The following is a 144,179-nucleotide window of genomic DNA, read 5'->3' on the forward strand; positions in this document are numbered from 1 at the left end:
AGGGTTAATGTATCAGACCAGTGTTATTAAAATCTTTCAATGTTACTCTCTAATTCATAATTTGTAACTCTAACACTAATTGTTTCATTAATGATGAATATATATAAACATTACTATATATGATGAGTCATATCAATAATAATAAAAGTGGGGTTGCCAGGTTGTTTAGTTGGTGTTTTTGTAGATATTGGTTATAGTTATAGATGTCGGTATTGTATTACCAAATGGTCACAAGTTTCTTAAATTCTATTAATCTTTTAAATCTGCAGTTGAATTAACTCAATATTCTCACAGCTGTGAGGCTTAAAGCATTAGAACCCCAAAATATCATTAGTTGGGTAGATTTTCTGGAAAAATCTAAAAAGAATTTGGCACAATATTATTTTTTCTGAAAATATACTGAAATGAAAAATGTGGAAATGAGAATAAAGCAGCAGAATAGAGCTCTCCTGGGTGCCAGCTGGTGCCGGGTAAACCACAGCAAACCAAAATCAAAATTGCATCACACTCCAGGATTCTACGATTGACACTATTTTATTAAGAGATTACATTGAAAAACAAAAAGGAATGGACTACACATTTCCATGTTTTTTTTTTCATCAGATTTCCTCTGCCATCACATTATGCCTGCCTTAAAATCTTTAATCTGGCTGCCTGTTGGTTTTCGCATTTATTTCCAATTTATTAGTTCATAAAGCAGAACATGGCCTTGCACCGCACTACATCTCAGAGATGCTTGTGGCTCCTCAGATCCTCCGATTCTTCTCTTTTAGCTGTTCCACTGAGCAGAACTAGAACATTTGGTGATTCAGCCTTCAGACACTTTGCTCCAAAACGCTGGAACAGCCTGCTGGAGGATGTGAGAAGTGCTGGAAATATTAATACTTTTTAACGTAAACTAAAAACCTATCTTTTTCTTTGTCTTATTATTAGTGTCTTATTATCTTATTTTCATAATTGTATGAGTTGTATTGTTCCATTTATTATGGAGTAATATGTGCATGATCTAACCATTCGTATTTGTAATGTTAAACATTTGTATGTCAATAAAATAGTAAATAAACAATTTCTCAGACTCATGTATATGAAAGCAGAATTTGTGTACAACTATTTTATTGACATGCAAATGTTTAACATTACGAATATGAATGGTTGGAATCATGCACACATCTATATGACAGCTATCTTACTCCATAATTTATAGTTTTTTTTATCTGTTTTACATATATTATATTGTTTATTTTAAATGTTTATTTTTAATTGTATCCTACTGATTTGAGTATACGTGTGTGTGTGTGTGTGTGTGTGTGTGTATATATATATATGTATGTATGTATATCTTTTATAATTTTACCTTATATTCTATTACTCAGTGTGCATTGGTCTCTATAGGGCTATTCTATGTTTTTGTCTTCTTATTTCAGTCTATAAAGCACTTTGAACTACATTTGATTTGTTAGAAAGGTGCAATATAAATTGAATTGGATTGATTGATTAATCCCATATTACCCAATGCAAATATTCTAAAATAACAGGCAATAGCCTACCATACATACAAAATGAGGGAAAAATAATAATTTTCCCCATAGGATAATGAGATCCAATTAATGTCAGAGGACAGCAGAGGATGAGGAGATCCAGAATGCATACATTTCCATACAAGATACCATATATACCATACCATAATACATTAATGGATCTGATCCAAGTAAGTAAGAAACCACTACAGAGGACTGTTTCCACAACCTTGCAGCCGTACAGTTCTTAGCTTATAACTCATCTAGGAGTAAATGATTTATTAAAAACATATAAACCATTTGTCTCATTAGGTCTTTTCAGAGACATTGAGACATTTTGGTCTGCGCTCATTGATTATGCCTCTTAGAAATAAAATAGGTTTCAGACCAATATGCATAATATGCAGACGATAAACCCTTAAAAAATAAAGTTATATTTTTTATATAAACATTTCTCACAGAGCTTGGAGCTGTAGTTTTTAGCAAGTGTTGGGGACTATTTTCAGGTGCGGATTAATCTACAATTGATGCTCTATTTACAGCAGCTACAGTCCAATCACCAGCACTGTACATTTAAAGGGGGTCATCCCTATGTTCTCGGAGAACATAGGACCCTTTTTTAGAAAAAAGGTCCTATGTTCCCCGTTTTTCCCAAAAAGGGTCCTATGTTCCCCTCTAGTAATATATACCAGGGGGCAAAGGACCTTTTTTGCTGAAAAAGGGTCCTATGTTTCCTGCAATCTATCAATCTTTACAGTAGACGGTAGGCCAGCAGGCCTACCGTCACATGGCCCACCTTAGCTCAAGCAGAACAAAACTTAAATTTGCACAGCAGCTACTTTCTGCTTACTTTCAATCCATTTTTTGGCTTTTTAAATCTAGGATTACTCATGTTTGTATATTCCCACCCCTAATCATATTCTTCAGTCTTGCATCGAGGCTTAGCTTTTTCCTGTTAGGGTTAGCCAATTTGCATATGCGTGTCAAACAGCCCATAGGCCTACATAGGCCTATTTGCCATTGAATTTGACAGTTATGGTGGAAACATAGGACCCTTTTTGGGAAAAGCAGGGGGGAAAGGGTACTATGTTCCCCAGTCTCATACAAAGAGGGGGACATAGGACCCGGGGAACATAGACAAGCTCCCCATTTAAGAAACCAAACATACATTGACTTGCAACATCATCTGCTAACATAGCAATATGATGTTAAAAAAAGTCCCAAAGGTCTGCTGTCGGGCAGGCCGGAGGGGGGCTTAAACCTGGTGGCTAGTGTTTATGTCACTGAAGAAACTTTTATGCTGAAATAGTGTTTTTGTGTCCCGTTGCTCGTGATTTTTATTCCTAACTCTGTTATTTTTACCTAACCCTAACCAGGTGGTTTTTGGTGCCTAACCTTAACCAAAGTGTAAAGTATTGCTAAAAGCAGTATATATTAAACGTATTTGTGGTTCCAAAATGGAGAGATTCAACATTATCTATAGTTTATAGAAAGGGGGCCAAACTTTCTAACTCTACCCACTGAGTTAAAATTAGAGACCAATAGTAAAGCTTTTAACAAAGAACTCAAACAGTGGCTAAAATCTAATCAACAGTGCACACATGAATAGTTCTTAACTGGTTTACTGCTTGCTCATATTGCCTTTGCTCTGTTGCCTTATTATGTTCCTTATTGAAAATTGCTTACTTCTTTGACTTCTTTTTCGCATTGTTCTGTTGTTGTTTCCCCCCCCCCCTATCTTTGTCTGGTCCTTCCTTTTTCCATTCTTGTTATTTTAATTGCCCTATCTCTTCAAAAACTGCCTATGGACAAGTGTTGCGAATTAGCACTTGTGCTAAAACATTTAAAAAATGCATCTGATCTGTCCAATGTAATTGCTATGTCCAAATCAAATAAACACTAAATAAATAAATGAATTTAAAATCTATGGTTTATAGAGACATACAATACAACAACAACCTGGAACAAGTGTTGCAACTGTTGCAAATGTGTATCGCTGCTGGTATGAATACTTTTTATGCAAAATATTAGTTGGCAATTTTCTATTTTCACGTTTTCACACCCTCTGTGCCTTCAGTTTGGATTGATGCGATTTGGTGACAACCAGAAAATATACAGTATCACCAGCCTGAGCATTTAAGAGAACCATTTAAGTAAAGTGTTGAGCTTCTGTGTTTTTAAAATGGTTGTGCCTGCAGCTCTGGTGTGATTGCATGTGTAATGTGGCAGGTATGTTAGAGTCAATGACTCTGTGTTGTAGAAGTAGTGAACATAGCAGGGGAGGGTTGGGGAGTGTGTATTGTGTTACACAGGAACACATTAGCAGTCAGCCACTCTGAAAGTGGCGCACTCATTTCCTACTAGGATGCTCCCAGCAGCCACACTGATCGAAGCCGACATCAACAGCTTTCCCCCCAGCTCCCCTGCCCTCAACACACACACATGCAAACACACAAACACACACACAACAGCAGCAGCAACAAGACATTTTCCATGACAAAAACGGCGACAGTAGCAGAATCAATTGGAATCTTCCTTCTCCGATGACGCCAGTGAAACAGAGCCAAGCACCAGAAATTATTGCAGTGCTTGGCCATCATGTTTCACTATGTATTCCCATTCGCAGGCTGAAAATATAGACCCCCCACCCTGGATGTATCACCCTACGTCTAGACCCCTGTCTCTGACTCTCCCTCGCTGTATGTGGCCAAACAGAAAGGGAGGGCGACTTTCCCTCTGCCGGGAAAAAGGTTAAAAGGGGCTGTCTTTCATCAGCTCATCATCCTCAACTCCTGCATAATTTATGGGCTTGTTACTGTAATCAAAAATTCTTCTTTATTTTTATTTTGGAGGGGGGTGGTAGATGCATAGTGGAGGCAGTGCTCTCCGCACAAACTGTTTCCCGCGAGCCCGGGCCTTTTCATGTGAAATGAGATACTGCTGTGATGTCCCTCGGGTAAGAAGGCACACACAACACATACACAAAGTTGTGGAGGAAAACTCTGTGTACACATGCAGCACAATATCTGAAAGTTCCCTCTACTCTGCTCATGAATGTTAATGGGGACATAATGTACAGACAGATTCACACACTGTAAACCAGCCTGTGATGCTGTTGTTTACAGGCTATTGTTGGACAAGCTGTGTGATCAGGAGGTCATAGCTCGAGTATTTGCCTACTTTTGTCATTAACAGCCATACACTTGCATCACTTATCTCCTAGCAACCAGTTTTTGCATCATTAAAGGGGATGGCTGTGAGAATTAAAAAAATAAAAAAAAATCCACCAAAACCAAACATATATGCAAGCAACCATTTCCAGTTATATCTGTGATATTAAGTTCGATCACTGAAAGACTGAAAAACAGGCCACAAAACGTAGATTTTCCAAAGCTACTGAACACCATTGTAACGAATGTAATAATGCCCACAAACGTAATAAACAACAAACGTAATAAAAAATCTGCAGCTTTAAATGCAATAATCCCACAAACATAATACATTTTCCACAAACGTAATAACCGATGCCTACTACAAACCTAACACGCAATTTCCCACAAATGTAATAACTATTACATTTGCAGGGACTTATTACGTTTGAGGGGAAGTGGAAATCTTCAACTTTCAATATTGTAATAACTTCCCACAAATGTAATAACACAATTAATAACAACAGCCATTAAATGCCGATTCCTTATTTCACATCTTCACATTTAACAAGTAGAAACATCAACAAACACAACCGCGAGCTTGCTAAGCTAACTACTTAGCCAAGAAGTTAGCTAAGTAGTAAGCTTAACAAGCTACTTAGCTAAGTAGTTAGCTAAGAAATTTGTTATGTCTTACAGATATAATTTGGAGGCAAAGATTATAGAATCTTAATCAGTTTAAGCAAATGGAATATATGTATTTAAAGTAATCACAGCTTCTAAACCAACATTAACACACAAACATAATCATTGTATCAAAATCATATTGCATGATTAATATATTATGCATAGAGAGTGATAGTACAACCAAGATTAGTGGATTACGCATACATAGTAACTTTCACCACACAGAGAAAGACAACAGAGACAGAAAGAGAGACATAAAAAAGAAACAGAATAATTCAAATTATTTTAACAAGACAGAATGATCAAATTATTCCAACACTACTTAGCCAAGAAGTTAGCTAAGTAGTTAGCTAAGCAAGCTACTTAGCTAAAAAATGGATATGGGTCATTTTGACCCATGTTGTGCATTAGAAGATTAGTGACACAAAAAGGGATTTTATTAAAAAATTAATAAAGGAAAACATAAAATTAGGATGTATGATGAACAAAAACAAACTAATTGAGGAAATCCTGGAATACTGAATGATGTAAATAATTTATTGCAAAGATATAACATAAAAACTCTGTCGGGTCACTTTAGGCCCATGTTGTGCATCAAAGGGTTAAAATAGAAATGAAATTAATCCACAGGTGCATCCGCAAAAATAAATCCACCAATAGCCAACACTTCATGTTTAAAGGCAGTGTTTATGTAAGTTGGCAGTTTCACACTCTCCATGCTGCTGCTCATGCTGCTTATTTCTTCCTGCCTCATGCTGCTGATATTGGTTCTGATGATTTTCTCATGTCTTCTGTTATTCTGCTTTCTTTAATCGTACATACAATGGCATCCTACCTCGCGGAATACACCATAGCTTAGGGGTATTTGTTTGCTGGTGTGTTCCTTGTACGAGGAAAACAAAGCAAGCATAATTGTTCTGTTCTTCAAAGCTGTCTTAATATTTATTAGATTTTGTCAGAACAAGTCCTTAAACATCGACCGACAATAATGCAGGTGTTTTCATAGTCATGACCAAGAGTTTTTAGGTTTAACCTTTATCTTTAAACTCATTTTCAGGTATGAACAGTTCTCTCTTTAGCTGCATGTATGACTAAGATGCAGTAGAAAGCTTGAAAAAAATGCTTTTTTGGGGTCAAATATGAAGTGCTAACAACAGCATGGCTTATTTTAAAGAAAAGTAACGCTGGAAATTCTCTGTTAATCTGGCAGAAGTGCTGCTGTGTTTTGTCCCTGAAGCTATATATCGATTGATCTATTTTTAAATGTGATATGGAATTAGACCATGTCGCATATATCGATATAGTTCAAATTTTCACTTTGATCTTTGCTCCAGGCAATCTGCAGCTTTTATTTAAAATATTTTTTTTACTGAAATGTGCACTTTATGGAGCTTTGATTTAAAAACAAAAAAAAGGTTCTCCTGTTGTTATACAGTATACATGTTCACTTAAATGAACACTTTCAATAAAACTACTTGTGCCATGTCATATTTGGCTTTTACTTTGACTAAACATTTGCTCTCACTTTGCTATAAAAATATCGGGATATATCCAGCCTAAATATATTGGGATATGACTTTTGGTCCATATCACCCAGCTCTAATATATATATCCAAATGCAGGGTTTTGTTTCATAGTTACAAGATGAACACATGATTTTAATCCAAAATCAAAGGCAGCTTTCAATGAATTCCAAACCAACCATTTCCAGAACTCTCTGCTGCATCCCACCGTTGAGTGAGATTACAGTTTAAAATATTTCACTCTGTTATGATTTACTTCAAGATTAACTAATAAATCCCACTAAAGGTATCCAAAGAACCAAATAAGCAGAGGAAGATCATTAGCAGGTTTTCAGGGTGACTGCCATTGTTCTGATGTGCCAGGGAAGTGATCTGTCCCTAACCCTTTCCAAACCTTTAATAACAGAGCCCAGATTAGAGGAACATCGCACTGCCATTCTTGTTGGAAGACAGATTAGATCAGATCAGTGTGGTTTGCTGCATGTTTTTTTTTTTATTGCTGCTAAGCAACGACTGAACCCCTCAGCTGTCTTTAGCTTAATTTGTTAAGCAAAACAGCTAAACATCGCAGACCTGTAGCCTACCCTGTCATTTATGGCATTAAACATGGACACGTGGAGGGAACTTACTCTGGCTCTGTTTGGAAATCACAGCCAGTACCACCAGCTGGTCTCAAGATTGGTCTGGATAATAATCAGTTCAAAGCTTTTAGAATGAGTTGGGACAGTTTCGTCTCTCACTTCATCCTTCTATACTTAGTTATACTTATACTGAGAAAAAATGCAAAATGTAATGCACTATTGTGCTCTGAGTTAAAGACTTTCAACTGAAAAGCTGAAAGTCCTCTACGGACGTGAACCCTCGGTCCAACGGCTGAAATCCAGGAGAAGCTTTCTCAGCAATGTCCACCCCTAATAGCATCACAGAAGGAACCAGACTCCAACTATGTACAAAAAGGCCTGAGGATGACCCCCCCCTTATTCAGATTCAAAATTCAGGCTGTAGGAGCAAAGGATCTTTTGTATCTCTCCGTCCTGCAACGGAGAGGGAGGAGCCGTTCACTGCTGTTTTCTGGTCCATAAAGGTTTTGTGTAGCTGATGATCCGGGTATTTCAAGATGGCCTGGAACATCTTGACAGTGCATGTCTCCACCACCTCCTCCAGTGTGTCCAACCTGGCTCCAACAGGGCGATGGCGAAAGCTGCCATGGCTTGATGGGGCCATGAAAGTGGCCAAACCACCTGTGAATACGGAGAAGAGGACCATAGAATGCAGCACTGCCTTGTCTGCCCCCTACTACCCAACGAGTGCAGCCTAAAGGATCTTGCAGTGTTCAATAAAAATGCAAAGGACTGTGTAAAGTAATGGGAAACTGTCATTTGACCAACCAGCTCCAAAGACACGAAAAGAAGAAGAACCGAAAAGCATCCAGGGTTCTCCTAGAAAACCAAAGGCAGTGAGCAAAAAACTTCACTCTGATTGGAAACAATTACAAAAAGCTTCCCCAACCTGCTCTGTGTGATTGTGGCCTAACCATTCCTTAACCACAGCACTGTATCACCATAAAACAGTTTTATGAGGCATACCAGACCAATGGGATGTTGGAACAATGAGCAGTTCCCCAGTTCATCGGTGTATGTTGATGATTATGGTTGGTTTACAGAAAAACAAACGAGTCGGAGCATGTTTGCCCGTATTCTAGAAGATAATGGGTGCATCGAGCCTTTGCTCAAGATCTGTTACTGCTGTGATGACAGGTCTGGCTATGCAAGACTAAAAGCAGAACCTTCTGAGAATGAGCTGAGATGGGACTGATAGGCACTGGACAAAGGCGGGTCTCAGGCTTACACACTCAAACTTCCACATATACAGATATGCACACATCCCTGCCCTCCACCCAACCCCCAAACCCACGCCTTCGATGCTTCGCACCCCCAGTGAGACAGGCGGGTCTGCGTCCAGCGCCTTAAATGGCTGCAGGACCAGATGGCTGCCTGACTCACGTTTTGCTGTATTTCTTTCTCTTCGTCCCTGTTTTCCTGTCCTGTTCACATCTGTCATATTGTTTTTGTGTGTTTTTTATAAGTTTTGGACAGGTTGATGGCAAATTCCGTTGTACTACCCTGTGCAATGACAATAAAGACTTTCTGATTCTGATTCTTCGTCCAATACAACTGTTGCCCTTAACTTCAATGAGTAGACAGAAGGTGCTTTATCATGTCATGTATGTTGTCCAAAACTCACAGTGTCACTGCAGCTCTGTGATTCTCCTCCAGAGGACTGAGTTCTTCACATCTGTCCCACTGACATCCCCTGCAGTGGCAGAGAAGGGCGGAAACTCTCCATCATTACAGCTGGAATGGTGTGTGCTGCATGGGAATGGGCTGCATGAAAAAACGCATGTGGGTAGGAATGTTGGTACGCTGTGTTTATTGTGTGTGTGTGTGTGTGTGTGTGTGTGTGTGTGTGTGTAGAGGGACAAAGCTGCCTAACGAGTGATGAACACACATCTCACACTGTTGGAATCTTTAACCGCAGCCTTAAAATACTGTCCTTACAGTCACCGCTGAGGGAAAGGGGAAGTTCTTGCCCACAGAAACCTGCCATTTTCTGTGATTCAACCACTGGTCATCCACCTCATCAAACTCCAGCCATACCAAGGCTCTTGATAATGCAGGGTCCTTTCATAATGGCTCCCGGTAAGCTGACCTGAGACGTTGGGCGATGAGGTTCGAGTCTGGCCAAACACATTCCTACTCAGCCACTAAACTCTCCACCCTGTGGGCTGAAGGCCTGGAGCCCATTCCTGGGCTCTTCCTCTGTAGTTCTGGTGGTTCTGACTGTGCACATGCTCAGACAATGACATGCAACATTTTTAATCTCAAGATAACACAAACCTACACTGATAAGATGTATAAAACATTAGGTTGTTGGAGGTGCGAATAGTTGTCATATACAGCACGAGAGAAATATGATGTTCTTGATGTTTAAAGGAATCAAAATTCCAAAAGAAACGTCAAATTGTGTGAAAAAAGTGAGATGGACGAATACACTGATATGAGGGCCCCCTCTTGTCTCTCTTGTAGTTTCCTTTGGCACATGCACAAATGAGCTCTGTACTAAGATCTTGGACTGTTGTTCTTATTTTTGGTTCTCCAATCCTCCGAGAACTGTTAGCTTACATCCTGATCCACATGACTTTGGATCTAAACTCAACACCCTTTCATGCCCGTCTGCAGTGCACGTTACCCTTTTCCACCAAATTAGCTCTACTCACTTGTGCACCCAGCTGCACCTGATCGCCAATCAAGCCAGAATAGACTCCTGCCTCGCACAGGTGGTGTTTTATTTTGTCTTCTGGTCTTCTTATTTCCTGTTTTATTTTGAAATAGTAACTCTCCTCTCGTTTCAGGTCACTTGCCCTTCCCCGTGTGTCATCTGTCTGATTGTCTCCCCTAATTACCGATTGTGTTCACCTGGTGCTCCCTTCCCTCCATGTGTTCCAATAGTCTGTGTTTTCCCTTGTCTTGTGCCAGTGTGTTTGACCCCGTCACCATACCAGCCAGTTATCTCGTTCTTATCACAGCCACAGCTTGTCTTGTTTTCACCTTTTTGGATTCCTTGTATGACTGATTTTTCTTTGTAGTTTTTTAGTGTAGCGCAGTTCTTAGTTTCATAGCTTTTTGAGTTCGCCGTTTTGTTTTCTCCCTTTGGAGTGGATTTTGTTTTCTTTATTATTTTCCCCCTTGATAGTTATGTTAGTTTTCCCCTTATCTTAGATTATCTATTTAGTTTGTTAGTGTAGTAAGGTTCTGTGTTTTTCTCCTTTAGAGTGACTTTTCTTTGTTAGGTTCTATTCAGAGTCAGGAGTTCCATAGCCCTTTTCTTTCAATCTGAGAGGATTTACTCTGATGCATTTCTTGAATAAAGAAACTTTAAGTTCACCTGCTCTGCATCTGAGTCCTGACTTGAGCCCATTTCACACACACACACACACACACACACACACACACACACACACACACACTCACTGCCAGATTGTTCTATGCCCTCCTTGTTTGCCTGTGTCTGCGGCTGTTTTCCTGCCTCAACCATGCTAAGTGAGTTTACCTGTACCTTGGTCCTTTGCTTGGTTCCCTTCTACTCACCTGCAACATTGGCTGTTGTGTGTGTATGTTTGCATACCCACCTCCCTGTTGGACACGTCAGCTTGCCTGGGTCTCCGAGCCCCCCTCAGACCCATGTGACTTTGATCTGTTTTGTTGGATTGAACTGTACTCCCACTTACCTGTCTGCTGATCATCTCCTGCTGTTGACAATAACTTATTACAAACTGTTCCTATTGTCAGATAAGCTGAAATTGGGTCCAAACCATACCTGTCCAACTAGCAACCCAGATTGATTAACTGCAAACTTACTCTGGAAATACAGATATATGATAAAGAAACATGTATACAAGATGATAAATCATTTCCCTCCTGACCATTTTCACAAGTACAGATGTGGTCAAATGTGCAGATCACACATGTAGCTAATTGCAGACTGATTAGCCAAGACAAAAGGTCTGATGAGAAATCAGAGGCTTAAACAAGAAAAGCCAGGGTACATAATGCAGAATGGCACCAAGAAGCACCAGGTATGGCAAAGCTATAGTATTCCCAAAAGTATTCCCAAAATATCTTCCCTCTCACAGAGAGGGAAGATGAAGATTTCCCTCTCCTTCTGCTCAAAGAAGCCCAGAAAATAACTTATCTCCTTGTTTAAGATGTGACATGCTGATACTAATACTAACAATAAGGCTAATGCAATCAATGCTGGGGTGGAGAATTTCCTGTAAAAGGCAAAGAGACAAACACAGCCCTGCTTGCCTGGGTCCAAAGCTTTAAAGCTGGAAATGGACAACCCGTTCTCATTCCCAAAGCGTAATATACCGATGATTTGTCACACCCCTAGACGTATCATACTGACGCAAAGGGTACCCTTCCACATCTGTGTGAAACGCTCTGGGTTCTCAATTGACTCCAATATAAACCTGCTCGCGGTGCTGAGAAACGCTTAGAGGAGAGGCTACAGCCATCTATTCACTCCAATGATATCCCGACCACGGCCCTACATGAAGCTGCGAGCGACAATCTGATTGGAGAACCGAGGACCATGTGCACGGAAGTATTTTTCTCCCTATTTTAAGGATTTCTTTTAATGACATCGTCAACATTTCTCAACACAAACACATCAAAGTCTCACTGATAATTCAACAATAAAATAGCTTCATGTTGTGGCTCTCAGTATCATTTTTTTCTCCTTCGATTCTGAGAAATAAACTTTTATTTGTTTATTTTGGATAGCGGAAAGGCCTGGACAGGCAGGCTGGCTTGTTAGCTATAGTTTGCTCTGTAGCAGTACAGTGTGTATGTGCTGCTGCTACAGGAGGTGTTCACTTAGCAATCTGTTTGTTTATAACAAGCACCGGACACTCTGTGTACAGTTAGCGATGTTGTTAATTCACAATCACTATGTTTATGAACAGCTGAGACTCTGTGCATAATTAGCCATGCTGCTTTCAGCTGCTGACGTTGTGCACAGTTAGCGACGGTGAATACCATACGTCACCTCCAGAGTCTCTAAATCCCTCTGGGGGCTAACTTGTAATGGAGACACGCAGAGTGAGCGGACTTTTGAGAGGGTGTGGCCTGAGATTTCCCGGTGGCCACTTTCCCCCCTAGTCCAAACACGGCTTTACATATTCATCTGCATCTGTAGAACAGCCAATAGGAATGCTTTCTCTCTGAAATGACCTGTGATTGGCCGAAGTTTCCTGTCACTGGCTAGACTTAAAACTGGCTAGACTGAAACAGAGCCAAAAGGACTTGCAGAAGTCTAGATTTATCTCAGATCACTGAATTACAACGTGGTTAAATTATGCTTAAGTTATTATTAGTTATTGAAAAAAACTGCCTACTCCAACTTAACTTACATAACTACATGCTGTATAACTAATCAAAATATCATGAAAAATGGCTGTAGAAATCCTTATGGAAAAGTAAAGGAGCAAAGAGAAAACATAAGAAGAAGAAAATATTCATATTCAACAATGTTTTTCTTCTGACAGCACAACCCTTTAGACCCATCCAGCTCGGACGTATTAATGATTTAGCTGGAGTTTATGGATAAAATACCCTATGAGGAGTATTTCTGTCACTGTGATGCTAACTTTTTTGCTTGTCCTCCTGAAAACAGGTGCCATCAGCAACGAATGGTAGAAACTTCAGAGGGAAGAGAGACTGAGAGGAGATAAAGAGAGTGAAGAGGCCTTTGAGTAACAGCTCATCTTTTATTTGGCAACACTTCAAATGTAGCCCGTTTACCACGTCTAGACGAGACAGCTTTCAAAGCCAGGGTAGGGTACTGTTTTCTTTTTTTTTTACTCAAGTATATAAAAGCTATTTACTGTAACAGCAGAAGACAGACATCTCTTTTACTTTTCCTACCACAGAGGCTCTACTACTCCTCTACGTTGCAGATGAGTTTGTCAGATGCCTCCGTCCACCTCTCTTTCTCTCAGTCTAACCCTCCTCCTCTCTCTTCTCACAGCGTGTTTGAAGCTGTGAAAGAAGTGAGACAATCTGATCCTGTTTGATGGATAATTTGAAAAACTCAGCGTGCGAGATCAGGGCTGAGACGATGTTCGTTTCTGGTGGCTCGGCTTCAGAAAGCAGGTCGTACAAAGGGACTTGTTCTTCTTCTGCGGCCCTTTAAATTCGACAGTCAGCGTGTTGAGACCGCTTATGTACTCTAACTACCGCCACAAGCTTTTCATGTGGCTCTTCATGCTGTTTTGCAGTTGAGAAATCCCATATTAAACGATACGGTGAGCAGAGAAGACTTCAAATATTTGTGGTTTTACATCAGGTGTGTCTAAACGTAAACGGAGACGATCCAAGCATCTCTCTGTCTCCTGCTTGTTACTGCAAGGGGAACACAATTTCAACAAACGCTCTCAAATAATTCATAACAAGAATTAATTATTTGTTATTGACATGATGGGGTTTTGCATATACTTCACCATATTCACTCATAATTTAAGCAGAACTGATTCCACTGAGGCTTTTGATCAAATTCAATAAATGCATGCATCAAGAAATATTATCATTTGAGAGATGCAGCGTCCCATGATGGTGAAAATTATTTTTAAGGCTAGAATTTTAGCATTTCTTCTGCAATAAAAAAGAAAAAAAACTTTGGGAGGAATATTGTCAAATTTGACTGTGGAAAGGGAATATATTGGAGCTAGTAGTTTCATTCCAAAATAATGACACAGGTGTCCATATTAACAACTTTAAAAATAGTACACTACTATGACATTATAGTGAAATACTATAATATTCTATAATACTACTTGATTGTGATTGAGATTAAAAATGGATTAAAATCAATTAAAGAAACTAAAAAAAGAACACTATATGACAATTAAATAATTTGTATTGAATCAGAACAAGAAGTGTGCTTATATTTCCATAGACCTATATATATTTATATATGATATATTTTTAAATGTGATATGGAATTATTTCTTTATATATAAATGCTGTCTTTACTTTGGTTTGTCATATTTAGTTATTTTGTAATGTTTGTTATTCTTTTCTCATATAAATATATTTATTTCAGAAAAAGATTGGCCTATTTTATTTCATAGGCTATTTCATTTAGGTTTTTCGAATTTAAATGTGCACTTTATGGAGCTTTGATTTAAAAAAAAAAAAAAAAAAAAGTAGTCCTGTTATACAGTATTCATGTTCACTTAAATAAATGGGTTCAATAAAACTTCCTTCGTAAACTGAGATCTATAGTTTCAATGGCTGGACTTGAGATGCTTGTAAATGCATTTATCTCATTTTGAATCGACTACTGTAACTCCCTTTTCTTCCACGTAGTATGTCTGATCGTGATCGCCTTTAATCAATCCAGAACGCTGCCACAAGACTACTCACTAGTTCAAATAGACGGTCTCACCAGGCAGCAATCCAGGTCTGACCAGTGAGGCAAACCAGAAAGTGCCTTAAGCCACATTCTACCGAAAATTCCAACAGGGGGCGCTGACGGCAGCTGCAGAAGCATTTTTGTCCATTCATTTCAATACAAAATGAGAAAACTTATAAGTAAAGTCCCCTACTTTATGGAAGTACAATACTAAATTTGTAACATGTGAGACATATTAACAACGGACAAAATATGTGTTTAGGTTAACCCTTTATAGGGCACTCCTGGAAATTAAGTTGAAGTATTATTGGAGGATATTACAAGACTTTTTGCTAATTTTTTCATTTTTATATTGCAAATCAAGGTCAATTGAGTCATTATTATTATTTTATTTATTAAAGTCTCTTTCCCACAGCAACCCTAAATAGACAATAACACATCATTTGCATCCATCACCACTTTATGTTTTACCTTTAAACTATTTATTATCTTTTTAGACAACTTATTTCAAATGCGTAATGTCTGAGAGTCATTTTAAAGCACCTTATATATGAGAAGCACTCGTAAATTTAGTTGTATATATTTTTAATACAATGACAATAAAGGAAAGCTTCAATCTTGTATGGTTTACTGGTTGGTCAGATGCCACAGTGTCACTATCTGTGATGTAGAAATCCATGTGGTTCTATGAGCTCACGGAGAGCGAGGAGACCTGTTACAGATGTCCACTCAAGTTACCAAATATGGTTCTTTGCCTGATAAAGGGTTAAACAATTTTAGTCTCCAAAGCTTAGCTGAGATAACCCTGATGACATGCCAATGACATCATCATACTTTAGCAGCACGGTGATCAGACAGCAGCAGTGTACAGCAGGTACAACCACCACCAGCTCACTCAACTATGTATTTCTGAGGATTAGAGCATGAGCTACAATGCTTCAAGGCTAAATTGCGAATAGTTAAATATCGCCGCACTGAGTGGTGGAGTGGAGCTATGCTTCCAAGCCGCAGGGTGTCCTTCTCCGCCTTGCTGGTGGGATCCTGGGCTCTCTGATGACGGGGTGCGACTGTGGCTTCTGGGGAGTGTCTGGAATGGGTGCCATCTCCCTGCGGTGCTCCACAGAGGCCTGATGACGGGAAGCGAGGGGACATGTCATCGTCTCCAGCCGGCCATTGGTTGACATGGTAGGAGAAGGAGGAGGAAGATGGGTGGAAAGCGGAGGGTGCATGGGAATGGCTTATTCTCTCCTCCACCGCCCAGCAGCTCTGGCATATCACCAACGTTATGGCGGTAATTGATTCTCTCTGTGCCATTAGTCTCTGAGACAAAGATGCGCCAACGAGAGGGGGTGCTGTCACTTAGAGGCTGGCATGGCGCCCAGCCACACACTCTCACCAACACACAAATAGATACATGCAAAGATATACAGGCACACACACATTGAGTTTTTCGCACAGATGCAAAGTAGCATTGGTATAATGTCAGCTGTCAAGGTCTGTAGAAGCAAAAGCATTGCTCATTTGCAAATAAGCCAAACATCAACAGCTCAAACATGGTTAATGCACAACTGTACACAGGAAATCAAAGGGAATACAAATGACTGGTGATCAGATTTGACATTCTCCTCTTATACATGACATTATTCTGTTTGTGTTATGTTTGTGAGGTTACTGTGGTCGTGGCAGCACAGCATTCCTCCAAGAGACACACATTTCCGCACACACACACACACACACACACACACACACTTGAATATAAAAAGAGAACTCCCCAGACAAAGAGCAGGGCATGTCTTTATCTCATTAAAGTTAACGAGAGGCTGCTGTCTTCTGCCTGCAGACCGGCCGTAATCTGATACACAAGCCCTCGCCGTGGGCATCGGGCCTCGGTGCCGTCACAACCGGCACCGTGATGCTCATCACTGCCATGACGCTCATCACCAAACCTGCCGCTGCCGCCACCTTAACTCTCACTCTCACTACGTTAATCGTTATCACCTTCGTATCGGTCGTTACAGAAATATACACCCGCCGTCTCATCACCGTGTCATCTTTCACGTCCACACATGAATGCCAAACATTGTACACCGTCACCATGGCAATTGTCTTTTGTCACCCCCCCCTCTCCCCCGCCCCCCGATGCTGTTTCTCATCACCATGGCCACGGCAGCAGCACCTGCTTTACACTGAGGAGAAGAGGTGGAACAAAAGCAGGTAAAGCCTCATACACACGCATAAACACACAAGCACAAAAAGCAGTGCATGCACTGAATGCCAATTAACCAAATGAAGGATAAGCTAGCGGAGACAATCGCCCCTCACAGTCAGTTAGGAGCTAATTAAAGAACATATAGCATACAATCCAAGATCACTCAGATCAGTTTGCCCTCCGGCGCTTAGAGCTGCTTGATAAGCGTTCTTCCACATCTCTAAAGTGAGCTCTGCATGTAGGGACTGATGTAAAAGAAGGGGTTTAAACTGGTGGCAGCACTCCATCACTCCAGTAGAGTTTAAGCAGCCCTGCCTGACTTTATTCCTCTCGCCTCTCAAGGCCTGCTACTACTTGGATGCTCATTTGGAGTCTGTAATTAATTGGAGCCTCTATTTTTTTTCATCTATTTTTGTTTGGCTGTTGACCGACGTGTGGTCCTCTCACGCGCTCGTCTTCAGGTCGACGTGGCTCCCTAATTAAGACTCCAGAGGACGGCTAATTGCTGTTGCGTGCCTCTCGGCGGAGCAAGGGAGCCTTCTCCCGGCGCTGCCCGGAAAGAGAGCCCGAGCGCTTGAATTAAAGGGGCTTATGTAAGCTTGCGGTGAAACTATTAAACACCAACCAACTTTTCCTTGTGAGGAACTGCCACTTGATTTAATGGGCCTCATTAAAAGTGCACATCACAGAGATCCAAACCGCTCTCTCCAGCTTCACACGACAATGGGATAATGGTTCCTCCTCCATGCTGTCAAAGCCTAATCCTAAATATTGAACAGTGCTATTGCTCCCGCAGAACGATCCAAAATGGGCTGCAGCGTTCTTAAAAGGAAGGATTCACATCATTTGTCTTTTTTGACAAGGGGCAGAGAGGAGCAAGTGAAGGAATAGATGGCGCCAAGCCGCTCGGTGTTGTTTATTGGGAGAGGAGAAATCTGGAGCTGAATGAAAATAGATCCTGTATCAAGCTGAAATATTGTTTTCATTGCACCGTTTAAAATTTTAAATAAGCCTCGTCTGAAGGGGGCGAGATCAAATACATGTTGGCATTGTTTATTAGGAGACTGGCATGGTTGAGATGTGATTAAATGTCACACAGTAAATCCTCACATCTATCAATACATGCACATTGGTCCATTTTAATACCCCTACACTATACACTGAAACTCTTTAGAAAAGGAGCAGAAATTTGAAGACATAAAGACAAAGTGAAGTTTTTTAACTCGAGTTCCTTGTAATGTATAGCTCTGTATCTCTACGGATAGAGATACTGTACACTGCAATACCTCCCCAGCACCAAACATTTGACGACAAAGTTAGCAACTTGCTGGTGAAAACAGTGGAGTATTTAGTAGCTGTTTTACAAGTGTATATGTGAAAATATGTCAGGATTGTGTAACAGCCTTTACTGCTGCCCACTAGTGGCCACAAAAGAAAGGAAAGCTAAACTGTGTGAAACAGTGACCTCTGTGGCCACAACTGGTATTTACGGGATAATGATAGAGGCTATGATATTCAGTATATGTATATATATATATATATATATATATATATATATATATATATATATATATATATATATCATCCAGTGAGAAATGTTCCGCGGTGCAAAAATAAGTGTGATTAAATGCATACATTTTTTTAACACATTAATTTTTGTGTAATTAATTAATCTTAATTAACGCATTAAAGTCCTGGCCCTAATATATATATGTATACACACACACTACAGGCCAAATGTTTGGAAGCATCTGAAATTCTCTGTTCACAATGACTTTCTTAAAAACCAGTATGGATTATTTGGACTTTTGGATGTGTTTACTGCATGATCAGACCTTTATTGAATTGAACCATTTTCCTCAATTGACCTTTAGGTATACATTGATGTTACCAGACCATTGAGGGTTAAATGTTAAAAAAATACAGTAAAAATGTGTTCTAATAAGTGACTCTTTAAAAAATAATCATGTTTATTTTGTTGCAAAGTATAGCAATGATGATCTTTTTTTGTACAAATTCGATCTTGCTTCCAAACTTTTGACCTGTACTGTGTGTGTGTGTGTGTGTGTGTGTGTGTGTGTGTCTATATATATATATGTATATATATATATAGATTTGCCTCAAAGGGCTTCACAGACTGTACATGGTACGACACCCTCTGTCCTTAGACCTTCACATCGGCCAGGGAAAAACTCCTCAAAAAACCCTTTTAACAGGGGAAAAAGAAGAAGAAACCTCAGGGAGAGACAGAGGAGGGATCCATCTCCCAGGACGTCTAAAGATAATGAGATAAAAGATGTTTTCTCTTGTAACTTAGCATGGTATTCCTGATTTCTGATAAAAAAAAGTTATGTCACTTGTATGTCTGTGGTCAAATGAGCCAACTGTAAATGCATTCAAATAGCTCAGATGGAGCTGACAGTGACACAGTTGGTTAGTGTAAGGATACATGTTTGACTTCATCACATTTGTGACTACATACAGATACAAGATCAAGTATTTTTACTGTATCAATTTATTTTAAGCGTCCTTTTTATGGTGATGAATATTCCCAAAGTCCATGTTTTTATATGGGACATGGGTAACATGTTTTATACCATTTCATAACATTATCCCTTTAATTTAATTTACATATACGTATTTTGTAAATACCCTTGTTAACACGTTATTTTGAAAAACATAGTCAGATGTGTCTTTTTTCCCAGTCTGTCACTGTCGGCTTAAATGTATTTACCATCAGCTGATTCAACGACGAAGATGGGAGTGACAGCATGGTGCTCCGGGTGTCTCATTAACTCAGAGAGAATGAAGAAATACGGAAAAAAAGTTAATTATGACATTATCATGAGATAACATGGCTCTTAGCGAGATAACATAGCTTGTTTTCTTGAGATAGGGGTAGGATAAAAATAACCGCCATTCTCTATATCCCTAGTAACTTCACTTCTACAGCAGTTTCTGTCTAATGTTTGCTAAAATTAGCCACTTGGAGCTACTGGTCATACCAGACCAAGTAAGCACCAAAACTCCTGAGGGTGTTGGATTGGATAAGGGGTTATTTTATTTCATAAAAAGTTGAATAGATTCAACTTGTGGGATGGGGAGAGAGGTATTGCCTCAAGCAAAGGAGTTCAAGTATCTCGGGGTCTTGTTCACGAGTGAGGGTAGAACGGAGTGTGAGATGGACAGGCGGTTTGGTGAGGTGTCAGCAGTGATGCGGGCGTTGTACCCAACCGTCGTGGTGAAGAAGGAGCTGACCCAGATTTACCGGTCCATCTATGTTCCAGTTTCCTCCGTAGGGTGGCTGGGCTCAGTCTTAGAGATAGGGTGAGGAGCTCAGACATCCAGAGGGAGCTCGGAGTAGAGCCGCTGCTCCTTTGCGTCGAAAGGAGCCAGTTGAGGTGGTCTGGGCATCTGGTAAGGATCCTCCCGGGAGCCTCCCGTTAGAGGTGTTCCGGGCACGTCCAACTGGTAGGAGGCCCCGGGGAAGACCCAGAACACGGTGGAGGGATTATATTTCTCGCCTGGCCTGGGAACGCCTCGGGGTCCCCCAGGAGGAGCTGGACGTTGTGGCTGGGGAGAGAGGCGCCTGGAATGCCCTGCTTATCCTGCTGCCCCTGTGACCCGGCCCTAGATAAGCGGAGAAAAATGCTCAGCCTTAGAGATAGGGTGAGAGATAGGGTTAGGAGCTCAGGCATCCGGAGGGAGCTTGGAGTAGAGCCGCTGCTCCTTCGCATCAAAAGAAGCCAGCTGAGGTGGTTTGGGCATCTGGTAAGGATCCTCCCGGGCACCTCCCGTTAGAGGTGTTCCTGGCATGTCCAACTGGTAGGAGGCCCCGGGAAAGACCCAGAACACGGTGGAGGGATTATATCTCTCTCCTGGCCTGGGAACGCCTCGGGGTCCCCCAGGAGGAGCTGGACGTTGTGGCTGGGGAGAGGGACGTCTGGAATGCCCTGCTTAGCCTGCTGCCCCCGCAACCCGGCCCTGGATAAGCGGAGGAAAATGGATGGATGGATGAATAGATGAATAGATTCACTTTAAGTGACAAATATCCACTTGGTATGGTTGAAAGTCAGTTCTTTCGATTATATAAGTGATTTTTTACATTGCCCCCTTTTGTTGACCTAAACTCAAAAGAACTCCCACAAGTTCTTTTTATACATTCTTATTTAAAAAGAAAGAGAGCGGGTATAGATTCTGTAAGAAAAAGGAGATGAGGAAGATAGGGGTAGGATAAAAATAACCACCATTCTCCATATTAACTTCAGTTCTACAGCAGTTTCTATCTAATGTTTGCTAACATTAGTCACTTGGAGCTACTGGTCATACCAGACCAAGTAAGCACCACAAACTCCTGAGGGTCTGGAAAGCCCTCCTTAGCCTGCTGCCCCTACGACCCGGCCCCGGATAAGCGGAGGAAAATGGATGGATGAATGGATTCACTTTAAGTGACAGATATCCACTTGGTATGGTTGAAAGTCAATTCTTTCGATTATATAAGTGATTTTTTACATTGCCCCCCCTTTTGTTGACCTTAACTCAAAAGAATCTAGCTCCCACAAGTTCTTTTTATACATTCTAATTTAAAAAGAAAGAGAGCCGATATAGATTCTGTAAGAAAAAGGACATGAGGAAGCAGCAACAATTACTTAAGAGACACAATTAAGGCATGAGCACAGCAAAGACCACTACCACAATGGGCGCTTCAGCAGATACCCTTGAAACATTCTTTCACATCAAACACATAACTTGTGCCTCTCATAGAAAAAACGCTCTATGAGAAGAAAGAGATGGTAAAAAAAAACACAAAAACAAATCAGGAAGAAGCTGGAAATGAGTCCAACTCATGCATAACTTCAAACACTCCATCTTCAAAGTTGCATAACATTAAAAACCAAGCCCACTCTGAGTCCTCAACATCAAAAACCAGCCAGCATCGAGGGGACACTGTCGAGCCTGCTGAGCCATGCCCTCGCTCTGAGGCACAACATGCACCCACCCTCCTCTTCATCTTCATCCTTTGTCATCCCTTGCTATTGTCCTTGGGGTATTTGTTATCGTAGAGGAGCGCAGCATTATGGGTAAGAGGAGGGCCAGGTGGTAATACACATAATGACTTCCTGCCCCAAGAGCAAGCAGACAGAGATCTTCTGAAAACTTTCCATCAAAACGCCTTTTAGATCAGATGCATACATTTTGCAGTTTATGTGTGAAAACCTATATGACAGTGACAGAGAATTTAAAGCAGTAATTCAAAATCTTTTTCTGTCTGACATACACCCACAGCCCTCTAAGATGAACTCAGGTGGAACTGTTTTTTGACTGGATCTTATTTAACACGATGGGTGACATGAAAGTGGATATTGTCACAATATATTTTATTTTAAGCTAACTTTCTCAACAATTTTTAGCTGTCTCTACTATTAATCCAATACTTTTGGCTAGATATTTCAGCCATTTATCCTTCGCTTCCAGGTAACTATTTCAACTGTTTATCTATTACTTTTAGTGCACCATTGCATAAACAGCCTCCTGGAGACAAATACATACAAATACATTTTTCAGCTAGTTTGCTTAAAATTATGGATAAATGGTGGGGATAGTTAGTGGATATTTAGGGGGCGATAGCAGATCAACAATAAACCACACAGAAGTGGTGGACATCATGTGAAAGCTGGGGATCTGAAGATTAATTTGAGATACAGCTCAGCACTATGTGTCAAGTTGTTCTGGTCAACAATTTCTGTATTACATCAATATGTAAAGACCTTTGGAACAAGATAAAATAATCCATGCTGTGATGTGGGTTCAAAAACTTTGGTCATTTTGGAGATTTCTGTATTTTCAGCGATTGGATGATGAGCACTTCTGTTTTACAAACCCTTATTGCCAATATACTAAGGCAAGCTGCACATCCTCTGAATGCTCTAGGTCTCTAGTTTATGGTTGTAAAGTTTCATGAGGCTGTGATTATCTTAGAGGTCACAGCAGCTCTTTTTATACAGTGAGGTCCAGACTCAAGAAATGCCCTCACTGCAATACACTGGCTACTACTGATGACTAACATCATCCCACATGAAGAAAACTGGGCTCACTGAATTCACAAGAGTCTCAGCTTTCCACTGATACCCAGTTAATATAATTCAAAATCTGTTTAGGGACCTCAGTATGCACAAATATTCAAATACAGTAGGTGGAAATATATGTGTTTTTTTTGCCTTAAATTGCATGTCATCAGCATAGAGTAGTGTATGTATGTAAAGTGTATGTAATGTACATAAAGAGGAGACTTGTGGGAACACAGAGTACCCATTTACATTCAGATAGCATGACGTCAGAGGTCACATCTTTTGCGTCCAGCTAAGCACTTCAACTGTTTCTCTGCAGGCCGTCTATATTTTTGCCATTTTTTATTTTCTTCCTGAGGCTGTAGCATGCTCTTTTTTTTTTTTTTTAGGAATATACTGGAGACACTGGTATCTATGAAACTAGATCTAAGGAATCTATAGGCACCCTGTGCGTAAGGATATAATCTCGGGAAGTTGCTGAAATACATCAAAATTAGGTTATTTTTTGATTTGGCATTGTGATTTTCAAAGTGGTCATGTGACCTCTGACGTCATGCTATCTGAATGAAAATGGGCTCTCTGTGTTCCCACAAGTCTCCTCTTCATGTACATTACATACTCTTTATGGCTACTTCATGCTGGTGACATGCAATCTAAGGCAAAAAAAAAACATATATTTATATATTCTGTATTTGAATATTTGTGCATAATGAGATCCCTAAACAGATTTTGAATTACATGAACTGGATATCAGTGGAAAGCTGAGACTCTTGTGGATTCAATGAACCCACTTTTCTTCATGTAGGATGATGTTAGTGATTAGTAGTAGCCAGTCCATTGCAGTGAGGGCCTTTCTTCACTCTCAAAATCACTGTATAAAACGAGCTGATGTGACCTCTAAGATAATCACAGCCTCATGAAACTTTACAACCATAAACAAGAGACCTAGAGCATTCAGAGGATGTGCAGCTTTCCTAGGTTTATTGACAATAAGGGTTTGTAAAACAGAAGTGCTCATCATCCAATCGCTGAAAATACAGGAATCTCCAAAATGACCAACATTTTTGAACCCACATCACAACATGGATTCTTCTATCTTGTTCCAAAGGTCTTTATATATTGATGTAATACAGAGATTTATGACCAGAACAACACATAGTGCTGAGCTTTATCTCAGATTATTCTTAAGATCCCCAGCTTTCAGGTGATGCCCATCATGTCTATATGGTTTATAGCTAAAAAAATGTAACCAATAATTGTATTACCAGCTATGTAACGATTCAACTATTTGTCTCCAGGAGGCTGTTTATCTTATATTTAATACTTACAACACTATCTCAACCATTGATCCGTTAGCCTTCTATTAGCCACATCATTTGAATTATTTGTCTATTACTTTTAGCTTACTATCTCAGACATTCATGACCAGTGGGCAGGTTTTAGGTGTATCTATTGGCCAAAATTGAATACATGTCTTATAACTATGTTTTAATAAGGTTAAAATCAGCTGAAAGTAAGAATCATTGTGTTGTCATTGAATATGCCCGACATATAGGGAACGTGTCCTCTTCCAAGGAGCCCATCCTGTTGCACAGCCATGTTTCTACAGTAGCCCAGAACAAAGAAATCAAACACTGGCTCTACAGAGGGCCTGGAGGGGTTTTATGTTACCTAAATGCCATTTCAAATCTGCAACTTCATAAATTGTACACACTGCTTCTGTGCTATTAGACATGTTTCCTTTAGGGGGAAGAGTGGCCACCAGGAAAGTCTCAGGCCACGCCCTCTCAAAAGTCCACTCACTCTGCATGTCTGCATTACAAAAAGGCCCCCAGAGGGATTTCGAGACTCTGGAGGTGTCGTATGGTTTTCGATTGTAGCCACGTATTAAACACGGGAGACGCAACTGTGGCCATGGTCGCGAACTGTGCACAAAGTCAGCAGCTGATCATAGACAAAGCAGCATGGCTTATTATGCACAGCGTCTCCGCTGATCATAAACATATCGATCGTGAATAAAGCGGCATCGCTAACTGTGCACAGAGTGTCCGGTGCTTGTTGTAAACAAACAGAGATCACTAAGTGAACACCTCCTGCAGCAGCAGCACATACACACTGTACTGCTACAGAGCTAACTGTTAGCCAGCTCTCTCACTGCAGCTGGGAGAGACTGCTGCAGGAGGAATGTGCCGCTTCGACTTGCTCTTACTCTTCTTAACGAGCCGCCAGCCCCCGCAGCTCGTTAAGAAGGGCCGAAAAGTTGCTAATTATAGCAACAAAGCCGCTAAGTTGGCAACATTGCTTCGCTGGCTTTTACAAATGGTGTGTGTTGTTGTGGCGTTGGGTACTACGTCACATCCTGCTTAGCGTTCTATCCAATCAGTATCCAGACTTTTTTCAGGGGAGAAAAAAGACCCTGCTCTTTGAAAAAGTCCCAACAAAAGCCCGCTCTGGACTGCAAGTATTCAAATTAGGGGCGTTTCGGCGAGTGAGAGAGCCTCATTCCGGGTATTACCTGGTAGTGGAAACAGCCCTATCAACTGCCTTTCACAACCATTTAAACATTACTTTTAACGATTTAAATTCTTTCATATCCATTACCTGTAGATAACTACGTTAACCATTAGTCCTTTAGCTATACATTTCAACCATTATCTAATACTATCAGCCATCTATTTCCATCATTTATCCATCACCTGTAGCCTACTATTAAGTTCTGTTCATCCATGACTTTAGAAAATTATTTATCTTCCCTTTCTAATACTTTTTCCATGATTTGAACAGAAACTCTTTGAACAGTTTCTGACACAAAAACAGTTTCTTTCTACATTCGGATGAACAGTTAATTATTCATGCCAACTATAAATCTATGCATGCTGAATATAGCGTATACAGACATGCATACTGTACATAACACCCACTGCCTGTATATAAAGCAACTTAATACATAACTTATTCATTATTTATTCCATTGCACTATTGTATTCTTGTTTTCATTTACATATCAGTTTGGCTTCTATATGGACACTGTATGTATGTGTTTCTGCTTGTTATATGTGATATAGTTTCATGGCCGCTGTGTTGTAGAAATACTTTGAAAGCAAATTAAAACCAGGTCAAATTCAGTTTCCAGGTCAAATTCCTGTGTCCACATACTTTGCAAATACCAATACTGATTTACTTTCAGCTATCTATTTCAACCATGTTTCATTTTATCAACATTTTGCTCAAAAGGTTGATTTTTTAATCAAATCCTTGTTTTCTTAATTTGTTTATTTACTCTTATATCTGTCCAACTCCCCCCTTGCTGTGTGGAAACCCTCGAGTATAAAATTGCACTTGAACAACAAAGTTCCTTTGTACAACAGAAAGAAGGAAAAAGCAGTTTCCAGCAGTGGGAAGGTATAGGATCAGGTACGAGGTGACAACAACCAGATTGCAATCAGCAGGTACAAACTTGCGATTAGGTTGTCATCGAGAAAAGACAAATGTATAGGAGACAACGCAAATAGAAAACACAACTGAGGCGTAAAAAAAAAAAAAACTCACTTGCGTCTTTAAGTCTTCACTTGGCTTTTCCCCTTCTTTGTCACTTTCAAATGCTCCTGACAAATTCTCCAATATACTGATAAACACATACAAAATCCCGCCCACACATTTAAACAGAAAAAGCTCTTCAGAAGCGCACCTTTCCACCCACATATGTTGACATACGCTCATGAACAAACTGGTAATGTTCCATCAAAGCTTATAGCGCCCATTAAAACACGGAGAGAAACATGGAACCACGCACGTGGTTAACACCCACACACTCTTGAATGGCGTGGCTTTCCATCACTGCAATTGCCAGTGACAATCATGTACCCCACTCAATTACACCTGGCTAATTGTTGAGAAGCCACATTACCACAGAGACCCACAAAGACAAGTTGCACCCTTTAAATAAAGTATGTGTATGTATTTATATTCATACATTATATATATATATATATATATATATATATATGTGTGTGTGTGTGTGTGTGTGTGTGTGTGTGTGTGTGTATGTATATATATATATATATATATATATATATGTGTGTGTGTATAAATGATATAGTATTGCACTTTTGCATAAGCATGCAACATCACATGTAATCAGATAATGGATTATTTAAGCATCTGCTCTCAGCGTTCCGTAAAAACTGATGGAGATACAGTAGATTTTCTCTTTTTTTCACTCTCAAACAAACACACACACACACACACACACACAATTATTCTGTGCACAGTACACGGCACACACTTTGCCTGAAGGATTTTAATTTGAGATGCAGACTCCAGTGTCATAGTGAATGATATTAAAAGTCGTATCATGAATAAATCAGGAGACAGAGGACTCACCTCAGCAATGTGACAGATAAGCAAAGAGAAACAGCACACAGGAGGAGACAGAGAGAGGGAGAGAGAGGACGAGGTTCAGGACTGACGGAGGAAAGGCCGATAAATAAAGCCGCTTGCATTTTAACAATACAGACTGCAGCATTGTTTGATGTAGGCCATTAGTTTATGGCACTTCTTAACAAGGCTGTAATTACTTTACTGTTAAATCCACAACATACCTTCATCTGTCATCTGATCACTCAACAATGTTTTTTTTTATTCCTGTTTCTGAACGGGAGACATGCTCATAATGAAAGCCTTCATTTGTAACAAATCACTCAGCCGTTACATCAATGGAAATTGACAATTTGTCAATTTGCCATGTAGTTTCTGAACAAGACGGGATGTCACAGCAGGGGTGTGGTGCATCCAAAATTTCTGATGGGGCAACAATTCATTCCAACCTGTCAACAATTCAAATCAAGAAGGAAGACAGATGATGAAGTGATGTGTTGGTTTAGGTGTAGTAAACACGTGAGACCTTGAAGGCTCTAACTCAAACCAGCATGTAGTTAGTGCGTGATTTGCTTTTTAATTTTTTTTACCTTGAAGCACAACTAGAAAATTTCCTCTGGGGAATTTCTGAAAGGGTCACGAGGGCTACTGCCGGTGTGTGTACACTATGATGAGATTCTTCAGAGATTTCAAACAATTAATACTAGTAATGTTATGATACTATATTATATACAAGGAGCACACCTACAACAAGCATTCCTTTTCAAGTATTTATTTATACAGCAACCTATGTGTGTGAAACGTGTGTACCTGGAGGAGTGTGTGCGCATAAGCGCGCATGTGTGTGTTTGTGTAACTTAAATCACATAAAGTTACCTGTGTGTGTGTGTGTGTGTGTGTGTGTGTGTGTGTGTATGTGTGTGTGTGAAGCATATGTGTGTGTGTGTGTGTGTGTGTGTGAAGCATGTGTATCTGGAGGAGTGTGCGTGTGTGTGTAGCATACATCTTGAGGAGTAACTGTAATCACATTAAGTTACCTGTGTGTGTGTGTGTGTGTGTGTGTGTGTGTGTGTGTGTGTGTGTGTGTCTGTCTGTCTGTCTGTCTGTCTGTCTGTCTATCAGTGTGTGTGTGTGTGTGGTCCCAGCTATTGCATAGCTGTAGGGGCCAGTGCTCGGTCTGATTGCCCCATGGCCCTAACTATAAAATTTCTAAAGAAATATTTAATCATCACTTATAAACCGTATATAGGCCATTTCGAATGGTAAATACATAATTTATTAATGTTTAACTAACTAAATCATTTATAAATGAAAAATAGATGCTGTATTGATGTAATTTTATAGTTACTTTACCATTAACAAACAATTAAATTATAATTCATAGTTTTAGTTGCACTCATAATAACATTTGTAACACCATATTAAGTATGTTCATGATTTTGAAATGATTCATATACCTTTAAGAAATTGGTTGAAAACATTTAACAGTTAAATATGTATAGCACTTTGTAAATGGTTAATAATTTGTTTATAAACCAGCTATAAGCATTACCTGGTTAGGTGTTATAAAAGACAGTTTAAACAGTAAACAAATGTATGTAAATGCCGGAAGTGAAGTAGTTACGATAGTGACTAGAGCCACTTAAGTTATGTAAAAAAAACTTAAGTTATGGTGATTCACAAACCGTGAGTCAGAGAAGTTAGGTAAAAAAATGTAAGCTTGAAATCCAGCACAAAAATGTTATAGGAACAACCAAGAAAACACCTTTACCCCAAAACGCCTACAGGGTTCCAGAAGTCTGAAGTTACAGCCCTGTCTATGTATGTACTGTACAGCTGTGTAGCTAATGGTAGCCATGGTTAGCTACATACAGTACTCTGTTGTGGTGACATGCCGCTGGGTAAGAGTACCTGGTATGGTTCCAGGTCTTTTGCAGTGCCACTTTTTTATAATTCCACCTGTATCAGGGCACAGGGTATTGCACAGTCTAACCCCGTGCTCAGTGGTTTCTAAGCCTATTTCCAACTCTGTATTTATCTCTGATAGAATTTTGTGATTTCCCATGGGCCGCCAACTGACTGGTTCTTGGTCCACCCTGTGCCACCTCATTTGAAAAAAAATATCCTACAATCACCCCTGCATCGGACGTAAAAATAATTGCAGAATTATCCAGTATCAATATTCTTGTCTGGCAAAACAGTTGGTCTGAAATCTTTTCTTGAAGGAGTCAAACAAGGACACAGCGTCATAGATATGAAGCACCACTCATACATGGAACTCCTGAGGTCAGATGTGCTGTATAAATGATGCATGCACCATTTTCCACACAGACACAGTATTTATGAAGCAGTGCTGTGAACCTGCTGTGAACACAGGCAGAAAGAGGAGACCGAGACCCAGGAGGAAATTATTATAACAATTTAATATCATGATATGATTTTGTCATACGATATTGTCTTCCAGATTGCACATAACGTTGGAATAACACATACTGAATCATCAAGTTAAATACAATATCCAGTATAATCAATATGGTGTTAGTGCTCACAGTGTGTTGTATCTATACCAGGGGTCTGCAACCTTTACGAACAAAAGAGCCATTGTTGGCCAAAACAAGAGAAAAAATGTCGAAATGGAGCCGCATTCCTTATTTTGAGCCTCACAATGAAGATAAAACAACCTATTCAGACTAAATTAGCCTACCAACAATACTAATAGGCCATAATGAGCATTTATTAATTGATTTCGTAAGAAATATCTCAGGAGATTTGGAATCATAATCTCACTTAGCTAGAAAAACTCAAAACTAGACTTGAAGTTGAGAAAATTTAGAGGTTGAGGCACCGGGCCGTAGACTTTCATAAGTTTTGTGAAGGAAATTTGGTGTTTCCTGTCATGGTGGGGCATAAAGTAGGCGGTGACCTACAGTACTTGATATTCAAGACGCGAGGCCTTGTGGGAATCAAACTGTGAACTTAACTCTGATAACATCATGTGAGAGGGGAAAGTGTAAAGAAGTGAGGTCTGTCCTGATGTGATGTATAGGGCAGAAGGGCATGGCCACATTGCCTCTTGCTGAAGAGTCAATGCTGGAAAGTGCAACAACCACATGGTGAGAGGTGTATGGGACTGTGTTGCTTTGTAAAATAACCATCCGGGACTGAGCGGATACGGATGTTAATAAAACCTGGGGAACTGTGTATTGTGTGCTTCTTGTTTGGCCAGCTCACCCATTAACTTAACGTGTGTCTGGTTCCCTCTTTCTGTGAGAAATACATCAAAGGATCAAAGGCTTTTGGGTCAACCAATCAGAGCAGAGCAATCAACAGAATTAACTGCCGCTGTAGAATGGTCCAGCACAGTGACAGCAGCCAGAGGTGGACAGACTGGAATTTTTGGCCTCGAACAGAAAGCATTTTTGGCAAAACCATAATACCTATCATTGATCCGACTTCACTTTGAGCATCCTGAGTTCTTCCGGAAGGTCTACATATGTTTGTTTTTTTTAAGAAAAATGAACAAATAGCTTTGTTAGAGCGATCTAAAGAAACTGTTACATCTACTTTTCTACATAAATCAAAACTGCCATGACAGTTTCAAACGCTCTGGTGCACATTTTGATTGACTTTTTAATGCCATATATTAGCTGCACATTTTTACAATTGAATACAAATTCCAATGGGCTGACGCCAATGATGAATGAAAATAAAAAATGTAACGAAAACAGTGGCTGTGGCTCTGGAGCCTCAGTTTGTCTACCCCTAAACTATACAGTACCTAACAACAAAAAGGCTGCTTTGATGGTATTAGGTATTATTCACTTTGTCATATGGACATATAACAGGGCACCGCAAGTTTAATGTGAAAGATCTGCCTACCAAAGTGATCCTAAGACAGCCGAATATAAAATACACTCACCTGCCACTTTATTATGCACACCTGTTCAATTTTCTGCAACGAACATCCGTGGAGTTTAGGCAGAGCAATTGAGGGCTGAAAACAGAGGTGCTGATTGGCTGAAGAGGCGCTCTGTGTGTCTGTGATTGATTGCTCTGCCTCAACTACCTGGATGTTCATTGCAGAAAATTTAAATAGAATTTTGCGAACTGAATTTGAATTGTGAGAACGGAATGTTCAGTTCCAAACTAATAAATTCACTTTCAAATTAGAATTCAGATTCAGTTTTTCAATGCAATGATTCAAATTGAACATTCCAATTTCAAATTATGTGATTCAAATTCAGTTTTTTAATGCAATTATTCAAGTTAAGCAATTCAAATTCAAATATAAATAATTCAAATTCAGTTTCTGGTGACAGATGACAAATGACATGATTCAAATGACAGATTTCTTTGGGTTGAAAACACATGGAAAAATGTAAATACACAACTCAACAAAATATGTTACACAGGTCTAGTCGTTTTTAGATATTTTATGATAGAAGTGTCTTATATTATACCTGTATTGTACAATTTGGGTGAGAATTACACTTGTGCAACAATGTTTGTAACCACAACCAGTTTCTTGGAGGTTCCTTCCTGACCACAGCTTCATAAAAAAGTCTATAAACCTGTAAGCAAATGTTTGTTGCTGAATGTCTTTATTTTACGATCCCTCTATGATGTTTTATTTCAAAAAATAAATTATCCATTTCTTTCCCCTGAATACGTGAGCTGGCTCACACTGCCTTAACTCTATGGAGTCTGGGACTATTTTGTCCATTTTTGAATCCTTTCCATCCTGCCTGTATGCACCACTTAAAAAATGTTTAAATGTCATGTTGGTATATTTTTTTCACCTATATGAACTGATAATAATTGATTTTTCATTCTGACTTAATGGATCAACATTTTGAACCAAAAAGAAACAAGGAAAAACCAACATAAATGTGATCTTGTTATTGTGTGTGATCCTGTCATCCAACTCTGGTTTTTATTCTAGTGGGACTCTATTTTATTTGTCTCTTGTGTGTTTAGCATAACAATTTTGGTCATTTTGTGTCTTTTTCAGTCATTTTGTGTCTTTTTTAATCCTTTTGTGTCTTTCTTGGTCATATTGTGTCTTTTTCTAGTCATTCTGTGTCTATTTTGTGTCTTTCTTAGTTATTTTGTGTCCTTTTTTTTTGTTATTTTGTGTTGTTTTTGTCATTTTTGTCTTTTTTTAGTCCTTTAGTCCAACCTTTTTTTTTACTTAAAAAAAACCCACTATCATGCTCAATAAAGATTTTTAAATGTGAACAAAGGTTGCAAATATAACATATGAGGGTTACATCCAGTTCTATCATTTTATACTAAATATATTTGACCTTTACAGTAGGGCTCCACGCTGGTTTGTTTTCTAGTCTGGATGTGATGAAGAAGTCATGCTTTCGCGCTTTTGGAGACTCCAGTTGCAACCTCAGGAAGAATTGTATTCATATGGAGAGTTCTTGACTCCCATGATGCTCTGAATCACCCCCACCCATGGGACCCACCCACCCAGAGCCATTCATGGGGGTCAGGAGGACAAATGAACAGAGAGAACAGCAGCCTGCTTGTATCTGTGGGTGGGATGCTGCACTTAATCTGCAGCTCTGGCGAGAGGAGGGTCCACCACCTCAACTGGTGGGTCTGCTGTGTGAATGTGCACATACGTGTACATGAATATGCATGTGTATTTGTGTGTCTGTGCTGTGGTTACCTCTGAGGGGAGACGGCGGTGCTGTCGGCAGGTTAATCCAGCCCTCAGGCTAAGCATCAAACTTTCAGATCAGAGAATCAATAATTCAGACAGCAGCTTGTCAGGATCTATCACAGAACACAGACTGAGAGGCAGGCAGCGGCACAACAAAGGCACAGAGGTGATTTACAGCCTCATACAACTCACACACATACAAATAAAGGTGGATGCAGGCCCAATGCGTAATTGCGCGCCGTTACTCTTGCTCAAATCAGAGCCGCGGACACACACACACACGAATGCTCGAAACCAAGGAAACATGCACATACATATATTCAATCACACACAAAGAGCTGCACCTTGACTTCAATCCTGAGAGATATTACAATATGTGTTGGGAAAACACTGATTGATGGTCAGAATCTCTTTTTGATTCCCAAACCGCAGAATCTAAACTCATCGCAGACTACGGCACGTCACAGATCTACTGCTGAGCTTAAGATCCACCAGCTAGCCCTTGAAGCATATACCACCCTATTAATATGGTTGTGGCACTGTTGTAAATCCCCTGCAAATCAGAGAAACACAGCAACAAACCATGTCTGTTTAGTGTGCGTTGTGGGGGAGTGAGCTGGTAGGGGGTAAGAGAAATTGAGGGATATTTTAGCGCGTGGGTGTATAATGGCTATCAGAGGTGACTTTCAGTGGGATCAACTCAAAACACTCGCACACAAACACACAAACAAGCTTTTTTTTCTTTCCTCGCACAGTCACAGACACAGAACATTAGCTTATACAGATAACCATATCAAATGATCATGCAGCAGCAACTAGCAGGCTCTGTGGGTGTATGTGTGTGTCAAAGAGTGTGTGTGTGTGTGTGTGTGTGTGTGTGTGTGTGTCTGCATGAGGCAGTCATGAAGTGAAAGTGCTGACGCTCAGAGACATTTTCTTGGAGCTGAGGGAGCCCCTGCAGGCCCGGTAACCTTGAGTTCCATGCCGTGTGTGAACCAGAGACATTCAGTCAACATGGTGTATGTGTGTGTGTGTGTGTGTGTGTGTTTGTGGGTGTTTATCAAGTCCAGCCAATCACAGCTTCCCTTACACCCACAGGTTGCTGCTAGATTGTAACCATAGGCTGTATAATATGGGGTGGCTGTGGCTCAGTTGGTAGAGCTGGTCGTCTTCTGATCGGAGGGTTGGTGGTTGGATCCCTGACCATGGCAGCCTACATGTCGAAGTATCCTTGAGCAAGATACTGAACCCCAAATTGCTCCCGATGCTGCGTTCATCGGTGTGAGAATGAATTCCCAATGGTGGCAGGTGGCACCGTTGAGGGTAGCCTCTGCCACCAATATGAATGTGTTTGTGAATGGGTGAATGAGCGCAGTCTGTAGTCTAAAGCGATTTGAGCGGTCGCAAAAGTGACTTTATAAGTGCAGGTCCATTTTCCATAATAGAAGTGGACGTAGATGTCACCAACTAGTTTGTGGACTAGCATTTAAAAGCATTTTGGCCTTTTTGGGAGCCAGTAGTGCTGCCTTACCTTGCTTTATCTTCTATTTTACTCTGAAACAAGTGATTGAGACCATAAACTCATTATGAGAATGTAATAAATCAAGTGAGAAGTATGCTCTTCTGTGCGTGTGTGTGGTCCCAGCTATTGCATAGCTGTAGGGGCCAGTGCTCGGTGTGATTACCCCGTGGCCTTAATAACTTTAGAAAGATGATAGAAGCAGTGATCATGTTTTATCTATATACAGCTTGAAATCTGGCAGAAATTGATTCAGCACAAAAAATACTATAGGACCAACCAAGAAAACACCTATACCCCAAAACGCCTACACAGTTCCAGAATTCTGAAGTTACAGCCCTGTCTATGTATGTACTGTACAGCTGTGTAGCTAATGGTAGCCATGGTTAGCTACATACAGTACTCTGTTGTGGTGACATGCGCTGGGTAAGAGTACCTGGTCTGGTTCCAGGTCTTGTGCAGTGCCACTTTTATTTTCATTTTAAAAAAACATCCTACAATCACGTCAGTTAAAGTTTCTAAATGTTGAAATTGGTTGCAATTATAATATAAAATAAAGTAAAATGAGGATAACATCTATTTTTTTTGTACTTTTATTACTTTTAAAATAAGGTAAAATGAGGATAACATCTATTTTTTTTGTACTTTTATTATACTAAATATATTAAATCTCTTCTTTTTACTGATACCATCAATCAAAAACAAAATGGTAGTTTAACCGCCTGGAGTCTCCAAAAGTGCCAAAGCATGGCTTCTTCATCACATCCAGACTAGAAATTGAAGCAGACCAAAAAAAGACATAAAATGACCAAAAAGACACAAAATGACCAGAAAAGACACAAAATTACCAGAAAAGACACAAAATGACCAAAAAAGACAAAATAAGAAGACAGAATAAAAAAGACATAACAACAGACATAACAAAAAAGACACAAAATAACTAAAAAAAGACACAACAGACACAAAATTACCAAAAAGACACCAAAAGGACACAAAAAAGACACAAAAAGACACAAGTGACCAAAAAAGACACAAAATGACTTACAAAGACACGAAAAGACATGAAAAGGATTCAAAAATGGACAAAATAGCCCAAGACTCCATAGAGTTAATCCTTAATAGGGCACTCATTGAAATAGTTGCAAATTCCAAATTTCAACCCTAGAGAACATTGGAGGATATTACATACAGCCAGAATGTGTAAAAAAAACATACGTAATATTTTGAGAAATCTTTACAAGATCAAAGTGGCAAATCTACGAGGAAAAAATGCGCAGATTTATGCGATTTAAAGTGGTGAATCTGCGAGAAAAAACTTTATTTCTTGTACATTTGCCACTTTAATCAAGTAAATTTGCAACTTTTTTCTCAAAATATTTTTATTTTTTATATCCGCTGAAGTTACCAAATACGGTTCTTCGCCCGATAAAGGGTTAAGCCAATCCTCGACATTGCTTCGTTTTTATATCGTGATGTCATGAAGAAATAATGTGCTGATGCTTCAGTGGACTTCAGAGTATTAACTTCTATAACCTCATACAACTCCACGTTCAAGCTCTTACTCCAGTGCAAAACCATCTTTAGTGCAATAAATTGTTATAAGAAACATAACAAAGGTCACTGTCTGAAATAAAGTAGAGCAAAGTGTGTGGGAGTAAGAACATCCTCTCCTTGCAGGGAAACCCATCGTTATCCACAATACTGTGTGGACGCAGATCTTCTCAAATGAAACTGGCTGGAGAGTTTCTGCATGTAATCAGAGCTGGCTGAAGCGGGGCAGTTTATGTTGTATTTTTTGGAGTTTGGCGCCTCACTTCACTAACGTTAGTCTTTCTGGTTGAGTTTCACAGCCTTTATTAAGCCATTAAATCCAAAATGAGTCCAAATACTTGCTTTTATTAATGAAATCTGGATAACTGTGTGTGCATGCAAAACACAGTCCTGGTGCTGCACTGTGCCTGAGTGCTTACGCCTTTTCAGTTTGGCCAACAGCAATGTGAAACCACAGAATTATTAACCCTTTGATGCACAACATGGGTCTAAAGTGACCCGGCTAAGTTTTTATATTCTATATCATTGCAATAAATTAATTTCATCATTCAGTATTGCAGGTTTTCCTCAAATAACTTGTTGTTGATCATCATACATCCACATTTTTTGTTTATATTTCTTACTTTTTGAATAAAAACCCTTTTTGTATCACTACGCTTCTAATGCACAAGGTCATTACAAAAATATTAATTATCCTATTTTGTTAAATTGGTGTTTTTCCAATGGAAATTATTATTTGGTGGCTCTCATAAGTCTCAAATGTTAAAATATGTGATTTTCCAATATAATCTGGTGGTTCCAACAACTCTTTTAAAGTTAAAACCTTAAATATAAGACAAACAGTTACACATATAGTCAAATTGTTAATTTAATGTTAATTTATCACTTTTTGTATCACTACGCTTCTAATGCAAAAGGTCATTTTTGATCCATGCGTGTAAACTCGATGTAATGATACGAGAACTATTTTTCTTCATAAAGTGTAAAAGGAAAAAGGGATATAATGATCTGTTGTAATAAAAAAAAAAGATAAAAGAAAATATTTAAAAAATATTAAAATTAAAATAAAATAGTCAAACACACAGCAGCATTAAATAACATGGGAAATTAATGTGGGTCATTTTTGACTCATGTTGTGCATTAGAAGGTGTTTATATGTTCATATACATCAAAGGGTTAAGAAAATATTATAGTAGATTTTTGGAATTGTGAGTCAGTTTTTCCGACTCCTACAAGACAGACCCCTTAGTTAACATTAGGAAAAAATATTAACGCTACAATGATATTTTATATATTGTGCTTCCAACTTTGTGGGAACAATTTCTGTTTGTCCTTTTCCTGTTATTCCATGACAGTGCAGTTTGGTGTGGATGAACTTGACTAGCTTGCACTGAGCTCTGATATCAGCCCCATCCAACACCTTTGGGATGAACTGGAACAGTGACTGCACACCAGGCCTCATCACCCAACATCAGTGTTGGACCTCACTAATGCTGCTGTGGCTGAATAGGAACAAATCCCTGCAGCCAGGTTCCAACATCTGGTGGAAAGCCTGAAGCTCCAGCTGTTATAGAAGCAGTTTAGATTTCCAAATACCAGTAGTTTCAGGTCCAAATACCTTTGGCTATACTGAGTAATTGAGACATTGAATTAATTGAAAACTGTACATAGACAATATTTTAGTACTAGTTCAAGTACCTGCACCTTTTTCCTTCAGAGCCATGCTGTTGTAACAAGCACTGGGAAAATGCTTAGTTTTAATTTATTTTTTATGAGTTTTAGTGTTAGTTTTATATATATATATATATATATATATATATATATATATATATATATTTGTTGGGTGCCAGATTCAATAAGGTCACAATTAATGTTGCCTTTATTTCCTTTTATTTATTATCATTATATTATTTTTTTACCATCTCAGCTCCAATAAGTTTATTAAGTCATAAAACCAGATAGATGAAATAGGTTTCATATCAACCAAATAGGTTTATGTTTCTGTCTTTTAGGTTGAAGAACTTGGTATAGACTTGCAAAACGTCTATACCAGACGGCAACCTCTGGGTCTGAGCATGGAGGCAAACCAGGAAGTGCCTTTAGCTGCATTCTGCAAAAAATTCCAGCACGGGGCGTTAAGTTTGGCTGCAAAAAAAATCTGTCCATTCATTTCAGTGCAAAATGAGAAAACTTCTCACTTGGTTTATTACCTCAGATTTTTTTTAGGACAACACTATGGTCTCAATCGCTAGTAAAAAAATCTTCTTCAAGACAATTTGATGTGAATAGTTCTAATAATGGCCCCATTTAGAAGAAAATAGAAGATAAAGAATCATATGATTTGGGGGCGTGGCTACCTTTGATTGACAGGTCACTAATAAGGCGAGCCGTCATCAGGAGAGAAGCAGAACAATGCGTATCCACGACAACGTGTTAATAATGTTATATATAACGTTAAAAAGATATAAAAAAGGAAGTTTTAAGTGGTTTGGTCTCACAACTTTTTCATTAAGTGAAAATACAGTGGAAGGGTCAGTTTATTTGAACGTTTTGTTCAGTAAAAATGTCTTATTGTTTGGTTGGCCTAACAAACACTCCAAGGAGTCACTGTTCAGTTTTCTGAGGTAAGTAACATACATTTTGTTTTTGTTTTTTGCTAGCCAAAACTAACATTCCAGTTAATGCTCCAGTTAATGCTAACATGAATTAGCAGCAGCTTCTCTCAGTCAGGTTGAGGTGTAGAGAGGCTGTAGTCAGTGATCAGATCCCTCTCGCTCCTCCACAGTCCAGATATGGTCTGCTCCCCGTATCGGAAACAAGATGGCGGCACAAGATGGTGACAAGTGTAGCGCTGAACTCGATGCTTCCAACAGGCCACAAACCAATGGGTGACGTCACGGTGACTACGTCCATTATTTATATACAGTCTATGGTCGGAACCCAAGATTGTCATCACTTACTTGTCTTGGCAGAATATTATATGATATTTTATTATCTAATATGATGTAGAATTTTTGTTATAATTAGTGTATAGATTCTAAAAATGTATTTTGTGAGGTCACAGTGAGCTTGACCTCTGACCTGAGTCTTGTTGGATGTTTGTGTCAAGTTTATAACGATGTAGCTAGTGAGTATACTCCAGTTAAAGGAGTAGGAAACAGGGTTCATTGGTAACTCAAAAAATGTACAACATGAAGGGCAGTCCCTGTAGTTAAAGCTGAGTAGCAGAGCATAAGGCTGGTGGTGTTCAGAGGCGCTGTCAAAAGCAGAGGGGAAAAAAGACACAAGACACAAGGTAATTTCACTGGCAAAAACACTGGTAATACGAGAAGGCTAGAAAGATACTTAGGGGAGCCGATATACCGCTGGTGAAGCGAAGACAATCTGGGAGCTTGCAGAGGGATGAGGAGAAAGATATAAGCTGCAGTTGAATGCGGGTGAATGATCCTTAGCTGTAAAGATTCCCTCGTGCTCTTGAACCAATCAAAATCTCTAGAGCAGTGGTTCTCAAATGGGGGTACGTGAAGGCCCTCCAGGGGGTACGTGAGATTTTAAAATATACATTTAAAAAGTAGCACCCTTGCAAAAATCCTTCAAAAATAATTATTTAATAACTATTTTACGGTACTGCGTACGGGTGAGTATCGGCCCACTTCGAGAATTGGCGTTAACTAGCATTTGTGGCGGCTGTGGTCCAGTTGGTAGAGTGGCCACCCACTGATTGGAATGTTGAGCAAGATACTGAACCCCAAATTGCTCCCAATGCTGCGTTCATCGGTGTGTGAATGAATTCCCAATGGTGGCAGGTGGCACCGTTCAGGGTAGCCTCTGCCACCAGTATGAATGTGTGTGTGAATGGGTGAATGAGCGCAGTCTGTAGTGTAAAGCGCTTTGAGTGGTCGCAAAGAGACTAGAAAAGCGCTATATAAGTGCAGGTCCATTTACCATTACCATTTGTAGAAGCAGCAATGGTATGTGTTCATTAACGAAGTGTCCCTGAGTCCTTTATGCAATCATGTCAGCTAGTTAATGCAGTTCCTCCTGAGGCATTAGAGGTCAGGGACACCCACTGCTGGTTTTCAGCCCTGTCTCTTACATGCACAAACTACTACGGTTTCTCTGAACCTTTTAATGATGTTATATATATATATTGTAGATGGTGAAACACATTAAAAATGTTCTTTAACTGTTGGATTATTTGCACATGCAGTGTTTCACAGAGTGGTGAACCTTACCCTGTCCTTGCTTGTAATCAACTGAGTCTTTAGAAGATGCTCCTTTTCATTCCAAATCATAATAATATCCTCTGTTACCAATTAACCCGTTTACCTGTAGAATGTTCCACTACTCTTCCAGGCTGTTGTTGGCCTTGTTTTTTTCAACATGTTGCTGGCATCAAATACAGAATAAGGGTATAATTGATTCGACAAGTTAAAACATGCAACTTATTGTCTTGCACAGTTTTCAATTGAATATAAGTCAAAAATGAATTTGTATTGTTTTTTTTTTTTATGTTTCAGACAGCATCCAAACTTTTTTGGAACGGGGGTTGTACTTTATTATTTTTATTTGTTTGAAGACTTTTGATTTCATTTCGTCCCCTATATTTTGATACAGTAGCTGCATGGACTTGTGATGGAGTGAGTTAGAGAGGGAGAGAGATACAAAGTGAGCGGAGGAGAGAGAGAGAGAGCTCTGACCTCAAGAGGAGAGGCAGATAAAGAGATAAAAGGATAAAGAGGGATGAGAGACGTGATGGAGGATGCAAGAGAGGAAAGGGAAGGAACAGCCTGCTTGCTTCCTGTGTTCATCTATATTTCACAGCACTTTCAATTAGTACCAGTGTGGCTGCAGAGCAGCGAGAGAGATAAAGAGAAAGATGGAAAGAGAGAGAGAGGTTTGCTCCAGGTCACTGTGGCCTGGTAATGGCCTCTCTCTCTCTTTTAAGGTGTTTGCAAATACAAAGTCTGTTTGCTTTGGCCTGGAGCAGGGCATGAGCTCTTGGTTTGTTACATCTACATATTTCACAGGTTATTATTACAAAAACTTCAAGCACGCTGTAATTTATCAAGAGAAGCCACATGGAAGAAGTCTTTTCATTCACTGGTTGGGGAAATTGGAAGAAGGATCTTTTATCTGGGGGGGGGGACTCAATCTACAACTTTTTCACTCAAGCTGGTGCAAGAGGAGGTCAAGTTCAAAGTACAAACAAACACAAATCTCCAAATGTGATATTGAGACATGGTAGAAATTCATTTTGAATAACTTAGCTGATAGGAGAAGTACTTTATGCCCGAAGTTTGCCTCATACAGGTAAAAGTTTTTGATAAGTGTTGACATCAACTTTCCTTTCAGTACATAAGTTTTTTTTAAAGTATATATGTTGACATTAACACATTTAGGCCTAAAACGCCTGGAAAAAATGCCTGTAAAATTTTAAAATAACCCTCTAAAACCTGAAGCTGTTCTGGAAATTCAACAGAAGTGTCAACGCTTCCTACTAAATAATAGATTTTTCAGCCTCTGTAGCAGATAGAAATGAAATTCAAAAAGTATTTGAGAGCTGATAGCTGTTATATGTGAGCTCCCTCCGCTATAGTCGTCTTCCGCCATGATTTCAAAGTTCTGGAAAAGTCCCATGTTGCATTGCGACACTCCCACATGTATTCTGATGCATTTCATTGGTCAAGAGGCCGAAAATAAGTGGAAAAAACTACAAATACTACAAAACGACGTATCCGCTTTCCCGGCTTTATTGGTAGAATAACGCAGCAGCGCCCCCGGTTTTAATGGTAGAAATGCGGTATTGCTTTCCCGCCTTAAATGGGTGGATCCTTAGAAGTCTGAGCATTCAGATTACTTAACCCTTTGGAGTTTGGGGCTATTTTGTCGGTTTTTGACTCCTTTTCATTTTGCCTGTATAAACCACTTAAAAATCGTTACCATGACGTGTTGGTATCATTGTTTTCAGCACAATCCCGCCTATATGACATGATTATTATTTTAATTTAAAATCTCTGCAAAAAAAGTGAAATCATGTTATTACACTTCGAGGTGTTTTTTTTAAATCTTTGCAAAAAAAAAAGGTTGATGCATTAAATTGCACATGGAAACTTTAGAGTTCAGCTGACAGCAGGGCTGCATGCTATTGAAGTTTTTACATGGTGACGTCATGAAGAAGTCGTGCTCTGGCGCTTTCATGGACTCCAGAGGGTTAAAGTGTTAAGCTGGGAATTTGCCATTGTCTTGGGAAAAACACTTATAGCAACATTATGTAACTATTTTACCTTAAAATAACATCTTTATAATCGTATTGACTCTACACTGACTTGTTATAGGGAGAATGGTGCCTCTATCATTCCCACTGTGTGCTCTGAACACCTGTTCCTGCTAATCTGCTCACTGACTGTGGTGGGCGGGTACAGACTCCCCAGAGAAGTGGCTTTTCGACACTGACAAACCACCAGTTATGTCACTGATCTTAGTGAAACTGGATATTATTTTGTAGAAAAAATGTTTTCTGGTTTTCCCTCTGACGTCTTCCGAATGCTCTGCCTTGACACTGTTTTAGTTTCAGGATGCATTAGTTTATTATTAAGATCCCCATTAGCTGCAGCAAAGCCGCAGCTATTCTTCCTGGGGTCCAATAGTATCAATATACAGTCAAAAAAAAAACTAGGACCGGGACTCGATTAAAAAAATGAATCTAATTAATTAGAGACTTTGTAATTAATTAATCGAAATGAATCACATTTTAATCGCATATAAATATTTAAGTAATAGGCTTAAGCAACAAAAATATTGTTTATTTTTGTTCAAGTCCAACAGACCGGTGCAATTTTTGCCATCAAGTGTAGCAATAGCATATTCAGACGCTAGCTGCTATATGTTTTGCATTGAGGTGATACTTAAGTGAATAAGTGTGATTAAAATGCGTAAATTATTTTAAGGCGTTAATTTTTGTATAATTAATTCATCTTAATTAACGCATTAAAATCCCGGCCCTAAAAAAACATAAACATTATAAAAATTAAAAACAAAACAAAATAAATTATTCACATACTAATCCATATTACACACATTTCTACATATCATATATGTATACATCATTACACAATCTACTAGCACATATCATATTGTATATACATTCATTCTACAGCATATACATTATAATAACACATGTCATATATCTATAGAAATATACTACATACATATAGATATACCATGTTTTCTTATTTTGATAAATACTGTTTTATTAATATTTTGAATTGCTTTATGTTAGTGGTGAGTTTGATATTTTTAGGCAGTGACCCACCATTGTCCATTGCTTCTATGAAGGCAAACTCAATGTGACTTTCATGGTACCCTTTCTTTTTCTTTTAGAGATATTCAGCATTTTCGTCTCCCTCACGCTTCGCCATTTTTCCATTAGCTCTGTGTTCCTGTTGTTAGGCGAGGTTACCGCACGGTGAAGTTACCGCCAGATGAGGTTACTAGGTGAGGTTACCGCTAGGTGAGGTTACCGCCAGGTGAGGTTACCACTAGGTGAGGTTACCGCTAGGTGAGGTTACCTGTGTATACTGCTGGAGGGATGTTACACATGTCCTTATTCTCGCGATATAGCCTTTATTTTTAAACTTTTCTATAGTGATTTTCTATTTAAATAAATGAATAAATGTTTAATGTATCCCTTATTTAGTTGTTTTTGTCCCATAGATTAAATGCTGACTCATCGAAATTTAACACATTAGATTTGTTACATCCCTTAAATTCAAGAGGGCTTCGCGACCCCCTGTGGATCCTTGGCACCCCACTGGGGGGGTCGGGCCCCTCCTGTTGGGAATCACTGCTTTAGGTAATCTAAAGTTTCCTACAGCTGCATGTATGGTGATATATTTATGACTTTCTGTACTGGATACTGTGGGGAGAGTCGCTGGTGTGTGGGTAACAGACCTGGCCCAGCAACCTCTACAGACATGCCAATGCAGAGGTAAAGAGACTAAAGAAGATAGTGACCCGGGAAAATAAAAAGAGAAAAGGAGAGATTAACCAAGGAACATGCCACTAGAAAAGAGTAAAGTTAATTCCGGACCTTCTTTTAGAGATCTTCCTGAAATAAAATGCTGCAGACAGACACCAAGCTGGTCTTTTGCCGTTGGTCTAGTAAGTAATATTAGTTGGTTTGTTGGTTTGCCTTTGTTGCTGCATTTGCATGATATTTGGCAGTGGGCAAAACACAGAACAAAACACAAAGTGTCCATAGTTTAACACTGGTCCCAAACAGCAATAGCTCCTGTTAGGCGTTAAAAAAAACAGTTAAAAAATGAACGTAAGTGAAGTTGTTACAAGGGTGATGTGACTAAGTTACCTAAGTTACGCAAGTCACGTAAGTTACGCAAGTCACGTAAGTTACGTAAGTTACGCAAGTCACGTAAGTTACGCAAGTCATGTAAGTTACGCAAATCACGTAAGTTACGCAAGTTACATAAGTCACGCAAGTTACATAAGTTACATAAAAAAACGTGATTCACAAACCATGAGTTACATAAACAACGTAAGTTACATAAACAACCTAATCACTACTACTACATCTGCAAAATAGTGGCGGAGGACAGTCTTAAATGTAAATATGAGTTGTATTATGCCGCCTGTACAAACATCTATATTGACGCCTTTGAGAGGAGACCAGTCTCTTAGATGGGCCACACCAAACACACTAAAACTTCCATCTCACCAAGGCTTGTGTCCGATTTGTGTGTGATCACTGTGTGCTTATGGCCAGTTGAACCCCTCCAGAGTCAGAAACAACTGGTCTCAACCAACTAAATACAGAGAAGCCTGTCAGCTAAATGACAGGCTTGTTGTCAGAGCAGATCAGAGGAAGCCAGGCAGTAATGATGCTACCTCCTCTGACCTGTCTGAGTCCTCAGCTGGGTACCACTGAGAGCCAAGCGTCAGCACGACTTCACTGTAACCACTCACTGCAGTGACAGAATTCACAAACGGAGCAATCCACAGAGGACAAAGTCATCATTGAAACAAACTCATGTTGCGTTTGTTAGAATACAAGACTGAGGTGACCTAACAGCCAACAATGTCAAGTTGAAACATTTACTCCTGTACAGACGGGTCCTTTGAAGAGGAAAGACCAAGCCAAGACCAAAAAAAAAACAGCTTAAGATGGAATGCATGCTGTATTTTGAGTTAATTATGACACAATTTGTTGACCCAGTGGGATTAAAGGTTTTTCATTAAGAATGAATCTTGGGCAGTTCATTTGTGTTTGTAGACTGAAAATGTTTTCTGTAGCTCATCTACAGCAAGTAATGTTTTAACCAACCTTCACCTTCTGCCTTCTTCTAGCTTTGGGTTATATTCTTTTTTTTACTATTATAATTTTTCAAGTCTACAGAAGTGCTGGCAGCTCTGTGGGCCTGTAATGCTTATGTATAGAAACCAAAGTATTGGACAAATTGAAACTTTTACTTGATGATGAAGCTACATGAAAGTGGATCATCAAAGGCTGTATGATTCAACCTTTTGCAATATGGCCAACAATGTAAGTGCAATTTAGGAATATTCATTCAATATTATTTTTTTCAGTTAGTATTTTTCAAAAGAAATGTATATTTCATAATCCATTCTGGCCCAATTTCACCTGGTTCTTCATGTAAGCAGGCCACTTGACTCATCTTATTGACTAGAAATGGACACAAAAGTGGACTAACATTAAATTTGGTAGGGATATCACAATAACAGTTAAAAAAAATGCCCAAAATGAAAAAATATGAATAAAAATATGGTTTCCAAGCCATGGTTTCTGGATCCCCAGCTAACCAGTCAGTTAACTTCCATGTTAAAAAAATAAAAATTTATCATTTCGCAGAAAAATTATTGCATCTAAATTTTAAAAAAATAAGTTAACTTATTAGATAGTAATTAATACATTTCAGTTGAAGGGCTTTGTCTAAATATCCTCTAAACATGTCTACAACAATTAATCACAATATTCTCAGTGTCACATGTCCATTCAAAAAGGGAGTGCAAACAGTTTCCTGATTATGCACTTGATTAATTGATTGTAATGTAAAAGTAGAAGACCACTTTTTCACAACGAAACAATAAAATGTGGAATTTATAGAACTGCCTTTTGGAATAAAAAAAACATACATTTGTTTCTATATAACAACACAATGCAGTATAGGGATAGCTGTCAATCATTTCTCTAAAAAAAAAAAGTGCCAAGTCAGGAATCACCAAACTCATCTGTAGGATACATCATCTGTGCACTGTGAAAAAGGTGAGTCTAAAATCTAAGGGAAATGATCTTGCTGCATGGACAGATTCACTTGACAAGATTTCTTAACCCTTGACAAGATTTCTTAATAAAGTTAATATTATATTATTATACTGGGCACTCATTGAAATACTTGCACATTCCAAATTTCAACCCTAGAGAATATTGGAGGATGTTACATACTGCCAGAATGTGGAAAAAAAAAACATACGGACCCAGGGTAGGGGGGTAATATTTTGAGAAAAAAGTTTACGAGATTAAAGAGGCAAATCTACAAGAAAAAAAATGTGCCGATTTATGAGATTTAAAGTGATGAACCTGCGAGAAAAAAGTTGCTAGTTGCTTTTTTCCCCACTTTTTTCTTGTAAATCCGCAACTTTTTTTCGCGCAGATTTGCAACTTTTTTCTCGAAATATTACCCCCTCGTTTGTATTTTTATTCATATTCGGCCCTAATATGTCATTATAGTCAAGTTCTCCTCATACAAGTCACTGAAGAATAACTCTGTTTGTACGACTGTTTCTTGCAGATTTTTAATTTTTACATTGGAGGTCAAGGTCAATAAAGTTAATATTATAATATTATTATTGTACTGATTGGTCAAATGTCATGGTGTCACTGTCTCTGACGTTTTGGATATCCGCTGAAGTTACCAAATATAGTTATTCGCCCGATGAAGCATTAAATTAAGATTATTAACACTTAAACACACTTCTCAACACTTAAAATAAGAACTTACAGAAAAATAAATAAAAAAACTTTAGATTTAGAAGTGTTTGATAATTTATCTTGTTCTAAGAGTTTTTTTTATTATTTTAAGCATTCAACATGCTTATTTCTAGATTTAATAATCTTAATTCAAGAAATCTTGTCAAGTGAAATTATCTGTCCATGCAGCAAGATCATTTCCCTCAATTTCAGTGTTTTTATCTTGTTTTTATACATCTTTTTTACAGTGTGGAACAATCACGTCTGTACAAAATAATTGGCAATCCAACAGTTGTTGAGCTGCTTCAGTCTGACCAAAAAATGACATCCATAAGGCGCTTGTGTGGCTAAAAATAGTAAGTTATTTCATTTTTTCAGTATTTTAATACCACGTGACACACACTACTATGGATTCGGCCATTTTTAAAAACATCAGTGTGTGTCACAGGACTATCAGAACATTTCCACTCACCAAGTCGTAAACGCTGAAACAGAGAGACTTTCATATAAACTGTGACCATGAGCTCATTTGATGGCACCAGTACAAACATTAAACATGTCTGGAGACATGAATTAATCTATATTGAGAGAGACCTCTGAGAACTCTTGGGCCTCCTTGGCATACTGCTGGAAACCACTGCAGTACTCCATGTACTGCGTGGTCTGGAGAGAAGTGGAATTAAGGGTGCAGCATCCAGCAGCTGTTATCTGGCACCACCTGCTTCTCCAGGGAGCCCAGGCCTACAGAGAAGCGACGCCAGCCCTCAGGCCTAACCCGGGGCCATGTATGTCAGCCATATGCCCGGCCTGCTGCAGGGACCAGGAAAGAATGACTCCAGTGTTGGGGTTGAGACAGAGAGACACTGTCATGTCAGGCTGACGCCAGGCTAGGTCAAAACCCGGCCACGTTGGACGAGGGGCTCAGCAGTGGCGGTTCTACACAGGGGCCTACAGGGGCCACTCCCCCTGTGAAGAAGCCCTTGGCCCCTGCTATGGCCCCTGTGTCAAATTAATAATGAAATGCCACATATCAACTTCTTAAAGAAAAAAATATCAAAAACGATGGTAATTTTACATAAATGTAAAAATATCTTAACAACAAACTCATTAAAAAAAATTTCTATCAATACACTCAGGTCAGTCCAGGAACGTTGGGCTGATCTGTTGAACATGCTGAGACGCAGGCAGCAAACAAAAAACCTATGTTACACTATATTTTATATGGATAGGTGTGTGTATATTTGTGTGTAAGGGTGTGTATATATTAGGGTTGTCACAATACTAAAATTTTCAACTCGATACCGATGCTCAGGAAAATATTCGATACTCGATACCATTTTCAATACCACAAGGATAAAAACAAAGACCCCAAAATTTAACAGAAATATCTTTATTAACAAGAAAAATGCAACATGTAAAAATGAACAGAACCACAGGTTAAATATTTATAAGAAAAAACAGTTATGCAAAAGAAACTGCAACTATGATAACAACCTTCAGATACTCGAGACTTTTGAAAATGAGAATCGTATCCGGATACAACATTTTAGTATCAATACTTTTTTGAGTATCGATACTTTTGACAACTCTAATATATATATTTTATGTGTATGTGTATGTATATGTATGTGTGTATGTATGTATATGTGTATATATGGGTACGTGTATGTATATGTATATTTTATTTTATTTTTTACTATTTACTATTCATTTTTTACATTCTACATCCTCACGCTCCATAATTGAAGTGTGCGTTTTAAAGTAAAAATAGACGGAGCCACACTAACAATCATTGTCGTACAAAATAACTGTTCATGTTGATAAGTCTCATTGTTTCAATCAATGTATTTGTATCTTCCAAATATACTTAAATTTGATTTTTAAATAAGGTAAAATAAAGGTCATAATCATCTTTGTAGTTTTTAAATATGCCCCTCTGATAAAACACTGGCCCCTCCTTGGCCCCCACAGTAAAATTGGTCTACGTAGTCTGGGGCTCAGACTCGCCCCCTTCAGCACTGAGGCCGACCATTTTGATGTCAGACATCTTGATAAAAGTCGAGCCACAGGACACAGAGCACAAGACTTGGCTGCAGGGAATGACGTGGAGTGACGAGTCAGGAAATTAATTAACGCGGGGAAAGGAGTGAAGCACCCGCCTCTGGGCGTGCACAGCAGAGCGGCCGTCTAAATCAATGAAGCCGTGTTCGGCTCTCTTTGACCAGCCGGCCAACCCGCGGCGGTTAGCAGCATATGAAAGTGTAATGAGATGTCTATCGCCTGGCTCAACATCACTCCCTCTTTTTCAAGCTAGCTAGAGCTGGATGGCAGCACTGTGATTTGATAGTGCCGACTGACACCTCGGGAATTGCAGAGAATTGCCCCCATTGGAAAAAAAAAAAAAGAGTATAGTCTGGAGGCGGACAGTGTTTTGGGGGAGATGATTCCTCTGATAGATGCAATATACCTGCCATCCAATCTAACACTCCTCCTGCTCTGACTTAGTCTGATACTGCAGGTTTCCTTACACATCCAGTTTTAATCACAGTTGGTTGGATGAATCAGCCTTCAATTCAGCGTTTTTGTGGTATGTTCAAGTTATGTCTTTTGCAAACCTCAGTTTACTTAACACACACACTGTGCCATACACACTGTGAATTATGAGCCTGGAAAACAAATCTGTGATTCTCATTCTTTCTGGTTTGTCTTCATTTGGTGCTAAGTGCTTGGTGAGGTGTTTTCCCACTGTATTTCCTAGAGATCATCATTCAGTCAAACAGTATGAACTGAAGTGTTGGGGGCACCCTTTACTGTTGTGTTGACTATCTGCTCATGCTACTCACTTTTGCCTATTTTAACCCTAACCCTAACCTTCTAATGCACAACATGAGTCCAAAATGACCCACATTAATTTCCCATGTCATTTCATGCTGACTGTGTGTTGGAATATCTTTTTTAAAAATGTATTACAACAGATCATTTTATCCATTTTTCCTTCCATACTTTATAAAGAAAAATCGTTTTTGTATTATTACATCAAGTTTACACACATGGGTCAAAAATGACCTTGTGCATTAGAAGCATAGTGATACAAAGACTGTTTGTCTTCTTTTTAAGGTTTATCTTAAAAAGGATAAGGACTGTGCTGCTTCGACTCATTCTTACTGGGGATTTCCACCGGGCACGGAACGGCTGCGCCGCGGTTTTGCTCCGTCCTCTGCCTGGCGTTAATTCCCACCGGGCGCGTTACGGCAGCGTAGCGAAGAAGAGTAAGAACGAGTCTCCGTAACTTCAGAAAAAGTCCCTGAATTTGTCACCAGTCAAATGTAGCAACAAAGTCGCTAAGTTGGCAACACTGCTTCGCCGGCTTTTACAAATGTTGTTGTGGCGTCGAGTACTACGTCACATCCTGCTTCGCGTTCTATCCACCAGCAACCAGGCTTTTTTCAGGGGAGAAAAACGGCCCTGCCCCCTGGTGGTTGGTGGACTACTGGTGCTTGATTAGATATGCAGGAGAGCTGCATTTTAAAATGGAAATATCGCCGACGATCAGGTTATTTTAATTGTGGCGGCCAAAATCGTGATCACGATTAAAATTCGATTAATTGTGCAGCCCTAGGTGAATGTCTTCTTCCAGAGTCAGAAATCTGACTTCCGGTTAAAAATTCTAACTGGGAACTTGCAAATTCCAACCACCCACTTCAAATAGAAAGCATCATTAGGCTTCCTTGTGATGCAGTAATTCCTTTCAGCACAATTTACATCTCTGTTCTCCAACTCAGTGTTTGCTGCAGAGCTTTAAAAAGACATTCTATACAGAAGATAAAATGGATTCACAACCATATATAGTTAGATCACAAAGATCTGAGGTTTATAGTCACTTTAAAGTTGGATCATGAGCACATCAAAATGTGTGCTGTGATGGTAGTTGTGAGAGGTGATGATGTCACTCTTGTTTGCCCAGTTTGATCTTCACTCCTCTCTGCTAACACTCCACTCTCGCAGCTTTTCCATCATCTGATATGGTGTTTCATTGATCTGTTTTCTCTCCTGCTTGTTTTGGCATCTCAACATGGAGTCAACAAGAAAAAGTCCCAGGGGCAGCAGAGAATGGTTAGAAGTAGGATCGCAGAGTTCAGTGTGTGTTACAAACCAATAAATTATATACATGCAATTAAACAACATGCAGTTTCTCACCATGACTTTAACTTCCAGGTCACTCACAGAATATTGAAATGATCATCAGGTGTTGTTTCACTGTCTGAGCAGAAAACAAATCAGTAGATCGGGGGGAAAAATGATGGTTTCAGGTGGTTTCAGAATGACTCAATAGCTATACAGTGTGCAGATGTTTCTATTCACTTTGAATTTTAATAAATGTTGTTGAATTCCTTATAAAAGCAGTTCCTCTAGAGCAGTGATGGAGAACACTTCTTATTAACTTAAAGGGATAGTCAGTTTGGAGAAGCAGGCGGGAGTACTGAAACCATAGACTGTATATAAATAATGGACGTAGTCACCATGACGTCACCCATTGGTTTGTGGCCTGTTGGAAGCATCGAGTTCAGCGTTACACTCGTCGCCATCTTGTTTCCGATACGGGGAGCAGACCATATCTGGACTGTGGAGGAGCGAGAGGGATCTGATCACTGACTACAGCCTCTCTACACCTCAACCTGACTGAGAGAAGCTGCTGATAATTCATGTTAGCATTAATTGGAGCATTAACTGGGGTGTTCATTTTAACTAGCAAAAAATAAAAACAAAACTTATGTTACTTACCTGAGAAAACTGAGCAGCGACTCCTTGGAGTGTCTGTTAGTCCAACCAAATACTGAACAAAACTTTCAAATAAACTGTCATTAAGTGAAAATACAGTGAAAGGGTCAAAGTTATGAGACCAAACAGCTAAACGTCCTTTTTTATATCTATATAACGTTATATATAACTTTATCGAGACGTTGTCATGGATACGCATTGCTCTGCTTCTCTCCTGATGATGGCTCGCCTTGATAGTGACCTGTCAATCAAAGGTAGCCACGCCCCAAATAATATGATTATTTATCTTCTATTTTCTTCTAAATGGGGCCATTATTAGAACTATTAACATCAAATGGTCTTGAAGAAGATTTTTTACTAGCGATTGAGACCATAGTGTAAAATTCTGAGGTAATAAACCAAGTGAGAAGTTTTCTCATTTTGCACTGAAATGAATGGACAGAAATGTTTCTGCAGCCAAACTTAGCGCCCCCTGCTGGAATTTTCGGTAGAATGCAGCTTAAGGCACTTGTTTGCCTCCCTGCTCAGACCCGGAGGTTGCCGCCTGCTGTGGATGAGGGCAGCAGCTAAACGTATTTTAGCCACCTAAAAGTAAATCAATATCAGTTAACGCTTTTTTTTTATTTTTAGAATATATGGTCTGCTTTACCTTTGCTGTCAGACAGCCCTGTTTAAGTTTACATGTGGGAAAAATGAGGCTGTCTGTGCACATTTCAAAGGCACCAGACTCTTTTGACAAAAGTGGTAATTTTACCTCACAGAACATGGACAACAAGATCTCCAAGCTAAACGAAAGAATAGACAGTTTGTCAATACCATCCATAACTATGAGGGGCGTATAGGCAATAAGTCATTCTTCCCTCTCAAACATTTAATATTTCCTTCAGGAATGTAGTGGAGTATACGTATGCAGTTCTTATTGATGTTATGTATTTGAGTCTTCCTCATATCATAAAGCCCTCCATCAAAATCTTTCTTTTTACATGGACAAATTATCTCTAATAGTAAAAACAAGGTTTTTCACGAAGATTATGACAATTATCACATGTAAGAGAACAAAGACGGCATAACAATGAGCAGCTGCAGACAGCAGGCAGGCCAGAAGGTAATAACTGGACAAATGGATTTTTTTCCCAACAGAATACTGTCAATAGATTCTAAATAAAGACAAGCCTAATAAATTTCATTAGACAAAAACTGGGACACTAGTTGACTGGAACACCCGTGGTGTTGCTTCTTCAGTGTATTAATAAATGAAGAGAGAAAAGCAAATGAGAAGATTTGTTCAGAAATTTAAAATATCAGCATGATCTGTGAGGCAATTTGGGGATTTGGTGGTATTTTAAGTTGCTTTATTAGAGTTAGGGAGAGCTTCAATAACAAAATAATTGTATAAACTGTACTAATAAATGAGCAGCATATCAAGCATAACAAAAGCTCAAACAATTCCTCCAACCCAAATGACCAGTAGATCCACACACAAGAAGGGTCTTATAGGTCTCAAATTTGATAAATTAAATTTAATTGTATTTTTGAATTTTTTTACATGTTGCTTAAAATTAAGATTAGAATCAAAGATCACCCCGAGGTGCTTAAAGTGTTCAACACACCAAGTCTCTCTCCACCCACCATGACCGATGGTTGCTGTCCCTCTGTTGGCTGTCGGGAGAAAAACATACAGACTGTTTTTTGTTGTTTTTTTTGTATTCAAATGTAGACAACAATTTTGTAGCCAATGGGACACTGGCACCATGGCTCCTGAGAGTATTGCAGCAGCTTCTTGAATTGAGTTGGCATGACAATATAATACAGTGTCGTCAGCATATAGTTGCATTTTTACATTTCTTCACCAGATATAATGCCATTTTAACCCCCTGCAGTCACCAAAAGCGCCAAATCATGACTTTTTCATCACATCCAGACTAGAAAACAAAGCAGCGTGGAGCCCTACTGTAAATTTACTTCTAAAGTTCTGACTGTAAACTCCATGAGGCCAGTTTCAGTTTGATGATGATATACCAAGTAAAACTGGAGACAAGGTCAAATATATTTTGTATAAAATTATAGAACTGGATGTAACCCTCTTATATGTTATATTTGCAACCGATGTTCACAATTGTAACATTTAAAATTCTTTATTGAGCATGATAATGTTTTGAAAGTAAAAAAAAATATTCAAAATCACATTTTATGTTGGACTAAAGGACTAAAAAAGACACAAAATGACTACAAAAAGACACAAAATAACTAAAAAGACACATCAAAACACTTAAAAAAAGACACAAAATGACCAAAAAAGACACAAAATGACTTAAAAAATACACAAAATGACCAAAATGGCTAAACACAAATAAAAGTCCCACTAGAATAAAAACCAGAGTTGGATGACAGGATCACACACAATCACAAGATCACATTTATGTTGGTTTTTCTTTGTGTCTTTTTGGTTCAAAATGTTGTTCCAGTAAGTCAGAATAAAAAATCAATTATTATTAGGTCATATAGGTGGGGTTGTGCTGAAAAAAAAACCCAACAACATGGCATTTAAACATTTTTAAGTGGTGTATACAGGCACGATGAAAAGGATTCAGAAATGGAAAAATTGCCCAAATAGAGTTAACAACAGAGTAGCTGGTACTCAGTAATGTCAGCTCTTTATGGTTCTTTGCTACTGGAGTCTGTGATGAGTCTACGTCATGTGACTCGAGTCTGAAATTCTATCCTTTTGATCTGTAAGATGATCATGTAATCCAGGGGTCAGCAACCTTTGCTTATAGAAGAGTCATTGTCTATGAAAAAAAGAGAAAAAATGTTGGAATGGAGCCACAAACCTTATTTTGAACCTCACAACGAAATAAAATGGCCTATTAAGTCTAAATTAGCCTACCAACATTACTAATGGGTCATTATGAGCATTTATTAATATGATTTTGTCAGAATTCAGCGAGGAGCCAAATGCCTATGAGAGGCTGGACAAGACAAGAAATATCTCAGGACATTTGGAATCAAAAGAAGAAATGTGAATGCTGTCAAAAAAAAAAAAAAACAAGGGAGCTCGCTCCTTAAACAGCTGACAATGGAGAATTGTCTCCTTAATATTTGCAACAATATCCTCACTTTTTATCCTATCAATTTTTATCTTTTACTGTCAAAAGCTAGCCTAGAAAAAGAAACTCAAAACTAGACTTGAAGTTGGCAAAATTTTGAGTTTTATAACTTTCAAAAGCTATGATGCACTTTTTAGTTGACTAAAAAAAAAAATGTCGAAAGGAGCCAGTTGAGGTGGTTTGGGCATCTGATAAGGATGCCTCCCGGGCGCCTCCCGTAAGAGGTGTTCCGGGCACGTCCAACTGGTAGGAGGCCCCGGGGAAGACCCAGAACACGGTGGAGGGATTATATCTCTCTCCTGGCCTGGGAACGCCTCGGGGTCCCCCAGGAGGAGCTGGACGTTGTGGCTGGGGAGAGAGACATCTGGAATGCCCTGCTTAGCCTGCTGCCCCCACGACCCGGCCCCGGATAAGCGGTCGAGAATGAATGGATGGATGGATGGAAATAAGCTACATGTTTTTTTCAATTGAAGAATACAAATTGCTCTGGGCCTACACTATTGAAAAATGAAACATTAAAATGTAAAGAAATAACAGTTTCATTTCGTATAATTTTTTGTCACAGTCACATGGAGCCACTGCAGACGGCCTAAAGAGCCACATGAGGCTCTGTAGCTGCACGTTGCCAACCCCTGATGTAACCACATGGCCACATGGACTTGCAGGTTATAGCAGTACGTTGAGAGGCTCCCTCAGTATAAACATGTCCCGTATCAGCAGACTTTCCTTTAGGGAGCAATATGCAAGTGTTACACCTGCCAGTCACTGGGTGTAAATATTTATTGACCAGAACAACTTTGTGAGGTGCAACTGTTTTAATTTAGCTACGTGTAAATCTCCCAGCACCTAATTCTTAATTGATAAATCATAACACTATGTTCCTGGATCCTGATCACATCAAACTCAATGTTCACCTATAGGTTTGTCTTTCATCACCACCACTGTCTAGACGGGGCGATATTTCTGTATGGCTCATGATGCAACTACCCCTGAAAAATAATGATGTCAGGATGAGGTCTAATTACCAAAGACTTCTAACATACCTCTTCAACTTTTCCTCATGCGCACATTAAAACTAATTCACTTTTAATAGCTCTTTAAGCCCATCTTTCAATTATTCTCGACTGATTTAAAATTACTTAATTTAACTCTTTTTTTCATATTTAAAGCAAGTTGAGAGCAGGAAGGAATAATAATGAGGAACGGTGCGATAAAAAAATTATATTCCTACAATGATACAAGGCATTTAAAGCCCTCTTTGCCTTCATGTATGTTATGCTAATTTCCTTTGTTTTGTTTTCCTGTGGATAAGACCAACAACTTTAATAAAATATGAAATATATTCTCATACTGACTGACCCAGACACATTTCTATGCAAGAAAAATCTGTTTTCAAGTAGTCACCCTCCCCCACAAAAGTAACAATCAACTTCCAGATCAATTAGCATTCAGTGTCAAATCTCACTCAGTATGTACTAAGCCCGAGCTGCATATTATTGAGGGGGATAATTGTTGCCTTGCGGTGGTTTGAAGTTGCTCGCTGACTGACTGACTGCCACTGATACATACACATACATGAACAGTAATTACTAACGAGCACATAAAGACACATAAAGAGTGAGTGACACTGATAATTAACACACATGCAACACATGCACTCCTCTTTCTTGTGCCTTTCGTAGGGGCCCGTGTACACCCCAGTCAGAATAATCCGTCTCCATCATGTCGACACAGGGCTCTGTCTCTGAGATTGTCACACTCACTAATTACTCTTTAAGATAATCAGCCTGTGTGGCTGGAGATGCAGCTCCCCTCCATGGCTCTGTCTTCTCAGGGAATGAGAGGTTTAATCTGTGGCGAGATCAGAGCTACTGGGAGCAGGAGGAGGAGGGATGGGAGGCGGATGGAGGGAGGCGGGTGGAAATGAGAAGGAATTTGGGCATCTTAACAAACTCTTAATTACGTTCTCTATCCTCTGCTGGTGGCAGGCGTAAATGGCGGTCCCCAGGGAGCCTCTGATCCACTTTCTGATCTGCAGAATTCACAGCCGAGCTGCTGATCAAAAAGATGGAGCGGCCTAGATGCTTCAAACACATGGGACCTTTTTCCAGCGTGGGACTCGTAGCTTGTCATTGAGCGGAAGTTTGAATTGTCGAAATTCATGCTAAAAAAAAAGGGAAAAAAAAACTCCCTTTAAAGACAAGAGGAGAAAAAAAGAGAATTTGAAGAGAAACAGGGAGTGTTCAATGCTCCATGAATTGATAATGAGCATTCATGCAACGTGCTGAAGGCGTTTGTCCCATATATGAGGCAGAATTCATTGGAGATGACCTCCACCCACATTCTCGCTGTTCTAATATACCAGGCACAGCTTTGATGTTCGCCATCAGCTGAATCCCTGGGGAGGCTCTGCTGTAATAAACCACAGCAGTGAGCGCTGCAACGCGCTCGCCAGCAGGAAGTCCCATCAGCCCGTCCCAGTGTCTCTCTGGGAGCTGCATGGGGTCAGGAGGCCACTGTGAATTGATCACGACACGTAACTGTACAGTACGTCTGCTGACCAGCGTTAACATCCTCTGTGGAGGAGAAATTAAATAACCACACATGCTACTTTATAGGTTGAGACAATTATAGTTAATGTTAGGTTTATAGAGTCTTTCATGTCATGCCCATGAAAAAGCTTATTTCTGATTGGCTGGCAGGTGTCCATTCATATTACATAATGGCACACATTAAACCCTGAAACACAGTTTAACCATCGGGATGCATTAATGCACAAGGTATGTTAAACTGTAAATGTAACCATAGCAACAATACTTCTGCTTGATAACGCCCACTAAAATGAACATACAGTAAGAATCAGTAAAACTAACCACAAATACACTTTGAAAATGCTTTATGGTTTGACGCCAGCTTTCCTTCTTTGGTTGAGACATTGGTCATCATCTTTGCTTTGTCCCTAATTTTCAGCCTGTCTCACTCCCGACTCATTAGAAACCGACACTTTGTGACAAAGCGCAGGGCCGGCTCTAGCGGGTGGAACTCCCGTTTTTGTTTGCCCATGGTGCTAACCAGGCTATATAACACAACTGTCAGTCGATATAATTATTAACTTAACAGCAAATTCGCAAAGAAGCACAGCTGGAGACCACTAACAAAGTTAGAGACAAGAGAGACGATGAAAGTGCAAACCACACAAAAAATGTGCTTAACTGTGTTAAGCTAGCGTTATTTCAGCACTTTATTTCAACCTAGCTAGCAAGCTAATACAAATGAAACTTCTTCACACAAAATGGCATTTAAAAAAAGATGACATAACGTTACCTTTATATTGGGACTTCTTCTCCTCCTCCTCTTTTCCTTTCTTTCGATACTGCGCACCGGAGAGCTTTGAAGGCAGTTTCATCTTGCAAGATATATCAAAACATAACCTGTCTGTCACTTGACGTGACCTGACCTCTTTGACAGTGATCTGACCGTCTAAAGGGGGGCAAGGCAATGACCACACTCAGCACCACAAGTGACAAAATGTCATTGTTTATCTGTTTCTTTATTTTGTTAATATTTATTATTTTCAAGACAGAACACGAAGGGAGGGCGACAATTGGCATCAAAAATTATTATTGTGTTTGTTTTTTTTCTCCCTCGAGGGTGACTGGTGGCGCCCCTCCAGCAGATGGCGCTCTAGGCGACCGGCTATGTCGCCTATGCCTAGAGCCAGCCCTGCTTTAGCGTCTGTTTGAGACATACCAGGCTTTCCATTAGCTCCAATGTAAACGTATCCCCGTCATTATTATGGACAGGATACAGGGTATCAGGCTGATTATAGCCTGATCTGGCAGTCATTGGGTATCTGCTGCAGAACTACCAGATTCAGTAACAGTTACTTCCCCCTCGCCATCAGACTGCATAATACCAAATAACCCTGCTCTCAGACTCTGGTGCAGTAATTCATGTACATATTTTGACACTTTTAGTTTTAGTTTTATACAAGTTTATATATATATATATACTGTATGTACATATACACTGCTCACCAGTTCTGTGTACTGCGGTAGCCAAGCAACGATATTTAGTTGCCAGATTCACTATTGTGTTTTTGTGCATTGACAATAAAGAAAGTCTAAGTCTAATAAAAGAAAGTTTAAACAGTAAATAAATATACGGAATTTGCAGCAGTAAAGTAGCTACAAGGGTGACGTAAACCACAGAAGTAACGTAAAAAACGTAAGTTATGTAAAACTTAGATTATATTGTCATTCAGTTATACATAGATAAGTGCACATTTTAACGAAATTCCGATGCACAAAAAGTAGTACTTTTGTTTTCACTCGGGGCATGAACCCCATTCTCCTCCCGCCCCGAGTGTGACATCTGCCATTTAAAGTCGATCACTACTCCCACGTCCGCAAGATTGTGACAGAGGACAGTCTAAGACGTAAATGTGAGTCGTATTTTGCTGCCTGTACAAATGCAATATATTGACGTTTTTGAGGGGAGACGAGTCTGGTTTACTTGGTTTTAAAATCTTGGCTCATCAGATGACAAGTGGTCAGGGCTAATTGTAAACAGGGTCCAAGAGGCAACGTTGATGTGTCCTCATCAGGCGGCAACCTCCGCATCTGAGCAGGGAGGCAAACCACTGCCTTAAGCTGCATTCTACCGAAAAATTCCAGCAGGGGGCCCTGACGGCGGCAGAAAAAGCATTTTGTTCCATCCATTTCAATACAAAATGAGAAAACTTCTCACTTGATTTATTACCTCAGAATTTTTTTAGGACAACACCATAGTCTCAATCACTAGTAAAATCTTCAAGACAATTTGATGTTAATAGTGTAAATCATGGCCCCATTTAGAAGAAAATATAAGATAGAGAGTCGTATGATTTGGGGAGTGGCTACCTTTTATTGACAGGTCACTAACAAGGCGAGCCGTCATCAGGAGAGAAGCAGAACAATGCGTATCCACGGCAACGTGTCAACAAAGTTATATATAACATTATATAGGTATAAAAAAGGAGGTTTAGCGGTTTGGTCTCATAACTTTGACCCTTTCACTGTATTTTCACCTGATGACAGTTTATTTGAACGTTTTGTTGATTAAAATGTCTTGTTCAGCGTTTGGTTGGACTAACAGACACTCCAAGGAGTCGCTGTTCAGTTTTCTGAGGTAAGTAACATACATTTTGTTTTTGTTTTTTGCTAGCCAAAACTAACATCCCAGTTAATGCTCCAGTTAATGCTAACATGAATTAGCAGCTGCTTCTCTCAGTCAGGTTGAGGGGTAGAGAGGCTGTAGTCAGTGATCAGATCCCTCTCGCTCCTCTACAGTCCAAATATGGTCTGCTCCCCATTTCGATGCTTCCAACGGGCCACAAACCAATGGGTGATGTCACGGTGACTATGTCCATTATTTATATACTGTCTATGGTCTTGATGCATTCCCGACAAGGACGTAACAGTTAAAAACGTCTTCATTGCAGGCCATGCTGAGTGCCAACATTTAAAAAACATATAGTCCTGTACGTTTTTGCTAATTGCAATAGTTTATCCAACATCTTAGCTTCCCCCGAAAAACACATTTTAAATCAAGCGACTCCAGTTGTTGTTATCTGACTTAATAAATGTTCACAGAGCAATTGATGTGATAAGGCAGTAAAGGACATTGCTCCTTTTTACTCTTTTAGTAAAGATGCTACTATAACCTAATCTGTCATGACTGTAAGTGTCAGGTATTTATTCATCAAACTAAAAGGGATTTTATTAATAGTGCAGATTTTTACATACAATTTTCTTCTGATTACAATATTGTAGAAAGCTCAAAAATGCAAATAATATGCTTTTTAAACTTGTATTTTTGTTGTACAAAATGACACCATTGGATTAAATCATTAATCCCAAAAAGGATTGATTAGTCAGCACAGTTCCCTGGGATTCTGCGGATTCTCACTAATATTTACTGACAGACCTACACATTATACAGCCTGACAAGTTTATGCAGATATCATACACTAGAACAGAGCTCGCATATCAGCCTACAACCTTTGTCAGATCACAAAATTCCATACCCTGTGAAATATGGGGACGTCTCTGAACTAGCTGCAGAAGAACACGGGAGATTAGGGAGAAAAAGTGCATTGAGATGCTCCGGTTGTAAATATATATGCGGAGGGAGAGGGAGAGGGAGTGTAGGTTTTTAAGTTGCTGTCACCGGGCTGTCACCGTGTCTGTCAGAACAGATCCATCACAGCTCTGACACGTCAAGCTTCACATTTGCATGGAGTGCAGCAGGAGCCTGTCCTTATTATGCATTCTGTCTCACACTAACCTTCCTCTCTCTACCACATGAACTAACTAGCATCCGAGAGGCATATTTTATACCACGGTATGAGCTGGGGATGATGGAGAGCTGTTATTGCCTTCTGACAGCGTGTGTGTGTGTGTGTGTGTGTGTGTGTGTGTGTGTGTAGCGCTGGGTGCCGCCATCTTCCCAGGTGTACAGGGATCAGCCATCTTGTCAGGTGAGCTGCTGCTAACTAACCATGTATTACTTTGACTTTCTCTCTGCAGGCTCACGCCACATACACACACACAGCAACAGAGGTGAGGGGGCGAGGAGGACACAGCCGTGTGTTTGTTTGTGTGTGTGTGTGTGTGTGTGTGTGTGTGTGTGTGTGTGTGGCACAGTATGGCAGTGCAGATGCAGTCAGTCCCTCAGTGAGGAATCCTCCGCTGGGACAGACACAGCTGTGGCATGGCATCGGGTTGCTAACGAGCCTTATCACACAGGCGCTAGACTAGACACACACACACACACACACACACACACTCATCAAAACATACACATACACACTCAGACAGTCCCAAAACTGAGGTATGGGGTGATATACTAGTGTGTTAAACTCTTCATCATACACACTGATAGACACACGTGTGTAACCACACGCACACACACACACACACACACACACACACACACACATAAATACACACAGACAAACACGCATGAATATACACACACATGCACATGTTTCATATAGAATCATTCATATACATAGACACACATGTGTAACCACACAAACAAACAAACTAACACACACACACACACACACACACACATCAAAACATACACACTCAGACAGTCCCAAAACCGAGGTATGGGGTGATATTCTCGTGTGTTAAATTCACCATACACACTGATAGACACACGTGTGTAATCACACAAACACACACAAACACACACACAGACACACACACACACACACACACACACACACACACACACACATAAACACATCCATTTATCTACACACAAGCTCCCTTATATACACACAGACAGACAAACACACGCATGAATGTACACACACATGCACATGTTTCATATAGAAACATTCATATACATAGACACACGTGTGTGACCACACAAACAAACAAACTAACACACACATACATTTATCTACACACACACACACACACACACATACATCAAAACACACACATACACACTCAGACAGTCCCAAAACTGAGGTATGGGGTGATATACTCATGTGTTAAACTCTTCATCATACACACTGATAGACACACATGTGTAACCACACAAACACACACACACACACACACACACACACACACACACACACACACATCCATTTATCTACACACAAGCTCCCTTATATACACACAGACAGACAAACACACGCATGAATGTACACACACATGCACATGTTCCATATAGAAACATTCATATACATAGAAACACACACCTGACACATTTTCTGGAATACACACAGACACATTCAGACAGCTAATGATGTATCTTGTGATATGTTGATGCTGTGTAACATATTAGGTCCTACTCACAAAGTTATTAGCTACACAGAAAAACTGCTAAACCATGACAGCAAAAGACAATGATAAATAAATAAAATGATCAATGAGTTAATTCAGTTTCACTAACAATGAAACACCTTAAATGTATATATCATATTTTTTTTAATACAGTTTTTATTTATTTTTTAAATACATTACTCCACTGTAAAATAAACTGGCAATATACTGTAATATATATATATATATATATATATATATATATATATATATATATATATATAAGCCATCACTGTAATTTTTGGATTTATCTTTTGTAAAAATACTTTTTTCTCACTGTTAAATGTACTTAACACCATATCTCTAACAAAAATATACTGTAATATTTAATGGTAAAATCTTTAATTTATGCAGCATTTATAAAATATTTTCAGTTCAATTATATGTCAGAACAGCGTTTCTTTTGATGGAAAACCTTTTGAATTTTTATGGTAAAATATGGAGTAAAATGACCCTAACCCTAAACATGGAATCAACAGTTCCAATATCAATTTACCGTAATATTATATAATAGTAAAAGTTGCACCGTATTTATTACGGTAAAGTTCTGGCAACCACAGCTGCAGTTTTTTACCGTAAAAACAAGTCTCAGTATGAAGGAGATACAAGGTTTCCACCGAAAAGCAGTGCACATGTGATTATTAATGCAAATTAAAGAAAGACACAGAAAAAAAACATGTATGTTCTTATTTGTTTTTATTTTACAGTCACCAGATGAGCAGATACATCATTTTAGAAAAGAAATTGATATTTGCAAAAAAATTATAATACAATTTTCTCAATATAGATTATGTACAGAATGAAATGTAGTCAAACTGAAATAGCATTCTGCCTCTTTGTCATTAAGAAGACAAAGCAGTGAGGGGTCTGAGCGGTCCGCCATAGACCCATCTCCCTAACCAATAAATATAAACTGTATATATTATGTATGCTGCACTCATCCAGGCATGGACAATACCAGGGCAAGTTAGTTCTCAACAATATTCCCTTAATCATTTCTTGTACATCACTGTGCTACACACACGCACACACACTCGCACACCCACGAGAAGCTTGACACACAAGTGCACACAGGCCAGAGAACAAATTACAGTTGGGTTACAACAATGGGCCATCTTGACTCATGAAAAGGAAAGAAGAAAGAAAAAGAAATGTGTATGGAAATACCCGTCATTGTCCTTGATCAGGAGGGAGAAGTGGCTTTCTGGTCAAAGCTCGCTGGAGCTGGCTGAGTAGCACTTGACATTTGGCCTGATTCAAACAGCCAATTCTACAGAAAGCTACCGAGCTGGAAAATCTCTCCCAGTCTCACAGATCCTGCCCTCCCGTTCAGTCTCTCTGTATCTATCTACCTTTCTTCTCTCTCTTGTTCCTATTTTCTCTATCTTGAGTGGGACAGGAGCCAGGACAAGGGTTGGCGAATGCCCCCTTTGCCTGTTTTCCCTCTGGGAAATGAAGAAAATAAAATGCACACAAAAGCTTCTATCCATGCTGTATTGAAACAGGACAGACAACTGCACAATCACAGAACGAGCACAAGAAAAGACGACAGCAAAGTAAAGCTATGGCCGGGACGGGCGGGGGACGCTTGTTAAGGGGGTGCTTGAAGGACTTGAAGGACACTATAAGCGCACCGTTTGCCAGCCGCTTTACCTTGTCGTTGGGCATCACCTTTCAAAAAAGGCCCTCCTTGTTCTTGGCGGGAGGAAGAATTATGACTTTGTGCCGATGAGCGAATACACATACTTGCATAAATCATCCATCTTGTTTGGCGGTTAATTACTCTTGTTTACCCTCCGAGTAACCTCGGGATGGGGCGGCGTGATAGGAGGGAGCCTGGGAAGAGGAGATAGCACCAAATAGTAATCTGCTGACGCTGTTCATCAGTGTGCAATTCGCAGGAGTAAAAGCACATAGTGGGCTTGAACCTGTGTGTTAGTGAATTAGACAAGGTTGCCTAGGGTCTGAGGATGGCAGCTCCATCAACATCCTGGCCTGACCACAGCTGCTCGGTAAGCTGTTCTGGGGTCAGCCGGTGAAGGAGCCACGCTGAGGCAGCCCAGTGCAGGCCAATCAGAGAGCTCCTCAGGATGTACAGCAGGCTCTGATCGTTGCTTATTTCATTACGGGGAAAGCTACATAAATCCACAAAATGGAGAGGAAGAGGCACAGAGGGAATATTTGCATTTCTCCTCTGCTATCATCTCCCCTCAATGCCCCCCTCGCCAACACCACCCCTTTCAATCCCTCCCCCATTTAGTGCAGAGTGACTTTAATCATCACTTTCGCCAAAACACATTAAGCCGGTGTGTCCAGAGTTGAAGAGAGAGGGTGGGGGGGGGGGTGAAAAAACACAGAGTGGCGCATTAGATTTGCAATAGTGATGCATCACTCTGGCATTACTTTGGAGATTAAAGAAGGGACGTTGCATTTCATTGGTGGTGCTGATGGTTGCCTGATGTATGACTGAACCAAACAGGAAACACCACTGTCCACCAGGGAGAGAAGTCAAACTGACCCTAGAGTTCCCTTCCTCTCTATTCCTCCATCCGTTTAGTTCTCATTCCTCCTTCTTCTAAAAAGCTCCGTTTTTCTCTGTCTTTAAACCTCACAGCCTCCTCTGCCTTTTAACCCCCAATCTGAGAGCACCTCTACATTGAAAGATATTTATGCAGCTGTTTGATCATGTTCTCAAGTCAAAAACAACACCTCCTTTGTAGAAGGAGATAATACTGTAAAGTGGATTGCATACATTAAACTTAAGCCAGCACATGTGACTTTGCCTGGTCTTTGTGTTACTGCATCTGTATGGAAAGGATGGATGTAAAGTGCTAGAGAGCTTAGGACAGGCAGGATGAGATTGGGAGGAGACTATGAAAAAAACAAACAAACAAAAAAAAACTGAAGGGCATAAACAAGGGGGGGCTTTAGGACTGGGCTCATTGGGGGCAGGTTCAATATGGAGACAGAAGGCTTTATAAACAGGTTGGAGGGGAGAGGAAGAGTAGGATGTGGGGGTGTACGGAGTCCCCAGGAAACAAAATGACAATATGTATTTTGTTCTACAGTCTCAGAGGAACAGAATCACAGTCAGTCAGTCCAAGGGTACAGCCCACCAGCAGCCTGGCCAAGTGGGGGAGCTTTCCGGTCATGTGTCTATCCAAACCCTTGGGCCTGGGTTCACCCTGGCACCCAGCTCTGGTTGCTGTGTGCTGGTGGAGGGCAAGCAAACGCCCCCAAGCTCATGCCCATGCCCATGCCCATGCCTTGGGACAGAGAACCGTCAAAGTTGAAGTCCATGTTCTCTGTGTCCATAAAGTCATTGAGCAGGATGGAGTCTACATCACAGTCCAGGCTATTGGGGACGTTCTCCATCTCCAGGGTTGCTGCCATTCTACTGTGGGAGTTGTGCTGTTGCCCCTGGTAACCAGATTGGTGGTTGTTGTGGTAGTACCCATGCCAGGAGTCGGTGATACCCTGATGGTGAGCTCCGGGGTAAGGCTGGTGACGGGGGTGCGGTGCAGAAGCCAGGCGGCAGGGGTCCTGGGGGACGTCCATGACGCCAGCAGGGTTGGGCGGCAGGGACGGCGATGTTGGGAGGTGTGGTCGGGGCCCGTAGTGGTTAGAGGTCTTGAGGCTGTAGGGCTGCAGAATGTCGGTGCTAACCCGTGGGGAGAGGGCCTGGGGATGAGGCCCACTGTGCATAGGGTTATGGGGGTTGTGCATGTGACTCTGGCTGGATCGAGGGTTGTGATCATGGCTGGCGTTTACTTTGTTACTGTGACCGTGCTCGTGACTGGGGCCATAGTCCGGTAGAGCAGGGTGGGGTTTGTGGCTGTGGCTGTAGTCGAGGCTGGCTTGGTGTTTGTGACCCTGATTGTGGTTCTGATGGTGGCTTGTGTTCTGGTCATGGACTGAGCTATGGCCATTGTGTAGACTGGGATTGTGAGCATGCTCTTGGCTGGGATTGTGGTTATGATTGTGGCTGCGGTTCTGATTGTGGCTGTGCTGGCTGTGAACGCCATTGGTCCCCTGTGTCATAAGTGTGTGTGTTTCCCTTCCCTGGCCCAGTACTGTGTCTTTGTTGCAGTACGGAGGACCTCCAGTAAGCAGACTCTGCAGGGCGTTGTTCTCTGAGTAGCCCCTCATTGGGCGCTGGAAGCTGACTGGCTTGTTCTCCTGGATGGTCTCCATGGGAGTGTGATGCCGGAGCATACCCATGGAAGGCTGTCCGTACATGGGCCCACAGTAGGAGCCCTCTGCCTTGGGTGCAGGCACATAGGGATAACCGTTGCATTTGATTTGCTGTGGCTGGGGGTAGCCACTCTCATCTAGACTGATCGCCCCGGTCAGGTCAGTCAGCTGGGGCAGCTCCACGGTGGGACAGTGGCCCCCAGTCCCCAGGGCCGGGGAGCGGGTGCTGGTGGGGCTGGGGTACAGTCGAGGGGAGGCTGAGCAGGACAGTCCACCCTCCTCCGGCTCATCAGCCTCCGCCTCAGCCAGGATGGGGGACAGGCAGCCACTCAGTGTGGAGGCAGAGGAGGAGGTGCGGGAGTGGAGATCCGTCCAAGTGTCATATTCCTCACCCCCCATGCCCACACCTCCTTTCCCTGCTGGACTGCCATGCTCTGGGGAGCCTTGCATTGTGGGTCCGGCCCCCTGACCCTGTCCCCGTCCCAGGCCTATGGCCCCTGCTCTCTTACGACTAATGCGACCCTTGGTCTTCAAGTAGCGGGTGCCGTTGTCTATAGAGGCCGCCCGCCTTCTGGGTCCTTTCCCCATCTTCCCTCCTTCTGGGTTCAGCATCCACCATGAACTCTTCCCCGTCCCTTCATTCTGCACCCGGATGAAGCGACTGTGAAGGGACAGATTGTGTCTGATTGAATTCTGGAACGAGAGAGAAAGATGGGAAGGAGAGGGAGGAAGGGGCAAGGAAGGGAAAGAGAGAGAAAAAAAGAGATAAACATTAACACCCGAGGGAACATTTAGGGTTAAATAATCATTTCTTGAGAACACAAAGTCATTTCAAATTATGGCCAAACTATCAAGGCTGCACAGTGAGCGAGAAAAAAGATGGATAAAGAAAAAGAGGGAGATGGAGGGGAGAGCAAAGAGGGCAGGGAGAGTGAAGGACCAATCGATACCTCCCCTGACCAGCCTCTCCTCTCCGCACGCGCTCACTGAGTCATAATATGGACATGGGTGCAGCCTCCACATCAAACCATCACCAAGGTTACAGAAATGAATCACGCGAGGCAACCCAATCACAGACAGCCCATATCGATTGCAGGGCCTCCAAATATGAGAGCCTGAGATCCAGCCAGAGCCATGGAGGGAGGGAGAGGGAAGGAGGGGGAGGCGTGATTTGGCAGGAGAAGATCTGGAAGAGCACCAAAATGAAAAAAGAAACACTCATACACAGGCCTGGAATAAGATAGAGGGGAAGTAAACGGGGGGAGGGAGGAGGAGAGGGACATGCTCATTTAACCTCTTTTAAAATCATGGCACAATTAACATGACCGTAGGCAACGACGGCAGATATGATGAAGACTTCCTGCGAGAAGCTTTGAAGACGGACGGATGTGCCGATCGTGGGTGGGTGTGGAGTGCGGAGGGGGGGTGTATAGGATAAGCCTCTCCAGACCTCTGTTTAAGTGTCTGAGTGACGGCTGTATAGTTAATCCAGGGCTCCACAGCAGCATTTGAAGCCGGTGCCAACCTGGAGTGAGTTGATGAGATCTAAGCCTGCCTAAAGGAGAGCTTAGCAGGGATACACATCATCTCAGCTGGCCAAGTTAGTCTAAGTACAGCATGTTCATCCAAATCTTTCCTGCTTGTGTCATTATTCACACTCTCTCCAGCTTTCCTCCTTTTGCTTTTACGCCTTCTTTTTCTTTTGCCTTTCTGATCTTTTGGGAGGCACAAACCCCCCCACCCCACCACTCAACCCCAACCCTCTTCCCCATGCTCGCAATCACACACTTTTCTTTTTCCTCTCTGGAGATATCTATCTATTTCTGCCTTGTTTATTACCTGCACATAGCTCACAATCTCTGTCTCCTGATATCTCGAGCCATTCTCTATCTTCATTCACTCCCCGCCTCCTGTCCAATTTTCCTGCTCTCAGCCCCATTCATCTCCCTCTCTGTGTCCCAGCGTCTCTTGATCACGACATTGCTCATTCTCTCCCTCTCTCCACATCCATCCTCTCATCACCTTACACAAGTTTCACCCTCCCACTTCTTTCTTTCATTCATTCATTCATTCGTGAGCAAACATCGGAAATAAACAGCAGGAGATGCAAATCTGAGCTCAACGGGGGGCCAGCTTACATTTCACCCTTCGGCGCAATCCATACAGTCAGCATATGTACCCCCCCTCCCTCCCCACCCCACCGTATTCTCTTGCGGAGCCGCATGGCTGCGAACTGGACAGCCAGCTAAAAGAGGTGACGGCTCTTTGTTGTTGCAGCGTGTTATGAAAAGCACAGCATCCAGAGCAGCAGGTAATATGCTTCCCGCAAAATGTTTACAGGGGGAATTCAGCTTTAAGTGGGTTTCAAATCAGTCTTGTATCCTACCTACTACTATTCTCATTCATGTAGAAAAGCCCCCTCCACACACTCCCATCCCCTCAGCATGACTCCTAACAGGTAATTTCATCCCATCCTCCACTCAAATCACGCTGCTTTGACTAGACACTCTTCACGGACATGGAAATTGGATAGGAGAGATGTATTTATGTTTTTTTTTCTCTCTGTTGCTGTTCAGAGGGGTCCTCTCCAAAACACCAGGTCGGTGAAATTGCACACGCTCAACGCTCGCGACGAAAATGGGCCTACTGCACTTCTCAGCGGCGCCGCGCTCCGGAGACTTTATCAAAGCCAAATTGAACGATGACGCCGTGTGAAAGAGGCCGCCGATTGAGGCGACCCGCATCAGGTGATCTGAGAGCGGAGCCCTGACAGGTTCCTCCGCAACATGACGGCTCCGGCTGGGCGTAGCCATGGCAACAGAGTAAACCAAAAGAGGGAGAAATGAAGAGAGGGGAGTTGATGGTGGGGAGGAGAGAGGAGGGGAGGTGGCTGATGCTGTTTGATGCTGCAGGCAACTCCAAACAGCCTTTTATCTGAGTCTGTCAGATTCCTGCTTCCAATCCACCAGGGAGGCTCAATCACCAGTAGTCCCAACGTCTCACTACCTGTACCAAGCTGTGATTAGCAGCCGCGTGTGTGTGTATGTGTGTGAGGGGAGAGAGAGCTTTTGTCGACTACCAGAGCAACAATTATACCACAGCAGTCGACTGCTGTTACTTCACCTGCTGATACATTGTATAGTACTATACTGTGGCAGCTCTTCTGTACATATGAACATTGAACTGACATTCTCTTTACGCTGAGACTGACAATTTTGTACTGAAATTGCTAATAATAATAATACTAATAATTTGGTGCTGATAATCAACGCCACTTTCAAGTTTCTATGCCCAAATATGGTGTTCTCTGACTGTCATCCCCATTATCTGAACACAGGAGAGCAATAAGAATCCAATTAATCATGAACAAAATTAGACAGAGACATGTGAAGCTATAAGAGGCCTCTAGAGTTCTTTAAATGTGATATACTGTAGTTTCCTAACAAAACTTATTCATAATTATTTATGTGGAATTTTATCAACATCAATCAATGTAGGTTACACTGGAAAAAAGGGGAGTCAAAAAAGAAGATAAAGACACTAAAGAGAATGAGGGAAATGATCTTGCAGCATGGACAGATAATTTCACTTGACAAGATATCTTCAATTAAGATGATTAAATCTAGAAATAAACATGTTGAACAGTTAAAATAAGAAATCAACTCTTAAAACAAGATCCACCTGCAACTTTTTTCGCGCAGATTTGCCTCTTTAAATCCCTTAAATCGGCAACTTTTTTTCTTGTAGACCCCCCCCCCCCCCCCCCCCCCCCCATGGACCCGGGAGAGGGGGTAATATTTTCAGAAAAAAGTAGCTTTTTCCCACTTTTTTTGCGCTGATTTGCCACTTTAAATCTCTTAAATCTGCAACTTTTTTTCTTGTAAATTTGCAACTTTTTTCTTAAAATGTTTATGAAGTTACCAAGTGTAGTTCTTCGACCTATAAAGGGTTAAGTTGTGTCCATCATGTTAGTCTGTCATTAAAATAAATCAAAGAATGTTGTTCTCCTCTTTAGTGTTTGCAAGGATAAGGTCACCACAATATGAGGAGTCAAGGAATTATAACGTTATATCAGCATGACTGTGGTGCAGGATCCATCAAATGCAAAAGGGAAGGCTCAGAGTCTCCAGGTTATCATTGCAATCAAACGTTATGTAGGAGGAGAAGTCAGTAATTATCACAGTGTCAGACACAGAGGAGGAGCTGATCGCTGAAAACCTCCAGCGCACTATTTGGTTGGAATGAAAGCTGCAGACTGTGAGCCCTCCGTGGCACAAAGCTGACCATCCCTGCCTCAGTGTGTATATTAAGTTGTCAGAAAGAGTGATTCTGAAGAGGAGATGCCTGCTCCCTCTGCTCTCAGCCTTTGCCTTTCTGATAATGCAGGAGGAGATGGACTGTTGCAGAGAGAACGGTGACTGAATCCGTCCTCACATCCACCCTCCTCCTCCACAGGGAGCATGCAGCACTGTATCCAGCTCCACTACTGTATATTATACATTAATAGTGACTGAGTTTGACCCTGACACACTGCTGCTTTCACTGAGTCAGGGGATAGTCAGTCCAATGGTTAGCTAATGGCCCGTGGACACACAGATCTGTCTAAACAAAGAATTCTCACACATTTTCCTTTTTCAAAATGCCAGATCAGGCAACAATTTATGACAGGGCTTGAGCATACTGGTTAGTGATCGGTATGATTACACTGTAAAAAATGTCTGTAGATTTTACGGTGAAAAACTGCTAAACCATGACAGTAAAAGACGTAAAATGACAAATGGGTTAATTCAGTTTCAGTAACAATGAAACACCGTAAATGTATATATCAGCCAAAACAGTATTTTTTACAGTTTCCATAAGCCATCACTGTAATTTTTGCATTTATTTTTTGTAAAAATACTTTTTTCCACTGTTAAATGTACTAAACACCATATATCTCTCACAAAATTATACTGTCATATTTAATGGTAAAATCTTTAATTAATACAGCATTTATAAAGTAAACATGAAATCAACAGTGCTAATATCATTTTAAAGTTCTGGCAACCACATCTGCCGTTTTTTTACTGTAAAAAAAACATATATGTTTTTATTACCGTGTACAAACTACATCATTCTGCATCAAGGTTATAGGAGTATTGAATTTTAATTTGTTTTATTTAATTCTGTTTTAGTTATTTATCAGTATGTTCACTGTTAGTTTAGTTTAAGTTTTCAGAAAGGGTTATTTTCAGGTTTTGAATCATTAGTTTTAGTTTAGTTTAAGTTTTCAGAAAGGGTTATTTTTAGGTTTGTATCATTAGTTTTAGTTTAGTTTCCAGACAGGGTTATTTTTAGGTTTTGTATCATTAATTTTAGTTTTATTTTAGTTTTCAGAAAGGGTTATTTTTAGGTTTCGTATAATTAGTTTTAGTTTTTTGTTTAACTGAAACGTTTCTGCTCAAGTTTAAATGGCTTTATTGGTTTGTAAATAGAAATGAATTTTAAAGGGGCCTTCCATCAATTAAGTATTTTACTTTTATATTCTTAAGGGATTTACAAATGACAGATTAATAAAAAAACAATGGTCAACATTGAGGCAGCAGAGGCTGGAACATCCTGTCTTTTAGTTTATGAGGTTGTAGTCCACTACATTTCCCATAATGCAACTCCAAATCATCATTGAAATTATTGTTTTTGCAAAGCTCTGGCCACGGAAGACATCATTTAATAGATTCATATACATCCTGACATATAGTGATACAGGGGGTGGACAGAATAACAGAAACATCTGGACAGTCTAATCCTCTCCAGTACAGTAGACCCTGATGAAATACATCCTTTGTTTCAGACTGTGTTCAACTGTGTCAGACTGACAAAGGTTAATTCCCCTCTATGGTTTTAGTATTACACTGTGAGCTGCTGTTATTTTGTACCTACATTTTATTGAGACCCTTGTGTCCAAACAGCCTTTTAAATGCTCACAAACAGCGTGTTCTCTTTAGCATGGTGCCGTGTGCCCACATCCTCCATTTCAGAATGGCAATAACAGAGCAATGGCTAATTTTCTTGATTATTATTATTTTCAACCCCCTTGTCCCTTTTTTAGTCCGGGTTAGCTAGCTAACGCTAATTACATCTATTGCAAATTATCCAGTTTGTGTTGCGTAGCAACGAGAATGATGTAACCCTTTGCACCCTTTTTCCTCTCACTGTCTCTCTTTTACTCACAATTCTCTCAGCGGAGCTTTGTGTCTGAGCAGGGAAAAGCCTCCTATATTAATTCTGCACAACAAATAATATCAAAATATCTGTCTGTTTACTGGACCTTGTCAGACCAGAGAGGGGAAAAGAGTTTCTACATTTTTCCACACCTCCTTGCAGGCTGTACAACATGTGGAAATCAAATCATGTCTGCTGTTTTTCAGACTTTTCAGTCTAGGCAGCACATGTAAACAGATGCCACCATATACGTTTCACAACTCGACACATGTTCACCTCGACGTGCACGCGCATACGGACTCACACACATCTGCCCCCCACCCCAACACCCCCACTCCAAACTGGCAATCATACTTAATCCCTCTCCAGCCTGAGTAATCCCCGACAATCCAAGGCTAATCCTGGTTAATTCTGGGCACTCCTCAGCTGGGTTTCACCCTGAAACCACAGAGACAGGGTGGGGATTGGTCGGATCATGGCGATTGAGGCTGGGCGGCGTTGATAGACGTAATTGGTCGGGCAGTTATTGGGAGCCAGGAAAAACAAGCACAGGTTTTCACGGGTCTTCAAAATACATCCGGATTGACCCTCGCTACGTCACACTGTTGTCGCTGCTTTTGATAGAAAACATGTTTTTCACCGGAGTTCTGCGTATTAGCATGTGAGCGCTCATTGGAGGCCTGGCTTGTTGTGGCAACAGGAGCGAGGGGATGGTGTAACCTTTATCGTAAAAAGGACTGGAAGATGAATAGCTGAAATAAAAACACAAGCAGGGATACAGTATGAGCCATTCCTCCAGTGTAAAGGGCTTCTGAGAAGTCATTAGCTTCTATTCAATCAGCTCTAGCTACCCAAGCTCCTAGCTCAATTCTTCTTAGCAGCTATCGATCCTGATTCCAAAATGAAGCACTTAAGACGCCTTGATCAAGCTGCTCCTTAATCTAGCGTTAAGGAGATTGAGACCTTTTCACCCCGTGTCTCAGACAGACTTATTACTTTGGCACAGGGGTACAGTGGCAGTCAGAGCACACTTCACTAGCACACACTCAGTTTGGGATTTTATAGTCTATTTAAGCCCCTTTGGTGCAGAGATGGCGGCAGGAACACTTTTACTCTCTGCCATTTTGAAAAAGCTGTCAATATACACAAAGCCGAGAGCGTTAATGAAGCAATATGTCACTGACAGGGGATGGATGAGGATGCTTTGTTAAAAACAAGAAGGCCTCTGGTGTTTGTGGGCTCCACTGTGTGCCTGTTCGATTGAGTTTGCACATGGAAACTGCAGGATATGTGTGTTTGAACCGTCGGTATACTCATGAGAGCGTGAAAGCAGAAGCAAAAAGGAAACTGATTTACCTTCTGCTGCAGCTCTGTCAGCAGTGAGACGGGGAACAGGTTGCAGAGGAGTTCTGCTCCCGGACATTTTTATAGGCTGCTTTTACCTCTCTATCCTCACAGGAGAGAAGTCTCTTGGAGGGGATTCTTTAGAGGATTCAGTAGAACATCATGTAGTGGATTTTATAGTGCTTTCTGCTTCACATTTTAAGGAGCCCACCTCTAATTTACGACGCATTCCACGGCGCATTCAAGAGCAGGGTTTGCGTTTTAAATTCCATGCAGCGCTCCCATAGATGTGGTCCGGCACAATCCAGCAGAGTGTTGTAGGGATTGTTGTACGCCACCTTGTTGAGAAGTAGTGGGACTAGGCAAATCCGTTTTCTCCCCTTGCTCAACCATTATTTATTAATCCATTTCACACAGCCAGGAGTCATTATGCACGGTCCTGTCAATGGGTATCTCTCTATGCCGCGCATTTATTTGATAATAAGCAGGAGTGGGGGAGAAGATAAAAGCGCTGACTGCGTTCATTGTGAAGCGTTTTCTGCAGGCGGGGAGACTTAAATGAGAGCAGCCAGCTCTGTGTGGGAATGGGTCTCGTCTGCTAAGCCTGTCTGGAGGCAATCGATGGAAATTAGTCAACGCTAAAGATTCACTTCCTGTGACTGATGTCACGGGCAGCGCTTGTCTCTTTGAAGGGAAATAAAGAAGTGGGAGGCTGAGGGATTAATGGGGTTGGAGAAGGTGTGAGCATGCGGAGTTTGGGTGGGGGCTAAGCTGGGAAAAAAGATGCCTTTCTTTTGGTGGATTGCAGGAAAATAATAGGTCAGAGGATCCACATGAATGCAGTGTGGCTAGGACCATTCAAGGGACACAATAAGTTAGTTGTGTACAAGGCTAGCAACAGCACAGACCATCAGTTACAATGAAGATATGCAGTCACACTTTTGCAACAACAGTGCTGCTGCTACAGCTGCACACACTAAAATATTACCTAACTTTCTTTTAATCGTGTTTTATTTATAGTAGCAGCAATAACTGGCTTTTCAGAAATACCACCACTACCACTTAGTAGCGTTTAACAGCACCACTTTATAATAACCATCATTAATAAATGGTAAATTCATAGTAAATTAAACTTTAATTGTTATTTTACCCCTATTGAATATTGAAATATGTATTATTAATAATTAGGATTGAGACAAGTGCTCTGATGAAATGATTATCCAGTGAAATAATGTTCTTTTCATGAGTATGAGTATCATCCGAGTTTAATGTGACAATATCCAGAATATATTGAAGTAGGGCTGGGCGATATATCGATATAAAGATATATTGATATATTTTTAAATGTGATATGGAATTAGGTCATACCACATATATCGACATAGTTCATTTGCACTGTGATCCTTGCTTCAAGCTAGCTGAGGATTTTATTTAAGATTTTTTTTTTAATTTAAATGTGCACTTTATGGAGCTTTAATTTTTTTTTTTTTTAAATGGTACTCCTGTTGTTATACAGTATTTATGTTCACTTAAATAAATGGTTTTAATAAAACTACTTGTGACATGTCATATTTGGCTTCGACTGAACATTTGCTCTCACTTTGCGATAAAAATATCGGGATATATATAGTATATCAATATTCAGCCTAAATATATCAGGATATGACTTTTGGTCCATATCACCCAGCCCTATATGGAAGGAAGACTCATTGGGTACCTTTGTTCCGTTAATACTTTTCTCACTCCTCTGATCAAAAATTTTGATCTGAAGCTCACAAATTGGAACACATTTGATAAACTATCTTCAGTGTTTGTTGATTATTGCCAAATGATTAATACCCTTAAATTAATACCCTATAAACTGCTTGTATAATATCTATTCACACTAGATGTACCAGATATTTACAGAACTTTGTCAATTGGTTTGTAAACCGTCTATAAACATAATTAAGATACAGTAGTTCATACTTTCTTTATGATCAATAATTTTTTCTAAACCATCTATAATCTACATTTGGCTGGCTATTATTAAATTGCGACAAATGCTTAGAATAATTAGGTAATGATAAGTGGTTTATAAAGTATGAAGTTACCATATGCCCTATTAAATCTGTTATTGGTGATCTATAAAACAGTAATTAGTTGTGCAACAACATCTATATTAATAATGTTTATACATGTATTTCATAACTATTTAACAAGGTATCTAATCATCAATTGCTACTTCATACATTAGGTTAAAAAACTATTTGGTAATCAGAAACAACTACTTAGTCATACTATTTAGTTCATGAAATGTTATAAAGTGTGCAACAATATTATATAAAATAGCAGAAATTATGGCATCTCTACTAAAAATTAATCATTATTAATTAAGATCATATTCATTGTATAATTACTGTTGACTAAATGTCACATTTATTAAAGATGTTTAATTTAAAGTGTTGCCCAAAGAACAACCTTTCCATTATTCTTTTATGCCATACTGAATATAAAGAATATTGTAATATAAGACTGAATGTTGTTATTCAACCCTTTGAAGCTGGAATTACATTTGTAAGGTTCTTTGTAATTGGCAGATTTATTGAGTCATGATGGTGTTGTAGAACTTATCAAACAATAAAAGCGTTTTTCTACATGGAGGATGAATAATAGTGTTTACAGTGGGAGCAGCAGTTTCTGTAGCTGTGACAATACGATCAGAGTTAGTGTCTCCGGCAGTTGTACTGAGGCCGCCTCCTGAAAGGTGCACCAGTTAACTTCTCCTCAAAGTACAGCCGAGGGACTAGAGCCAGCCCTCAGGCGACAGAAGGCCTTTCACTCCCCCTTACTCCCTGTGGAGCTCCACAGGCTCCAGGGGGGAAGACAGAGAAACAAGGCAGACAGGGAGGGAAAAGACGGGTGGAGAGAGACAGGGAGCGAGGCGTCGTCTGGGGCTAACCTGAGAAAGGTAGACGGGAAGAGAGCCTGAGGGGCCAGAGGCGGACAGCAAGCCCAATCCCCAGCGGAGAAGCCTCTAATTGGAGCTGCCGGCCTGCCGAGGCAGCCTCCTCCTCTGCGGATGGACATAAGGAGCCGAGTGAAGGCGGAGAGCCCGGGGGCGGGAGGAGAGGGCAGATAAAAATAGAGCCGGCAGATTAACGAGCATCTGAAAGCGGGGCAGGGGATCGGAAAATCCTCCCTGCGTGCCAGAGATGCCCAGTCCTCAGGCCACAGCCAGCTCCGTAAAGAGTGATGGACCAAGAGCAGCCATGAGAGGTGCTTCCTTCCTGTTGGCTTTCCTTACATCACAAACACCGGGGGGAGGAACACCGTTATGTCCTGCTCCAGGACTTTGCTTAGAACCGCCAGGACAGCCAGACAAACCCCATTTGGGTTATTATAATGCCAATAACTGTGTTTAAATAAAAACTACAAGCCTTTTAGCCCTTGGCGTTTCCTGAAAGTATGTTGTGGGTGTTTTCTGAAGCCTAGAAGGTAATAAAATATAACACACAAGAGGATTTATAACTTAAATTGCCACCACAGTCATACAGACCACAGATTCCATGTCATAAATTATTAGAAGTCGACTGATATATCAGCTGGCCGATATATCGGGCCGATTTTTGTGTTTTTTACTTGTATCGGTATCGGCCGATACGTGCATGCGTTCGCCGATCAATTAGCCCATTTCACTGAGCCGACAGCAGGCAAGGCTCTGGGCAACATCTACCATTCTCTGGTGAGCTGCTGCTGATACCGGAAAAAAGAAAAACACATCAAATATGTGGATCATCTGAGGCGCCACCACCTCCTGGCCTCGAACAACATACACAATGTTTGATATCCAACTGTTAATATGTTTTGTTTGTTTAGTTAATAAATGTTTCTTTTTTGTTTAAATTTCGACTTGTGTAACATTTGTTATCATTGTGTCATTTTTATCATGTAAATGGAGGGAGAAAAGGCAATATCGGCTTCAAGAATCGGCACCAAAAAAATCGGCAGCACATATCGGGGATCGGTTAAGACTGATGTCAAAATAATCGGTGTCAGTATCGGCCTTAAAAAACCTGTATCGGTCGACCACTATAAATTATTTTATTACAATAAGGCAACACTATTCTACATATTGTTTTGGGTGCTGCCAGAATAATCGGTAAAAAGAAGGATAGGATGATTGTACCCCACAGTAATAAACAAAGGAAGGCATCATGGACGACTAGTGGATGCTAATAACAACAATGATGGTTTTCCACACGAAAACTATCAAAGATATTTGGTGTTGGATTCATGATGATGGTTTTATTCAATAAAGTTTCCAGGCTCGATTACACAAAGCCTCTGAAAGGGATACGATGGCACCAGAGTCCTTGTTCCAACAGCTTGCTGGTTAATTGCTGAGAGGAAAAAAAACCAATGAGTCTCTTGTAAGCGACGATTCTGGTGATCCTAGTTTTAAGTTCTAATAAAGTTCACTTGTAGTCAACTTGAGAGAGCAGAAATACATAAAATTGGCTCTTGGTTTCTTTTACTTAATACAAATTAAACACCCCAAAAAAAGTAATTTGCATCACATAACAAGATCACGTCACATAACAACATAACTAGAAGCTTTCACTTTGTAATGGCTTTTGTGAAACACTTTTTTATGAATAAAACAATTGAATAAATATTTTCCCTTATCCCTCTCGTCATTTAAATGTGATTGTATGAGTTTATACAACCTGTTAGCTGCCAAATTAAGCAGAAAATTAAGCAGTTTGTAACGTCATCGCATAATGTCGACTTGATAGTTGAAAGAACAATATTTCTATGAAAGCTTTTAGCAAGTTAATGTTCATCGTCATGAGTTATTTTGGTTTAGCTATCAAGCTAATTCACAAGGCAAAAAAATAGCAAATGAGCAAGGTTAGCTTGTTGTCTGCTAGGTTCTAGCCATCTGAATTAGCTTAGTAGCTAAATATAAGAAGTACCTAAAGTGGTAACACATTACAATAACCATCATTTATAAATGGTAGAAAGATGGTTTATTAATGTTTAATCATCATTTATAAACCTTATAGGCCATTTAGAATGGTAAATACATAATTTATTAATGTTTAACTAACTAATTCATTTATAAATGACAAATAGATATATTAATGTAAGTTTATAGTTACTTTACCATTAACAAAGAATTAAATTATAATTAATTGTTTATTAATAGCTTTAGTTGCACTCATTTTTAACACCATATTAAGTATGTTTATGATTTTGACATGATTATTATACCTTGAAGAAATTGGTTGAAAACATTTAAAGATTAAATATGTATAGCATTTTGTAAATGGTTAATAATTGGTCTATAAACACATCACTTAGCCAAGTTGGTTATTGTAAAGTGTTACCCAAAATTTCTATGCAAGCTTTTAGCAAGTTAAATGTTGGTTTAGCTATCAAGCTAATTCACAAGGCAAAAAAATAGCAAATGAGCAAGGTTAGCTTGTTGTCTGCTAGCTTCTAGACATCTGAATTAGCTTAGTAGCTAAAAACACAAGTACCTAAAGTTACATTTCACGTGTTCCTTGTCTGAATGGATGACTTTTTGGCTAATCTGATGATGCAGGGACCATGTAATATTATACTAACTGTGTTTTCAGAACCATAGTGCAGCTTTTTACGCAGTCAGTTTCTGATGCAATACTTATAAATGGGCTGATTCAGAAAAAAAAAGCAATTACAGTAACAAAGTAAATGTAGTTTGTCACTTCCACCTTTGACTCACACCCATAAAAGCAGTCACCTCCACAGCTGTGATTTCTATCCCTCCCCTGGGTGCTTTCACACGCCAGGTGGAGCATCGTGACACCTATGGGAGCCAAAGGAGAAGCTGAGAAACAGGCCTGATCACACCTGCCATCGGGTCTCAGGAGAGCACCACCCACCTCAACACTCAGCTGTCACATCCATCCGCACACCGAGGCTGTACGACACCTCCAACAAATGCACTGATCCACAGTCAAAAGCTGATACACTGGCAGAAACACGGGCTGAGACATTCTCAATGGCACGTTAATAAAAAGCAACAAAGGCTAGATTGACTTGAAGAATCGGAGAGAGTGGAACATAGTCCTAAATACAGAATACTGCCACACAACTTGTTACAGGAATAACAACTATCTCTCTTAATGAGATCAACCTTTGGCCTTTCATCCATAACTAAAACAGTTCCCAGACAGAACCCTGTCGCCTTGAATGAATAACACAGGAGAGGTGATCAACTTTTTTTTTTATTCAAGTGTCAGTACCTAAATTATAAGTTAGTTTGATTCAATCCAAAGGAGTGCTGAAAAGCCACTTAATCATGACCGTGAGTATTCAACACTACGTATTGAATATTCATTATACTTTGAAAAAGGGAGCTATTGTTGAATATTCAGATCTTTTCTCCCAAACTGCTGCTTGATTAAAGTATCAGATACCATCTTGAATTTACTACTTCAGCAGGGAACATCCAGTTAGTCAGACTGGAATGCAATTAATTTAGTCTGACATAGTATTCACGTTAGCTGATAGAGGCGAGGGGCTATTTTATTCTGTTGTGCCCTCACTGTAACATGTAGCTTGGAGCAGTTCACATTTATCATGATGGTTGTATATTCAAAAGATACATCCAATATAAACTTTCCAGCATGTTCTCCTACAACTGTTCATATGCTATCTTACAACCCGTATGCACAAAACGTGTCTATTTTAACCTTGTGAAACAGTTGCACTGTCACTGTGTGGTTAATGTGTGAAATGTTGTGAAATATAACTAAATTTAGGTTAAAGCACAAAAACGACTTGATTAAGTTTCGGAAAAATGGGTAAAATAAGTACTTCCATACGCATTTACATGACAATGTTATTCTATTCTAAAACGTGACATAAATAGTCATTCCAAGCACCAGAGCATATTCTGCAACAAGACCTCCAACCTAAACAACAGAATAGACCTTTTGTCAATAACACACTGCAAAAAGGTGTGTCTAAAAACAAGATAAAAACTAAATCTGAGGGAAATGATCTTGCATGGACAGATAATTTTACTTGACAAGATTTCTTAAATTAAGATTATTAATCTAGAAATAAGCAAGAAATTAACTCTTAAAACAAGGTAAATTAAAGCTGCAAGCAGTGATGAACTGGCCCGAGCAGAGTGACCTGACAATTATTTGTTTCTTACCAAGATAAAAAAAACTTTAGATTGAGAAGTGTTAGATAATTTATCTTGTTTTAAGAGTTAATTTCTTATTTTAAGATTTCAACATGCTTATTTCTAGATTTAACAATCTTAATTTAAGAAACCATATTATGACACACAAGTGTTTGTTATGATGGACGCTTCACGGCTCAGGGTTTGGCTACAATACCACTGACCTAGGTTTAGGGCAAAAACTTCCTGGTAAGGTGTTATAAAAGACAGTTTAAAGAGTAAATACATGTATGTAAATGCTGGAAGTGAAGTAGTTACGAGGGTGAAGTAGACATCATTAGTTAAGTTACATACAAATAATTTTCTTTTGTTTTCACACGGGACACCTTCCCTGTTCTCCTAGGTTAGGGGTCGGCAACCCAAATGATGTGGAATTTGTCTCCAATTTAATCCACATTGTTGTAGTGATTCTTACATTCTCCAATTGTAAAAATATGTACCCTATAGACAGGAAAAAATATATATTTTAGTCGACTTAAATGTGCATCATAGCCTATGACCATCTGGCCCTTTGCTTAAATTTTTCCCAAAATAGCTACAACAGAAAAGACAGATTTTTTTACATTGACTACCAGTGCTTCACGATGAGTGATTTGCTCGAGAAATGACTTTCATTATAAGGCTCAAAGATGCAGCTACAGAGGGATTTTTCTTTTTGTTTTTTGGCCAAAAATGTCTCTTTTCATTGAAAAGGTTGCCGACCCTTGTCCTGATGCTGGCGGAGGACAACTAAAACGTAAATATGGGTCGTATTTTGCCTCCTGTACAATCGCCTAATGAATCTTAACCTAGAAATAGTTGTCTCCATGCTCAATTTACAACAACCCGAGAAACTGCATCAATCAAATCCACACTTTTTTTTCATGAAAATGACGCAGCCTTTCTAATCATGCCATGAAAGCTTGGGCTTGCATGGTTGAAAGAGCCCTCAACACGCACAACACCGGATCTTTTCCAATTGCTAAACACATCGGACATCATCGGTGATTCTGGAACCAGGCTCTGTTCCAGTTCAGTTAACCACCGGAGTCTTCAACATGACCTCTGATCGCAACAATTACTTAACACACAGATGTGTCCGGATCATATTCCACTACAACCTTGGTGGCGTGTCTCTGTTTATAATAGATTATCATTAGCTTAATCTTTAATTGCTTCTCTGTAGCCTGATACCTGCTTTGGGGCCCACACTTGAATACCAAAGTTAGACAGGAATAGTAATAATAGTACATTTATGAGAGGAATACATTCTCATTGCCTACAATAAAAACTTCACTGTATTGTTTGATTCAATTAGTCCTCCTTTACTCTGCCAGCTTTGACTACACTTTTCAAAAAATTCATGTTGTGTGACTCGAGATTGATTATTTTTTCCCAGTAAATAATTTTGCCAATTCACACTGTCACACTTTTTGAGAACTCAAATTTCTTTTAAGAGAAACACATCTCTCATCAGATGTGCTTTTCTGAAGAACGCCAGTTTTCAAAGGGAAAAAGTCAGATGCACTTCATTCTGTGATGTGTGCTGACTGTCATTGTTCCATGACGGCGCTATACGTTTCCATTTAGTGGAAGCAATCTGCAAAATGACAAGACACAGGGGAAAAGGGATATTCACAACTCGTAACTTTAAGAGAACTTCTAATCCTGTGTTATTAATTGACATCACAACAGAAGTCAAAGCCCACTCTGACAGTGCGCATATCACCCGTAGAAAGACAAAGCCACACAAAGACACACACACTAACACACACACATACACACACACACACACACACACACACACACACACATCTCGTGCTTCACTAGTATGGCATGCTGGGCCGGCTCATTACTACAATGCCAAGCTACTAGTTGCTAAGGAGACCTTAGGGAGAGGGAGGGTTCCTGTTGCCATGGCAGCAAGCCTGCATCCTGCCAACTGTCTTCCCCCATGAGACATGACCATCGTAGACAGAGAGAGAGAGAGAGAGAGAGAGAGAGAGAGAGAGAGAGAGAGAGATGGGGAGGAAAAGTGAGGGCAGAACCAAGTGTGGAGAGAAAGGCTGGAGGGGGTTATGGGTAAGATGTTGAAAGAGGAGGACTTGTAAAGATGCCTACGAGGCAGCGGGCTCGTTGGAGAACCACAGAGACTGTAGAAATAATGCGCGGGGAAAATTGATGGGGTGAGAGCAGGAAAAGAGGGAGACCATGAAAAAAACAAAGCCCCTCTTCTTCTGAAAGCACCAATGTGCTTGTAGCAGCTTTCCCATGGCTAAAACAGCCGCCGCCTGGCCAACCACAACTAGATCCAGGCGTTGACAAAGACGCCAAAATGACTCTAAGTACCCCCAACCTAAACCCCTTCTTGACTCTCTCACTCCACGCCCCATAATGCCACGCATGTCCCCAAGTGAACCGCCCGCCTCTCAGCTTTTACTACGCGAGCAGAAGATCTGACAGAGCTTTTGGGCGAGCGTTCACAGAGCCCATCCGTCATGGAAAGAAATCTGCTTTGGTGAGAGTGAGCGGTATTGAACGACGGATGGGAGGGAGAGAAAAGAGAGCGCGAGAGAGAGAGAGGAGACGGAGAGCATCTGGGAGGGATGAGCAGAGAGAGATTAAACTGATTGGGGAGCGCGGAAGAAGGGCGAGGAGGAGGTCATATGAGGCGAAAGAAGAGAGAAGAAGTCCTCAGTCTTAAATTCAAATTAGCCTTATTGGTTTCCAAGGACACTGAATTGTTTCCATCCTCTATTTCTTTCTGTCTCACCCTCCTCCCCACGTCTTTTATCTTTTCCTCTGTCTCTGTCTCTCTCTCTGACTCCATTGGCTCTTACAAAATCTTTTTTTTCATTGCAGAGGACTGGCATGTCACATTGAGAAGTATATGTTTGTCAAGGGAGCTGTGATCACTGAGATCACTGAGTTTGAACAAATTAACACCTAAAGCTGTAACCTCTCGAAATAAACATAGCTGGTCACAACAAAGTATGAGGTTTTGGAACAGGTTTGGGTTAAGTTGCAAGACTCCAACTTAGTTGCATATCTGGATGTATTCTGGTTAATTTTTTTTTTGTCTCACTGCTTGTGCTAGATCAGGGATGGGCAACTGGAGGCCCGGGGGCCGCTTACGGCCCGCACCCTCACTTGAAGTGGCCCTCAGTACAACTACATGCATTTGAGCATGAAATCTTAAAAGTGCAGTGTAAAAATGCACAAAATTACTTCGTGCAATTAATGTTGGTCTGCTGTTCTTGCACTGAAAAAACAATCACAGTAAGTGGTTATTTTTTATTTGCTTCAAACCTTTTGTATTTCTATTTATACTGTTCTACATGCATTTGAGCATGAAATATGTTAAGTTACTGCACTGTAAACATATTTAAAATTGCAGTTTCATCATATCTGGTTAAGTGCACGGTCCTACATGTGGCCCTGTGGTAGTGTCCATGAAAAATTGTGGCCCCCTCCAGCATTTAAGCTGCCCATCCCTGTGCTAGATCATTGGTGTCCATGTGTGTCCAACCTTATTGTTGAAGAGAAGGTCCATATTAGAGACCCGGGGGAGGGGGGTAATATTTTGAGACAAAAGTTTATGAGATTAAAGTGGAAAATCTACAATAGAAAATGCGCAGATTTATGACATTTAAAGTGGTGAATCTGCGAGAAAAAAGTTGTTTTTTTCCCCACTTTTTTCTCGTAAATCTGCAACTTTTGGCGCAGATTTGCTACTTCAATCTAGTAAATGTGCTACTTTTTTCTCTAAATATTAGAAGAAATAAGAGAAAAATTGTCGGAATTGAGCCACAAACCTTATTTAGAATGAAAATAAAGTAGCCTACTAAGTCTAAATTAGTCTACCAACATGACTAATTGGTCAAAATTAACATTTATTAATATGATATTGGAGTTTGTAATCGAAAGCTAGTCTAAAACTAGACCTGAAGTTGGCAAAATGTATAGGGTAAGGCTTTTTAAGATTTTCGTTAGCTATGATGCACATTTCAGTTGACTAATACAGTCATGGAAAAATTATTAGACCCTTTAATAATGAAGAGCTGATATCTAGCCATTTTCCATGTTTTTTCTTGATAATGATTTTGGTTATTATGTCTAAATATCAGCTTATGATATATCTTTGTTGTTATCATTATATTTGTCCAAACAAATGTACCTTTAGTTATAACTGGCATTAAAATGAACAAGAAACTGAAGAAAACAAGGTTGTCTAATCATTTTTTCCATGACTATATGTTAAAAAGAAATGTTGTATTGCCATAAATAAGCTTAACATTTTTACAATTGAAGAATACAAATTGCTTTGGGCCTACATCAATGATAAATTAAAATTATAATGTACTCTTATTTTGTGTGCCACAATCACAGGGAGCTACTGCAAATGGCCTGAAGAGCCATATGTGGCTCCGGAGCCACAGGTTGCCTACCACTGTATTAGACTGATGCAAGGATATATGAGTCCAATAGTCAAAAACATACACTGGAATCCAGCGACTCCTAATGCATTTCTAATAATGAATTCTGTCACTGTTGTATAGATTTAGGCACAAAGAAACCTAAGAGAATGATCACTTCTTCAGACTCTTGGATCCATCAAACCAATGGGATGTTGTAACAATGGCATGCCACTGTTCTGTTCTGGATTAGGCCTGTTTGAAAAGTTTAGATGAGAAAGATAGTTTGGCATTTGTACGGGGCTGTTTTTTTAGGTTTTGGTACAATGGCACTTTGATAGCACAGCCAAGGCCATTAGTGCATTCACATGCTCCTCGGGTTGCCACATTGCCTGAGTTTGGAAGTCATTAGGCCCTAAACAACATGATAGTAGATGTGTTGTATTTTATTGCTCAGAGCATTTAAACAACACATTGATTGCTGTGACAACGAAGAGCAAAGGCAAAAAATCAGGTGAGCCATGAAATATCATTCAATTATTCTGACAACAAATGAATGCAACACAAACGCCCAAACTCGCAGTGTTAACAAAAGTGAAAAATAATTTGTGTATCCACCCCGTGATTCCTATCTGGCCCATGCTACACTGCAAAAAAAATGTGTGTCTAAAAACCCGATAAAAACACTAAATCTGAGGGAAATTATCTTGCTGCAAGGACAGATAATTTCATTTGACAAGATTTATTAAATTAAGATTATTTAATCTAGAACTAAGCATTTTGTACGCTTAAAATAAGAAATTAACTCTTAAAACAAGATAAATTAAAGCTCCAAGCAGCGATGAACTGGCCCGAGCAGAGTGCGTTGACAATTATTTGTTTCTTACCAAGATAAAAAAAAACTTTAGATTTAGAAGTGTTACATAATTTATCTTGTTTTTAGAGTTAATTCCTTATTTTAAGCGTTCAACATGCTTATATCTAGATTTAATTTCGGAAACATTGTCAAGTGAAATTATCTGTCCATGCAGCAAGATCGTTTCCCTCAGATTTACTGTTTTTATCTGGTTTTTAGACACACAATTTTTTGCAGTTTACACCCTTCCACCGATTTTCATGAAAATTGGCTGGTAGTTTTCCGTAACCATGCGACAAACAAACAAACATACAAACCGAACCGAAAACACAACCTCCCGGGTGGGGGTAATTAAAGACAATGATACAATAATGTGTGGTTCTGACTTTGTGGCAACGCTTTGTGTTTTTCTCTTTGCTATTACAATACGACAGTGCCCCTGTGCAGAAAGCTACACTGTAAAAAATGTCTGTAGATTTTACGGTGAAAAATTGCTAAACCATGACAGTAAAACACTGTAAAATGATAAATGGGTTAATTCAGTTTCAGTAACAATGAAACACTGCAAATCCATATATCAGCCAAAACAGTATTTTTTACATTTTTACTTTAAAAAAAAAATACATTACTCCACTGTAAAAAAACAAACACTGGCACCATGTATGTAGCAAAAATATACTGTAATATATCTCCAAGCCATAATTTTTGCATTTATTTTTAGTAAAAATACTTTTTTCACTGTAAAATTTACTAAACACCATATCTCTATATATCTATACTGTAATATTTAATGGTAAAATCTTTAATTTATGCAGCATTTATAAAGTATTTGCTTGTCAATTATATGACAGAACAGCGGGGTTTTTTTATGGAAAAACTTTTTCTGTAAAATATTGAATAAAATGGCAATCTTAAATGTGAAATCAACAGTGCTGATATCATTTTACTGTAATATTAAAAAAAGTTGCACTGCATTTATTACGGTAAAGTTCTGGCAACCACAGCTGCTGTTTTTTTACCGTAAATACAACACTTTTTTTTTCAAAGTGTAAGAATTGGTTTCCCATTTTTTTGTCTGGATAATCATAAACCAGACATATCTTTTTTTCTTCGTAAAAAACGTATGACAAAACCATAGCCTTGGGTTTGAGTCGGGTTTGGGTCTCACATTTGGTCTCGCTGGTCGGGTTCAGCTGGGTTCATTTGGGTTCATTTGGGTTCGGGTCTGTGCAGAAGATACACACGCAGCACAGAGAATATTCCCACATACTTTTGCTTCCAACCAATTCCGTGCAACATGCAAGCATGCTGTAACTGTCCCAACCAATTCAAAGCACTCCTCTTCCCCCCTCTCTCTCTGGTTTTGATCACTCTTCCTCTCTTTCGCTCTCTCAGTCTGTTTCTCATTGTGAGGGAATGTGGCGTCTGTCTCATTGTCACAGACACTGGGAAACAAGAAGCTTCATCACCCTCATCCTCATCTAATTCTCTCCTCACACACACACACACACACACACACACACACACACACTGCACAGACATGGCTTTATTGACTTATTCATGCATGGGTTTGTTTTGGGGGCAGAGCTCCTGTCTGCCAGTCTGACAGACACCCCCTGAACCCTCGAGACTCCCCTCCCCATCTTTCTCTCTCCACACACACACACACACACACACACACACACACACTCACATTATCCCATCCCAACACCCCCTCCCACCCCTGAGGCCCCCCCCCCCACTAACCCGGGCATGGCACAGACAGTTCTCGTAGAGCAATCGGGGTTCACTCAGGTTTCTCCTCCATCGTTTCCCTCCTCCTCCGCCGTTTCCCTCCCCTCTTCACTTTCTACTTCTCTTTTCTCTCTTTGCTGGGGAGAAGGGGAAGGTATGCCCACATTTCCCGGAACAAAGACAGCCCAATTAAGTCAGTTTGAGTTAAGGTCTGTGTGGCAGAGAAGGATCGGAAGCGAGGAAACTGAAGAGAGAAAGCGAACGGCGAGGAGAGGGGAAGAGAGAGACAGTCTAACGAACAGGGAGAAGAGGGGGTAAAAAAGAAGTAGAAGAAGAGAAAAAAAAAGAGGAGCGCGAGTCACTTTGTAGCGGAAGCGGGTCGACTTCGTTTTTAGCTCCTCAATGGGAGACTATGAAATATTAATAACTGCTCCAGCCATATACTTCAGAGGCCTATGGTAAAACTTAAAGTCTAATGAGACGCTGCTCATGAATTGCTAATGGGGATGCTGGAATGTGTGTTTTTTGTGTGCGTTTGAGTGTCTGCACATGTGTGTGTGTGCATGTGTGAGTGAAGGGGGGGTCAAGCTGGTAGCTGAGGGGTGGAGTATAACAGAGCTTTCAGTCTTTCAAAGAGTAGACGAGAAACTTCATTAGAGGCTTGAAGTTCTTCCTGCTGCACATCTAAGTGCTGTCGCGTTTTCTTGAACTGAGAAGTTCCTTCACAGTTCTCCATGGTCCGACAAAGTTTGAAATCGTCCTGTTAATTGAAACAAAATGGAAATGGGTTTTGTGTTTTTCTGGGGTTTTTTTCGGTTGTCAATCTTTCTTAACAGCTTTTATCCATTGTTAGACGTCCCTGTGTGTTTGAAGGGCAAAAGGTGCTTAAAGAAGTAAATGTGTCCTTTTGAGTTTTATTCTTCTCCTTCCAGCCTCCATGCCGCCCTTCACCACCTGTGACTTTCAAAATAAAACATATCCATAAACATGTTTAATAAAATTTTATCATGTGTAATAAAGCAGTGTTTTACCACCTTTTTGTTCAGTGACCCCTCACAATGAAGCAATGTCTACTTGCAATTCGATGTCAAAGATCTCGAATGCCGGAGTAAACAGGATCACAGAACAGGGATTCTCGCCCTCTAACTTCACATTGTTTGAGTAATTATTAGAGGCCTTAAGTGGCAACATCTCAGTATTTCACAGGAAATAAAGCAATTATTAAGAAATGACACAACAGCCTTGTTAGCTGCTCTCTGAAATTGTACTTACTCACCCACAGACTGTATGAAAGATGTGAACAAAGCCATCTGAACAATCACTGCATGAAGTGTCTGTGGATGTCAGGTTGTTGACTATGGAAAGTTACAAAAAAAATCAATGGTTGATTATGAACAGAACTCTATTTCCAACATTGACAAGCACTATAGCACAGACTGTAGAAAGAAGTGGACGTAGTCACCCATTGGTTTGTGGACTACAGTTTTGAAGCCTTGAGTTTGGAATTTTGTCTGTCCCCAGAAGTGACCATATTGGGACAAAAGTGTAGAATTGGGGAGGAGAATGCTAAATTGGCAGCTAAAGCTAGCTAGCAGCTACATCCTTCTGCTATGCTAATGCTACAAGCGACAAAGCTATTTTACTCTAACCCATTTAAGGCGGGAAAGCATTACCACATTTCTACCATTAAAACCGGGGGCGCTGTTGCTTTATTCTACCATTAAAGCCGGGAAAGCGGACACGTCCTTTTGTAGTATTTGTAGTTTTTTCCACCTATTTTCGGTCTCTTGGCCAATACAATGCATCAGAATACACGTGGGAGTGTCGCAATGCAACATAGGACTTTTCTAGAACTTAGAAATCACGGTGGAAGATGACTATAGCGGAGGGAGATCAGATTTAACAGCTATAAGCTCTCAAATACTTTTTGAATTTAATTTCTATCTGCTAAAGAGGCTGAAAAATCTATTATTTCATAAGAAGCGTTGACACTTCTGTTGAATTTCCAGAAAAATCACCATAATTTACAAAATGAACATCACCAGGAAGGTGAGACCATGAAGTCATGCAGAAAAAGTATACTAAGGTAATAAATAAAGTGAGAAGTTGGGTCATTTTCTCATAGACTATCTATGCAATCTATTTTTCGCAACCAGTGGAGTTGCCCCCTGCTTGCTATTATAAAGAGTGCAGGTTTACATTGGCTTTATTTTTTAGACTGGGAGTTTGCCCCTTGTGCTCAACATGGCCAGCATTTTTTAATTTTTTAAATGTTTTACAACTGGACAACCCAACAGTTCTTTATGGCTTATGACTGATCTGGCACAGACCTATGGTGCATTCAAATGCTCCTCAGACGGTCCCATTCCCTGAGCTCGGAAGTTGTTCTTCCAACTTTTATGTGTTCAGCATTAAGTCGTGATGTGAAAACAATATGGACACTATGAAGAGCAAAGAAAACAGATCAGATGAGCCATAAAATGTTTTTGCCAACTTTCCGAGTTAACATGAGGAGCCACTCATGAATTTTACCAATCAGGAACTCATTTTTCAGATTATTCCGACAACACACAAATGCAGCACAAATGCCTCGCAATGTTAACAAAAGTACAAAAAAATAATTTGCGTATTAATCCATGATTCAGATCCTCCAAAATGTAATTTATTCCTCCTTAACCTGAGCTACAGCCTTCCATCAAGTTTTAATGAAAGTCAAGTCAGTAGTTTTTCCGTGATACGGCTGACAAGCAGACAGAAAACAAACTAAGCCGATAAAAATGACCTCCCTGGCCGAGTAATTAGTAAGTTATTTAATTAAGCCATTTGTTGCATCTACACTGGAAAAAATAAGACTGACATTTACTTAAAAAAAGCTAGGCAAGTTTTTCCACACATAAAGTGTTTGTAATCTTTACTCAGGCTGTTTCTAAGTAATATTTATTTAATAGAACCACTTATTTCTCTATGAAAATACACAAGTAAATTGCAGATTCACTGATGTCCCTCAATTACATTTTACTTGGGAATATCAAGTAATTAAGCCAATGAACTGGTTTAGTGAATATTACTTGGAACGAATGATTCAATTTACACACAAAACTGAGGACACATAATAACAAACAATCACGAAAGTAAAGCACTACATCAGTGGTTCCCAACCTTTTTCTTGAGGGACCCACATTTTTATCATTGTAAACTTTGGCGACCCCCTCATTGTGTTATCAGACAGTGATACAGTCTTAAATTTGTTAGCCACCTGCGGTCCACATAGTATCTCAGCCATTTTAATGCAAGCAGGTTTAATCAGTGTTTCCCCAATGTTGTGTGGCTTTTTGGCTTGCGCAATAAGGAGAGAACACTCAAAAGACGCAACTGTTGACTGCTTCTGGTCGCTTCCAGCTTCATTAAAACTGTCCATAATGTTTTGGGGCCTGTTTGTGACAACGAGTTCCCTTTTTCTGAGGAAAAACTCTTTGGGTTTACCCACCGTCTTGGGATGTTTAGTTGTCTGGTGTCGCTTCAGCTTGCAGGGTTTCAAACTTTCATTTGCCAGTTTCTCACTGCAAAAGATGCATTCGGCTCTAATTTTGTCCATTGCTTCTATGAAGCCGAACTCAATGTAACTTTCATGGTAGCCTCTCTTTTTTTCAGCATTTTCGTTTCCCTGACGCTTCGCCATTTTTCCATTAGCTCTGTGCTTCTGTTGCTAGGTGAGGTTACCGCTAGATGAGGGTACCGCTAGGCGAGGCTACCGCTAGGTGAGGTTACCGCTAGGCGAGGTTACCTCTAGGCAGGGTTACCGCTAGGCGAGGTTACCGCTAGGTGAGCTTACCGCTAGGCGAGGTTACCTCCAGGCGAGGTTACCGCTAGGCGAGGTTACCTGTGTATACTGCAGGAGGGATGATACACATGTCCTTATTCTCGCAATAGTCTATATTTTTTTACTTTTCTGGAGGCCCGGGGGCCGCATACGGCCCGCACCCTCACTTGTAGTGGCCCTCAGTACAACTACATGCATTTGAGCATGAAATCTTAAAAGTGCAGTGTAAAAATGCACAAAATTACTTCTTGCAATTCATGTTGGTCTGCTGTTCTTGCATTGACAAAAACAAATCACAGTAAGTGGTTATTTTTTATTTGCTTCAAACCTTTTGTATTGCTATTTATACTGTTAAATATGCATTTGAGCATGAAACATGTTAAGTTACTGCACTGTTAACATGTTTAAAATTGCAGTTTCGTTATATCTGGTTAAGTGCACGGTACTATATGTGGCCCTGTGGTAGTGTCCATGAAAAATTGTGGCCCCCTCCAGCATTTAAGTTGCCCATCCCTGATCTAAAGTGTTCCGTATGAGAGTTTTCTCATACTCGTCTCCAGCCCAGATGCTTCGTACAGCAGTGGAGTACCTGGCCGGGTCTCTCGGACTAATCTGTGCCAGAGCCGCCAAGCCTCTTGGAGCCTTGCGTAACCCTGGCTGAGTGTAATGGCAGGGCTGAGCCATCAGCTGGGGAATTGTGGGCCGTGTGCAGGCTGGGACTGAGGGGAGCCCAGGGGTGTCGCCCTGCATCACAGTGTTGCTTACTGACCTAATTTCTTACCTCCCTGAAACTCCCCTGGCAGGGCGCGCATGCTGAGATGCTGAGACTGAACCCAACACGCTTAGATAAATTGGTATTTTGTGTTTCATATTTTTATCGATGTGTATACAAAAGAAAAACAGTTGGACATACCTATATCAGGGTACATTGGTGTCGACATTAAACATGTTGGACACACCCTTAGATTTAAATTAGTATAATTTTAAGAACAAACAACGGTCACATAAAACAAAACCAAATAAACTATACAATATTTAGATATTCAGACATAGTCTGTATAAAATGAATAAACTGACCACATAAACATAACAGATAAAATACATAAATAATAGTAAAAGAGAGAGGGGAAAGAGGAGGAAGTAAAAAGAAATTGCTCAAGTTTCTCCTTATTGAATATCTAATTTTCTCTACTTTTAAAAAGGACATAGCCTCTTTAACCCATTGTGTGCCGGAAGTAAATTGGTATTTTATATGAAATCAAATATGAACACGTCAGTGTCTTCCAGTGATGTATAGTGGATTGATTGTAGAGTTAATCAATACTACACTGGCTGTCTATGGGAATAAATTACCCTCAAATTGGTTCAAATAAGCTATTTTGATCAGATTTCCATATGCATGACTGTTTATTATTAGTAAGGGCCAATTAGCAATTAGGAGCAAGAGCAGCAGGAGAACACTGAGTTGATGTTTGAGCACACTCTAATGAAAGAATAGAAAGATTTTCAGTTATTCTTTTATCGAGAAAGTAGGCTATATCCAAAAGCTGCAATTTGGAGGTGTTACTAAATATGTGAAGGGGCGACGATTTATTTCTGAGCACCACTGGAGTGTTTCCTTTCTCCTCTCAGATCAGCTAATTTGTACATAAATACATTTAAAATAGCAGGTTTTTAAAATGTTTGGATTAGTGTTGGCAATCAAAACCAGCAATAATCAAACCTACATCTCTGGACCGAGGTGTTGAGTGATTCCAACGCAAAATTTGAGATGCAACAATAAAATGTGAATTCGTTGAGACAGGTTGAAGTGAATAAACGTTAGAAGTTTTCAGAATGCAGACCAATGTTGTGTCACATCGTGTTTGTGTGTGATGAGATAAGTTATGATAAAATTAATTGATCCCTGGAGAAAAATTCACACGTGTGACAGGCTGTTTTCTGTGATTAATCAATCAAATGTTGAGTCTATTAGAAATGTAAGACTTTCCTCTAAGTCGTAATATGTATTAAATGCTTCATCATACACCATAATGTAGTTCTAACCAGATATCAGAGTTTATGGATGCATTTTGAAACTCAGAAGTGGAGGCTGCTGTATAAACAGATGCTTATGTCTATAATTAATTATAATCTGCTGATAGCACTGCATGTAGTTATAGGCACTCATAACTATTTATAATGCTTTATAACAATAATAATGGCACATTATAATGCATTTTTTGACTTATAAGGTCCTAATAGTGTTTTATATTTAAAACACTCTGGTTGATCAGTTTAAATTAACATTTATTGTCTTTGTACAATTAAATATATGTCAAAAAGGATTAGAAGATGATCGCATTCTGTTTTATTCGCATTTAGACGCCCCAATTTTTGGGAATTGAGGTTGTATCTGCCTATAGCTCAAGAGTTTCATTACTATTGATAATATAATACTACAACTATTGGAATGATAATGAACTGATTGTTGCAAAAAATTATAAAAATTGTCAAATATTATGACACTTCACCTTATAAGTCATCGTACAAATCTTAACAATGTGTTACGATTATTATGATAAAGCAAAAAACATTATTATGAGGGGTTTTTTTACAAGAGAGATTTTCAGTAGATTATAACACCTATAAGTTTATTTATAATGCATTATAGGCACGTGTCATAGATAGTGTTACTAATAATATGTCTTTATAGTTATAATTGTTGACAAAAAGTTTACAAAAATAAAGTTGATGCTTGGCATTTTTGCTTTATAAATTACTTACTAATCGATTTTCAAAACAGTGCATGATTTATTTTGTGCCAATTAATTAACTGTTCATTAATTAATAGACTTGAAGACATATGTGCAAACTAAATGTAATACAGCACAAGGTCCTTCTGGAAAGTTGGGTAACACTTTACAATAACCAACTAAGTGATGTTTATAGATGGTTTATAGACCAATTATTAACCATTTACAAAGTGCTATACATATTGAATCGTTAAATGTTCTCAACCAATTTCTTAAAGGTATATGAATCATTTCAAAATCATTAACATACACAATATGGTGTTAAAAATGTTATAATGAGTGCAGCTAAAACTATTAATAAACGATAGTTTTAATGTAATTGTTTGTTAATGGTAAAGTAACTATAAACTTAGATTGATATACCATCTATTTGCCATTTATAAATGATTTTGTTAGTTAAACATTAATAAATTATGTATTTACCATTCTAAATGTTCTATATACGGTTTATAAATGAAACATGAAGCATTAATAAATCTGTTTACCTTTTATAAATGATGGTTATTGTAAAGTGTTACCGAAAGTTGTCATGATGTCCTCGACACTAACTGTTGAGGCATTTGCCGAGCTTATCATGTCAAACATGCATCATTATTCATATGACTAATGCACCCTTGTCTCTATTTATTATATAATTTCTTAACAACTCGAAAAGTTTTCTGCCTCAAGCAAGCAAAAAAGTATTTTGCAGCAGTGTGAGGATTTCACTGAAATGTGGGACTTTCCATTCAGTCTATCTAATTCAATATATTGTCATTTGCATAAAAATGCATGGATGCTAAGTCAGCTGCATGCTGCGGAGTATAGGGTGAGCTATCTGTGGATAACGTATACTGTGTGCTCTATTTGTGTGTCTGTCATATGCTTTACATATATGTCTGTTGACATTCGACTGAACAAATGGGCGTGATTTGTTTGTGTAGATCTATCTATCTGGCCATGAGAGCTCACGCAACTTGGCGTGCGTGGTGCATGTGTGTCACACATGCATAGTAAATATGTAGCGTTAGGATGTGTAGGAGTTCATTACTCTGTGTGTGTGTGTGTATGTGTGTGTGCAGGGGAGGAGGGGTGCAGCCTTTCTGCATGAGTGGGGCTGTCAGTGGGCATCAGTCAGCCAGGCAGCGACAGGCGGAGCAGATCATTAGCAGAGACGGAGAGGGAAAGGGAAAGAGAGGGAAAGGGAGAATGGGGAAGGCGAGGGAGTGCAGGGACAGAGCGGAGGGAAGGCCCCAGCGCTGCGTCTTTAATATCCGTCTTGCAAGAATTACACAGACAGGCCTGTGCACTGCTCAGTCACGCAACCACACCGCTACCGTCATCCTGTCCTCCTCTGTCCTCCATCAGCTTCATTACTGGACGCTTCAACTGCCAGCACATGTGTCAATACCTCTGGAGTCAAGCTGCAAATTGATGATAGTCAATAATGTTCAAAGAAGCCTCTGAGACAGGATTATATATTTATTAAAAAAATGCTGTTTCAGAGGCTGTATACTGTATACTGTAGATCAGGGATGGGCAACTTAAATGCTGGAGGGGGCCACAATTTTTCATGGACACTACCACAAGGCCACATATAGGGCCGTGCACTTAACCAAATATAATGAAACTGCAATTTTAAATACCGTATTTCCTCAAATAGTAGCCGGGGCTTCTATTCATAAAAAATCAGTCTGGGACCCGGCTAATAATAGGGGCGGGCTATTATTTGAAGGAGGCTTTTATTAAAAAAAGAAAATCAGAGCAGCTCTGACCGGCACTTTTTAGAGTGCTTTAAACAGCACATTGTAGCCAGTTACCCGGATGTCGGCCATATTGGAAGTACTCGAATGTAAACAAACAATGAACAGCACGCTGAATGTTCATTTTAAGCAGGATTTAAAATGTCTAAACTACTAAAAAGCCCAGAAGAACGTGCGTAAACGGCTCGACTTCACAGAGAATGACTAGGACAGCGGGAGAAACAACCATATTTACCTACAGTACTAACTCGTGTGGCCAAACTTCAAAATACAGGTGTTGTGTTGTAATCTGTTACCGTCAAACAGATTCCGTTTCCTGAATGGTGTTCTCCGTAGCATCACCTCTGCGGTTGAAGTTAGGATTTAAGTTTAAGGTTAGGCCTTATAGAGAGAACTGTTTGGGGTTAAGGTAAACTTGGGCTCATGTTAACAACTTAAAGGAGGACTGGTTGGGGTCAGGGGTCAGGTTGGTGCAGGTTAAGGTAAGGGGGACACATATCGACGGGGGAACAGACTTTGACATAACACCGGTAAGACACCCAGCTTATAAAAGAGGCCAGCTTTTATTTACTAAAAATTGTTTTTACACCCGGTTACTAAATGAGGCCGGTCATTAATAGGGGCCCAGCTTTAAGTTGAGGAAATACGGTATGTTTACAGTGCAATAACTTAACATATTTCATGCTCAAATGCATGTATAACAGTAGAAATAGGAATACAAAAGGCTTGAAGCAAACAAAAAAAGAACCACTTACTTTGATTTCTTTTTTTTACAGTGCTCCACTACCAGAAAAAGTCATGCATTCATAACTTCCTTAAGTTTGAAAGTATCACCATCAAAATGTATTTTCATTCATTCATTATCCTTAACCGCTTATCCGCACTCGGGTCGTGGGGGCTGGAGCCGATCCCACTCTGGACAGGTCTCAGACTATCACAGAGCTGACACATAGAGACAGACAATCACGCTCTCATTCACTCCTACAGGCACTGTGGGAAGAAGCCGGAGGACCCAGTGAGAACCCACGCTGACACGGAGAGAACATGCAAACTCCACACAGAAGAGCCTCAGACGGGACTCGAACCGGCGACACTCTTGCAGCGAGGCAAGTACAAAATGTACTTAAAGTATCAAAATTAATAACACAATACAAAGAGATGTAGAAAACAACAGAATAGTAAAATGCAATAAGATAAAATAAATCAAAAATAGGATAAAAAAAATTTTAAAAAAATGTAAAATGTACTGCCCGCACAAAATAAAATATGCTAATACAAATAAAATAAAAAAACATAAAATCAACATAAAATCAACACTCTACGTGGTGTCAAAAAAGCCAACGAGAAGAGGTGGATTTAAGAAGAGACTTTAAATGAGACAGTGAGGAAGCCTTCACTTTAAATGTATCATGTTTTTTATATTAAATCTCGACGTGAAAAGTAACTGAAGCTGTCAGCGAAATCTAGTGGAGTAAAAAGTACAATATTTGCCTCAAAATTGTACTGTACAGTACTGTAAATACAGTACTTGAATAAATGTACTTAGGTACCTTTCACCATTGATGTAAGTGCAGTACTTGGGTAAAAGTATTTAAATTCATTCATGAGTAAATGTACTTGTGTTCATCCTATCAGAGGTGACACTGTTTGCACAGAATACATGATATGAGCCTGTTATGATCCCAGTATATTGCTGTAACCTTATTGTTAACCACAGCCAATTAAACGTGGCACAAAGTCCTCTCTGGGCCTCATTACAAAAAACATCCTGACACAGTGTTGACTGTTTTGGAAAACACCTGAAAAAAGGTGTATGATGTTCAATCAGGATACATTTTAGCACGCTCATTATCTAAACAGGGTTATGACGAGATGAGAAATGAAGCATGCTCGTGTAATCCCATAAATGTCACATGAGAATCAATTATCATGTGTTCTCAATAAATTAGCAGAAACAAAACATGCTAACAAATTCCAATCACCCCCGGCATGTGTTTAGCAACACCTAGCGACCAATGACAAGCTGCTGCAAACTCTGACAGCACTGTAGAGACGTTTTCATTTCACAGCATGCTCGCTAACTAGCTGTATCTCTACCCGCCCTCTCTTCTGTACAGTGTTCAGCGAGACCTTGTTTAATTCCGCCACTCTCCTCGGCATCTCAACTGCTTTGCATTTTGCCCTTTCATCGTTCGCCGGCTGGGCCCATAACTCATCTTTTAGTGCTGCGTCTTGTGGTGACCACCTTCCACTCAACAACACCATTAAACAGGCAGATTAATGCTGCTATTAAATCCACACATCGACTTCGGTGGCACTCATCAAAGACAGTATATATGACTAGCGGTATCAAGGATTTGATGAAGTCAGACTTTCAGAGGGCTAATAAATCAGTTAGGGAGGCGCAAGCTAACACTTCACAAGGTAGAGGCTGACAAAGGAGGCAGCAGATACGGGACACATTCAGCTGTGCACAAAATGAACACAGCAGACGTGTGTATTTGACTTTATATACTTCAATAACATGTAACTGCCACCTTGATATGTTAGCTGACATGATTACTTTCATTGCTGTATCTTATCAGCATGGCCGGATTAACCTGTTTGGGGAGCCTGAGGGCAAGTTTCAATTTTGGGCCCCCTTTGACCCCCCCACCTAAAACTTTATGTGCATAGTACAGTCTGTAAGTCTGTCTGTCTGATGAGCCCACACTGTAAAAAAAAAAAAAACCTGTTGTTTTTACGGTAAAAAAATGGCATCTGTGGTTGCCAGAACTTTACCATAATAAATATGGTGCAACTTTTTCTAATATTACGGTAAAAGGTTATTTGGGGTTTACATTTGGGGTCACCCAGAAAAAGTCTGTTGTTTTCCATAAAAAACAATTCATGATTCATGAAATGCGCTATAAAATGAATGGAAAATAGAGCGAAGACATCGACAAGGGTAGAAATAATAATTTTACCTCTACACCAAAAACCTCTAAAAAACCAGCAGCTGTGGTTACCAGAACTTTACCGTAACAAATACGGTGCAACTTTTTCTAATATTACGGTAAAATGATATTAGCACTGTTGATTTCACGTTTAAGATTAACCATTTTATTCCATATTTTACTGTTAAAAAAAAAAAGTTTTTCCATCAAAAGAAACACTGGTCTGCCATATGATTGACAAGAAAATACTTTATAAATGCTACATGCATTAAAGATTTTACCATTGAATATTTTTGTTAGAAAAATGAAATAAAATAAAAATAAATGCAAAAATTACAGTGATTAGTATATTTTTATATTCACTGTGCCAGTGTATTTTACAGTGGAGTAATTTATTTTTTAAAAAATAAATAAAAATAAAATACTGTTGGATAATATATACATTCACAGTGGTTCACTGTTCACTCATTTATCATTTTACAGTCTTTCACTCTCATGGTTTAGCAGTTTTTTCACCTTAAAATCTACAGACAGTGCACAGTTTACAGTGCATCTCTATAATTCAACTGGTGCGAAACCTCAGGTTTTCAAGTATTTGAAAAAGTGCAAAAAAACTGCCTTTATTGCATTTCATCCTGTTTTCTTAATTTAAAGGCTACAATAGGGTTGGACTTCATCTTTTTTCCTCACTGGAAGGGCCAAAAATGTTGTTTTCTCAATTTAAGGGCACCCAAGAGGGCACTTTATCATGTTCTCTTTACTGGAAGGGCACTGTAGAGGGCAAAATGGAATGAACAAAACATTTAAAATGAATAAAACTGCAATTGGCTATTCATGTGCTCATAATGACCGTTTGAACATATACAACCTTGATTCCAAAGTTTGCTAATCCTTTGTGACATAAAAATGTAAACTGTATTATGTATGTCTTATTTATTGTCTCTATGTGCAATACGCTTTCTGCTGCTACACTTCTGTGCAATATACACTATTCTATTACAGTTTTTATATTTGTACTTATATTTATCTAGAGTTTGTTGCATTCCTCAATGAGCCAGTGCATTGGAATTTCATTCAAATGTACATTTGTCTTAGGGCTGGGCGATATATCAATATAAAAGATATATCCATATATTTTTAAACTTGATATGGACCATATCGCATATATCGTTCGTTATATATAGTTCCTTTCTTTTCTCCTTTATTTATAGATAAATGCGGCGCTTACTAGGGTTTGTCAAATTTAGTTCTTTTGTAATGTTTTCTCGTATAAATATATTTACTTCAGAAAAAAGATTCGCCTATTTTATTGCATAGGCTATATTCATTTAAGATATTTTTTAATAAAATGTGCACTCTATGGAGCGTTGATTTTACAACTACTACTACTTGTGACATGTCATATTTGGCTTTGACTGAACATTTGCTCTCACTTTGCAATAAAAATATCAGGATATATATCGTATATCCATATTCCAACCCACTTTTAAAACCCACTTTTATTTTTTATTAAATTTTATTTAGTATATTGGGATATGACTTTTGGTTCATATCGCCCAGCCCTAATTTGTCTATGTATAACTTGAATGACAATAAAGTCTGTCTATGTCTGTAAGACAATATATCTCATTTTCAATCCGACAAACTTTTTTTTGTGAATATAAACTCTGAATTCTGAATTTGATGCATTCTATTTTAATTTACCCATACGTTTGAGGCTGAAGATGGCATTTAATGAGCTGATAGCATTCAGTTGATTCAGTTCCAAACTGACAAATTTTATTGAAAAATGATGTAATTCAATATTCAGTTTTAAATGCAATTATTCAACCTGAGCAACTTCACATCCAAATTTTAAAACATTAACATTCAGTTTTATAGTGACACATAATTCTGCCCACAGAGGTGGCACTAAAGTAAAGCTAAAAGAGAAAAGAATTAGTGCCCTGAGTGACATTTCATGGCAACCTGCCCACTAGATTGTGATATTTCATGTGTATTAAATGAAGCCGAGCAATGGCAGTAAATGAAAAGTCATGGGCTTACAAAAATCATTATAAATCAACCCCTGGAGACCATTTATAGCCATATTATTTTAAAGTAATTAGTACTCTGCAAAAAAGGTGTGATAAAAGATAAAAACACTAAATCTGAGGGAAATGATCTTGCTGCATGGACAGATAATTTCACTTGACAAGATTTCTTAAATTAAGATTATTAAATCTAGAAATAAACATGTTGAACGCTTAAAATAAGAAATTAACTCTTAAAACATGATAAATTATCTAACACTTCTAAATCTAAAGTTTTTTTTATCTTGGTTAAATAATTTGTACTGCACTCTGCTCAGGCCAGTAATTTATCTTGTTTTAAGAGTTAATTTCTTATTTTAATCCTCTGGAATCTATGATTTGTTTGACGTTTCGAGGTCATGTCGTTTTAATTTGATAGTACAAAATTATTTATTCAAGTATAAAAGTAGGATGGGACGAAGCAGGCGTGGCATGTTGCAAAAATTGGGGGAAAAATGGCTCTAATCATCTAACACTGCTCCTATAAATAAACATGAAAAACATGGTCATTTTTTGTGCATAGTTTTATTATATTTTGAATTTGAATGTTCATATTTGCAACTTATGTTTACATTTTTTAGGTCTGAAACAGTTCATTAAGCATATTTGTGGTTTTCATTGTCTTAAATAGTATAATTTTATTTCAGATTTCATGATTTTTGTGTATTTTTGGGCTCAATGTGTTAATAAAGTGAATTAAAGTGAAAAATACTAGCCAGATCATGTTAAAGTTGTGCTGAGAAAAATACCAAATACCAAACATGGGTATAGTAAATATTATGTGGAATATAAAGAGCAAATAGGCTCAGACCCCAGAGGGTTAAGCTACAACATGCTTATTTCTAGATTTAATCATCTTAATTTAAGAAATATTGTCAAGTGAAATGATCCATCCATGCAGCAAGATCATTTTTCTTCAGATTTAGTCTTTTAATCCTGTCTTTTTTGCAGTGTACTTGTTCATATCTTGGTGTATTTTTGGGTGAACAGACTGATTAACACTAAAAAATCTTCATCTGGCAGAAAAGATAGCTACAAGTCACACATTAACAATCCACGAGTTGTTCTTCTAGATGAGTTGCTGGCTGATAGCCACATAAGACAGCCAACCTTACCCAGTCAACAAGACAGTGTTTTGAAAGCTACGAAACAGCCTTTTTTTCTGTCCTGGTAATCTAATTGGACACAGATCAACCTTATCAGAAAATTCACTTAACAGAATTGACCTCGCAGCAGTCTTTCCACTTATCTCCTCTTGTTGTTAACTTTTATTTACCCATTGTTTGCGTGCAGCCAATTCTCCACATGCCAGAGGTGGCTGCTGTGACTCAATTGCACAGCCTCGATGTAGCTCAGCATCGAGCCGACTCATCTATAAGTGAATTCACCTTTTACAGAGTCATTTTTTTTAAAGCATGGCAGTCATGAGAGATGAGGGCCTGCTCTGTAAGAGAATAATAAATCAAGCCCTTCTAGTGGTGACCAAACGTACTGTAGACCTTATGCTAAGCTAGGTCACTGCTGGCCACGGTTGAAATATTATCCTCATAAAACTCTGCAGCACATCTATTTTCTCTCTCGAAAGCCGGACTACAATACTCAAAAGTACATCTAAATCAAATAAATTCTACCAGACGCAGACTATTGTGGATTTAAGTGCAATTTCTGCGGTGGAGCGGGTTTAATCTATGGCCACAGATTTGAATTTCTTTTACGTGGGCTCGAAGCCGCAGCAGACAGACAGAGAGGATGACAGGACAGAGTTTAGATTACAGAGGAATAGGAGGGAGGAAGACAGAGGGTGCTGGTGGTGGTGGGGGGCAGACAGAAAGAGTCTGGAGTTTATTCGAGGCTAGCTGTCGTCAGTCTCAGCGTCAGCCATCACATGGGCAGAATGCTAAACGCCAAGCTCTGAATCCTGACCTATTTTCATCAAACTGACACAGAAATCCACAGAGAGGCCGTCTTACACTTCTAACCTCTGTCTGCCTCCTGGACCGCCCAACCATCACACACACACACAAAAAAACCCCAGATAAAAATACTAAATCTGAGGGAAATGATCTTGCTGCATGGACAGATAATTTCACTTGACAAGATTTCTTAAATTAAGATTGTTAAATCTAGAAAAAAGCATGTTGAACGCTAAAAATTAGGACGATGTCACTACTGGAAGTCTTTGGGTAATTTTGTGTCTTTTTTGTCATATTAAATACCTTTTTGATCATTTTGGTTTTTTGCGTGTCATTTTTTGGTAAATTTTACCTTTTTTTGTAATTTTACATATTTTTTTAATCATTTTGTCTTTTTTTGTCATTTGACATCCTTTTTTGATCATTTTATTTTTTGTGTGTCATTTTCAGTCAATTTTACAGATTTTTTTGTCATTTTACATAATTTTTTTGTCATTTTACATAATTTTTTTGTCCTTTTACATCCTTTTTAGATCATTTTGTTTTTTGTGTGTCATTTTTGGTTAGTTAATCAGATTAACAAGATTTCTTAAAATAAGATTATTAAATCTAGAAATAAGCATGTTGAACGCTTAAAATAAGGACGACGTCACTACTGGAAGTCTTCTGTAATGTTTTTAATGGTGAATTAATTATAAACTTACATTAATATACCATCCATTAGCCATTTAGTTAGTTAAACAGTAATCAATGATCTATTTACCCTTCTAAATGGCCTATGAACGGTTTATAAATGATCTGTTTACCATTTATAAATGATGGTTATTGTAAAGTGCTACCAAAACATGTATATTTACAGGCTTTTTTTCCTTGTTAGCTGTAACTCTTCAAAACAAACTATGTGCGAAATTACACAGAGAGCGACACTAACGCTCAAATATTATTTACTATCAAGTTAAAACTATCATATCTTTGGTTTTCCTGACCTAGGAATGTCAAACTTTGGAGTGAAGTTGATAGCAGCGCTCCATGTGACCTAGTTTTTTTGTTAAACGTCACATGATCTGATCAGGACGGCACGATCGTAGACCCCAGAGGGTTAAGAGTTAATTTCTTATTTTAAGCGTACAACATGCTTATTTCTAGATTTAACAATCTTAATTTAAGAAATTTAAGAAAGTGAAATTATCTGTCCATGCAGCAAGATCATTTCCCTCAGATTTAGTGTTTTTATCTTGTTTTCAGACATCTTTTTTTTGCAGTGTATGATCGGTACATACCACAATGTAAATCTGCTTAGCTGTGATTTTAATGGTGTTTGATTAATAATCTCCAAATGACTAAATTGTTTCCACTCAGCTCCGGCTTGAAAGGCTTTTATTGTAATTTGTCCAAATATGCCGTTGGACTGATGAATATTCATTAGGTGAGATCCTCTTCGCTGACCCTTCTTTGTGCTGACAATAGACACTAGGCTTGTTCTTTTTCTGTGTCTGGGCCCGACTTGACATCGTTAGCAGACACCTTCCCGAGTGTAGCAACTGTTTTAACAGACTTTTTTTTTTTTTTCAACAAAGACAATGAGCAAATAACTCTGGTAGGAACACAGCCAATGATCCGGCTCTTAAAGCGCTGATGGCTTTAATTTCCACTGGCTTTTATCAGCTATGATCAAAGTGCAATTACAGACATCTTTAATGAAAATGGATGAAATTGCCAGCAAATGAATGTGACTTGATTGATGCTGAATATCACCTGAACATGACTGAACTAGACTGAGAACAATACGCATTAAGGGTGATTGATAGTACTGTAAAATGATGGATCGAAGCTTTTTACTAATATGCCCTGTTGTTCAACCATTCATTTCCCTCCAAACATTTAACCTCTTCACCATCTTTTGCTATACACACTATTTTAAACACCTCCATTTCTTATCGCACATGCTACTTTGTGGAGACTCTTTTTATGAATTGAGTCAATGGTTGAGCCTCATGCAAGACTTTGCATGCTGTATTCTTATCCTAAACCCCTCTTATGTTTTACCATGAGGATTGCACACTTGAGAGTTCCAAGTCTGATTCAATAAAGTCTGTTAACTGTTTCAGTCTCTGATGAATGAGTGGAAAAAGAAGACATTTCACACCACCAAAGTTTAAGTGCTTATTCATGCTCAAGATTATATATATATATATATATATATATATTGATATGGAACAAGCTTTCTGTTTGTACTCTGCGTTCATTTTGTAATTGTGCACTTTTTCTGAAATCTTACAAACACAGATGAAATAGAGCAAAAGCAACAATAAAAATGATGGGGGCAGTGAGGCGTTCAACAGGGGGCCTGTCTATTTTCCCCAGGTCCTATGTTCCCCGGTCTGTTACTTCTTCCACCATTACTGCCAAATTCCATGGCAAATAGGCCTATGTAGGCCTACGGGCTGTTTGACGCGCATAGGCAAATAACCTAACCCTCACCCTTAAAGGAAAAAACTAAGCCTTGATGCAAGACAATATGATTAGGGGTGGGAATATACAAACATGAGTAATCCTAGATTTAAAAAGCAAAAAATGAACTGCAAAGTAACCAGAAAGTAGCTGCTGTGCAAATCGAAATTTTGGGCTGCTTGAGCTAAGGTGGGCCATGTGACGGTGCTGAGAGTCTACCGGAAAGATTGATAGATCCCGGTATGTATTGCTACAGGGGAACATAGGACCCTTTTTGGAAAAAACAAGGACCCCTTTATAGAAAAGTGGTTAGCACTCTCGCCTCACAGTAAGATGGTCGCGGGTTCGCCTTCCGCCTTCAGCTCTTCTGTGTGGAGTTTGCATGTTCTCCCTGTGTCAGTGTGGGTTCTCACCAGGTCCTCTGGTTTCCTCCCACAGTCCAAAAACACTTACGTTTAATTGGTGACTCTAAATTGCCCGTAGGTGTGGATGAGAGTGTGATTGTCTGTCTCTATGTATCAGCCCTGTGATAGTCTGAGAGGAATAAGGAATGAATGAATGAATGATTCACCAGTCCTTTCCTATGTTTACCTGTTGAGTTATTCTCTATCGGCTGTAGTTATTTTAATCAAAATAAAGTATAAAGCACAAAAGTTGCCTTGGTGGTGGATGGGTCAAACAAATCCAGGACTTTCTCCCAGGAGAACGGGGTTTGTGTCCAATGTGAAAACAAAAGTAAACAATGTAATTCAAACATCACTTAACAAGATAAATTAAAGCAAAGCAGAGTGCACAGCAAATTATTTGTTTCTTACCAAGATCAAAAAAAAACTTGTTAGATAATTTATCTTGTTTTAAGAGTTAATTTCTTATTTTAAGCGTACAACATGCTTATTTCTAGATTTAACAATCTTAATTTAAGAAATCTTGTCAAGAGAAATTATCTGTCCATGCAGCAAGATCATTTCCCTCAGATTTACTGTTTTTATCTTGTTTTTAGACACGCATTTTTTGCAGTGTATGACTGGATTGATTGAGAAAGCCATTTCCAGGCAGAAATCTGACTGACTTGAAAACTGTATGCTACAGCCAACTGTTGCCGATGCCTTTAAGAAATCCAAGCAGAAAACGTAAACGAAACATAAAACATGTTGTTCTTATAAATCACATGTATCCATGACCACAATCTCTCAGCAGGATATAGGATATGGTCCATTTGCTCTCTGTGACTGAATGAATCTTGATTGTCTGGAGCAATCACCTGTGAGAGAGATCTGTGAATAGAACTCCACAATGAAACACCAGGCCTTTATTTAAATGCCACATAAGTACTTGTCATAGTACTTGTCAAGCAGCAGCAGTTCGCTTTTTTTACATGCCCTCCACACTCAAGCTCTAGAGAAAATTTGGGGTTGAAAGGCGCGATCCAGGTCATCCAGCATGGCGCTGAGAGCTTCACTCTCCTGCAGCATTAATCACAGAGCTGCTGTCCTCCGACTGATTACCTCCCATCAATCTTAGTTTGCTGAGCCCTCCAAAAGGAGAAAGCCCTCATGAAGATCTGATTAAAAATGTAAGTGACTCATAATAGGAGCACATGCCTGGCCTCGGAGTCGATACTGTGTGATAGTCATAAGCTCTGAGTGGGATTTATCCACTCATCTCTCAATGTCCATTCACCTGCTAAAGCAAAGACACTAGGCTGATCTCAATGAGGGGACCAGCTGCGGAGAGGTGAGGTTTGGAATAGTGGAGATGTTGTCGTGGAATTAATTTGAAGATGTATTAAAATATCAGACATATAGCAGTTTAAATATGCATCAAACATGTTTTTGATAAACACACAGAAATCTGACCAACAGTCACAGTCTATTTACAGGAAACTTGGAACATGGTCTCACAGGAATCCATGAAATAGCCACGGATTCGCTTAACTCAAAATCCGTGGAATAGCCACGGAATCACTCAAATTTCCGTGAAACTGACACGGACGCTACAATGCAAGTTAATGACAGTCATATCCCGTGGCTATTCCATGGATATTTTTTCCTATTGGTTTGTGTCCAAGTCACGTGACTTTCAAGGTTCCGGCAGTCAGAACAAAAAAAATGGCTTTCTCATTTTTAGTGAAAAAAATCAATATTTTGACTTGTTCTGCATCAAAATGGATTTTGATCACATTTCTAGCGAGAAATATATGTTTTATTTTCTAAATATTCACTCAGTGAATGTACATAATCACTTTGTATGTTGGAATAGCCACGGAATATGACATTGTCATTAACTTGCATTGTAGCGAAATCCGTGTCAGTTTCACAGAAATTTGCGTGATTCCGTGGCTATTCCACGGATTTTGAGTTAAGCGAATCCGTGGCTATTTCAAGGATTCCTGTGAGACCATGTTGAGATCTGCGTGTGTGTGTGTGTGTGTGGTAGTCATTTGCAGCTGCAGACAGGAGGGGGAGTGACTTTGAGAGTGTCTGAGAGGCACATCCTGCTTGCAATTAAGGTGGAATCAGAGAGAGATCTGCGCTGCCTTGATAATGAGCCTCATCTGAATTATTAACTAGAGCTGTACCCCCCGGACCTGGACTCCCATCAGGCCTTGCTATACAACAACAAGAGCAGATGCACACACACACACACACAGAATCTTCAGATCCATACAAACCTCTATCAAACCCATTTTAGCGTGTGCAGGAACTCTAAAACTAATCCCATTTGCAGTAAAAATAAGGGCAACACTTTACTTGAAGTGGTGCTCATGAGGCATTATAAGGCATCAAAAGCCCATTATAAACACACTGTGAGTGCATGATGATTTATTAAAATTGGTGCATAGTATAATGAGTACAATATGCAGAAAGTTAGGGAGTTGAATACTTTATGAAGCAACTGTGTCATTAATCACATTAAAATTTAGTGCAATTTCACATGCATGATTACATTATTTCTGCGATTCCAGTGGGATCATAATCAGTTTGGAGCTGATGTGAATTGATGGATCGGGATTGTTAGGATGAATGTGTTTCTAAAGTGACTCCCTGTGTGATGTCTAACTTTCAAGGTTGTCTCAAAACGTTTTGTGTGCCGTGTGTTTGTGAAGTTAATTATAGCAGAAATATGAAGAACTGAAGAATGAGTTATAATAACCTTCTCAGCTTTTATTCTACGGTTATACCAATGTGCAAAGGGTTGCATGATTAATCAACATTTTATAGAAGTTGCAATGTCAACTTCTGCAATATCCAAATCACAGGAAGTGCATTAATTGTATAATTCTGTGCTGCAGAGATGTCCCAGCCTACAAATACTACTCTACAGATTACCAAAAAAAGCTTTGTTTGGTACATTTTCACTTTCAATGATATTAGAATAACGATGCAAAATTGATCATTACGTCCAGTATCATATCATCGTTGCAATATCAGTCAATTCGATTTTTTTCCCCAGTCACGCAGTTCAACTGCAATGCAAATTTAAATCATGTACTTAACATTTTTATGATAATTTTCAAATGCATACTATCCATTTGCTGATGTAAGCAGCCAAGCAGCCATTGATTTCCTTTAATTTCATGAGGCTGTAAACCTGTTTATTTCAGCTGTAAAGTTGAGAGTTTTAACATGGGGGGTCAATGGGGATTGACTCAGCCTCAAGTGGTCATTTGAGGAACTTCCGCTTTGGCAGTACTTTCTTTCCACTTGTAAATACCTCGTATAAAAAACTAAAATTCAATATAACATTTTAAAATAATTGCCAAGGTTAAAAATGATTAAAGGAGTAACACAGGCGGCAACCTCCTGGTCTGAGCAAGGAGGCAAACCAGGAAGTGCCTTAAGCTGCATTCTACTGAAAATTCCAGCAGGGGCGCTAAGTTTGGCTAAGGTTAAAAATTATTAAAGGCAATGGATTACATAACTCAAGAAAGTGTTTATCTAATAGGTTTTCATATCACATAGAAATGAATTTAAGACCTGGTATGGTCCTTTAAGACCTGGTATGGTCCTTTAAGGCCTGGTGTGGTCCTTTAAGGCCTGGTATGGTCCTTTAAGACCTGGTATGGTCCTTTAAGACCTGGTGTGGTCCTTTAAGGCCTGGTATGGTCCTTTAAGGCCTGGTATGGTCCTTTAAGGCTTGTTGGCAGTGTAACAGCATGACGTGCTGACCTGTTCCTGAGTCACAGTCACAGGACAGAATGTTTTTTGACTACCGGTCTGCTCATGGCATCCCGAGCCAGACACCAGAACATTTTGAAGCTCTGAGGTTTGGTAGACAACACGGAGAGAATGTGTGCTGGGGCCGACATTTTACGACACACCACCAGGCACGATTCCCAAGATCCGCCTCCCTGACTGACTGTTGTGTGTCTGGACTCGGTTTCCTCTCTGGAATTTCCGTCTGTAGAGTGTTTCTCAACATTTTATTCCAGCTGATTTATTCCAACTGATTGAAGTGTGAGGGCTGAGGGCGAGAATATTATGTTCTATTCCAACCACTATGACTCACTGAAGCAGTGAACACCCCGCCTCCACTGCCGGTGCATCCCTTGTTTACATCCCAGCCCTTCTCCAGATTGAAGTGATATCTGCCCGCGTTCTATTCAAATGCCTTTTGTAGCTCAGCATCAACTGACAAGACGACTGATCCTCTCGGATCAAATCTGTCCGTCTCGGCATGGCCTCCTTTCCATTCAAGCCCTCAACGACTCTTCCCAACTGTTTTCTCTCCATTCACAGGACTGATCAGATGAGTTTTACCATAGTCTCAGATTCAACAACCAACCCCCTTCGCTTTCCAAATTCCTCTTCCCATTCCCCGCCCCCGGTTAACCCAGCGCCAAGCCCGCCAACTCGAGAGCTGCCTCTCCTTCTGCTGCGCCTTTGTGATAATAACAATAACTGTGTAGCGGTGCAGAGGGCTCTCTGTTGAGCCAACGCCAGGCCGGCTGGCACAGGGAACCCTCTAAGCCTGTTCCACCATCTCCAACCAATTCCCCTCTGTCTCGGCTGGCACTGGAGCATCACAGGCATTAAGGCTGCTATCAATGTGCTCAGCAGCAGGGGCCACCGCCACCACTCTCGCGCTCGCTCTATCTTTTTCTCTTTCCGCCTCTCTCCAGCTCCCACTCAATTCTGAATCCAATTCAAAAAAGGTTTTATTGGCAGGACAAATAATACCTTGTTCTTGAAAATGTCTCCTTGCCTCCTCTTTTTTTTCTGTCTGCGCTGTGCACCCTATTCTCCTTCTTCATCTCCTGCAAGTGGAATCTGTGCAGAACAAGGTGATGGCCATCAGCGTGGGCGGTAATACTTTACGTGAAGTGCATTGTGATGCATTACAAGCAGATTAGAAGCATAATTGAGGTAAAGATCTACTTTTGCTCGCACTAATCAGGGATGTAGAGGGAAATAAGCCAACCTTAAATAACTCTGACAATTTTTCAGGCTGACATCAATCTTTTTCAATTGAAATTAAAACACTCTTTCTCTGCATATATATCATATTTACTTTATAAAATAGATTTTCATACCTAATACACTTTCTTTTTGGATTTTTTATGTCGGCTTTTCAGAAACATGTGAGTAAAATTGTAAAGGAATAACCAATCAACTGACCAATTAACAAATTAATTATTAATAAGTTTCTACTTACAAGTCTAACTGCAGTAACTACACAAAAGGTAAAACAGAATAAGACTGCTTTAAAGTTGTTTAATGTTTTTTAACTGGCCAGTCAAATTGGTAGGTAAGTGATATGACACTTATATCTACATGTATTGATGATGTAATATTTATGCTAAAAAATCATGACAATTTATTTGACCTTTGACCCCAAAAACTACTTACTGCACTCTGGTTTTGCTGTAAAATGTTCTAATAGCAATGCACAAACAGAGTGCAGTAACTATAATGTTGTTGTCTTCTTTCAGCTTTTATATTTTGTTTTCAGTGAATAAACACACTGATAACAAAATCAATTTGAAAGTGTTTAACAACGCTATTCAAAGATGTGCATATTTTAGACTTAATATTATAAAGAAATGTTATATTTTAATCTTAATATCATTTTATCTCACTTTCTCACTTCATCACTATCTAGATAATAATTTCCCTTTCAAATAAACTTATCATTTCTATTATTTTTATGTCTAAATTAGTATATATATCCAAAGCAGACCTGGGTAAGTACAATTACAGCTTAGTTTTGAGTTGGATTTTGTGGTTTTTATATCATTATATCTCTGAAATAAAGCAAAATTGAAATCTTATATTTTGTCACAAGATAAAACAGACATCACAGAGTTATTTTTTAGTTAACTCAATTTTGGCCAAAAATGAGTTACTGCAGTTTTGTAGGAAGTATAGATAATCATCTTAAAACATATACATATATTGGAAAAAGTGACATTTCCATGTCTTTTTTGACCATAAATCAAGTCTAATTAATACTGTGACAGTATCAAAATGCTCAATCAGCCCATATTCAGAAACTTAAATATGCCATCAGGACTTGTGATGTCACAACTATTCTATATATATTCAAATCTTTTCTCTCTATAACATGCACATTAAAGCCTTAATCAACATCAACAAAGTTTCTTAAAACCTTTATCAAGCCAAACTATTTGAATTTTTTGCAGTCAATTTTTCATTTACAGTCATGGGACTTTTACATTTGCAGTGATGATGACTCATGTGTGTCAAAAATCACAGTTTAGTGTTCACTCTAGAGTTAACTATTAACCATCTGTGACATGGAGAAGTGGATCCGTGAAGGAGGCACTGATTTTGAACACATCATGTGTCTCTTTCCCTGCTGGGCATTTGGATCTAACTTGCAACTCATGACACACACGGATGCAGATGATTGGCACACATCAGAGAGACAAAGGGAGATTTTTTTTGGTAAATTACACTCGAAAACTCACAAGATACCTCAAAGCTGACCTGAAACCAGCAGAGCTCTGCTATGTACAGGAGTGCAGTAATTATGTATCATTTTGACAGAAGTCTGTGTGGACAAGGAGCCTCAAAGTGAACCAAAAGATCCACAGAATGGTGCACCGAGGAGCAATTACATAGCCTGAAAAAATCACTTTTCTAAGACAAATTTAGATACTGAAAGTTAGACGACAATTATGCAGATTTTATTGCCAATTACAATTTTGGCTTCCAACAATTATGACAACAAGATAATCAGGATAAAATGATTTTTGCATTCTGTTTCAAAAAGATGCTCTTGTTTTGTCTTTGTCTTGTGTTATAAATCCAGCGCACCTCGTTCCTTTACAGCGTTACACTGAGGTGTACTGACTGCAATATGTCGAATATAATTTGACAAAATGTTTTTAGTATATGTTTTTATATAATTTATTTATATATTATAATTTATTTATTTTATTTTATTTAATAATATTATTTTTTTTACATCAAGTCAACGCAGATGAAGATAAAAAAAGTACTATATTTACATAATTAATGAGTAAACAAATAATTAAATAATCATGGTCTCAACATTAACCAAAATAGTCTTTATTGTGTCTTAATCAAGCAGATCTACTGAATTAACAAACTCTCACACTGTAAAAAAAAATAAAAAAAATTGTTGTTTTTACGGTAAAAAAACGGCAGCTGTGGTTGCCAGAATTTTTTTTTAAATATTACGATAAAAAAATATTGGCACTTTTGATTTCACGTTTAAGATTGCCATTTTATTAAATTTTTTAACATATAAATAAAAAGATTTTCCACCAAAAGAAACACTGTTTTGCCATCAATTGACAATAAAAAGTATTTTCTTGTCAATTTATGGCAAAACACCTATTAATAAATGGAAACTCATAAATGAAAAAAATTACCATTAAATATTACAGTATATTTTTGTTAGAGATATGGTGTTTAATACATTTAACAGTGAGAAAAAGTATTTTTTACAAAACATAAATGCAAATATTACAGTGGTGGCTTGTATATATATTACATTAAATACATCTTACAGTGGAGTAATGTATTTTTCAAAAAACAAAACTGTAAAAAATACTGTTTTGGCTTTCATTGTTACTAAAACTGAATTAACCCATTTATCATTTTAAGTCTTTTACTGTCATGGTTTAGCATTTTTCCACCGTAAAATCTACAGACATTTTTTACAGTGCATCATGTGAAATATAATGTAAAAAGGACCAAAGTATTGTAAGTTAAAGCATAGATTTCCACTTTTTTGAGTTTTTAAATACATGCAGTCACTTTATTCCTCTTTGCAATCATAAAGCAGGTGCGTTCAAGGTAAAACACGGTGTTAAGTTGCTCTTTAAAGGCAAAAACAAACAGAAATTTATGCTTTTCTGAAGGTATAATTGATCCTCGTGTGTATTGCTGCTTGTTTGCCGTGTGCTCATTATATCACAGTCTGATTACAACACTCCTACACCTACGATGTTCCTTTAACATGCTGCTGTGTAAAGCCTTCAGGTAGAGTCAGCCAGCTCCTACCTGGCCGCCTGCTGCTGAATCTGTGTACAGTACAGCCTGCAGACAGGCCACAGCTCAGCACATCCATACCCACGCAGAGCCACTTGTGAAATGAACATAACAATGAGTGTGTGTGTGAGCACGTACCCCCGCATCACCACCATGACCACCTACAGAACTGAACACACTTCATATGACCAAACACAGCCTCCCACCTCAGATACAATAACAAACATGGCCCAAACACTTGACCGCAATTACCGAACCACAGCCAGAGAAATCCATACATAGTCATCATTGTAGCCCTGCTGCCAAATGCTTAAGCAACAATGTGTGTGTATGTGTGTGTGTGTGTGTGTGTGTGTGTGTGTGTGTGTGTGTGTGTGTGTGTGTAAGACCACAATCAAAGAAATCCATACACTGCCACTGGACACTAGAAACAGTGTGAGAGTGTGAAAGAAATCCAATCCACCTCTGTAGCCTTAGCGGTTGACACTTAAACAAGTGAGTGACACCTCATCAGTGTGTGAGTACAGTATGTGTGTGTGTGTGTGTGTGGTACTAAGAGGCAGGAGAAGCTGCTGGCCCAGATGAAGACAAAGAGCCCAGCGGCTGAATTGAGCAGCAGCTCTCAGACAGGATTACACAACAGCTCTTAAAGACTGCTTTTAATAGCAAGACTCTGACTGGATCTTATTTCCCTCCCACTCATCCCATGCAACCATCCATCCATATACACCCCCCCCCCTCACCCCACCACCACCACCCCCCATCAATCTAAGTAGAAACACACACAGGAATGTGTGTGTTTGCGAGCCATTTCTGTACCTCCGTGCTTCAAATCTCATTAAAATCGCTGCCAACTGTTACAGTCCGACATGTGCGTGCATGTGTCTCTCCTCTCTCGCTTTTTTTTTTGCTTCTTGAGGAGTGTTTTTACAATTGAATCAAGTTGTTTTTTCGACTTGGAGCCACTCTCTCCACCAATCAGCATCCTTGCCAGACCAGCCAATGAAAAGCTGGAACGGGAGCAGGTATCAAGCTGGGCATCCCTGGGCAGCACGAACAAGGCCCTGGGAATTAACTCAGCTTTAAATCCAATTTTAAACCCCCGTCCCCCCCTATACCATAAAGATTGGACAGGGGTTGTTGCCGCTCCACGCAGACCTAAATCAAATGGTGATTTTATTGAGATTAATCTGCGTCTTAATACTGCTCAATTGGAGGCTGGTATGAAGCCAAATGAGATGGCGAGGCAGGGGAAAGCAGTGGAGAAACCTCGTATGGGAGAGGAGACAATTTTACTTATCATAAAACGCTGTAAGGATATGAAAACACGACAGGAGAAGATTTTAAATCGAGTTGATGTGAAACACACAGATGGTGTGAGATATCAGTGAATCCCACTGATTTGTCCCGCCCTCTCTACTCCTTCTAGCGCCAGGCTGTGTCAGAAAAGTAAAAACATGCAGGAAAACTAAACTTCAGAAGCATTAACAGAATCCTAAAGTGGCCCCCAACTGATTTTACATGACACTTTTTTTTTTGTCGTCACAAGGAGTTCTTATGTGATTCTGGAAGGAGCTTTAATCCCTCATTCCCATGCTCAATATTCTCTTATAAGTTGTTGATGCAATTTTTCGTTTGGGAAGATTTGATGCTTCATTTAATTTCTGGGGAGAGGGAGGTCTGGAATGCCCTGCTTATTCTGCTGCCCCCGCGACCCGGCCCCGGATAAGTGGAGGAAAATGGATGGATGGATGGGTGGATGGTGCTTCATTTCACAATTTTTTTACCGCTTTACACCTCATCTCCCTCCCTAAAGGAACCATAACGTTGTGCATTGGAACTGAACCGACTATTTTAGTACCAGGAACTATGATTAAGGAACTTAATTTAGACATTGTTCATTCTGTTGAAATCTGAGAAAGTTCCTTCAGTGGCAATGGGATAGCTACGGTCCTGCTTTCTTACCGGTTTATGTACATGTTTCGTCCGTCAAAATTCTCTATAATTGCTTTTTAGGTTTGTACTATTACCATTTGCATTTTAACATGTTTATCTGTACATTTAAGTGTTTTTCCCTCTTAAAGATATTACTTCATGCTGGTGAAACTCCTTTACTTGACTCAACATGTTCATTATAATGAAATCCAATAAGACACAAAAGACACAAAATGACTAAAAAAAAGACACAAAATGACCAAAAAGACACAAAATGACTAAAAAATGACAAAAAAAGACAAAAAGTTACTAAAAAAGGACACAAAATGACCAAAAAAGACACAAAATGACTAGAAAAGACACAAAATGACCAAAAAAGACACAAAATGAGAAGACAGAATGACCAAACAAAACCACAGAAGACACAAAATGACAAAAAAAGACACAACAACAGACACAAAATGACAAAAAAAACACAAAAAAAGACACGCAAAGATATGAAAAGGATTAAAAAATTGACAAAATAGCCCAAGACTCCATAGAGTTAAAGATCTTACATTATGCTGGTGAAACTCCCTTACTTGACTCAACATGTTCATAAAAATTAAATCCAACAAGACTGATCATCACTTGGGGTGATTCTTTCCGTTTGTTCGGTCAAAGAATCAAACTACCAACTCCCCTAACTCTCTTTGTCACATTCTGGAAGGGGCTTTAACCTCTCATTCCCATGCTCAATATTGCCTCAGAAATTGTTGAAGCAATTTTTCGGTTGGGAAGATTTGGTGCTTCATTTCACTATTTTTTACCATTAAAAAACAATGTAATGGACAAAAATCCATCCAAAATAACCACATTAGGAAACAAAGACATTGACGGACATCATGCTGAGATTTGGTATTAAAAAAAGGTTGACATTTGGAAGATTTTCAAGAGTTCGGCAACTGGATGACAAGCACAAAGACGAGGAAAACAAACAGCAACAAAAACAAGTTGGCCAGGCACTAAGGGGTTACAGTTTGAAAAAAACAAACCCTGATGATGTCACGGTGTTGTCATCACGGTTGTCTCTGCTCGGCTCGAGAGATAAAAGTTTTAACAAAAAGCCTGTATTACAAACTGGAGGTGTAGGGTCTGACAGACGTGGGCAAGGAAGGTCTAATAAAAGACCTTACTGTGTTGCATTGTGGGAATTGAAGGAATCGAATCGAAACAGGGTGCAGAATTTAAAAAGTCAGGATATTTTGGCCTCTGCTGCTTCAATTTTGATGATTCTTTCTTCTACCTGTCTATTGTGAGTTCCCGGGCTTCATGAAGTAAATTAATAATCATCACTGGAGTGACACTTTAAACATGTTTCCCAGCCATCTTTATGGTTGTCAAGATGTTGAATGATGTATCTCTTTTTTTAAGCTCTTGGATAAAAAGATTCCAGTTAATGTTAAGAGCCTGGTGTCAAATTTAACAAGAAGGGAGTTATTGAGACTACTCCCTTATTCTGTTACAGTTAATAGAGTGTATCCAGCATTTCAGAAATTCCAATTAATTGGAGGGTTAACCATTGTAGCCCTTTAATGAAACTCCCACTACACCAAGGCGCCATAAAACACAAGTGGAGACGCAGCAAAGCAGATTTTTAAAATGTTTTTGTTGTCTCCGTCTCCTTTTCTAAAAAATCTGATTCAAATGTTGCTCACTTGTGTTGACTTTTATGACTTGCTTATTATTTCCAGGCAGTCTTGATTAATGTTCATGTTGCTATATTGAAACACATTTAATTTGAATGTACTGAACTTTAATTTTAAGCAGCAGATCTGATTTCAGTTTGCTTTGAAAAGGCTGAACATTCAGAAAAGTGTCCTACAGAAGAAAAACTTTGTCAAACATAAATAACAATGTGAGGGGAGGCTACAGTACAGGGCTTGGAAACAAAAGACCATTAATCCGCACACAGAATGGGTGGTAAAGTTAAGTAGATTACAGCAACCAATCTATTAGATTAACCTCATATTAATTTGAATTTAAGGGATAATCTGTAGTTACATCTGTTTGCTGTGACACCCCATGTCATCATCTCTTGTTATTGTCCTTTTAAACCCCTCGCCTTGTGCCATGCTTTTCGCACAGCCTGTGCGTAATTCAACGTGCGCGCACTGGGTCGCAGGGGGGCGGGGTGGCTCCAAACGGTTTATCCCGGGCACCCAACCGGCGGCATGGATGACGCTCCAGCCGAGGAGCTGCAAATGGGACCGGAGGCACACTTTGTCCCCCGTGTGACCCGATAACGCAGAGAAATTTAGGCTTGAAACCAGACCAGTTTACCAATGCGTCACAGCGCGCAAGAGTTGTCTATCCAAAGGGAACCGTGAAGAGGGGGAGTTTGGCTCCGTGTGGCTTCTATAGGCACAGGCTGCAATCCTTAAATACGGTGAACCCAGTGAACCCTCATCCAGCCTCACCGCCCCTTTCCACACTCTGTAGTGTGGAGTGACATGGGGACACGCCACTGACATAAATTGCTGGAACCAGGGGTCAATTATGTGGCTTTGAAATATGCAGGAAAGGAGTTATGCTGCAGACACAGACTAAAGCTAAATATAGTGCAGTTTCCCTCTAAAACCATCACCATGTGGTGTCAGAAAATTCTTTCATGTGGCCTACCTTCCATCCGGCTGAACTGTTGCTGTCGCCTTTATCCTTGAAATAGGGAACAAAGCGAACCATCCAGTCATAAATTTGGGACAGGGTGAGTCTCTTCTCCGGGGTGCTCTCGATGGCACGGGTAATGAGGTCTGCATAAGACAGGTTTCCCCACGCGTTCCGCCGGGAGGACTTGGCTTTGCGCAGCTGGCCGGCCACGTCGAGCGCAGCCCCGGACATGCAGGCAGGAGCGGCCACCACCGGGGCCGGGGCGCCGGCTGGGTGCTTGATCTCCGCTGGTGCGCCGCCTTTTCTCTCGGCCCGGCACGCGGGCACGTTGTACTGCTCCACTTTGACCGATGCCAGGGCCAGACCTCGGCTCGCCTCTTCTCCCCCGGGGAAATCCTCCGGACACGGCAGCGGCCAGGTGCACGACCGCGAGCGACTGTGAGGCTCAAATTCCGAATCGATATCAACCTGATGCGCATCCATGCCGCTGTTCTTCATCATCATCAGCATGATGATCTCCCGCTGAATGGATGTCAAAATCGGGCAAGGTCACTATAACAAAAAGCCTGTCAATGTTGACGTGTGCCAGTGAGTTAAAATGCCCCAAACTGGTCCCTTTATACAAAGAAAGAAGAGGAAATGTATTGTTTCACACACACAGATGATGAACCAGTATGAAAAAGCCGGCAGCGGTGTGGGATATTATCATTCTCCTCAGTGCAACAATGTGGCATCACATCAGGACAGATGAAGGTGTATCCGAGGCATCAACAACAGTATCAGTCTCTCTTCCATGTTAATTGCACAACACCGGCTGTGTGGCTGCATGCAGGACCAAGTGACGGTCAAACATCCATTATGAAAGCCAGACACACTTGGAGAATGTCTCTGCTCGCTCCGGCTGCAGCAACAGTTGATCCTTTTGACAGATGAGGTCCAGTGCAGGTTTAAAAAAAAAAAAAAGCAATGATCAAACTCCACAAATTAACTGACTTTTAAAAAATGTTCTCCTGGCTGATTCCAGCTTTTTTACTGGCGTCTTTCTGCAGATTGGTTGGTGACCGGCTTCAGCACAAACTCACTGCGAGCGCAATTACTCCCTTAGAAATAGAAACAGGCTCTCATGAATCATTTATATGAAGCCGTGAATTTCCAGACGAGAAAAAAAAGCCCTCATGGATTTGATTTGGAGCATCCTCTGTGTCTCCTCTGCACGCCGCCAGACGATTCACTTGCTGTAGTAGATATTTCTACCTTTGTCTTTGGCTTTCCGTTCACATGTCACATGGGTACCGTCTCTCTGCCTATTGCTCTGCCTTTATACTACAAGCCTGTGTGTCTCTGAAGGCTTCAAGCCACTTAACTGTAGCCTGGAATAAAGTGGAATAAGTGCTGCTTCCATATAATTGGACGCCGCCTGGATCAAGTCACTCCCTCCAGAACAGGTTTCCAGAGGAGGAGGAGGGTGTGTGTGTGTGTGTGTGTGTGTGTGTGTGTGTGTGTGTGTGCGCGCGCGCGTGCGTGTGTGTGTGTGTGTGTGTGTGGTGGGGGTGATATTCCCAACAATACAATTTCAAAAGGCAGTCATTTATATACAGTATCCAGGCACATTTCATTACACATTTGCAGTTTATTATTTATGTTTGGATCCCTTTTCTCACATGTGACAATCATATGCGTTTTAAAACTGATTAAACATAAATATTGATTTTGTTTTTGGTATTAAATAACCATAATAATTAGCAATATATCCAACCACTTCACAGAAACGTGTCACTCTATGTTTGAAATTCGATTTCTGTTCGGTTTTTTTTAACCCCAAAGGCAAGAATCTATACTTTCAATGTGTAAATCCTAATGAAGGTTACACAGGTTTCTATAGTTTAGATTAATAACGCGGCCGGCAGCAACATGGGATGAAGCCTTGATTTGCAGCTTTTATAATTCATAATGACCTTTGGTCAAGATTTATGTATTTTCTAATGTAATCCATAGGTAAGACGCCTTGTGCTGTTGCAAGTAAATCTATGTATATAAGTAATTAATACTTCCCGGTAGCCAGGATTTGAAAAATACTGAGGTCACGAGTTCCAACGCGCCCCATTACCTAAATTGGGGTTTTTCTTTTTTTCTTTGTATTGGATTTATTCAGTTTCAGTATTCAATTTTCTGTAAAGTGTAACTGCTGTTTCAGAGTCTCCTCCAAACTCAGAGATAGAGTTGTGGGGTAGAAATGGTCTTTATTTGTATATAATTTAGTTGGCCTAATAGCGGTCAAATTTAAGTAAAAGGAACCTGCTGATAAAATACCATCAATGTGTATGTTTTTATTTACAAGAAAATAGAAATTGGGCAATTCTGGAAAAACTCATTGAAGTTATTTGTTTTGTTTATTTGTTTTTCGTCCAATGTCACATAAAAAATATTGCTTTCTCCAATAGCTGCACTGAGCAACCTTATTTATTCTGTATATTGAACATTAATACTGTGACTGTGGCGAATAAAGTATGGTTAATGTCTGGTTAGTGTTCAACTTGTCTCATAAAAATGATGTTCCCTTACAATCATTGCATTCTTGATTTCGAGGGAATTATATTTTCTCCAGGGTCACAGATTTAGTTTCAAACTTGTGGTTTACTTGTTGTTTTGAAACAAAACTACCTGGTTAGGTTTAGTAAAATATCATGGTTTGGGTGAAAAAATAAGTCATCTTGTCACGTAAGTTACGTAAGCAAAATAAGTCAGTGGGTGGAAGTCACTTGAAAAGACAATACAGTTTTATGGCAGAGAAAGTAGGATAAGGAATGTAAAACACCTAGTTGAGGTTAGAAATAAAACATGGTGACAGAAAGTAAAAGGCAACTGTTAATTATTAACTCTGTGAAGGGATACAAACTCTGGTCTACTGCATGAAAGTCACATGCAACATCGCTTTCCACCTCATCTCCCTCCCTAAATGAACCATAACGTTGTGCATTGGAACTACGATTAAGGAACTTAATTTAGACATTGTTCATTCTGTTAAAACCTGAGAAAGTTCCTTCAATGGCAATGCAACGCTACGGTCCTGCTTTCTTCCCGGTCTATGTACATGTTTCGTCCGTCAAAATTCTCTATACTTGCTTTTTAGGTTTGTACTATTACCATTTGCATTTTAACATGTTTATCTGTACATTTAAGTGTTTTTCCCCTCTTTACCCTCTGGAGTCTCCAAAAGCTCCAAATCATGACTTCTTCATGACATCAAGACTAGGAAACAAAGCAGCGTGGAGCCCTACTGTAAATTTACCTCTAAAGTTCTGGCTGTAAACTCCATGAGGCCAGTTTCAGTTTGATGATGATATACCAAGTAAAACTAGAGAGAAGGTCAAATATAACCTCTTATGTGTTATATTTGCAACCTTTGTTCACATTTGCAACATTTAAAATGTTTTATTGTGCATGATAGTGTTTTGAAAGTAAGAAAAAGATTCAAAATCACATTTTATGCTAAAGGACTAAAAAAGACATAAAATGACTAAAAAAAGACACACAATGACCAAAAAGACACAAAATGACTAAAAAAAGACACAAAAAGACCAAAAAAGACACAAAAAGATACAAAATGACTTAAAAAAGACACAAAATGAACAAAAAAAGACACAAAATGAACAAAACGACAAAAAAAAACACAAAATTACCAACAAAAAGACACAAAATTACAAAAAAAGACACAAAATGACCAAAAAAGATACAAAATGACTTTAAAAACACACAAAATGAGAAGACAGAATGACCAAACAAAACCACAGAAGACACAAAATGACAAAAAAAAGAAACAACAACAGACACAAAATGACAAAAAAAAACACACAAAAACAACATGAAAAGAATTCAAAAATGGACAAAATAGCCCAAGACTCCATAGAGTTAAAGATCTTACATTATGCTGGCTCCCTTACTTGACTCAACATGTTCATTATAATGAAATCCAATAAGACTGATTATCACTTGGGGTGATTCTTTCCGTTTGTTCGGTGAAAGAATCAAACTACCAACTCCCCTCACTGTCTTTGTCACACACCATAGCCTTCGGTGGGTCTGAGTCCATAAAGCAGGCTTCATCAATAGCTGCTCTGTGTGTTGTAAGCTGCTGTGGAAACCCCCAACACTGATAGAGGCTGCCACTCTTTGACAGCCGGTTGTCAGTGACAACCATAACCTCAAATGCACCTAAATGGAATGCTTTCATGAGGACTAAATGGGCCTATCAACATGAAGAGGGAGAGCGTTCAGTGTTTGTCTGCAAGTGTATGTGTGTGAGAGAGAGAGAGAGAAAAAGTGGAGAGAGATGCTGTAAATGGGAACAAACAGAGGGAAAATTCAAAACACATGGCTCTGCGGTTTTGAGAGGAGATTTTTATGTGCCGCAGAGAAGTTGTAACAGGAATGTGGTGTGACTCCTATCATATGGAATGAAAACACTGAGTGCGTGCCAGCAGGGTGGATATAGGGTGTTCAGCTGTGGCTTACAGCAAAGTCCTCGTCATCACGGCTAGGTGATGTATCGCCGCAGCGTAAACATGAGAAACATGAGTCACACGGCTGGACACGATACAAGGCAGACAGAGAATTACATGTTTTCACACAGGGGGAGTGGATTTGTCACAGATAATGTGTCCGTTTGTGCAAAATATGAGAGGAGTCTGAACATTCAGCTCTTCCAAAAAACATATTTTTACATCAGTGTTTCATTCTCAGCTATTATTTGTCAGATTAACTGATTCTGCCAACTGGATTTGTGTGAGATTCATGTTTATCCATTGTCCCTCTGTTTTCTCAGTATCAAATATTGATGATATGCATATTGACTGTCACTGCCACCTCCCTCAAGCTGCCTCTTCTTATTGATCTCAAAGTCCACTGATGCCCAAATGAAGTGATATAGTGGGAGGTAAATAACCCACCACAGCAAAAAACAGTTTACACACACTTTAGGGTGTCCCATTTAACCCCTCTGGACAAAAAGACACAAAATGAGTAAAAAAAAGAGACAAAATTACCAAAAGGATACAAAATTACTTAAAGAAAAAAGACACAAAATGGCCAAAAAAAGGACACAAAATAACTAAAAAAGACACAAAATGGCAAAAAAGACACAAAATAACTAAAAGAGACACAAAAAAGACACAAAAAGACACAAAAAGCCCCAAAATGACTAACAAACAAGTGATGTAGTGAAAGGTAAATAACCCACCACAGCAAAAAACAGATTACACACACTTTAGGACTTGTATGTTCGCAGGCTCTCATTGGTTAGTTTTTATCTATAAATGTATTCTTGGGCTGCTTCCCTCCTACCTGTGTACATACATGTGTCGAAACCAAACTCAACATGGTTTACGCTCGCAAATCATTGTACAGATGCTGGAGCCAAGAGTGAGAACTGAAGAAAGCTTTTAGTTTATTTATCATATTCCTTTATCATGGAATAATTTGCAAAAGGGATTGAAATTGTCTGAGTTGATCACAATCGGTGAGTTAAAATCGATTCTAAAGGATAAAGAAATCATTTCCCTTGGTCGGTGTGACTGCTCCTTATAAATATCTACTGAGGCTCCTTCAGTGTTGTTGTGATGGCTGTATATGTATTTATTTGTATTTAATTGTTTATGATCACTGTGTTTAACCCATTTAAGGCGGGAAAGCATTACCACATTTCTACCATTAAAACCGGGGGCGCTGTTGTGTTATTCTACCATTAAAGCCGGGAAATCGGATACGTCATTTGGTAGTATTTGTAGTTTTTTCCACCTATTTTCGGTCTCTTGGCCAATGAAATGCATCAGAATACACGTGGGAGTGTCGCAATGCAACATGGGACTTTTCCAGAACTTTGAAATCATGGCCGAAGACGACTATAGCGGAGTGAGCTCAGATATAACAGCTATAAGCTCTCAAATACTGTTTGAATTTCATTTCTATCTGCAACAGAGGCTGAAACCAGAGGTTTTCCAGGCAGTTTTTCCAGGCATTTTAGGCCTAAATGGGTAAAATGTTGTAACTTGTCTCTTTTTATGCTGCTTTCTTGGCCAGGTCTCTCTTGGAAAAGAGCTTTTTGGTTAAATAAAGGATATATATATATATATATATATATATATATATATATATATTTTTATTTTATTTTTTTTTTTTTTCCATATATATATATATATATATATATATATATATATATATTTATATATATAAAGCTGTGTTATTTACTTGTGTATCTTTTAAGCTCACTTTTTGATTCACTATCACCTCTTCTAACCTTGTTTCCAGCCGTCTTCAGTAAGACGCCTATGGAAGACTGTACACTATCTGACAAACACAAAACTGTTACCAGACAAACTTACCGTCAGGTGGCCAGAAACATCACTCCAAATGAATGCTAATGTTGTTCTGTGTCTGAGACTCTTACAGGCAAGGATTTGCCTCCAGCTCAACAGTTTTATGTGGTGATAATATGTCATTGTTGTGTTTATAGCCAACCCAAATTCTAACCCTATTCAACAGTCCCCAAGTGGCCAAAATCAATTACTGTAATGCAGCTTTAACCTTAGAGGTGGCAGATCACTAAATCTTCATGTGGGTTGTTTTGTAAGGCACTGGCCTACTTTGTCATTTAGGTATGGAGACTTGTTGTGAAATGCATAAACCACAATGTCTTGTTTTCACGTTTCTATTTCTACATTGCACGAGAAGGGACTCTTTGGAGTTGTTAGGGGACATATTTTAAACGCTCACACTGCTTATAGTTGTTGTGCTAAAGTGAGGCTAAAAACTTTCCAGACCAAGGTTATAATAGTTTTGAATTTTTCATTCGTTTTAGTTTTAATTTTGTTGTGATTTTTTTGTTTTCAAATTCAGTTAGTTTTAATTAGGTTTTAGAGTGAGTTTGCTTGTTTTAATTAGTTTTTATTTTGGGGAAAATGCTTTGTTTTTGTTTAGTTTTTGTTAGTTTTAGTGTTAGTTGTATTAATTTTTTTTGTTATAGGGTATTTGTTGGGTGCACAATTAAAAAAGTCATAATAAATGCTTCCTTTATTTAGTTGTCTGATCCATCTCAGCCCCAATAAGTTTATTAAATCATGAAACCGGATAGATGAAATAGATTTCATATCAACCAAAAAGGTTTATGTATGAAAAAAGGTGACAAAGACGAAAAAAGAAGGACATTTTCACTATAATTCTACTTAGTTTTAGTTAGTTTTGTAACCACAAAATACGGTTTCAGTTAGTTATCGTTTTTTTAAAAAACTCTTTTGTATTTTTATTTCAGTTAATGAAAATGTTTTTTCAATTCTAGTTTTTCTTATTTCATTAGTTTTCGTTAATTATAATAACCTGCTACAGAACACAGAGACACAAACTAATTTTCAAGGAAACCATATATGCTAATTTTCAGATTCATACCTATATTTTGGGTTTATGAAACTTACTGTACATAAAAAGGGGTTCATAGTGGAGAAAAAGTTGACTCTTTTCTGTGAAAGTAATGGATTTTTCTCTTGTCTTGGCAGCTGTTTGCATTAGGCTGATCACCAACTGGGACTCAGGGTTTACCCTCCTATTTAACACAACATCACTAACCATTCCAAGGCCCCGTACACCTTAGAGTGAGCACTAATTGCCTCTTCTCCACAGGTCTTCCTCCTTCATTTTCATGCCTTATCCAGTGAGCCAGTCAGTCAACCTGCAGGATTATTGATGTGTTTACTGGCGGAGGGGGATGCCACTCCCTGCCTTGGGAAACCCTGAGGCTTTCAACTGTTGAGTAACACTGACTGCTGCCACCGCCTCCAATCAGGAACGTTGGGATGTGCTCTGCTCTGCTCATAATGAGCCAAAACAGAAGGAAAGAGATGGTGGCACCCTGAGATTTTGACTCACCTGTTTCACTGCATTTAATCATAAAGCAAAGTTTCAACCATGGCCCTACCAACACAAAGGAAATAAATCTGTCAAGATATTGCAGTGCTTTAACCAGAACCAGCTTGTAAAAATCTTTGGTTTGTTAAAACTTTTTTAGTTTAGTTGCAGTATTGGCCATAAATCATGTTTCTTAAACCATTTGACTTTTCAGCAATATTACAATGCTCCCACATCTCAGCAATTACTTTGGTGAGCACAGTGTTATCATAATCACAACAAGTTCTCCAAACCATATACGGTTGTTTGTCCTTAACCTCTAGAATGACGTACAGGAGTTTTTCGATTAGTGTCCCTGCTGGTAGAAGGACATCAACACGTCCTCATGCTAAACATAACACTTAGGTAGTTTGTATAATATTAAATTGTCACAGTTTGGTTAGGCTGAGGCAATAAAAATACATTGTTCTGTTAGTGTAATGTGACTTTTGAGCCCCTTTCATTGTGCGGTCCCGCAAATGTCCCATTATATTGCCAGAAAGGTCTGTGCTGGCTTCTCGCCTTAGGACATTCATAGTGATCCCGAGAAAATAGTGACGTGCAACAGAGCTGCAACAGAGCTGTGCAGTAGCACTGTGCTAGTAGGCTACGCAGTTAGCTCTGTAGGGGGTCAATGTTTGATATATGCCCAATATATTCTCCAGAACTCTTTTACTTTATCACATTGCCAAACACATTGAAAGAAGGTCACTGTCCCCTCTCTACACCTAATACACAGGTCCAGGATAGCTACTATACCTCTTTAGTTTTTCTGGTGTCACATAAATATATTGGGTTGAGCATTTTTGCTGATAACAGTGCTTGCTGCTGCTGGAAACAAAGTTAACAAGAATGTGAGAATGAAGCAAAAATAGTAAAGTTGTCAACCATATAACCAAAACAGTGAGCTAAAACATGTTGAGGAGTTATGGGGAACTGCAAAGTTGGGGGTCATCCCTATGTTCCCCGGGTCCTATGTTCCCCATTTTTCCCAAAAAGGGTCCTACGTTCCACTGAAGCAATTCATACCAGACCTGCAGGTTTGCCACCCCTGACCTAATCTTTACTCATCTAGGCCTATTTGCATATGCACGTCAAACAGCCCGTAGGCCTACATAGGCCTATTTACCATTGAATTTGGCAGTAATGGTGGAAAAAGTAACAGACTGGGGAACATAGGACCCTTTTTGGGAAAAGCGGGGAAATGTTTACCTATGTTCCCCAGTCTCATACAAAGAAGGCAACATAGAATCTGGGGAACATAGACACGCTCCCTATGTAGCAGTACAGTATATGCTGCAGCAACATGTGTTCACTTAGCGACCTCTGTTCGTTTACAACAAGCACCGGACACTCTGTGCAAAGTAAGCGATGCCGGTTTGTTTACGATCAGTGGTGGTCAACACGTGTACAGTCAGCATGCTGGTTTGTTTTCAATAAGCAGCAGACGCTGTGTACAGTTAGCGACGCTGCCGCAGTTGTTGTGCAGCTGAACTGTGATTCAATGACTGTCGGACCAAGTGGGAGGTGTGTGTTAGACGTTGCGCGCAACAATAAATATCCCAATTCGCCCCGATGGCCCGTTCATAGTGGTCCCGCTTCCAACAGTCCCACCAATTTTCCGCCTCTGTGACTACCTCTGGAGGTGGAGAATTTGTGGGATCACTTGATCCTGGCATCCTGCTTCGGGAGCGTTCATAGTGGAGGCGAGACGTTACAGAGCTGTAAATGTCCCGGTGTGAAATGGCACTATGAAAGGGGCTTTGGTTTCACTGGCTTTGCTTCTGTCACAATTACTACAGCCACTAGAGGGAGCTGCCCAACAATACATGTAAACATGAGTCGGTATGAGGTGCTGCTTAATCAATGGAACCAAAACCTGGGATTTCATAAACTGAAATTATACTTTCAAGCAGTGTTTGGCCACATGGGGCAGCAGTTTACACTGAAAACACAACATATTATTGACTTACAAACTTGATATTGTAAATGTATTAGAAGCAAGTTGCCTAGTTTCACCTCCAGCATGCACATCCTGAGCATTAATTTTAAGTTCTGTTTCTGGAGAAGTTAAAATAGTTCAGACAACTGCGAAGGAAAATTTACACATACCCCTCAGCCGCCACATTCACATTTCACATGACTTTGATCAAGATTCTCTATACATTGAATAAAAGAATCCCCACTGTTTTCAAAGCGCAATTGTTTACTTCTAATAAGTAAGTAATCTTATCCAGTGGTAGAGTTATGGACAATTCTTTAATCCAGTTAATGAACTTTGGTTCACCAGTCTTCTTCAAAGAGAGTGAGATATCCCTTTTTCCAAGCAGTAAACAAAGTTAAGGCAACAATATCTTTCAGGTGTATGTTGTTTGGATTCAATGATATATGATAATGATATATGCCCAATATATTCTCCAGAACCCTTTTACTTTATCACATTCCCAAACACATTGAAAGAAGGTCACTGTCACCTCTCTACACCTAATACACAGGTCCAGGATAGCTATTATACCTATTTTGTGTTTGTGGTGTCATATATATATATATATATATATATATATATATATATATATATATATATATATATATATATATATATTGGGTTGAGCATTTTTGCTGAAAACAGTGCTTGCTGCTGCTGGAAACAAGGTTAACAAGAATGTGAGAAAGAAGCAAAAATAGTAAAGTTGTCAGCCATATAGCCAAAACAGTTATTTAAACATGTTGAGGAGTAATGGGGAACTGCAAAGTTGGGGGTCATCCCTATGTTCCCTGGGACCTATGTTCCCCCGGGGAATATAGGACCCTTTTTTGGAAAAAAATGAGGAACATAGGACCTTTTTTCTAAAAAAAAAAGGGTCCTATGTTCACCTGTAGTTATACAGACCGGGGAGCATAGGACCCTTTCTTTAGAAAAATGCCCAAAACTAAAATTTGCACAGCAACTACTTTCTGGTTACTTTGCAGTTCGTTTTTTGGCTTTTTAAATAGGGTTAGGGTTAGGGTTAGGCCTATTTGCCATGGAATTTGGCAGTAATGGTGGAAAAAGTAACAGACATGGAAATATAGGACCCTTTTTGGGAAAAGCGGGGAAAAAGGGTCCTATGTTCCCAAGTCTCATACAAAGAGGGGAACATAGGGTCCGGGGAACATAGACTCTGTAGCAGTACAGTATGTGTGTGCAGCAGCAACATGTGTTCACTTAGCGACCTCTGTTTGTTTACAACAAGCACCGGACACTCTGTGCACAGTAAGCGATGAGCACCGGACACTCTGTGCACAGTAAGCGATGCCGGTTTGTTTACGATCAGCGGTGGAAACCACGTGTACAGTTACAGTTAAGCCTATGTCCCCCAGTCTCATACAAAGAGGGGAACATAGGACCCTTTTTGGGAAAAGCGGGGGAAAAGGGTCCTATGTTCCCCAGTCTCATACAAAGAGGGGAACATAGGACCCGGGGAACATAGACACGCTCCCCAAAGTCATGTTTTTTAATCCTAGTGACCCTTTTTCCACTACACACAGTCATTTCATCCGTTGTTAATATGAAAATACTGATCAGTGCAGCTTTAAGCCTTAAGAATGCATTTTAGCTACAAGCACTAATGAGCCCTGACAAAGCCTAATACAGCTAAAACATGTTGCTTTTTCTTTGGTTGGACACATGCTAATTAATGACTTGAGCTGCTTTTCATCTTTGAAGTGAAAAAGCACTAATGGCTGACATCGCCTACTGTGGTGCTTTTAAAATGAGAACCTGCATTGTGTTTGTCCTCAGTAGCACCTGGTTGGGAATCATTGGGTTCGGCTATAAAGTAGCTTTGGGCAAGTCTATTACAGTACTCAGTACTTTGTTTCAATGCTCAGCCTTAAACAACCTTCCCTCTTTTTTTCTCTCTCTCATCGGTCCATAATCCTTCCCTCCAGCCCTCCCTTTTCTTTACAACCAACCCCAGTTACATAAGACTGCCGAAACTGTTGTTTTCCAGCGGGACTCACTGCTGTGTGCGGAAACTGTGGGAGCGGAGGGTTGGGCATCTCAGCCCCGTACACTGCCAATGGCCATCCCAGGAATGCATCCTCTCTGTGGGTCTGGGCCGCAGCCAACCATGTGGCCTCCCAATGTCACCGAGGCACTTAGACTAAAAAGAGATGGGGTTTTTTTCCTCAAAAAAACAAAAGGCTGCATTTTGCTCCCATATTGGCAGTACATGCGGAGGTTGTCTAATACTGCACGCGTGTATTCTTTCTTCTGCCTTTTATAGGTAGAAACCACAACACTGTGTTGCGCCTGCCTGCCTGCCTTGCAGCTCTTTGATGAATACAAATAGAGTTTTAGTAATATTTAAAGAATCCCCCTCAAACAATGTTGAATGGTGAAAGGGTTCAGGCAGACGCAGTGACAGACTTCTCTCTGCTGTACCTGACATAAAGAGGTTTAGCTAACACTACCCGACACCTACCGTTAATCCTATTTCAAATTGCACTCTCAACCATGAAATCCACTCACAAGAGGAAAAAAAATACACAGTGATGCAGTGCAGAGGTGTTACAAAGATAATCTTTCCCCTGCCACTTTTCCCCACTGGCTTTAAAGCAACAAAAGCAAGCAGGTACAATTAAAGCACAGGTAGGTCTTGTGAGAAAAAAAAGGTAAAGGATGAAGGTTAGGTTTTTTTAAAATTAGGTTATGTTGGAAATAAAAAGGGGAATGATATCACACTGTGTCAGCGGGTGGTGCCAGACATATGGCAGACATTGGTGGTAACCGCACTATAAGGATTTTTTTGCCAAAGCTTGATTTGACCCAGTCCTATAAAGCTTCCTGATGGTGGTTGCAGAAAGTTAATCACATGAACTCTTCCAGGCCTTGCGGTCTGCTAACCCAGCACTGATCCCAGAACTCAGGCGTGGGTCTGGCCGGTCGTGTTTCAGCGCAACATGGCCTCTGCACGACCGTCACAACGGAGGGTTCACGGAGAGGAGCAACACGTACAAAACTGGGGTTCTACCAACATGTCCTCCAACCTAAATGACACATCACACTGAGGTTAACTATATGGAGTCTTGGGCTATTTTGTCTTTGTATGTCATTTTGTGTCTTTTTTGGTCATTTGTGTCTTTTTTGGTCATTTTGTGTCTGTTGTTGTGTCTTTTTTTAGTTATTTTCTGTCTTTTTTTGGTCATTTTGTGTCTTTTTTGGTCATTTTGTGTCTGTTGTTGTGTCTTTTTTTAGTTATTTTGTGTCTTTTTTGGTCATTTTGTGTCTTTTTTGGTCATTTTGTGTCTTTTTGGGTCACTTTCTGTCATTTTGAATCTTTTTGTGTCTTTTTTTGGTCTGCCCTGTTTTTACGTCTGGATGTGATGAAGAAGCCATGCTTTGCCGCTTTTGGAGACTCCAGAGGGTTAAAGGCTCATTCTTGACTTTGGAAATGCAAGTACAGAAAGTAACCTCGTGGTTTAGGAGCTGTTCTGCTCTGATCTCCATCAACACAGGGACTGTGCCCAGTTTTTATGGATTTGTGGTTGTCCAAATTTAGATTTTTCAGAGCACATTAACGACTTATTTTCCTTGTTGGTTTAAAAGCTAATGTATGTTCTTGATTCTGATGATGTAATTTTGATGCTATCAGGGTTATGCCTGCTTGGTCTTCAGACATTTAACAAATGCTGCAATCCACTGCAAGTCAGAAGCCGATAATCTGATCTAAATGTGTCCCAGTACATCTGCTCAGGAAAACATAGACGCCCAGCAGACTGGTGTTTGTATGGCAAGTCTCTGAGCTGCAAGAGCATCTAGTGAGGATCAACATCAAGTACCACAGTGGCATTAGAGAGGAGAAACTGTGGAACTTTCAACAATGAAAAATTGTGCAAGTTCAGAGTGTAATAGTGTGAACTAAGGTTATTATAGTTAAGGAAAACTAACGAATAACGAAAACTAGAATTGAAGAAACAGTTTCGTTAACTGAAAGAAAAACGATAGTTTTTTTAAAAATCGATAACTAACTGAAACTGTATTTTGTGGTTACAAAACTAACTAAAATTAACAAATTATAGTGAAAATGTCCTTAGTTTTCGTCTTTGTCAAATTTTTTCATACATAAAACCTTTTTGGTTGATATGAAATCTATTTAATCTTTCTGGTTTTATCACTTAATAAACTTATTGGAGCTGAGATGGATCAGACAAGGGAAATAAAGGAAACATTTATTGTGACTTTTTTTTAATCTGGCACCTAAAAAATACCCCATTACAAAAAAACTCAAACTAACACTAAAACTAATAAAAACTAAACTAAAACTAAGAATTTTCCAAAAGATAAAAACTAAATAAAACTAGCAAACTCACTCTAAAAACAAATGAAAACTAACTGAATTTCAATATAAAACAAAAACTAATGAAAAATCCAAAACTATTATAACCTTGGTGTGAACCACAGCCCATAGCATATTGCTGTTGAACTTTTTCATGTGGAAAGGGTGTTACAAAGGTCTTAAAAGGCCTTAATTATATTTATTAATAGATTAAAACAGTTGATTGTGTGGGTGGTCATCTCTGAGGCCATTTTTTCCAACTTTGGAGTTCAATGGATGGCAGCATACATCTTTGTTACAAACGGGAAATGTACGGGTATTATCAGGCAGGAAGGGTCTAATGACAGATGCATGACAGTTTCATTATGGGAAAAAGAATTAGGTCGAGTGACTCGCAATAGGTATTTAAAGTTAAGATCCCTCTGTTTCTTTTGCTTCCATTTTGATTTTTTCTTTTTTTTGGGTCTTGCAAGTCCTCCAGTTTTATAAAAGGGTGATACTAAATTGCTTCAAAGTAAAGGAGAAATATTTTGCTCATTATCAGGTCCATCATTGTATTTTGGGTTTTGATCAGAACATGTTTCCATGCTTTATTATAATATTTACCTGTGTTACCTCTCTGTCTGAAATGCTCCGTTTAACGCCTGTCTCTTTAAAAAGCCCAGTCTGCTCTGATTGGCTTGCAATGCAAATATGGCAAACCTTTGCAAAAGTAGTTTGCTGTGGTTGGAGATACTCAGATGGGGAGCAGTACACTGTAAAAAGTGTACTGCTCCGTTTAATTTGTGGTAAAATACCGGCAGCTTTGGTTGCCAGAACTTCACCATAAAAAATACAGTGAGTGGGTTTTCCACTGTAAATTTAAATGTAAATATCAATAAAAACTGTTATTTAGACTGAATAATCATGTTTTTTTGTTACATTATGGTATTTCTCCATTGATTTTACAAACATTTAAAAAAAAATGTTTTTCAGTTTAAGTTTTGTACTATTCATTGATTTACAGTAATTAAGTGTCTACTATGGTAATATACAATTTTACATTTTACACCTTATTTCTGATTCAATTTGACAGTGTTTTACTGTAATTTCTACAATCATTTTTTACAGTGTATATTCTAATGAGCCTCCATGTGACATAAGAAGTTTAACCAAATCGGAGCGGCATGTTGAATCCCATGTTTTCTGTACAACCCACAATAATTTTTTTAAAAATGGGGCGTTACAAAATACAAACAGAATGCATCAAATTCAGAGTTCAGAGTGTTTTTTTACACAAAAATGTTTCATTTTGAATATAAGTATATTGTCTTTGTACAGTTTTTCGGATTAGGATTAGCAAATGATTGCACTCTGTGATATTTATATTTTAGACGGCATCATTTTCAGGAAACAGGCTTGCATGAGCACACAAGCACTGAAAAAAAGATTTTTTTCATAATGTGTCAACTTCAAAGGTTTGGTTAAATTTAGGGAACTAAAAAAAGGTTATGGGAGGATTGTGGCCATGATTTAAAGAAGACAGTCTCAGGCTGACATTTAGGAGAAGATGGGATGCAAACTGTGGCATATTTTTCTGACAATCTGTGAGGTATTTACAAGACACATATTGGAGCATTTTTAGGTTTATAAACTACAGCAGTGGTTCTCAACCTTTTTTCAGTGATGTTCCCCCTGTGAAATATTCTTTTCAGCCAAGTACCCCATAACCAGGGCAAAGGGCATTTTTGGTAAAAAAAAAAAAAAAAAGAAGAAGAAGAAAAAAAAGACTTAAAAACAGAGCGCTGTGCCACCAGTGTCTGATTTATTAAACTTTGGAACTGATAAACGCATACAAAATTCAAACATTTGAAAAGAAACAAAAACTATTTCAAACATTTTAAATGTTAATAACCCATGACTAAATGTATCGCAAATATTTCTCATCACTAAAATGTAGTGATTGAAACTAATGTAGTAAAAACAGTGAGCATATAACCCTTTAAAACTATAACTGCTACTCCATCTTTGAGTTTTCAAGTGATTGACAGGTGATGCCAGGTGGCATATGACAGGTTGGGTCCAACCATCCTGGTATGGGGGGGACTCTGGGTTTTTAGGAGAATTAAATTGAATAGCCTACTGAATATAAAATTCATTTTATGAATTTACCTATATTTTAATAAAATATTTATTATATCATTATTTTTAAAGGGTGTTTGCATGGATGCTACTTTTTAAATGTATATTTTAAAATCTCACGTACCCCCTGGAGTGCCTTCATGTACCCCCATTTGAGAACCACTGAACTACACAGTTTAATGCAGGGGTCTCAAACTCAAATTACCTGGGGGCTGCTGAAGGCAGTATCAAAATGACCAAAAAAAGACAAAATTACTAAAAAAGACACAAAATGAACAAAAAGACACAAAATGACCAAAAAAAATACACAGAATTACCAAAAAATACACAAAATTATTTAAAAAAGATACAAAATGACCCCAAAAGACACAAAATGACTCTAAAAAGACACAAAATGACAAAAAAGACACAAAATGACCCAAAAAAGACACAAAATTATTTAAAAAAGGCACAAAATGATCGAAAAAAAAAAAAAACACAAAAAGACACAAAATGACAGAAAAAGACACAAAATGACCCCCTAAAGAAGACAAACAATAATTAAAAAAAGACACAAAATGACCCAAAAAAGACACACAATTATTAAAAATAATGACCCAAAAAAGACAAATGGTTTAATGTTTCTTCCTCAGTTTCCATGTGTTAATTCATTGCAAGGTAACAAATGCATCCATCATTGTAGAAAGGCACCAGTTGGACAGTATCTAGCTTTGGCCCTCTACTTTTTACGCATAACTTCTAAATTTGTGGCTAAAAGATATAAAAAACTAAGGGACAAGGAGTTGGGATTGGTGTGGATTTCATCCGGCGAGGGGGCCGCAGGCTGACAGGAGGCTGGAGAGGAAGGCAGTAGACAGTAGGGGAGGCCGGCTGTGACAGAGGCTGGCAGGGTGGGTGTCACCAGGTACCATTCCCCCTGTCTCGCTGTATCTCAAGAGTTTCGCCTGGCTGATCAGGGACGACAGGACCGCTGCTCCCAACCTTCAGTCAGCTGTCACACGAGGTCACCGCCGGAGACAAAGTATGCGAGTCACACACTGTACAGGCCAGACACACGTCGGCTACATGCGTCAGCATTCAGTACTGTGTTCTTGTGCTGCATGTGAAGTTTGACACCCCCCCCTCCGTTCACTCCAGCCCGGCTGGGGTGGGCCGAGAGGAAATGATGTGGTGCTGAATTTAATTTCTCTATAATTTCTATTATCTTGGCGGTCACGGGCTAACACTGGGGAGTGAAAATGGAGGAATAAAAACACAACAACTTGGATTAGAGAGAAAAAAAACGAGGGAGTTCAGAGGGTCGTATATCATTAAGCAATTGAGAAAGTTAATTAGGCAGCTCTGATAATTATTGCCATGGCAACCTGAGCGCACTCATGCAGATTTGATTAACGAGGTGCCATTTATCTGTACTGGCTAGACAGCAGGGCCTGCACAGAGCTCGAGAGACCCCTAAAGGTGGAAGCTATGTAATGTGTGCTTTTTTCACAGCCAAAATATACATTTTTATTTTAGTTAATGCATGCAAAATACATATTACAGCTTCCTCTTGACAAAAAAACAGATAATGTTGCTGCAGGAGTCATATTATGTGGATATTTGAAGTGAAACGCAGCTTTAGTTTTTAAATTTCTCTTATAGGTGAATGCCACATAGTCTAATAGGGATTTCCATTAGAATAAATCACATTTCTATCTCCAAAAGAGACTGTTAATTGCATGATTTTGTACTACAAAAAAAAAAGTGTAAAGAAAGAAGGGATTCACATGTAGAGGAGTGTGGAGTGATGAGACATAAGGGCTGCTTGTGGATTACAGTACACATGTTGCCCTCTGGTGGAAAAACAACATCATTTTAAGCTTGCATGCTTTGCTGCTGAAGGGTGTCTGGAGTCTTGTTTAGCAGCAGGCAGCATATTGTCAGGCACAGAGACACTTCATTATGTGGTTCGGGACAATTATTAATGGCTGTTAAGAGAGCACAGTACAGCAGTAATGTGAAAAATAAAGCAATAAAAAGAAAAAACTCCATACTGCATCCGAAAAAGACAAGCGGAGCCATTTCAAACGCAATGCCTGTCACCAATCAGGACACAATTCAAAAAGAAAGAACAGATAGGTGCTCAGAATCTTCAGAGAATATCATCATCAACATGGGGAGGAAATGACACATTTAGCATGTGCCAGGGACATGCTATCAAAATCAGTTTGCTAAAAAAATCACTTAATTAGCACTCTCAAGGGTTTTTTCTTCTCTTTTTTTATACCATAGGAGCGTTAGCAGCATGCAGACAAAAGTGAATACATGAAAGTAAAGTAAGCTCAGTGGGAGATTTCTCCAGGGACCCGCTAATCCTCCTCCACATCATTTCACACACAGCCAAGTGAGAGGTATGGATTATAGTTTATTATACAAATATCTGGCATAGATGGATTCTAATAACAGTCATATCAATTAAAGCCCTCTCACTCTTAGCGTTTCATGAATATCTGACAATGGCACTTGCCTAGAAGCCACATTCTGGTGTAAAAATAGAAAAAGGGAGAAAAAATAACATTGATTTTACTGTCACAAATCCTGGTTTCTTTATTGAGGTCCTTTGAAGTCAGTCCTCACCCACAGTTCACAGCCTTGTCACAGTCTATTACAGGTATGCCTGCTACTCCTTTCCTGGCTGGTGACATTTTCTTCCTATTTTTATGAGTAAATCAGCTGCTGACCAAATATTATTCACAAAGAAGGATTCATACAGAAGTTGGTGAGGATTTTTGTTTATATGAGATAGAAAGAATAACAGAACTTTAAAGACTAAACTTTTTTAGTCTCAGTAGTAGGCCAAGCAGTAGGCCATACTGCCCTACAAAGTCTAACTACAGTAACTACGGCATGGGTGAAACTGAGAAAAAACTGCTTTAAAGTTGTTTTAACTGGACAGCCAAATGGGTTATATGACACTTATTTCTACATATTACGTATTGATGATGTAATTTTTATGCTCAAAAATCATGATGATTAATTTGACCTCTGACCCCAAAAATGCTGCACTCTGGTTTGTAAAAGGTTCTAATAGTAATGATAAACAGAGTGGAGTAACTGCAATGTTGTTGTCTTCTTTCAGCTTTTATATTTTGTTATCAGTAAATAAACATTTTAAAATTGTTTTTCTTATAAGTGTATTTAAAAGTGTTTAAAAACTCTATTCAAAGATGTGTATTTTAGACTTAATATTATAAATTAATGGTATATTTTAGTCTAAATATCATTTTATCTCACTTTTTTACTTCATCACTATCTAGATAATAATTTCCCTTTCAAATAAACTTGAACACTGTCTACTTACTGCAGTCTGCTTTGGTTTTATGTAAAAATGTAATATATTTATCCAAATCATAACGTGGTAAGTGCAATTACTGCGGTCTGCTTTGGATTTGAGTTGGATTTTGTAGTTACTGCAACTTTTACGACATTATTTCTCTGAAATAAAGCAAAATTGAAATCTAAAACTTTGTTACAAGATAAAACAGACATCAATTTCGACCAAAAATGTAGTTACTGCAGTTTTGTAGGGCAGCACAGCTTACAGTAAGAGTATTTGTTAGCACCTCCAGGAGAGTGGTCAATCTTCATGAATCTATGATTGGAGTCATCATAAAGTTACCAGCCACGTGAGAAAAAGACAGAGAGCTGTATTGCAAATCTTAATCTGATTGTGTATTGTTGAAAGTAAATATTGGTGGCACAGTGGTGGAATGTAGCCAAGTACATTTACACAGGTACTGTACTTAAGTACAATTTTGAGGAACTGTGAGTCAAATATTACCCTTTCACTCCACTACATTTAGCTGACAGCTTTAGTTACTTTTCAGGTCGAAAATTAACATAAAAACATGGTCAATTTAAAGTGATTTGACATCTTTTGGTGCATTTTTTTTTTTTTTAATTTTGATACTTTAAGCTCATTTTGATGCTTGTTCTTTTGTACTTTTACTGAAGTAAGTTTTGAATGCAGGAATAAGTAAGGGATCTGATGACTTTTTCCACCACTGATATTAAGGCTGCAATAATCATTTTTTAACCCTCTGGAGTCCATCTATTTATTGAAAATACACATTTTATTTACAGTAATAACTTTATTTATATACGATATGTAGACAAGCTGAGAAAGCCAGTTGAAAGTGCATCATAGGAGCTTTCACAGTGTGCAATTTATGTTTCTAGACCATTTTTAAAATGGGAATTTTCTTTCTACAATGAAAAGTATTACTATTTTTAATTTACATGCAAATAGACTGTTTTGTAGTTTTATTATTTATTATTTTTTTCTACTGTTTTTGTGTATATAAATAGTAAAAAATAAAAAATAAAAAAGGTACATTTCCATAGAAACCTGTGTTTTTTGTTTGTATTTTGGGTTCCTGGCAGCTTTATACTTTGTTAATTAAAATAAAATGAAAAATCTGACTGATAGCCAAGTTTATGTCGAGAAAAAGGAGCCATGCATGTGATGTAAGGACAGACTGAAAGATGCTAAACAGAGACAGAAATTAATGCATAGGAAGTAGACAAATTTGAATCAAAATCTCCTGGACTTCAGAGGTTTAATATAAACAATGGTATAAATGACAAGCCCAGTCTAACTCCCAACGCATGAGATAAATGTGTAGATTGATAACTATTGTGTTTCATATATTGTGTGCTTTTAGCAGGAAACCACAGGGAGTTGAACACCTGATAGCTAATTACAGAATTTGCACATTACATGCAGACCATTACAGCGTCTGCAACTCCATAAAACACTTTTAAACTGCTAAAGATAGGTAGGCTAAATAGACTTCCAGATGAGATGAGTCAGGGTGGAAATCCAGAGTGAGCTATGTTATTGACCAGGTGTAGGCCTATCACACAATGGGGCGGAGCTCCCCGAAAAGACGCCCGGTTGGAAACTTGAAAAATGAATTAAAGAATCTTCAAAATCGAGGATGCACACCTTCATGCCATGCACAAGCAACATACGAAATCTGAGGTCAGTCTGACTAACGGTCAGAGAGATATGCCCTAGACACACACACACACACACACACACTGATATATATACATTTACATTGTTTTTTATTGTTACTGAAATTGAATTAACACATTTATCATCTTACGGTCTTTTACTGTCATGGTTTAGCAGTTTTTCACTGTAAAATCTACAGACATTTTTTTACAGTGTATAGTATCGAAGGTAGCTTACTTACATAAGTTAAAATAAGTCATCACTTCTGTTTTCAAATGGGACATAAACAGCAGTCTCCTGGGTCAAAGGCCTGTGATTGTTTGGTCTACCTACTTCTTGTATGGACTTTGTCGCTCTTTATACTGAGTGACCTGACTTCCTCCTTTGCTCCCATTATATTTACTATAGACATCGCCGCCTAACAATGAATGCAAATATTGGTTGTAATAAACTGTTTGTACAATCCACCTATGGCTCATATTTTGAGGCAGGGGTTCTCGTTACGGAACAATATGAGACAGAGGCAGAAAATAATATTCAGGTTGTCCTAAAAGCCTGAATTCACATTCAGTTTCTTAAAACCAAACTGTGTATTCTTATTTGTTGGACTTTGGATTTTGTTTTCTGGGACTACCTTCTTTTGTCTAAAATGAAAACCAGCACTTGCTATAAATTATTAATGCCTCTACAGCTGTCAATCTTCAGCTTTGTCAGATCCCAAGAAATGCACTTTTTCTTTTGCAAAAGCGTCTAGAGTTTGAAGCTGCTCTCATTCAGGAGTTTTGGCTGTCTTTCAATCCAGACTTTTTTTAACACCCTGCTGAGAACCAACAGCAGCAGACAAAGACGTTTCTCTGGCTCTTCAGGCAATCCCAGCAGGCCTTTCAGCTCTTCATCCTCCCCTGCCTTCAGCTCCCCTGGTGCGGTGCTGCTTTGGGTCTCGGGTTTTTCCCTAAGAATGTGGATCCATGTAGACGCCATGAACGACATGGTGAAGTCTAACCTGCTGGGGTTTGTGTGGTTCCAGTTATACTGGTCCCAGGAAAATAAATGAAAAAGAACAACCAGGGCCATGGATTATATTCATGTATTTATTAGGGCCAGGACTTTAACACGTTAATTAACATTAATCAATTACACAAAAATTAATGTGTTAAAAAAATTGACGCATTTTAATCGCATTTAAAAACTGCATTACATTAAATTGCATTTACATGTTAAAATGATTTTGTCCCAAATAATTTGCTAAATTCACTCACAAACAATGCATTAGGAGAGATAAAATAATAGCAGACAATAGAGACAAAAAAAAATACCAGTATGATTGTTTCCACTTAAAAGAAAGACCATATTTGGAGTCAAGAGATGCGAGGATGGGTGTATCTAAAAATAAACTGTTACCGCTAAAAAAAAAAGTATGTTATTACAGGGGGAAAAATTTAATAGCCAACTCCGTCTTTTACAACAATTGAATGCTGAACAAGATTTTTAAATGGCCAAAATGTTCAAATAAACTAATAAGTTCCCGGCTGTTTGGATGTACACGTTGCCATGGATACAAATTGTTTAGCAACGCTTCTATCCTGATGACAGCTCACCGTGTTAGTGACCTGTCAATCAAAGGTAGGCTAGCCATGACCCAAATCATACCCTGCTTCATCATCTATTTTCTTCTAGACCATTATTTACACAATTAACATCATATTGTATTAAATAAGACTTGAAACTAGCTATTGAGACTGTAATGTTGCCACAATAATTTTTTTCTGAGGTAATAAATCAAGTGAGAAGTCATCTAATTTTGTATTGACATAGATAGGACCGGTGTTTACTTCACTGCTCAGACTGAGAGATTGCCGTCTGGTCTCAGATCACATATCCCAGCCACTTTTAACTACTGATTCAAGTTTTAGAGGGAAGTGAACTTGTAAATATAACTTATTTTAGGAGGAGCTTACAATTCTGCCATCTACCCCACAGCCTTGAACTAGTAGATAGTTAAATGATAATACTCAAAATGTATGTAAAAAAGCAGAAGTGTAGTCACCTCCTGCTGGTCATTAGAAAGAGTGAAGGTTTAAGGCACTTACATTGGCTTCACTTTCAAAGGTTGCTGTTGATTCCAAGTCAATCAACTGACTATAGCACTTTAGTAGGGGTGCCACGAGATCTCGCGAGATTAAACTCAACGATATTTCTCGTCTCGTTAAAAATCGGTCTCGCAAGATTTGTGAGTTATTCAAACTTCTATCGGTTAAAGGAAAAGAAGAGGAGGAGAAGGAGGGGAAGCAGCAAGCTGCCAGAATGATGTCGCAGAGGCCGACAGCTCGTTAAGAATAGTAAGAATGAATCAAAGCTGCACAGTCCTGCTAATAGGCTAACAGTTAGCTCTGTAGCAGTACAGTGTGTATGTGCTGCTACTGCAGGAGGTGTTCCCTTAGCGATCTCTGTTTGTTTACAACAAGCACCGGACACTCTGTGCACAGTTAGTGATGCCGGTTAATTCACAATCACTATGTTTATGATCAGCGGAGACTCTGTCCATAATTAGCCATGCTGCTTTGTTTTGATCAGCTGCTGATGTTGTGAACAGTTAGCGGCGGCGGCCACAGTTGCGTCTCCCGTAGTTAATTCATCGCTTATGTGAGCACGGTCGAAATTGTTGCTAAGCGATTACGCGGCGATTGAAAACCATACGTCACCTCCAGAGTCTCTAAATCCCTCTGGGGGCCTTTTTGTAATGGAGACACGCAGAGTGAGTGGACTTTTGAGAGGGCGTGGCCTGAGACTTTCCCGGTGGCCACTCTTAACCCTAAAGGAAACATAGCTCATATTGTTTGCACTAAAAAAATGTAATTTAATTTATTTTATTTTAACTTTTAGTTTTAGTTTCAATTTGTGGAAGAAGAAGATTATTAAAAGCTCATGCCTACATCATGCATGTAAAGAGTTATAATAAAACATTTCAAAATGCAACTCTGTTAAATAAAAGTCTGTTGGTCCAGTCATATATTGTGTCATTGTAGTTTTCTTAAAAT

General features: G+C 39.3%; 1 protein-coding gene across 1 annotated transcript; it reads right to left on the reverse strand.

Moving 5' to 3' along the window:
• Positions 1-63,707: 63,707 nt before the first annotated feature.
• Positions 63,708-120,982, reverse strand: foxo6b (forkhead box O6 b). Its single transcript, XM_059350596.1, has 2 exons — positions 119,782-120,982; positions 63,708-67,915 (listed from the first exon to the last, which is right to left on the reverse strand). Exons 1-2 carry the CDS (start codon positions 120,277-120,279, stop codon positions 66,209-66,211), a joined length of 2,205 nt encoding a protein of 734 aa, XP_059206579.1. The 5' UTR covers positions 120,280-120,982; the 3' UTR covers positions 63,708-66,208.
• Positions 120,983-144,179: the final 23,197 nt, after the last annotated feature.

This window comes from Centropristis striata, chromosome 14 (genome assembly GCF_030273125.1).
Source record: "Centropristis striata isolate RG_2023a ecotype Rhode Island chromosome 14, C.striata_1.0, whole genome shotgun sequence".
Classification (NCBI taxonomy): domain Eukaryota; kingdom Metazoa; phylum Chordata; class Actinopteri; order Perciformes; family Serranidae; genus Centropristis; species Centropristis striata.

What these genes read in the sequence shown, in the direction of transcription:
- foxo6b (XM_059350596.1), bottom strand. Translation starts at nt 120,279, where the DNA reads ATGCTGATGATGATGAAGAACAGCGGCATGGATGCGCATCAGGTTGAT. An exon ending in ACAGTTCAGCCGGATGGAAG is followed by an intron (nt 67,916 to 119,781) that starts GTAGGCCACATG and finishes CTCTCGTTCCAG; the next exon opens with AATTCAATCAGACACAATCT.